We start from the raw sequence: 144,179 nt of genomic DNA, 5'->3' as shown, positions 1-144,179 counted from the left end.
GTTGCGGAACTATTAAAAAAATTCCCATCTGAAAATGCTGGCGACAGAGGGCACACTTCGTTGGACAGCCAAGGAGTACAGGCGAGAGAGACACAACTTCAATCCAGCAGAGGCAGGGAACACTGTCAAAGTTCTGGTACAGTTTTCTCAGACCCTCCCATCGCACAGGCCCTGAGGCACGGGGTACTCTTACAAGGAGTGCAAAGTTTTGGAAGATACTGAAGGAGTACCTTGCCGGCCGTACCAACGTCCTCCGTGGTTCCTCTGTGCCTTATAATTATTGATAATCCAAGCTGGATAAGTGGAATGAACTAGCTCTCTATGCCTTGGAGGTACTGGCCTATAACTGTTATGCACATCCGCCTGTCAACTGAAAATGCTGACAGGCTAACTCTTATAAAAATGAACAAGGGCTGGATTGGGCCAGACTTCTCAAAACCACTGAATGATAGCAGCGTAACATAAACTCAAATCAAGTGTCTTTTCTTGGGAGGTGTATTCCCATGCACCTTTTCACACCCACACATGGGTATACGCTTCCTGAATTTTTTTAAAGGATGTTTTTGATGCTCGTAAAAAAATATTTTTATACAGTATGTTCATTCATGTATGTACACTTAGTGCATGGGCATTACAAGTATAGGAGGCCAGCTCTTTTCTAATGGGAACAATTTTTATGAGGCCCTCCTCCACGTCTCTTCTAAGGGGCATTGAAGGGCCTCCAAATTTTTGGCAGCCATTGCATTCACTGCATAGGCCAGCACTATGGGATACTCTCTCCTTTCTTATGGGAATTTGTCGCTACTGTGGCCCTGGTCTATGTCTCTTTAAGTTGTTAGTGGGTTTTTTCCTAAATTTGGTCAGCCGTTGGACTCACTGCATACCCTATAACTGTTTAGCAGACCCTCTCCTATCTAGTGGGAATATGTCGTACTTGTTACTGTGGCCCTGCTCTATGTGTCTTTATAATCTTAGTGGGGTTTTCCCTAAATTTGTTCAGCCATTGGACTCACTGCATACCCTATAACAGTATAGCAGACTCTTTCCTTTCTAATGGGAATTTTTCATTACTGTTGCCCTGCTCTATGTGTCTTTAATTTCTTAGTGGGGTTTTTCCTAAATTTGGTCAGCCGTTGGACTCACTGCATACCCTATAACTGTATAGCAGGCTCTCTCCTTTCTAATGGGAATTTGTCATTACTGTGGCCCTGCTCTATGTGTCTTTAATTTCTTAGTGGGGTTTCTCCTAAATTTGGTCAGCCATTGGACTCACTGCATACCCTATAACTGTATAGCAGACTCTCTCCTTTCTAATGGGATCATGTCGTACACGTTACTGTGGCCCTGCTCTATGTGTCTTTCAGAGTCCCTCAATCATCAATGAAGCAGGATGTGTCTGATGATGTGTCACACACCACATTGCCAGATAAGGTTGTAAAATGTTAAAATGACATTTCTCGGTGAATGCATTTGCCTTAAAAAATAACGTAAAAAAAAACAATAATAGGATCTTTCTTTAGTATAAAAACAGAGTTGCCAATGTAACCTCAATGTAATCATATTGTCCAGCTTCTGCACCTCCTCCTCCATCTCCAAAATGACCACATCAGTCACAAGCTGAAAGCACTGCAGCACTGCCTTGGCCAAGCGGCAACAGGCTGTGCAGAAGATAAAATGCTTAATGCTTAGGTGACAAACCGCCCAGCGCTGCTGTGTTGTTGAAAGCTGTAACACAGCAGATTGATCTGTGGCTCTCACTGCTGAACATACAGCCAGGCATGGTCGTGTGTGACAATGAGCGGAACCTGGTGATGGAGAAATGACAGCCGGAGTAGATACGTTTTCCCTCTATGCCAGTCCTTTCACCGAGCTAAAGAATATGGCTGTGGTGAAATACAATATGGGGCTCTTCAGTGGGGAAGAAAGGTGAGCCCTCAGAATCAAATCCTCTGGTGGGCCCAATGTTTTTCAATCTGAAACAGCTTCTCAAAGTTAGCACTATCATGAACTCTCCTGATGTAGAAGCCAGGGCACACCATAGGATTCTCTGGTGGGACCGTCCAAACCTGCCGAGAAGCAGTCCTGGCTAAGAAAAGTGTGTGGGAAGGTTCCCGGACACTCTATGGCTGCTTTTTTACAGAGGTGGAAACCCACGGAAGCACGGGGAGAACATACAATATCCTTGCAGATGTTGTCCTTGCTGGGATTTGAACCCAGGACCCCAGCACTGCAAGGCTTCAGTGCCAACCACTGATCCAATGTGCTGCCGGTCACCCTCTGATATCTAACAGGCTGGAGAAACTTGCACCTACTGCCACTCTATCTTCAGCTTCTTTGTGAGAACCTAATGTATTTGGGCAGCCACTCAGTCAACCAAATAAAATTCCTGAGAAGGAAATTGGGGAAGGCTTCGCTACTGGTACTGGGGGCAGTCCTAATACTATGGCGTCGTACCATAGTTTACTGGAAATATTCCAGGCTGGTAGGAGGCAAGCAGATTCCTACAGAAAAGTACCAGCAGTAATGTTCAGGGACCCGCGCTTGTAGAAGACGGAGACAACACCTGGAGAAATAGTGGCGGCTGGGGACCGAGTATAGACACGAGGCATGAGCTTGTGAAAAGCTTCCGCCTCCACGAGCCTAAAAGGCCACATTTCAAGTGAAGCAGCTTTAGAGGACTTCCTGGGAGAAATGACAGCTGGGTAGATATGTTTTCCCAAGTCCTTTCACCAAGCTAAAGAATATGGCTGTGGTGAAATACAACTCAGCAAAAAAAGCAGTGGACTGGCTCCGTACCATCCCTGGCCACATTCACCTGTCCACTTGTTTGTGGTTAGGCGGTCCTTCCCAGTAAGTGCACTGGGGAGGGTTCGGGTAATGTTGTGGGACCCGTGCTTGTGGAAGGCGGAGACGACACCGGGAGAAACAGTGGCCGCTGGGGACCGAGTATGGACACCCGGCTGCCGTCGGCATGAGGTTATGAAAAGCTTCCGCCTCCACGAGCCTAAAAGGCCACATTTCAAGTGCAAGCAGCTGTCAAAAATTTGACAGTATAGTATTGCAGCCTGTGGGTGGGTGGGTGACTGGCTGCATACTTGCACTTGCATTCCAAGGAATAGGGTAGGGACAACTGAACGCTGCACTGGGACAAGGACGTGGACGGTGATTGTTGCAAGTCTGCAATGACAGGTGCATGGCGGGAGGCATCTTTGCATGCGCCAAAGATCACTTATGATGGGCACACTTTTAGGCAGTGACCTGGAAGTCAGAGATGCTTCCAGAGGTCTTCCCCATGCTGTTCCCATGTCTTTTCAGCACTGTATGCATGTGTCTGATGATGTGTCACACACCACATGACCAGAAAAGGTTGTAAAATGTTAAAATACATTTCCTGGTGAATGCATTTGTCTTGGTTGAAAGCAATGCAAAAGTGCAAAAAGCGCATCAAAAACGCTACATGTCAACGTAGCCCAAGGTGTGGAAGAGCATTTTTGTTTTAGGTTATTTATTTTGCCTTATATACAAGTCATTACCCTGGAAAGGATGTTCTTTAACATATTTCCCAGGAAAATCAATTTTGGTTTCGTTTTTGTATGTTTTATTGTGAGTCCGTAAAAGTGGCGTAATACTCTGACAACGTTGTTGACAGCAGTGATCTGGGAGTCAGAGATGCTTCCAGGCTTCTTCACCATGCTGTTCCCATGTCATTTGAGCACTGTTGCCATTGATTTGGGCAATTTTTAGGCCCTCTGCAGACCGCCGGGGGGAGGCACCCACCTGAAAAATGCTCGAGTTTCCCATAGACTTACATTGGGCTCGTTGCTCGGGTCGAGCACCTGAGTATTCCAATTTGCTCGACCCGAGCAATGAGTACCCGAGCATTTTAGTGCTCGCTCATCACTAATGCTAATTTAAGCTGTGTTTTTGGAGCAGAAACTCGCCTAATACTCTTCATCATCTCAAATCTCTAAATTTCGAGATTTGTTAAGTTTTAGCATAGCCATGAAACACGTTATGTATTACTACATGTGCAAGATTAGACCCATCATCAGTACATGAATGCAGCACAAGAACCTCTTTCAGTACATGAATTCAGCATCCGAACCAGCATCAGTACATGATTAAAGCACCAGAACCACTATCGGTGCATTAATGCAGCACCAGGACCTCCGTCAGCACATGAATTCAGCAGCAGAACCACTGTCAGTACTTCAATGCAGCAACAGAATCACCATCAGTATATGATTGCAGCACCAGAACCACCATCAGTGCATGAATGCAGACCCAGAAACACCATCTGTATGTGAATGCAGAACCAGAAGCACCACCAGTACCTGAAAAAGCATAAGTACATAAATTCAACGTCAGAACCACCATCAGTACATCTATAAAGCTCCAAGCTGTACAGCAATCAATTGCAATGTCAGATCAGCCCCATGTATAATTGTATTGCACTTACCTACAATTCCTAGAGGGTTCTTAACAATGGTAAGGAGATACTAGAAGTTGCTGTTACTAGCTGTTACCAGTCCTGTGGTGGAACCTCTGTGCTGCGGTGCAAGGAGGGACCAGAGGGGCATGATTAAGTACCTACTCTGCCTGACCAAGGTTGCACGGTGGCTCAGTCGACTCCGTGAACCAGGGAGGGACCGAGCAGGGGGACCAGGTGCCACTCTGGGACCGACCTTGTATGAGAGCAAATGGCTCCCACGAGTCAGATGGCAGGAACAGACGGGTACAGTAAATAAGCAGGCTGATTCGGCTGATAGCCAGACGGGTGCTCCGGGTAGGCAGGCTGGCGGGCACAACGGGTAACTGGCAGGTGCTTCCAGGTAAGCAGGCTGGCAGACAAGGCAGGTAACTGGCAGATGCTTCCAGGTAAGCAGGCGGGCAGAGCCCATGGACAGACTAGCGGACAGGACTGTAGACAAACTGTCGGGCTGGATTGTAGTTAGACTAGCGGGCTGGACAGAAGAACAGATGGGTGGACAGGACTGACTTACAGAGGGACCTGAGGGCTGAAGCAACAGTTAGAACACAGAGCAACAACCTTGCATGGGCACCTCCATATTGGAGGAGGCGCTTTAAATAGGGAAAGTCCTCCGGCCATTGGCCGGGTACTTTTAGGACGGCGCGCGGCCCATTTAAGAGGGAGGGAGCGCGCGCGCACCCTAAGCACAGTGCCCGGGAAGCTGCGTGCACCAGCAGCAGCAGGAATGCCGGATGATGCCGAACCAGGACCGCGGCGGTAAGGGAGACAGTATCTCTGCCTGGCAGGGGGCAGAGATGCTGATGCTACAGTACCCCCCCTTTACGCCCCCTCTTTTTTAGGCTTGCAAGAAATTCTTTAACAAGAAGAGGGGCATGGATGTTCTCTCTGGGTTCCCAAGACCTCTCTTCTGGGCCAAAATGTTCTCTACCTCATAGATGTCCTCAGCGGTAACCGGAGCTGGGGTGGTACCTGCATCGTCAGAAAAAGAATTAAGAACAACTGGTTTGAGGAGAGATACGTGGAAGGAGTTGAGAATCCGTAAGGTGGCCAGGAGTTGTAGATTGTAAGCCACGGGATTGATTTGATTCAGAACCTCGAACGGGCCGATGAACCGTGGACCCAACTTAAAAGATGGTATTTTGAGACGAACATATTTGGAGGAGAGCCAGACCTTGTCTCCCGGATAGAATTGAGGCGGATCCAGACGTCTTTTATCAGCAAGTCTCTTCATCCGCTCTGAGGACTGAAGAAGTGCGGATCTAGTGTCTAACCAAATAGCAGAAAATTCACTGACCAGAGACTCCGCGGCAGGATTGTCCACTGAATAAGAGATGAGAAACGGAATCCGGGGGTGTTAACCAAAGACCACAAAGAACGGGGATTTGTAAGAAGACTCGCTCTCATGGTTGTTATAGGAGAACTCGGCCCAGGGTAGGAGCTCAACCCAATCATTATGGTGAGCGTTGACGAAGTGCCGAAAAAGCTGGTAAGGACCTGGTTGATACGTTCCACTTGACCATTGGACTGAGGATGATAAGCAGAGGAGAAATCCAAGGAGACATCCAGCTGCTTGCACATAGCTCTCCAGAAACACAAAGTGAACTGGACCCCGCTATCAGACACAATGTGGAGGGGTAGGCCGTGGAGATGAAAGATGTGATGGATGAAGTCCTTAGCCAGCACAGATGCAGACGGGAGACCAGGCAGCAGAATGAAGTGGGCCATCTTAGAAAAGCGGTCAGCGACCACCCAAATGACAGTACAACCAGCAGAAACAGGGAGATCTGTAATAAAGTCCATAGCAATAAGTTGCCACGGAGCAGAAGGTACAGGAAGAGGAAGGAGACGGCCAGTTGGAAGATGCCTGGGAACCTTGTTACGGGCACAAGAGGAACAAGCCGTGACGAAATCTGCAACATCCTTGCGTAGGGAAGGCCACCAGTAATGCCGGGCGATGAGCAGGAAGGTCTTCCTCTGGCCAGCATGGCCGGCTAGTTTGGATGAATGGCCCCAGAGAAGAACCTTCTTACGATCCAGAACCGCTACAAAGGTCTTACCGGGTGGAAGACAAGACAGGACAAACGGAGCCACAGTCATTACTTTGGAGGGGTCGATGATATGCAGAGGCTCCTCCTCTTGGTCGGAAGACAGGAATAAGCGGGATAAAGCGTCAGCTTTAATGTTCTTGTCCGCAGGGCGGTAGTGTAGAGTAAAGCAGAATTGGGCAAAGAACAGAACCGGGCCTGACGCGGATTGAGTCTTTGGGCGTTTTGTAAATAGGCCAGGATTTTGTGGTCAATGTAGATGACCACCGGGTACAGAGCCCCCTCCAGCAGGTAGCACTACTCTCCTCCAGCACCAATTTGATGGCTAGCAGCTCACGATCTCCTATGGAGTAGTTGCGCTTGGACGAGGAGAAGAGCTTGGAAAAGAAGCCGCAGGTTACTATTCTCCCGGACGGAGATTTCTGGGTAAGCACCGCTCCGCCTCTGGAGGAGGAAGCATCAACCTCCAGGAAGAACTGCTTGTTGCAATCTGGATGGTGCAGCAAGGGGGCAGAGGAGAAAGCTTGTTTTAGGCAGATGAAGGCCTCCTCCACTTCGGAAGACCATTCCCTGGGATTTGCTCCACTACAGGGGAGCACGGAGATGGGAGCAGTCCGGGAGGAGAAATGAGGGATGAAGAGGCGGTAATAATTTGTGAAGCCAAGGAATCGCTGAATCGCCTTCAACCCCTCTGGTCGGGGCCACTTTAAGATGGCAGAAACCTTCTTGGGATCCATCCGTAGACCAGTCTCGGAGATAATATATCCCTGGAACGGAAGGGAAGTCTGCTCGAAGAGGCATTTCTCAAATTTTGCGTATAGGCAATTCTGCCAGAGCCTTAGCAGAACCTGACAAACATCCCTCTGGTGTGTGGGCAGGTCCGGAGAGACCAAGATATCGTCCAGGTACACCACCACGCAAGAATACAGGAGATCACGGAAGATGTCATTAACCATCTCCTGGAAGACGGCTGGGGCATTACAGAGACCAAAGGGCATCACGAGATATTCATAGTGACCGTCCCGGGTGTTGAATGCCGTCTTCCACTCGTCTCCCTGGTGGATCCGGACCAAATTGTATGCACCATGAAGATCGAGCTTGGTGAAGATCTTCGCACCTTTAAGGCAGTCGAACAACTCTGAGATGAGAGGCAGGGGGTACTAATTCTTGATGGTAATCTGGTTAAGACCCCTGTAATTGATACAGAGATGTAGTGAGCCATCTTTCTTCTTAACAAAGAAGAATCCTGCTCCTGCCGGGGAAGTAGATTTCAGGATGAATCCCCTAGCAAGATCTCTTCTATGTACTCAGACATGGCCCGGGTCTCAGCCAGTGACAAGCAGGGAGGTGAAGCACCGGGTACCAGGTCGATTGGGCAATCATACTGCCTATGAGGTGGTAGTGTCTCAGCTTCCTTCTTGTCAAAGATGTCCGCATAGGACCAGAAGGGTGCCGGCAGACCAGGTAGATTAGCCGGAGTAGACGGGGGTCGAGCTGGACGAACCAGAAACAGACACGACTCATGGCAATCCTGCCCCTAATGGAGCACCTCACCAGATCGCCAATTCAGGACGGGTTCATGTCTCTGTAACCAGGGTAGACCAAGCAAGAGGGGGTGAGAGACCGGACAGCACATGAAAGGAGATCCTCTCCGAGTGCAACCTGAAGGGTTAAAGGCTCTGTGATGAGCAAGATGGTCTCCGGAAGAAGTCTCCCATCCACGGAAGCGGCTGCCAATGGTTCAGCCAGGCGTATGGTAGGAATCCGATACCGCTACACTACAGCCTGTGAAATGAGATTCCAAGTGGCTTTGGAATCCAAGTGGGCAGTCTCGAAGAAACGGGTCTCACCACTGGAAATGGAAACACATAGGGTCAAGGACGGAGAGGATTTACTCTTGCCTAGGACGACCTCTCCGAGTGGTCCTAGACACTGGAGTTTCCCGGCCTCTCCGGGCAGGATTGGATCAGATGCTCTTTACTGCCACAGTAGAAGCAACTCCCCTCGGCTCGGTGCGTCTCCTGGCGAGTCTTGACCATCTTGGTCAATTTGCATGGGCTCAGGCGAACATGCCTGGGGAATTGCTGGTTGAGAGGCAGGCTTTTGGAATACAGGAGCGAGACGCGGAAATCTTCTCTCCCGGGTAGTCTCCTTGGCACGTTCCTGAAAACGGATGTCAATCCGGGTAGCTAATGACAACAGGTCATCCAGGCTAGTAGGGATGTCACGACTGGCTAGCTCATCCTTGATCCGTCCGGAAAGACCCTCCCAGAAGGCAGACACCAGGGCCTCATTGTTCCAGGCAAGCTCAGATGCGAGGGTTTGAAAATGTATGGCATACTGGCCCACAGTGAGACTCCCTTGGCGGAGACGGAGAAGTAACGAGGCAGTAGAAGATTTTTGTCCAGGCTCATTGAAGACCATCCGGATGGCAGTGTGGAAAGCTGGAAGATCGGACACCAGGGGATCCCCTCTCTCCCACAGAGGGTTTAGCCATGCCAATGCCTCCCCGGTGAGGTGAGACATGATGAACGCCACCTTGGCCCGGTCGGAGGGGAATAGATGTGCCAGGAGTTCAAAGTGGAGCGTGCACTGATTTAGGAAGCCCCAACATAAGACGGAGTCACCCCCAAAAACGTGGAGGCGCAAAGATCCGGGCTCCAGAGCCGGGTGCCATAGCGCCAGTAGGTTGAGGAGCCACCGGAGCGGGTGCCGCTCGGCTAGAGATGGACACAGACGGGGTGGACAGCGTGTCCAGGTGGGAATTGACATTCCGCAGATAGGTCAAGATAGTCTCCTGTTGGGATCTCTGACATGAGACCTCCTGGTACAGGTCAGAGAGCATAGGAGCCTGGGGGCCACCGGGTTCCATGGCCTGTGCAAACTGTTACGAGTCCGGGTCGTGGAACCTCTGTGCTGCGGTGCAAGGAGGGACCAGAGGGGCATGACTAAGTACATACTTGGCCTGACCAAGGTCACACGGCAGCTCAGTCGACTCCGTGAACCAGGGAGGGACCAAGCAGGGGGACCAGGTGCCACTCTGGGACCGACCTTGTATGAGAGCAGGTGACTCCCATGGGTCAGATGGCAGGAACAGACTGGTACAGCGGATAAGCAGGCTGATTCGGCTGATAGCCAGACGGGTGCTCCGGGTAGGCAAGCTGGCGGGCACAACGAGTAACTGGCAGGTGCTTCCAGGTAAGCAGGCTGGCGGACAAGGCAGGTAACTGGCAGGTGCTTCCAGGTAAGCAGGCGGGCAGAGCCCATGGACAGACTGGCGGACAGGACTGTAGACAGACTGTCAGGCTGGATTGTAGTCAGACTGGCGGGCTGGACGGAAGAACAGACTGGCGGAGAGGACTGACTTACAGAGGGACCTGAGGGCTGAAGCAACAGTAAGAACACAGAGCAACAACCTTGCATGGGCACCTCCAAATTGGAGGAGGTGCTTTAAATAGGGAAGTCCTCCGGCCATTGGCCGGGGACTTTTAGGATGGCACGCATGGCCCCTTTAAGAGGGAGGGAGCGCGCGTCCTAAGCACAGTGCCTGGGAAGCTGCGTGCACCAGCAGCAGCAGGGAGGCCGGAAGAAGCCGGACCAGGACCGCGGTGGTAAGGGAGACAGCGTCTCTGCCTGGCAGGGGGCAGAGACGCCGATGCTACACTAGCCATCATCAGATTACGGACCACACAGGTACCACAGTACTGATGAGATGTAGTCAGTATCACAAATAGACATTTACATCCAGGTAGCTTATTGGTGACATTTACTCTAATTGGAGTGGTTCTCTTCCCTTTAATGTCTATGTAGTACTGATGCCATGATAAGATTTCACACCCAGCTCTCATCTCTTCAGACTTCCCTCTTCTCCGTCTTCAACAGCACTTTCCGACAAGGTATCTTTAAAAATAAAAGCCCCATAAATTAAAATATCTATCATGCTACACTCTTGAATAAATAATTACCCATAATTGTGCTTCCTACACAAAATACTGTACACACTGCCCTCCTCCATAATTCAATTTGCAGTAGCACCAACCCTCCCCCTGGCCTCCTAATATAAAATAATTGGACATTTAACATTCAGCTCCTCCATGGAGTTCTTACCATTGTCTTGCCCACCATTATTGGGTGGTAACCTCATCAGGCTGGTGTACGTTGAGGTAGGGACTGATGACTGCTTCTTTGCCGCAATCCCGGCGCTCAAGTGTTCAAATGTGTCTAAAAGACATTAATGCATTTGGATATAAAAAAAGGAACCTGGCATCTCCTGGTTCCTGTGGGCCGCAACAAACCTTTTGAAGAGTCGCATGAATCCCGCAGGCTGTAAGTTGTGCAGGCCTGCTCTAGCCAATTAAAAAATGGCACTCCAGTGGGACAGTTTTTGGGAACGCATTGGATTTCCTCTATGGATCATTTTTTTCACAAGCAGGTAAGATCTGGTCAATAGATTTGAAAAAAGGTAATGTCCTCAGGAAGGGATGAAAACTGGCGTTGAAGACTGAAAGGAAGGATCTTTTGAACTACAATAGAAAGTGGTGTGAGATGAGGGGTGTCTTACAGAAATATTTGCTAATTTTATTCCAACCAGTTTTGATGAAGTTTACCTCTGAAAAGTCATAAGTTGCATATAAAAGAGTGGAAAATCTTAATCACATGTTTTTTAACAGCCAATATTAGGGAACCAAATTTGAAAAAAACATGCTTTCAAGTTCCCAAAATGGGGTTTCTTTCCCTGTCTAGATTGTTTGCCTGTCCTAATGTGCAATGTGCCTGCTATACAGGTAATTCACTCATACATGGGTAACGGGAATAATAAAGCCTACAACACAGAGAAGCTGCACCCACACTCTACTGGTCCTTGTGCAGACAAAACAATCCCTAGTCGCACAACTAAAAATCACCACCTCAGATCTGGCTCCCCAAAAGGTTATCGAGGAATTTCTCATACCTTCTGAGGAACCAGAGGGGAGGCCTCTGTGAACAGCTAACCAGAAGAGAGAAAGTGTGCAGAGGGATATGAGGATCCAGGGTGAGGAAACTTAAAGCACATGCTATACATAGCTCAACCCAGAATAGGCAACCAAAATGGGACAATAGGAAACACCTGAAGAGGACTTAACCCAAAAAGGAAAAATAAAGGCAATAGGAACCATCTGCATAGAGACAGGGAAAAAAGGGCAATAGCTCAGCAGACAGTAGAACCAACCATGAAGCAATGGAGCAAGAGGTCACTAGATCAAATCCCCAAGCTGATGCATGACAGGGCCTTTACCTTCTTTTCCAATAATGGACTGAAAGAGGTCACAACATTATCACGTCCACCACTGAAAGTGTGATATATTGCTCTCTGCCCCTGACATTTAATTTACATGGGTTTGACACCAAGAAAGCTGAAAATAAGAACAAGAACATGCTGGAGATATTGAAACCGGTAAACAGTTTGTTATTGTAATACACAACTCATAGAAGTCATGGGCATTAATTGGCATTAATTGGGTTAGATTCAATTAATAAGATGGAGATTGAAAGAGCAGTTTGCTGTAATTAGTTGCCAGATGGATCATGAAGATGGATACTGTTCCTGCAAAATGAGGTGTTGAGTTTGCTCTTTCTTGTAATTGTTTTGGGTGTCAGGGATTTAGGATTTAGGATTTGTGCTTGTTTTTCTCATTTTTAACTACAGTATTTTTCGGACTATAAGACACACTTTTTTCCTCCAAAATTTTGGAGAAAAGTGGGGGGTGCATCTTATAGTCTGGATGTACAGTCCAACTGTGAATGGTGGATGGCGTGGGGGGAGCGGCAGTGGCATTGGAGCGAGGCACAGAAGGCAGGAGCCACCTGCTGCGGCTAACACTGTGCCCGCTGTTAAAATAAAATGAATATGGGCGTGGGGAGCAGTGAATATTCATTCTTCTTAATAGCACATAAAGTGTCTGCCGCAGCCGCCGGCCTCCTGCAGCGGCTGCGGCTAACAGTGTGCCCACTATTAAGAGAATGAATATTCACTACTCCCCACTCCCATAATCTGAACATGAGGAGCAGTGAATCTTCCGGTAGCTGAACTCAGCATGTGGGGGCGCATGGCAATGATGTCAAGCGCTGCTCACACAGTGAGATCACCTGCTGGCAGCAGAACAGGACGTAGTGTTGGAACAGAGGGAAGGTGAGTAGAATCCTTTATTTATTTTTTTTATGTGTGCAGCGTGATAGAGATGAGGGAGCCATGCATACCAGGATGGGGGTGCAATGCATACCAGGGTGGGGGTGCCATGCATACCAGGATGTAGAAGGGGTGCCATGCATAACAGGATGGGGGTGCCATGCATACCGGAACGGGGGTGCTTTGCATGTCAGGATGGGGTTCCATGCATACAAGGATAGGGGGGCCATGTATACCAAAATGGTGATGGGGAGCCACATATAACAGGGAAGGAGGTGCCATATATACCAGGATAGGGGGCATATATATATTCCAAGATGAGTGATATTGGTACACAATAGGGGAACATTGCCCCTATAACAGTGTCAGCAGAAGACCCTCTCTCCCATAACAGTGAATCATGACCACATTTTTTGCTTAAATTTCTTTTCTATTTTCCTCCTCTAAAACCTAGATGCGTCTTATGGTCCAGTGCATCTTATAGTCCCAAAAAAATATGGCATTTATTTTATTTTCAGGTGATTTAGAGGCTTGCATTATTTCAAATGACCATAGGGATATATGTGTCAATGAATTGAAAGGGAAGAACTGAGAGTAAACTGATCTGGAATAGTGAAGAGTGAGCGTGCTCGCAAGTGCTCAGTGCTCGACCGAGCATAACCCTGCTCGACATGCTCAGTGCTCAGCAAGTATTTCCGGGTTGATCGGGCGGGAGCTCGGGTCCCCGCCCTGCATATTTGTCACTCTTTAGAGAGCCAATGAAAATACAGGGATTGTCTTCCACGCACTGTAATGCCGTAGCCACGTTGGTTGTGCCATTACAGTGATTGGCTGGTCGCATAGCATCATCAGGTCTATATAAGACCTGGTGACGCTAGGCTTGTTATAGTGTATCCCAGAAACAGGCAGAGTAGGGAGTAGTGCTGCTGTGTGAGAGACAGACTTGGCAGTGTAATAGTTAGATATAGGTAGTGGTACTCAAGGAGTATATACAGTATATATATATTCATCTGAACTAACAGTCTTTCTGAGGACTAATCCAGCTGCATATATTAATCCTGATAGCAGGCGTTAGGCAGGCAGGCAGGGTTTGTGGCAGTGTATATAGCACAAGAGGGTTCATTGCACGTTCTGTCTGCTCCTGCTGTTACAGATATCTGTAGACATAGCCCCAGATATCAGGGGCCAGGGTTAATTTTTTTTTTTTATCTTAATCCTGATTATTTGCTTAAAAAGCAATTCAGAGTACACCTTTTTACTGCACCATTTGTTTGTTAGCATTGCAGTATACAGCCAGATCTTTTCCATCATCAAACATGATCCCATGTTACAGTGATAAAAATCCAGAAATATGTAGAGAACATGGAAAATAATATTATTCATTTACAGTTTGTAGCAGTGTGTCAGTGAAGCTATTCACACGTGGTCGCTGTGAATAATAGGAAACTACAAGCCCGCTATTTAAAACCGTTGGCATCCGTCAGACATATCACATATACAGTGGGGGAAATAAGTATTTGATACCTTGATGGTTTTGTACGTTCTCCCACTGACAAAGACATGAACAGTCTATAATTTAAAGGGTAGGTTAATTTTAACATTGAGAGAATATCCAAAAAAAAAATCAAGAAAATCACATTGTATAAATTAGATCATTTTTTTTCCCATTTTGCAGTGAGAAATAAGTATTTGATCCCTCTGGCAAACAACACTTAATACTTGGTGGCAAAACCCTTGTTGGCAAGCACAGCAGTCAGACATTTTTTGTAGTTGATGACGAGGTTTGCGCACATGTCAAGAGGAATTTTGGTCCACTCCTCTTTGCAGATCATCTCTAAATCATTAAGATTTTGAGGCTGTCGCTTGGCAACTCGGAGCTTCAACTCCCTCCATAAGTTTTCTATGGGATTAAGGTCTGGAGACTGGCTAGGCCACTCCATGACCTAATTGCGCTTCTTTTTGAGCCACTCCTTTGTTGCCTTGGCTGTATGCTTTGGGTCATTGTCTTGCTGAAAGACCCAGCCTTGACCCATCTTCAATGCTCTTACCGAGGGAAGGAGGTTGTTGGCCAAAATCTTGCGATACTTGACCCCATCCATCTTCCCTTCAGTACGGTGCAGTCATCATGTCCCCTTTGCAGAAAAGCACCTCCAAAGTATAATGTTTCCCCCATCATGCTTAACGGTTGGGACGATGTTCTTAGGGTTGTACTCATCCTTCTTCTTCCTCCAAACATGGCGAGTTGAGTTAATGCCAAAGAGCTCAATTTTTGACTCATCTGACCACAGCACCTTCTCCCAATAACTCACAGAATCATCCAGGTGTTCATTGGCAAACTTCAGACGGGTCTGCATATGTGCCTTCTTGAGCAGGGGGACCTTGCGGGCACTGCAAAATTTTAAACATTTAAGGCGTATGTGTTACCAATGGTTTTCTTGGTGTCTGTGGTTCCAGCTGCCTTGAGATCATTAACAAGTTCCCCATGTGTAGTTTAGGCTGATCTCTCACCTTCCTCATGATCAAGGATACCCCACGTGGTGATATTTTGCATGGTGCCCCAGGTCGATATTGATTAACAGTCATTTTGTATTTCTTCCATTTTCTTACTATTGCACCAACAGTTGTCTCCTTCTCACCCAGCGTATAACTTATGGTTTTGTAGCCCATTCCAGCTTTGTGCAGGTCTATGATCTTGTCCCTGACATCCTTAGAAAGCTCTTTGGTCTTGCCCATGTTGTAGAGGTTAGAGTCTGACTGATTAATTGTGTCTGTCGACAGAAGTCTTTTATACAGGTGACTATGTAACACAGCTGTCTTTAATGCAGGTAACAAGCTGATTAGGAGCGTCTAAATGGTCTGTAGGAGCCAGAACTCATAATGGTTTGTAGGGGATCAAATACTTATTTCTCACTGCAAAATACAAAGAAATTTATCTAATTTATACAATGTGATTTTCTTGATTTTTTTGTGGATATTCTATCACTCAATGTTAAAATTAGCCTACTCTTAAAATTATAGACGGTTCATGTCTTCGTCAGTGGGCAAACTTACAAAAACAGAAAGGGATCAAATACTTATTTCCCCCACTGTACAAATCCAACCATTTGTAGCGAGCGTGGAAAAAATTGTCTTCCATTTAGAGTTTGTAGCAGTGTGTCAGTGAAGCTATTCACATGTGATCGCTGTGAATAATAGGAAACTTCAAGCTAGCTATTTAAAACCATCGGCATCCGTCAGACGTATCACATATAACTGCAATACAAATCTAGCCATTTGTAGCAACCGTGGAAAATATTGTCTTGCATTTAAAATGGGCAAGGTGCGTGGCAAGGGATGGGGAAGTGGACATGATGCTGATGGTGCATGCAGAGGCCGAGGTCATGGGCAAGCTGAAATTGTGCCACAACAAACACCCACATCTTGTTGCCCAATCTTCCTGTCCCAATTACTAAGGGAACCGAAGCACACCACTATTGAACTTAAAGCAGTGTCAAAAGGTTGTTGGTTGGATAGCAGATAATGCTTCCAGTCACTTTGCCACTACCACCACCACCCTGTCTTCCACATGGTCAAATCTCAGTAGCCGTGAGTTTGGACTGCATATTCCCACACTTGGACACTCCAAAAACAGTTTACTTTTCCATTTATAGATTCGGGCATCTTGCCAGCTTCAAGCGGGGCAAGAGGAAAACGCGTGTAGCGATGCCCAAATATTTGAGCAGACACGGTCACACGAAGGCGATGATGGTAAAGTGCAATTACTGTTGCAAGAGGTGGATAATGATGATGATGAGACAGAATTGCCAGGAAGTCAGGAGGGGGGACCAAGGTGCAGAAGTGGAAGACGAGGTAGTGGATGATATAGTAACTGACCAAACCTGGCAGGGGGACATACAGAGCGAGGACAGCAGCACACAGGGGGAGGGAGGCGTAGCACCACAACAAGCAGGAACAAGCAGTGTGGTGGCCACAGGCACAAGGCAGGCAGCCGTTCCCTGGAACATCAACACGACAGAAGTTGCCAGCACAACAGTTAGGTCTTCCCAAGTCTGGTTAATTTTTAAAGACTCTGCAGATAACCCCAAAAAGGCATTTACACCATCTGCCAGGCCAGCATCAGCAAGGGTAGCAAAACTAGCAGTCTGACCACCACCAGCATGATCAGGCACATGACAACTAAGCACCCTACTAAGTGGGCCGAATGCAGGGGTCCACAAACAGTATCTGCGGGTGACACCACTGCTTGTTCCGCTGTTGTGCGTGCACGCCAATCCCCTTTCCATAGCACATGCGAAGATGCCTCCTTCCCTGCACCTGTCGTTGCACACTCTCAACTAGCATCATAAGCAAGCACGTCCACGTCCTTGTCCCAGCTCAGCGTCCAGTTGTCCTAAACCTCAGTCCGTGGAACGCAAGCGCAAATACACAGCCAACACCCCATAGGCCACTCTACTATTTTCACACATTTCACGAATGCTTGCACTCAAAATATTGCCTTTTAGGCTCGTGGAGACGGAAGCATTCCGCAACCTGATGGCCATCCCTTGGTATTCGGTCCCCAGCCACCACTGTTACTGGCAAGGTCCAACTAACCATGGACACATGGATAAGCGCTTGTGGGCAGGGACGGCATATCTTACTGACAGCACATTGGGTTAATATAGTGGAAGCCGGAAGCCAGTCAGAATTTGGGATGGAAGACTCCCTCTTGACGCCAAGGATTGCAGGCCCTTGGTCAATCAGGGTTGCCCCCACATTCTACAACTCCTGCACCTCCTCCTCCTCTTAAGCCTCCATCTTCGAAATGACCACATTAGTCAGAAGCTGGAAGCACTGCATCACTGCCCTAGCCAAGCGGCAATAGGCTGTGCTGAAGCTAATATGCTTAGGTGACAAACCGCACTTGCTGAAAAGTTGTGGACAGCTCTGAAAGAGCAGGCAGATCTGTGGCTGTCACCGCTGAACCTACAGCCAGGCATGGTCGTGTGTGACAATGGCTGGACCTGGTGGCGGCTCTGAAGTGAGGCGGGCTTACACACATACCATGCCTGGCCCATGTGCTTAACCTCGTAGTTCAGCTGCCTTTCCCGTGGCCCTCACGTTCTCCAAATTTTGGTTGGCAGTCATTACTGGTTGATGACACTTCTAGACCCACGCTACAAGGAGAATTGTGGTGGTGGGACAGGTCTACTAAAATGGGGCAGTACCAGAAGGCCCTTGTTACAGAATTATTAAAAAAATTCCCATCTGAAAACGCTAGCAGCAGTGGTCGCACTTTCTTGGACAACCAAGGAGTACAGGTGAGACAGACACGAATACGATCCAGCAGATGGAGGGGAACACTGTCAAGGTTCTGGGACAGTTTTCTCAGACTTTCCCATCCCACATGCCCTGATGAGCGCGTAGTCTCACAAGGAGTGATAATTTTACCAAGATGCTGAAGGAGTACTTTGCCGACTGTATCAACGTCCTCCATGATTCCTCTGTGCCTTATAATTATTGGGTATCCAGCTAGACATGTGGCATGAACTGGCTCTCTATGTCTTGGAGGTCCTGGCCTGCCCTGCTGCTAGCGTTTTGTCAGAGCGGGTTTTTAGTGCCGCTGGTGGAATTATAACTAATAGGTGCATCTGCCTGTCAACTGATAATGCTTCTTAACACCACTGAATGATAGTAGTGTAACATAAACCCAAATCCAGTGTCTTTTTTTTGGAAGGTCTATTCCCATGCACCTCTTCACACCCAGACATGGGTATACGCTTCCTGATTTTGTCTATTTGCTCTTGTCCTCCTCCTTCTCCTCATCTTCCACCACCATATCTAACATATCACCATATCTACGTCTCTTGTAAGGGGCATTGAAGTGCCTACAAATTTTTGGCAGCCCTTGCATTCACTGCATAGGTAATAACAGTATGGTAGACCCACTTCCTAATAATTTGAACATTTTTTTTATGAGGCCCTCCTCTACGTCTCTTGAAAGGGGCATTGGATAGCCTCCAAATTTTTGGCAGCCCTTGCATTTACTGCATAGGCAATAACAGTATGGGAGACTAACTTCCTTTTAATGAGAAAAAAATTTTCATGAGACCCTCCTCTACGTCTCTTGCATGGGGCATTGGATTGCCTCCAAATTTTTGGCAGCCCTTGCATTCACTGCATAGACAATAACAGTATGGGAGACCCACTTCCTAATAATAGAATTTTTTTTTAATAAGGCCCTCCTCTATGTCTCTTCCAAGGGGCATTTGAGTGCATGCAAATTGTTGGCGGCCGTTGCAGTCACTGCATACACAAGAACAATATGGGAAACCTGCTCTTTTATAATGGGAACATGCCATTACAGAGGCCCACCTTTATGTGTCTTCAAATTAATATTGGGGTATTTCCAAAATTTAGGCAGCCATTGTAGTCACTGCATACACAATAACTGCATAGCAGAACCGCTCCTTTCTAATGAGAACATTTTGTTACTGAGGCCCACCTCTATGTGTCTTCAAATTGGTACTGGGGTATTTTCCAAATTTAGGCAGCCATTGTAGTAACTGCATACGCAATAACTGTATAGCAGAACCGCTTCTTTCTAATGGGAACATGTCGTTACTGAGGCCCACCTCTATGTGTCATTAAATTGGCATTGGAGTATTTCACAAATTTAGGCAGCCCTTGCAGTAACTGCATGGGCATTACCACTATAGCAGACCCACTCCTTTATAATGGAAACATTTTTTTTACTGAGGCCCTCCTCTGTGTCTCTTCAAAGGGGTATTGGCGTGCGTCCAAATTTTTGGCAGCCCTTGCCGTCACTGAACATGCAATAAAAGAATAGGAGACCCACTCTTTAATAATGGGAACAACAAAGCATAGCCAACTGATGACTCTCTAACAATAGTGAGGGCCGATTGCTGGCCCTTTAAAAATAGTAAGGGCTGCCTGATGGCCCTATAAAAATATGCTTTGTGACTTTCAGAGTCCCTCCTTCATAAATTAAACAGGATGTGCCTGATCATGTCTCACACACCACATGGCCAAATAAAGTAATAAAATGTTAAAATTATATTTACCAGTAAATGTATTTTTTTTTTCACTATTGAAAACAATGCAAAAGTGCAAAACCGCATCAAAAACTCTCCGTGTGAACATAGCCCAAGGTGTGGAGGAGAATTTTTGTTTTTGGTTATTTATTTTATCATATATACAAATCATTACCCTGGAAAGGATGTTCCTTAACATTTTTCCCAGGAAAATCTATTTTAGTTTTGTTTTTGTATGTTTTATTGTGAGTCCGTAAAAGTGGCGTAATACTCTGACAACATTATTCACAGCAGTGACCTAGGAGTCAGCGATGCTTCCGGGGGCCTTCCCCATGCTGTTCCCACATCATTTCAGCACTGTTCCCATCGATTTGGTCAGTTTTTAGGCCCCCTGCAGACCTCCGGGGGGAACCGCCAGAAAAATACTCAAATTTTCCATAGACTTACATTGGGCTCGTTGCTCGGGTTGTGCACTCCAGCATTCCAATTTGCTCGACTCGAGCAATGAGTACCCGAGCGTTTTAGTGCTCGCTCATCACTAATCTGGAAGTTTCATGTGAATCCTCATGATTTTGACTATTGCCATATCTTGGAATTTTTCTACTGCTCGAGCACTTGGGAACAGCTATAACTGGATACTTTACTTAAGGGGAATTTGTCCTCTAGAATGTAGGTGCTGCTGGATGTATGGTGGGGGTCACATTGTGTTATTTCTCATTGTTTCTCTTCATTATGTCATCACATTATTGTGTTTTTATTTATCAGTTTATATGTGCTCTATCCATCTGGTTTTACTTACCTGTTGTGCGGGTACCTGATTACTTTTATGCTAATAGTGCTAGCGATAATTATTAGTGTTAAAAACAATGCTTTTAATTTTTTTTTTGTTATTTTCTATAGCAATACTTTTTCATTTAGAGTATAACCTAGTGTTGGACAAATTTATTCAAGTGTATTTGAATTCAATTCAAGTTTTATAAAAAAAAAATCTGTGTTCTCTAGAATGCAGATTTTTTTGCAATTAGCTCCACATGTTTTTATTAAAATGTTGGTTGGCTGTTCATTATTTTTCTGAACTTTATAGGACTGCCAAAAGGTTAAAAAAAAAAACTAGTACTCACCTCTATGCTCACTGCTCTGGCCACCTTTGCTGCTCACTTGCCTCCGTGCAGACCTTGGTGCCTCTTCTTACTGTCGCTACATGTTGAAACTCTGGGTATCTTCACTTTAGGCCTTGACTTCCGGATTCAATTAAGCTCAAGACATCCTTCGTTATGCACAGGGATGTCCTGGCCTAGAGTGCACATCATAAGGTCTCAGTATCTGTCATGATGTCACAAAGTGTGCCATGACCTTAATATGTGCATTTTAGGCTGGGACTTCCAGCAATGACTAGGCCAGGGATGTTTATGCACATGCACATTGTAAGGTCGTGGCAACGTTGTGATGGCATGATGTGCATCGTGATCTTCCTGTATATGTGCATGGACATCAAGGGCCTATTTGTGGCCAGTAGTCCTGGCCTGGTGTGACGATGCCCAAAGGTTTAATGTGCGGCGATGGTTAAAAAAAAAAAAGTAGGTATGGAAGACAGTGAGCTGCAAAGCTGAATGGTGAGGTATCAGTTATCTGGGGTATGTTGTGTATTCACACAGGTATCCTTTCACCTTTTATTTTTTGTCTCATTCTTTATTATGCACTTTTGTCACTCACTAGTGGGGTATTAACAACTATGCATTTCAGCATGTCACCATTTTCAAATGCTTTACCAACACTTTTACTTCAAGTTTGTGAATAATTATAAGGGATGTGTTTCTGTATTTTTGCAACAATTTATTTATGTATAAGATATATTTGGTACTCCTTTTTTGGGGATTTCAATATTTTTTTTATTCCCGTTTTGTCCCCCAACGCATTACCTTCCTTCCTTCCCATTACCCTACTGGCTGCTGACAGAGTGCGCTTGTCTAGGCTAAGCCGCATTGGGTTTCCAAGGTGATGCCTTCTTGGATGTTATTTAAACCAAGCTCCTTGCTCTGATTTATCAAGGTGGTGCGGTGGATAATTACACAGTTCGCAGAGTCCTTGACTTCCTGTGCACAGTTTTTCTGCAACAAACGGCAGTGTCATACCCGTTGTTGAGTAGACATTATAAAATGGGCCACTATGCAACTCATAAAATTGCTCACTGAGGAAGCTAATGCAAAACGCATATTGGGGCATGATCTGGTCTGCTTGGTATCCTGATATTTTGGTATATGCTGTGGGTATTTTATTTTTACCCATCTATTTTGGAAGGATCAGAATCCCAATTGGGTTGTACATGACAATGCATTTACTTTATACTTTTTCCCCTTCCATGATAATTTAATGATGGACACATTTATTTATACTTGCAGCTTATCATTACAGTGTATTTTTAATTTCCATATTTTTCTGACTGTAGAAGGCACCTTAATATAACACGTACCCCAGGTTTAGAGCATTAATTTAGAAAAACATATTTCCTACTAAATAAAACTTTACTGACATTGTAAAGAAGTGAAGAGTTGAATATCGCTAATTTTAACCCCTTCATGACCTTGGGATTTTCCATTTATGTGTTTTCATTTTTTGCTCCCCTTCTTCCCATATACATAACTTTTTTATTGCTCCATCAATATAGTCGCATGAGGGCTTGTTATTGCTGGACAAGTTGTTCTTTTGAATGACACCATTGATTTCACCATATAGTGTACTGGAAACATTTTACTGGAACATTTTTAAGTGCGGTATAATTGTAAAAAAAAGTGCAATTCCACAATTGTTTTTTTGATTTTTTATTAACCATGTTCACTTAATGCTAAAACTGACCTGCCAGTATGATTCTTCAGGTCATTACGAGTTCGCAGATACCAAACATGTATAGGTTTTTTTTTATTTACTGCATGTGGTTAAAAAAATCAGAAATTTGTAAGAAAAACAAAAAAAATGCACCATTTTCTGAGACCCATAGCTGTAGCATCTTCATTTCTTGTGATCTGGGGCTGAGTGAGGGCTTATTTTTCGTGCACCGAGCTGACATTTTTATTGATACCATTTTGTGGTAGATACAGTGTTTTGATCACCTGTTATTGCATTTTATCTCAATGTTGTGGCGACCAAAAAAACCTAATTCTGGAGTTTTGATTTTTTTCTAGTTTTGCAGTTTACCGTTAGGATTCATTTACTTTATATTTTAATAGATCAGACATTTGTGAACGCAGAGGTACCAAACATGTATTATTATTATTATTATTGTTTTATTTTGAATGGGTCAAAAGGGGTTGATTTAAACTTTTAGATTTTTAAAATTTTGTAAAATATTTATTAAAACATTTTTTTAAAAACTTTTTACTTGTTTCAATAGTTTCTTTAGTAGACTCGAAGCTGCCGTGGGCTGGCTTTCTTAGAAGATCTGCAATGACAAGCATGGGGGCCTTTGCTGACCTCCGCCTGTCATGATAACCCATCAGCGACCCATGATCACGTGACAGAGGTGCCAATGGGTGGGTTTTATGACGCTCTTCTGGCACGCTCAAGTTAAATGCTGCTGTCAGAGATTGAAAGCGGCATTTAACATGTTAACTGCTGCGGGTGGATTGTAATTCCACCCGTGGCTGTTAGAGGAACATGACAGCTGATCAAATCAGCTGCCATGTGCCGTGAAAGATGCGGGCTCAGTGCCGGAGCCCGCATTAAAGGGAGGGGGAGGACATTGTATGCACCTATATGTCCAAGGTCGTAAAGGGGTTAATGTACTCTGGAATATGAAGGTAATAGTTCTCCTGTTAGTGTCGCTCTACAGCATGGGCATCATACACATATACAGTGGCTTGCAAAAGTATTCACCCCCTTGGCTTTTTACCTATTTTGTTATATTACAACCTGTGTTTAAATATTTTTGCAATCCAATTTGTGTGTGATGCATCAGCACTAAAAAGTCTACGTTTATTACGTGAAGTGAGAAAAATATAGGCATAAATTACATTTATGGGATCAATTAACTAAAAATTTGCATGTGCATATGTATTCATCCCTTTTGCTAGGAAGCCGCTAAAAATGTCTGGGTGCAGGCAATTACCTTCATAAGTCACATGCTTAGTCAAAGGAAGTCCACCTGTGTGCAATCTAAGTGTCCCCTTGTTAGAATATACACACCTTTTCTGAAAGGCACAAAGGCTGCAACACCATTAAGCAAGAGGCACCACTAACCAAACAACACCATGAAGACCAGCTAGATCTTCAAACAAGTCAGTGACAAAGTTATTGAGAAGTACAAGTCAGGGTTGGGTTATAAAAAAAATATACCAATCTCTGATGATCCCCCGGGGGCACCATCAAATTCATAATCATCAAATGGAAAGAACATGGTACCACAACAAACCTGCCAAGACAGGGCTACCCACCAAAACTCTCAGCTCAGGCAAGGAGGAGATTAATCAGAGAGGCAGCACAGGAAATTAAGGTAATCCTAAAGGAACAGCAGAGTTCTCAAGCAGAGACCACAGTAAGTCATACACTCCATAAAAATGGCCCTTAAGGATGAGTGGGCAGAAAAAAGCCTTTACTTACACACAAAAATTGTAAAGCTCATTTTAAGTTTGTGAAAAGACATGTGGGAGACTCACCAAATGTATGGAGGAAGGTGCTGTGATCAGATGAGACCAAAATTTAACTTTTTGGCCACCAAGGTAGATGCTATGTCTGATGCTAAACCAACACAACTCATAAACCCAATAACACCATCCCCACAGTGAAACATGGTCGTGGCAGCATCATACTGTGAGGATATAGTTCTTCGGCAGGGTCAGGGAAAATCGAAAAAGGGAATATACAGGGATATTCTTGAGCAAAATCTTGTGTGATAATACAGCCTATAATCTTAATTAGCCAGACAATTAGATTTGTTAATCCAAGAGAAATACACTATTGTGTTTAAATTGACTTATATATGTTTGTGTATTTCTAATGGACAGACCAGTATTTGTATAACCCTGAATGCTGACTTCTATTCCTTTGGAAACAATGATGTTTACTATGCTAATGACATATTGTACTAAAATAACAGCTAAATGTGTATTTACAAGAGCCCCATGTGATACCAACTATGTAATTTGATTAGCTCAAGCAATGAGACTTGTGTGAGCCCTGCACCCTTACTTCTGACTGATGACCTTACACAGATGTAAATATGAACAGGGATGTCAGTAGTGCTGGAAAGAGAATCAAGGAGCATCAGAAAGACTTTACAAGGAGAATGAGAGACATCATTCAGGACAGTAGATGGATTGCATATTATTACCCAAAGACACAGATTTGGATTTTACATGATTCTAGCCTAAAGGTATCGGCCCTGACTGGAAAGATTTGGATCTGCTCCATTGACCATCAAATAAACATGAATACATTTTGGAGAGACTAGGGTGGGACGAGGAAGTCACCTGGCCCCATGGATGTGTTGTTTGGGGTTGTCAGGAGGAGCCCTCCAGTCACCTGCAACCCATGGAGACATTCAGAGAAGCCAGATTGTGACCTGCCATTCATCTGGCCCCATGGAAACTCTCAGAGAGGCCAGGGTGGGATCCTCGGGGCTCCTGGCCTTGTAACTCGATGGATTGCTAGCTTCCTAAGCTTACTGCTACCTTCTCTCTGTGGGGGCCTGACAGAAGCGGGCGGCCTCTGGTTCAGGTAGTCGGCCCTAGAAGTCTCCAAATCGCAACTGTTCTATATCCCAGGCGAGCGGAGCGGAAGGGTGAGACTCTGTAATTTCCACCATCTTGGATACTTGCTGGGACTGTTCTATGTGTTTATTGTCCGCTTTGTGGTTCAATAACGCATTGCCATGCTTTTTTACCTTCACCCAGTGTTGTCTGAGTAGCGTTACGCCCATGGAAAACCCCGTGTTTTCACACCTTGTTTCAGTCTGTCAGTGATGTGAGACTTGGACCGAGGTTCACCTTACAACAAGACAATGATAAAAAGCATACTGCTAAAGCAACACTCAAGTGGTTTAAGGGGAAACTTGTAAATGTTTTGGAGTGGCCTAGTCAAAGCACAAACCTTAATCCAATTGAGAATTTGTGATTAGACTTGCTGCTCTCCAGAGGAAACCATCTAACTTGAAGGAGCTGAAGCAGTTTTGCCTTGAGGAATGGGCAAAAATCCCAGTGGCAAGATGTGGAAAGCTCATAGAGATATATCTGAAGTGACTTGCTGCTGTAGTTGTCCCAAAAGGAGGCTCTACAAAGTACTGACTTTAGGGGGGTGAATAGTCATGCACACAGAAGTTTTCAGTAATTTTGTCCTATTTGTTGTTTGCTTCAAAATGAAAAGAAAACCAAATGTTCACAGTTGTAGACATGCGCTTTATAATTCAGACAATTTACAACATTATTGGCACTGTCCCCACTGGAGCTCACAATCTACATTCCCTATCAGTATGTCTTTGGAGTGTGGGAGGAAACTGGAGAACTCGGAGGAAACCCACACAAACATGGGGAGAACATACAGACTCCTTGCAGATGTTGTCCTTGGTGGGATTTGAAACCAGGACCCCAGTGCTGCAAGGCTGCAGTGCTAACCACTTAGCCAACAAAGCTCTTCTGTATCATAATACACACAGCTTTCCTACACAGACACACACACACCTCTGTGGCACACTGTATATACTACCATATATTTTTTAAAGTTCATTCCAGGCATGCGTCTCATGACATGACTTGAAGGGTCCTTCCACTAGTCAGGACCTGGCCATTACTAAAGATGCATGAATGCTGCAGATTCCAACTAGCTGAAGGATCTTTCAGGTCATGTAAGCAGTCACTTTTTTATTTCCTGCCCTGCATGACAGAAGAGGTATAACTAAGAAATGGCTGAAAGGACTGTTTAACAACTTAATAGGATTTCTATAGTATATGCAAAGGGTGCTTCAATTATGTGTAATAACTTTTATGTATAATTCATTTGTCATTTGTACTGATGTTTTTATATATCAAGGTTATATATTTTTTCACAATGCTATAAAGATTTAGTATTCTGTATGTATTGACGGTGAATTTCATGAAATGACCTTGTTTTTCTAATACATACACTGAGATACCAAAAAGGCACAGACGCCCTGATTCATTACTGCATGTTCAGAAATACACATTATAAATGTGATGATCCATGGTGCTTCCACAGCAAATAGTAATTTCATACATTGGATGCTACATCGCCATCAATCAGCTTTGGGGACTACATGAGGTGATTTGTAGATGTAGCATGCTATATTCAGGTCTAGGGAATTTGCTCTATTATTTCGATTGGCAATTAAGTTTTCTTTAGTGCCATACCTCCATTTTTATTTTTCTTATTTCCATATAAGAAAAATATCCAGAGGAAATTCTTCAAGAAAACAACCTAAACCATTTGTATGTGTTATTTTACCCTGGGGTCTTTTTGTACTTCAGATTTTATGCATGTAACAATCATCTTGATGTATGTCTATAATTTAGGTTTAACATTGAAAATGAAGTTCCATTGAAAAGACCATAAAATGGATTTTAGTTTTGTCCTAAATATAGGTACATACGAGTTTGTTTTAAATGATACTGTAGTTTAATGATGAAATATAGAAATACATGCTCATAGGCCTTTACTTTGTTTTTGAGAAGCTGCCAAGTACTGAGATTGCTTGCTACATATGGATGTTCCCAAAACTAGATATTGTTAAAATAAAGTGCCAGGACACAAGTTTCACAAATATGCTGCCTGCATTACAACAGCATTGAATATTGTTCACCCGATGGGCTGCATTCTGTAACAAAGAAAAATGAAAATTAAATGAATTCTCAATTGGATCCTCAATTGTTATCACTAAAATGTATAAAGTGTCTAGAGGACAAAAGCTAAAATGCAATGAATGGATTATGCATTATATACTTAGTCAAATAAGTCATTTGTATTTCATACGTAAGTAGAGTAGAGACCATGCTCCTGGTGCTTTTGCTTTCTGCTGCAATCAAATTGTCTATTAAAATGTAAAAAGCTTTTCACCGTTTTTATTGTATTTGTTGACATTGTCTGAACTAAACATGTTATAGTTATTATCTCACATATTTAATTTTGGCTTTATAATTAGATGCCCATAGAAAATAAATAATGAATTTCTCAAGATTGTCATTTCAAAAGTTCTTGTTGAACCAAAATCCCACTGGAGAATGTAAATCCATTAATACCTTTAAAAAAAAAAAAGGACGGGAAAAACAGTGCTGCTGAAGAATGGAAAAAAAAATTGATGGTATCCCTTCAAAGCATTTATTGGTATATGGATTAAAAAGTGGGGATACCCATCTTGGCGCTGAATCAGGGCCTTCTTCAGGTCCTAATGTAGTAGCAAACATCAGGGATTTATATAGAAGATAAATCAGGAGAATGAAATTACATTATACCTATGGTTCAAAGGTCGCAATACCACTGAGGATGAAAAATAAAATGTATAAATCACTCCTGGCTGGATTTGATTTCAAGACTATAATATTTGGGCTGAATCACTGTTAAATGCCCAAGTACCCAGAGTAAAATAAGAAAACATTATACTCTCCTCCCATGCTTGTGCCATTCCAGCGATGTCGACGCCAGGTCTCCCAATATTTGCATGACATTGTTATGTCACGTGAGCACCGCAGCCAATCAGCAGTTGCTGATAGGCTGCTGCTCATTAATGACATAGTGGCACGTGAGTGTCGTGAGACCAATTGTGATGCTTTTTTCCAAACAATGTAAGGTGATCAAAAATAGGTGTATATGAATATAACAAAACCCTTGTAAAAAATGCAGAGAAGAAAATAGAAACTTTTTTTTACCATAGTATGTGTTTTCAATATGGATTAGAGCTTCTGTTTTCACATATGTTTCACATATGTAGTTTATAATTAATTAAGTGATGTCATAGAGGGGGTTTTATAAATGATCTGATGGCATATGTGGGATATGTTTCACATGTAAAGCGTCATGGCGCTATAATAATAAATAATAATAATAATAATGTTGTGATTAACACTGGAGGGTCAAAACGCATCAATATTCCATTTTACTGTTTTCCTATGATGATTTCTTTATGGATTTTAAATAAAGTGAATTACATTTTATCGGATATATCAGCCTTTCCTTTAGATTGGACTATAACCTTATTGGACTATAACCTTATCTTACTTGGGTGACTCGCCCATTTAAGAATAGTTGTTCAAGTAGTTGACAACACCTTTACCACTTTGCTTCTGAACCAGGACTCAAGGTTCAATTTGTTTGCAACATAACATACGGTGGGTATGGAAAGTATTCAGACCCCTTTACATTTTTCACTCTTTGTTTCATTGCAGCCATTTGGTAAATCCTAAAAAGTTCATTTTTTTCTCATTAAAGTACACTCTGCACCTCATCTTGGCTAAAAAAAAACAAAAATGTAGAAATTTTTGCAAATTTATTAAAAAAGAAAAACTGAAATATCACATGGTTATAAGTATTCAGACCCTTTGCTCAGTATTGAGTAGAAACACCCTTTTAAGCTAATACAGCCATGAGTCTTCTTGGGAATGATGCAACAAGTTTTTCACACCTGGATTTGGGGATCCTCTGCCATTCTTGCTTGCAGATCCTCTGCAGTTCCATCAGGTTGGATGGTGAACGTTGGTGGACAGCCATTTTCAGGTCTCTCCAGAGATTCTCAATTGGGTTTAGGTCAGGGCTCTGGCTGGGCCAATCAAGATTGGTCACAGAGATGTTCTGAAGCCACTCCTTTGTTATTTTAGCTGTGTGCTTAGGGTCATTGTCTTGTTGGAAGGTGAACCTTCGGTCAAGTCTGAGGTACAGAGCACCCTGGAAGAGGTTTTCATCCAAGATATCTCTGTACTTAGCCGCATTCATGATTCCTTCAATTGCAACCAGTTGTCCTGTCCCTGCAGCTGAAAAACACCCCCATGACATGATGCTGCCAGCACCATGTTTCGCTGTTGGGATTGTATTGGGCAGGTGATGAGCAGTGCCTGGTTTTCTCCACACATACCGCTTAGAATTATCACCAAAAAGTTCTATCTTTGTCTCATCAGACCAGAGAATCTTATTTCTCATAGTCTGGGAGTCCTTCATGTGTTTTTAAGCAAACTCTAAGCGGGCTTTCATATATCTTACACTGGGGAGAGGCTTCCATCGGGCCACTCTGACATAAAGGCTTGACTGGTGGAGGGCTGCAGTGATAGTTGACTTTGTGGAACTTTCTCCCTTCTCCCTACTGCATCACTGGAGCTCAGCCACAGTGATCTTGCGGTTCTTCTTTACCTCTCTCACCAAGGCTCTTCTCCCACGATTGCTCAGTTTGGCTGGACGGCAAGGTCTAGGAAGACTTCTGTTGGTCCAAAACTTCTTCCATTTAAGGATTATGGAGGCCACTGTGCTCTTAGAAACTTTTAGTAATGCAGATATTCTTTTGTAACCTTGGCCAGATCTGTGCCCTGCCACAATTCTGTCTCTGAGCTCCTTGGGCAGTGAGGTCTTATATAGACAGGTGTGTGCCTTTCTAAATCAAGTCTTATCAGTTTAGCTAAACACAACTGGGCTCAATGAAGGAATAGAACCATCTCAAGGAGGATCACAAGGAAATGGACAGCATGTGACTTAAATATGAGTGTCTGAGCAAAGTATCTGAATACTTATGATCATGTGATATTTCAGTTTTTCTTTTTTAATAAATTTGCAAAAATTTCTACATTTCTGTTTTTTTCAGTCAAGATGGGGTGCACAGTATACTTTAATGAGAAAAAAATGCACTTTTTAGAATTTACAAAGTGGCTGCAATGAGACAAATAGTGAAAAATTTAAAGGGATCTGAATACTTTCCGTACCCACTGTAAGAAGTATATAATATAAAATATTTGACTGCAGAAAACTAGTAACCAGAAACATGATGTGGCAGCTCTGCACTCTGATGACTGCATAAAGGTGCTGGGAATAGATAACCACTTACAAAATAAATACAAATAAGCTAGTTAAACGAATATGCTATGGAGATGTCTACAGATTTATGATTTTAAATAAATTATAAAAGCACATATTGTGGTACCCTTATATATGAAAACAGAAATCAGGAACAAAGTTATGTGTTAAGAACACTGAACAATTAGTCACATTGCTAATATTTTTATTATTGTGAGGAAATCCCCTCCCTTCAGGTAGTCTCCTGTCTCTAGCAGCTCTGTGAAACCTCATACCACAATTGGATTGCAGAGCTTCAGGAGGACAGATATAACTGCGCTAATCTCTCAGGCTCATTGTATGTGAACACGTCACACTCAATAAGGTTGGTATTTTATGTTTTTATTCATCACAATTGTTTATTTAGCTTGTTTTATGAATGTATAGCACAAAGTGTGAGGATATTTCATAGAAATAAGGCAGATTAAAAAAGAAAGTGTGCTGCTCAGGCATATACAGTAGTTCCCTAACACATATTCCTTCTCTTGCTTCAGATTATCTGCTGAAATGGAGAGGAAAATGTACAATTTATCAAAAAACCTTGATGTTGAGGAAGTAACAAACATGCTGTTAGATGATGCAGACCCCACACTGAATGAGGATTTAGGAGAGGAAAGTGAGATTGATTCTCATGATGAGGTGGAAGTATGTGAAGTGGATTCTGAAACAGATCAAGATGGTGACAGTGATGAGGATGAAGCTGTAGAATCTTATTATATGGGAAAAGATAAAAAAAAACAATGGAACAAGAAGCCATTCCAGAAAAAAAACGTAGGGAACCTCAAAACATTATTACTCACCTTCCTGCAGTTATAGGAACTGCAAGTAATGCAAAAACTGCAGTTGAATGCTGGAATAGTTTATTCACAGATGACATTCTGGACTCTATTGTCACATATACCAACCAATATATAGACACTATAAAGGACAAGTTCATCTGCAACAGAACCATCAAGGCCACAGATGAAATAGAACTGCATGCTTTTTTTGGATTATTATACCTTGCAGGAGCTTAAAGGGCAAATAGACAAAGTTTGGAGGAACTTTGGAGTAAAAATGGGGATGGAGTTGAAAAATTTGGCCTTGTTATGTCCATAAACAGATTCAAGCTTCTAATTCGTTGCCTTCGGTTTGACAACAGAACTACCCGAACCGAACGTAAAACACATGACCGACTTGCTCCAATTAGTGATATATTCCAAAAATTTGTTGAAAACTGTAAAAAAAGCTATTGCCCTGGGGAGAATCTCACTATTGACGAAATGCTCCCTGGTTTTCGTGGTAGATGTGCCTTTCGTCAATATATTCCATCAAAGCCTAACAAATATGGAATAAAAATGTATGCCCTTGTTGATGCCAGTAAGACCTACACTTACAACCTGGAAGTTTATGCAGGAAAGCGACCAGAAGGTCCTTACTGTGTCAGCAACAAACCCAGTGATGTTGTAAAAAGACTGGCTGAGCCCTTATTTGGATCGGGTCGCAATATAACAGCTGACAATTGGTTTTCAAATTGTGATCTGATTGATTATCTGAAAATGCAGAAGCTTTCATATGTCGGAACTGTAAGAAAAAATAAAAAAGAATTGCCTACACAGTTTGTAAGTGTGAAAGGGAGACAACAGTACAGCAGTATGTTTGCATTCCATAATGGAAAGGTTTTGGTTTCCTATGTACCACAAGTAAAAAAAATTGTACTTCTTCTATCAACACTTCATGATGATGATGCCATCGATCCTGGGACTGAGGCACAAAAAAAAACGGAGATAATTACATTTTATAATGCAACCAATGGGGGTGTTGATACAGCTGATCAGATGTGCTCAACTTTCAACGTCAGCAGAAACACCAAACGCTGGCCAATGGTCATATTTTTTGCTATGTTGAATTTGGGTGGTATAAATTCACAAGTCATTTACCTTGAAAACAAGCTTGAACCACTCCGTAGACGATTCTATCTGAAAAAATTGGCCCATGAACTAGTGCTTGGAGAGCTACGCAGGAGAAGTATGAAAACAATCGGTATCCCCTCTCGCCTTCAAGTTCAGCTCAAAAGATTCCGCCCAGAAGATGATAGTGAAAATTCACCACCTGCACCACCTCCCAAAAGAAGGAGATGCACAACCTGCACCATGGAAAGCGGAATCAGAAGGCTTTCTAATTATGAATGTCACAAATGTCATAATGCAATCTGCTTGACACATGCAAAAATGATGTGTAATTCTTGCTCTTTGCTCTGCAAGTGTAATTTTTCTGGGGAAACTTCAGGATCTAATTCTGATTGAATATGTGTTTCATAGTACTTAAGGTACCTTAAAATTAAGTTTGTTTCCATAAATTTTCTTTGTAGAGTTTTTTGAAAGAGTCGAACTGGGGACTATTTGGCGGGAGTTTTGAATTTCAGAGTTATTAGTTTTATGTTAAGTAAATGTTTTTTTTTTTGCACCTGATTATGTGTAGTCTCTTTTATTACATCCCTATTAAGGTCACTGATCACTTTTAGAGCACTGAAATTGCAAACATTAGATATTATAGGTATTTTTCTAGCCTGCGCCTGACAGTCACATTGTATGTGAACTCGTTAGAACCGATATTGTATGTGACGGAGGGTTAAAGAAAAAGGAGTAAAAACCATCTGCCTTGATAAGTGCTAGAAGGAAAATGTGACACTTTTTGTTGGATTTGAGTGCTGTACAAAAAGGTAGCAGGGGCACGAAATCAGGACTCAGAGTACACATAAGTATGTTAAAATTCAATGATATAGAACATAGTGAGTATAAGAAGGGAGATACATAATAAAACAAATTGCAAGAGTGGTTGCATATGCTAAAAAGTATAGATGGCTAAGAAATGCCCATACAAGTGAGAAAAGGAGATAGCTTAAAGGGCTGTTCTAATATTCCCTCTTACAATGGTACAGTGAATTCACACAAACTGACAGTAAGGACCAGTGACATGGTCATGCCACTGCTCTGAGCTCTGCCAGCAGAGGCAGTTTGCAATCAGGTGAGCATCAGAGCATTCTTGTAGCACATTCAGGGTCTTTAATATTTCTAGTTACAGTAACAATACCATGATTTGTCTCGCTGTTGTGTAACACAGGTGCTGGAATGCATGGCACAGAGACAGAAGGCGGAAACAGTCAGGGATTGATAAAACCTCTTTATCTGTATAACAAGCATTATGCAAGGGGGTTAGTAACAGGGATAATAAACAGCAACTTGGAAGAACTATAAGAAATAATTTCAGTGAGTAACGGTAAGGTACTTTGCAAAAGTGTCTCTCCTGTCACAGTCCTCTCTCAGCTCTTCTCGGCTCGACCGTCGACAGTAGTCTCTCACACTTGGGGAAAGGGGATTCAGACTTCGGCTCTTGACAGGCGGCGTCGCGTCCCAGGAACTTACTCAGTGTGGGGAGCAGGTCCTGACTCTGACCAACATGCGCAGGGCTCAGGGCACTTCTGTGAGGAGTACGGAGCCTCTCAGGTGATGTCCGACTCTGGTGCTGAGCAGGCCTCTGGCTGAGGCCTGCCGCGCTGGGCTCTGCAGTCCCTTTGGAGCACGTCTGCGCCACTTTGCAGCCTAACACCAAATCTGTCTGTGTCTTGGCGCGCTGGACTTTCATATCCAGGAAATCCTTCCTGGGGGTCACCTGATCAGGTCTGGCATCTTAATTTTCTCTCCCCTCAACTCTTCTAGCACAACTTGGTTCAGCTTGACTTCGCCTTGCCAGCAGATGGCAATCTTTCTTCATCTGTGGCACATCCTGCAAGAATTCTCCTGATGGTTCATTCCCCTCTACTATAGTTGTATTCACGATCCTTTAGATGCCGTAACATATTTTCATCAGCTTCATATAGACTACTATTTGAACCAGAGTGCTTTCTAAAGGACTTTTTTGTCCTATTTGCGGGAGTCAGTTCCTGAAGATGTTTCACTTCCTCTGATAATAATCTGGGAGGCTCAAGAATATCTTCCTGGAAATCTTTTTGATGTGAGAGAGGTTTTGTATATGAACGTATATATTCAATATCTTCATTAAAAGTTTCAGACCAGCAATCATACTGTTCTTTATACTTATACTTCCTGTATTTACTATAAAGCAAATATCAGGAAGTTTTAGAGATGCATTCTGCTCAATGCTGTCAGATACTGTTAAATATTAATTATGGATATTCATTTTATTCTAAATTCTGTGCCATACATTACATAAGATTGCATCAGCCATCGTTTCTAGATAACATGCGCTATTTGTGTATTCTTAGTTCAGAACCATAATTAGAAGAACAGGTGCTATATGCCTATAAAAGCCCATGTTATTGACAGGGGGGGGGCTCTCTTGCCATTCCACAGGGCACAGGATGAGGGTCTGTGTGTAAACCAGCTGCTGATGTAGGCCCAAGGAAACACGTTCTTTACCTGGATACATGTTGGTGTCATCCGGACACACATGCTGGACACAGACAGACGCACTCTACCATCCAGGATCCCAGGGAAAGATGGGTGAATCTCAACAATTATGCTAATTATGGACAAATGTACAATCACTTTGTAACTAATTATTGTATGTACCATCTGCAATAATTCTTTTTAATGAACAACCCGAGAATAAATAGATACATTTTTTTATAAGAATATCTTGATATTGATGCTTTGAGAAGTCCTCGATGTAAAAAAACACTTCTTTCTGTATTTTTTCTCTATTGGCGAGCCTTAGCCAGTCCTGATTTTTCATGTTTGCAAGTGAATTTCCTTCTTGAACAAAGGGGGTAGAGAAGAGAAGAGACGAGCTGAACAGCTGTTGTTCACGTGTCAGGAAATCCACTAACTTGTCACAAGAATCAGAAAGAACCTACAGATTGAGGACTGATCTATTCTACAGATGGACTGACAGGCACCAGAGGAACTACAAGGATCAGATAAGACGGACTGAGGATAGGATAGTACGTGCTGATCATCAGAAGCTAAGGAATCTGAAGGTAAGCAAATATGGATTTAATTTCTTCTTATACTAAACAAAGTAAGATTAACTTCAAAGTTAATGAAGGAAATGACTTAGATGTTTTGTGGCTTAGTTTATATAGAGAATGTGAATTGCAGAATTTACAGTTAACTTCTCAATTGGTAAATAGAGACAAACACAAATTGAGGAATATTCTACATTTGATAGATGTATTTCATCGTCTTGTGTTAAAGAGTTCTAAGCAGGACAATAGTGTAGAAATAGTGTCAAATGGTGATACTGATTCTGATTGTAATGTGGAAATTGAGCAAGAAGTAAGACACGTGTCTGTAACTGAAAGTGACCTTGGGTCTGACGAAGAGATGGACATACAAAAAACTGACATGGGAGGAGACATGAGTGACATAAGAGAAACTGACATATCAGGTGAATTGGGAGGAGACATGAGTGACGTAGGAAGAGGTGATGTACAAGGGCCACTAAAAATAGCAGAAATTTCAGAAACTACCAAGGCCCAACTTCAAATTATAGTGAGGAAAAATTTGCTAAAATTATATAAAATCATGCCAAAATATGATGTCAAAATCCATGTCTGTAGAAATTCAGAGATATTTGAGAGCTTTTCTGATAAGTTTGATTTATCCAATAAGGAGAGGAATCAATTATATAAAATGTGGATTCCTGTGACATTTTCCAGACGTTTAAATTTAATGCCCTGTGAAAATGACTCTCCTAATGAATGGGAAAATGATTGGGAAAGATTAAAATATTTGATTTATTGTGCCACAAAGGATTTCCCAGACATAGATGATCTTCAAAAATTAAGGATTGGTAGGAAAGAATGTACATATACATTCATGTCCATATTTGAACGGTTGTACAAAGCTCTCATCAAAAATGGAAAATTACAACAAATGATAACCACTTTTGTACAAAAATTCAAATTCTTAAATCCAGTATCTCGAGTTATTGCATCACAAAATTTCCTTTATTTGAATGTGCGCAGTTGCTTGATTTTGTTAGAAAACATGAAAATCGTGAAAAGAAAATAAATCAAGCTAAATTTGTAAAACCAGAAAAGAAATCTTACCAAAAGCCAATGAGTTATCCTCGAAATGAAATCTATGAAATATCCAGATTTCATATATGTTATAAGTAGTGTTGATCGAGCACTAAAATGCTCGGGTGCTCGAAGCTCGGGCCGAGCTCGCCGTGATACTCGGGTGCTCGACCCGAGCAACGAGCCCAATGTTAGTATATGGGAGACTCGAGCATTTTTGCGGTGGCACCCCCGGCAGTCTTTTAAAAGCCTAACAAGTGCCCAAAACGATAGTGACAGTGATCAAATGACATGGGGACAGCATGGGGATCGCCCCAGGAAGCATTTCTGACCCCCAGGTCACTGCTGTCAACAACGTGGTCAGAGGTATTAAGCCACTTTTACGGACTCACAATAAAACGTTCAAAAACGAAAGTGAAACTTTTTTCCTGTGAAATATGTTAAGGAACATCCTTTCCAGTGAAAAGACTTGTGTATAAGTTAAAATAAATGACCAAAAACAAAAATACTCCTCCACACCTTCAGCTATGTTCACAAGTAGCATTTTTTATGCGTTTTTGCACTTTTGTATTGCTTTCAACTATGACAAATGCATTCACCGGGAAATGTCATTTTAACATTTTACAACCTTATCTGGCCATGTGCTGTGTGACACATGCATACAGTGCTGAAAAGACATGGGAACAGCATGGTGGAAGACCCCTGGAAGCATCTCTGATTCCCAGGTCACTGTCTAAAAGTGTGCCCATCATAAGTGATCCTTGCCGCATCAGAAGATGCAGACTTGCAACTATCCCCATGCAAGTTCTAGTCCCAGGGCAGTGTTCAATTGTACCTCCCCCATTCCTTGCAATACAAGCGCAAGTATGCAGCCTGCCACCCACCCACCCCCAGGCTGCAATACCATACTGCTTACTTGCTTGAACTTGAAATTGGGCCTTTTAGGCATGTGGAGGCGGAATCTGGCCACCACGTCATGGCTGTGTTGGCGGCCTGGAATCCATACTCAGTTCCCAGCCGCCCGGCGGCCAGGTGTCCATACTCAGTCCCCAGCCGCCCCGCGGCCGGGTGTCCACACACGGTCCCCAGCCGCCTGGGGGCAGCCGGGTGTCCATAAACGGTCCCCAGCTGCCCCTATTTCTCCTTGAAACATCCCCCAACACACTTTTCTTAGCCCGGCCTGCTTTAGGCAGCATTGGACGAGCCCACCAGAGAACCAGACTCCTCCGGTGGGCCCTGACTTCTCCATCGGTGGAGTTGAGAGTGCCAAGGTGAGGAGCATGATGATGATGACAGAAGTTAGCATCTGCTATGTTTTCTTTTAATGCAAGTGTAAGTGTGCAGCCTGCCACCCACCCACCCCCAGACTGCAATTCCATACTGCTAGCTTGCACTTGAAATGGGGCCTTTTAGTTTGGAGGCGGCCGAAGCTGGCAACTACCTCATGGCTGCTTCGGCAGTGAAGTATCCATACTCAGTCCCCAGCCGCCCCTATTTGTCCTGGTGTGCCTTATACATAAGATTAAGAGCGTATACCAAAACATTACCTGTGCCCTCCACAGTGCATTTAGTGGGAAGGAGAGCCTATTCCGCTGTAGTGTGTGCATGCCAAACCCCTGTTCATGGTACATGCGAAGATGCCTCCCACCTTGCACCTGTCGTTGCAGACTTGCAACTATCCCCATTCAAGTCCTTGACCCAGGGCAGTGTTCAATTGTAGCTCGCCCATTCCTTGCAATGCAATCGCAAGTATGCAGCCTGCCACCCACCCACCCCCAGGCTGCAATACCATACTGCTTGCTTGCTTGCACTTTAAATTGGGCCTTTTAGGCATGTGGAGGCGGAATCTGGCCACCACGCCATGGCTGTGTTGGCGGCCTGGTATCCATACTCAGTCCCCAGCCGCCTGGTGGCCGGGTATCCCCGCTTGCTCCCCAGCTTCCAGGGGGTGGTGGGGTGGCCATACTCGGTCCCCAGCCACCCCTATTTGTCCCGCTAACCTTTCCCACACTTTTTTTAGCCTGGCCTGCTTTAGGGCAGCATTGGCCGAGCCCACCGGACTATCAGACTCCTCCGGTGGGCCCTGGCTTCTCCATCAGGGGAGTTGAGAATGTCAAGGTGAGGAGCATGATGAGGATGATAGAAGTTAGAATCTGCTTTGTTTTGTTGTAATGCAAGCGCATGTATGTAGTAGCGGCTAGGCCTGAGGTGGTCAGCGTTTTGGCGCATATCCTGCCTCCTCCGAGGATTGCTGGATGTTTTCCTGCTACTATCTAAGTTCTATGACTCCCGTTAAAACAAAGCTTCAGGTGATAAATGATGGATGAGATAGTGGCAAAGGAGAAAGAGCAGGAGGAGCAGGGACCATTCACATCAATATCAGGCCAGTAATCTAGATATGTCTTGTAGGATATGTTTCTATAACAAAAGGAGCGGTTCGGCTACACAATTATAGGGAATACAATGAGTGGAATGCCTACCAAAAATTTCGAGCCACTCCAATGCCCCTTGGAAATGACATGGAGGTCAGAGGGCGTTAACTAAACCTTTTTTTCCATTTATAGCAACTGGGTCTCCTGTGCACTGTTTACCTAAGCAGTGAATGGAAGGCTTTCCAAAAATTATGAGGAACTGCAATGCCCCTTACAAGAGCCATGTGTGGCACCCCAGGGGTCTGGTCACAACAGTAATAGAGATATTACGTCGGAGAGCAAGTGGGAGGTTTCCTGGTCAGGATCCCTTAAACATGCAACATCCTCCTGCCCCAGTCCTGGGAGGGGAGAATTCTGCCCTTATAAACTGGATCTGGGGCGGGGTTGAGTGAGTCAGAGAACAGAGAACAGTCAGAGTCATAGTGAGAGCAAGGGAAAGTAACAGCAAGGAGCTCTGTAGGAGCTAGGAGCTAAAGACCAGGGGCTGGAAGCTGAGCAGAGCTCGCCCTGGCAGAAGACAATAGGAACCAGACACAGGAGTCCGAGGCTGTGAGGACTTATATATCCAGCAGCAGAAACCAGCTGGCAGGGGATTTCAGGTCCTCTGGCCATAGAAGCCCGGTGGCTCAGTCACAAGCAAGGGACCAGCACCGCCGTCGTGGAACGGAGGCTAACAGAAGGCCCCAAGTCACCAACCATACGGGTGAGCACTACACGGTGCACTCAGGGATGTGGGCTACTTCTACCCGCTTACAGCAAGGTAGCCAGGAAGAGTGCAGACAGACGGGGAGGCCTACAACTCCACCTGGCCAGGGGAACTCCTGCTTGCTCACAGACTGACCAGGCCTCTTACGCTAGCCAGTACTCCCGTGAGGGTCTACCTTATAATCATCAGTAAAGACCCTGAACTGCACTGCAAAGACTCTGAGTCATTCCTGCTGCGCTCGTGCACCATCACCCCCATCATCCACACTCACTGCCCTGAGGCTATACTCCTCCCGTGGGGAGTTATCCCATTCTCTGCTGAGCGCACAACACCAGCCTCAGCGGTCTGCCTCGCAGCGGTGGTACTCCCTGACCGCAATCCACGGGTGGCGCAGTCGGAAAATTAACCTCAAAACCTAAGAAAGACTGCCACTGGTTTGACCAGCCTGAGCCACGGGACCGAGTCACCGCCACGGAGACTACAGACCCCAGAGACACATGTGTACACACGGCCCAGGGGGCTCGTCACATGCAGTACAGCATATTACAAACATTCCCATTATTGGGGAGTTGGTCCCCATAGTATTTGCTTATGCTTTCCAAGCAAAAGCTGCCAAAAATTAGGACGGAGCAACTTGCAATGCCCCTTACAAGAGCCATGCAGTACAGCATATTACAAACATAAGTCCCATTATTGGGGAGTGGGTGTCCCATAGTATTTGCTTATGCCTTGCAAGCAAAAGCTGCCAAAAATTAGGACGGAGCAACTTGAAATGCCCCTTACAAGAGCCATGCAGTACAGCATATTACAAACATAAGTCCCATTATTGGGGAGTGGGTCTCCCATAGTATTTGCTTATGCTTTCCAAGCAAAAGCTGCCAAAAATTAGGACGGAGCAACTTGCAATGCCCCTTACAAGAGCCATGCAGTACAGCATATTACAAACATAAGTCCCATTATTGGGGAGTGGGTGTCCGATATTATTTGCTTATGCCTTGCAAGCAAAAGCTGCCAAAAATTAGGACGGAGCAACTTACAATGCCCCTTACAAGAGCCATGCAGTACAGCATATTACAAACATAAGTCCCATTATTGGGGAGTGGGTCTCCCATAGTATTTGCTTATGCTTTCCCAGCAAAAGCTGCCAAAAATTAGGACGGAGCAACTTGCAATGCCCCTTACAAGAGACATGCAGTACAGCATATTACAAACATAAGTCCCATTATTGGGGAGTGGGTCTCCGATAGTATTTGCTTATGCTTTCCAAGCAAAAGCTGCCAAAAATTAGGACGGAGCAACTTGCAATGCCCCTTACAAGAGCCATGCAGTACAGCATATTACAAACATAAGTCCCATTATTGGGGAGTGGGTGTCCCATAGTATTTGCTTATGCCTTGCAAGCAAAAGCTACCAAAAATTAGGATGGAGCAACTTGCAATGCCCCTTACAAGAGCCATGCAGTACAGAATATTACAAACATAAGTCCCATTATTGGGGAGTGGGTCTCCGATAGTATTTGCTTATGCTTTCCAAGCAAAAGCTGCCAAAAATTAGGACGGAGCAACTTGCAATGCCCCTTACAAGAGCCATGCAGTACAGCATATTACAAACATAAGTCCCATTATTGGGGAGTGGGTGTCCCATAGTATTTGCTTATGCCTTGCAAGCAAAAGCTACCAAAAATTAGGATGGAGCAACTTGCAATGCCCCTTACAAGAGCCATGCAGTACAGAATATTACAAACATAAGTCCCATTATTGGGGAGTGGGTCTCCCATAGTATTTGCTTATGCTTTCCAAGCAAAAGCTGCCAAAAATAAGGATGGAGGAACTTGCAATGCTGGCACCCTGGTGGTATAGTGGTGGTGGAGGCTGAGGATAAGGAGAAGAAGATAAAACAGCTGAAACGAGGAAGTGTATACCCATGTGTGGGTGTGAAGCGGTGCATGTGAATACACCTCCCGAAATAACACAGTGGATTTGACTTTATGTTACTCTGCTGTCATTTGGTGGTGATGAGAAGTCTGGCCCAATCCAGCCCTTGTTCATTTTGATAAGGGTCAGCTTGTCAGCATTGTCAGTTGACAGGCGAGTGCGCTTATCAGTTATAATTCCCCCAGCGGCACTAAATAACATGCTAGCGGCAGGGCAGGCCAGGACCTCCAAGGCGTACAGAGCGAGTTCATTCCAAGTGTCCAGCTTGGATACCCAATAATTAAAAGGCAAAGAGGAATCACGGAGGATGCTGGTACGGTCGGCAAGGTACTCCCTCAATATCTTTTGAAACTTTCCACTCCTTGTGAGAGTACCCCGCGCCTCAGGGTCTGTAAGGTGGGCGGGTGTCAGAAAACTGTCCCAGAACGTTGACAGTGTTCCCCTGCCTCTGCTGGATTGGAGTTGCATCTCTCTCGCATGTACGCCTTGGTTGGGCAACGAACTGTGACCTCTGCCGCTAGCGTGTTCAGATGGAAATTTTTTTAAGAGTTCTGCAGCAAGGGCCTTCTGGTACTGCCCCATTTTTGTAGACCTCTCCACCTCAGGAAAAAGAGAGTGAAAGTTCTCCTTGTAGCGGGGGTCTACAAGTGTCACCAACCAGTAATGACTGTCACCCAACATTTTGACAACGCGATGGTCACGGTTAAGGCAGCATAACATAAAGTCAGCCAGACTGGTAACGGGCAAGATTTCCGTGTCCTCACCAAGATGACAACTGACCATGTTCTCCTCCTCCTCCTCTTCCTCCTCCCCCCTGTCCTCAGGCCACCCACGCTGAACCGACGGTATGACACTTGTACAGGTACTACCAACTACAACGCATGATAGCAGCTCCTGTTCTTCCTCCTCCTCCTCCTCCTCTCCCTCATTGTCCCCCAATGCACGTTGGGATGAGATGAGGCTGGGCTGTGTGTAATCACCCGCTACGGCTTCTTGATCCATCTCATCATACTCTGGCTGCAATGCCTCCTCTTTAATTCTCTGCAGAGAGCGTTGCAAAAGACAGACAAGTGGGATGCTGACACTAATGATGGCGTCATCGCCACTCACCATCTTGGTGGCCTCCTCAAAGTTTGTCAGGATGGTACATATGTCAGACATCCAGGTCCACTCCTGAGGTCTTATGTGTGGAGTCTGACCTGAATATCGATGGCCTTGTGGCAGCTGGTACTCCACAACTGCTCTCTTCTGCTCACAAATCCTTTGCAACATGTGGAGGGTAGAGTTCCAACGTGTGGGGACATCACACACCAGTTGGTGTGCCGGAAGCTGCAAACGCTGCTGCATGACAGCAAGGGCGGCGGAAGCTGTAGCCGACTTGCGAAAATGAGCTGACAGGCGGCGTACTTTCACGAGCAGATCTGGCAACTCGGGGTACAATTTAAGAAACCGCTGAACCACGAGGTTAAGTACATGAGCCAGGCATGGTACGTGTGTGATCTCACCTCGCCTCAGAGCCGCCACCAGGTTACGGCCATTGTCACACACGACCATGCCGGGATGTAGGTTCAGCTTTCTCAGCCACAGATCTGCCTGCTCTTTCACAGCTGTCCACAACTCACAAGCAATGTGAGGTTTATCACCTAAGCTTATGAGTTTCAGCACAGCCTGTTGCCGCTTGGCGGAGGCAGTACTGCAATTCTTCCAGCTTGTAACTGATGTGGTGATATCTGAGATGGAGGCTGAACATGAGGAGGAGGAGGATGCGCAGGAGCTGTACACTGTGGGGGCAACTCTGACTGACATAGGGCCCGCAATCCTCGTTGTGGGGAGGATGTGTTCCGTCCCAAGGTCCGACTGGGTCCCGGCTTCCACTATGTTTACCCAGTGTGCCGTCAGAGAGATGTACCATCCCTGGCCACAAGCACTTGTCCACGTGTCCGTTGTCAGGTGGACTCTCCCAGTAACTGCGTTGTTGAGGGCACGGCAGATGCTTTGGGACACGTGCTTGTGTAGTGCGGGGATGGGACACCGGGCAAAATAGTGTCAGCTGGGGACCGAGTACCGAGGGACGGCCACTGCCATAAGATTGCGGAAGGATTCCATCTCCACCAGCCTAAAAGGCAGCATTTTCAACGCAACCAGTCGTGAAATGTGCGAATTTAGGATTGTGGCCTGTGGGGCGTTAGCTGCGAATTTCTGCTTTCGTTCAAAGGTCTGGGATATGGACAATTGAACGCTGCGGTGGGACGTGGACGTGGACGTTGATGCTGTTTCTTGAGAAACTGCCATAACAAGTGAAGACTGAGAGGAGGGGGCATCTTTACATGCAGTATGGACAGGGGATTGCCTTGCACTCACAACAGGGGGTTCTATTGCACGCACAACAGTGGAAGAAGCAGTGGTGACACCCGCTGACCCTGGTCGTGGACCCTGGGTTTCGCCCCACAAAGTCGGGTGCTTTGCTGCCATGTGCATAATCATGCTGGTGGTGGTCAGGCTGGTAGTTTTGTCACCCCTGCTGATGCTGGCATGGCAGGTGGAACATATGGCCTTTTTGGGGTTATCAGCAGAGTCTTTAAAAAAATTTCAGACTCTGGAAGACCTACCGCTTGTACTGGCAACGTCCCTCGTGTTGGTGTTACGGGGAACGGTTGCCTGTCTTCTGTCTGCGGCCACCACACTGCTTCTTCCTGCCTGTTGGGGTACTCTGCCTCCCTCCCCCTGTGTGCTGCTGGCCTCATTCTGCATGTCCTCCTTCCACGTTGGGTCAGTTACTAGATTATCCACCACCTCCTCCTCTTCCACTGGCGCACCACGATCCTCCTCCTCACTTCCTGGCAATTGTGTCTCGTCATCGTCCACCTCTTGTGACAGATTGCCAACGTTGACTTCCTGTGGCCGTGGCTTTTCAAATATTTGGGCATCGCAACATGGGATCTCCTCTTCCACCACTTCAAGCGTATCAGGCGAGTGGCCCAAATATGGAAATGGACCAGTGAACAGCTCTTCAGAGTGTCCAAGTGTGGGATCGCTTGCTGTCTGACGACACTCGGCATGGTGGGAGGAAGGAGCATCAGGGTGAGGAGGAGTATGCGGTCGAGACTCACGGCTACTAAGAGTTGACCGTGTGGAAGACAGACCGGAGGTGGTGGTGCCCAGGTAACTGGAAGTATTATCTGCTATCCAATTAATAACCTGTTCACACTGATCAGTTCTCAATACTGGTGTTGTTCTGTGCTTCCCTAGTAATTCGGTCAAGAAGTGGGAGCGAGAAGATGTGGCTGTTGGTTATGGCACATTTTCACCTAGGCCACGGCCCGTCCTCTGCACGAACCATCACCAGAACGTCCACTTCCATGTCCCCTGCAACGCGCCTTGCCCATTGTAAATGAAGTAAAATAGCTTACACTTGAACTATCAATGGAAAAAGGGTAATAAAGAGTAGATTAGAACCGTGGAAGAGGAAAACCATAGTTATTGTTTACTGGGGTATACCACACTTTTTTAAATAGAGATATTTGCGGCTGAACAGTGAGCGACACACTCAAACTGCTTTTTTTTTAGATACCAAAGGCCCAAAACTGGATAGTACAGCGATTTGACCCGTGGAACTGCGAAACCACACTGGGATGTCGGGCGTACACAAGACTATTTTCAACAGATATATTTTTGTGTCACAACAGTCAGGAGACACTACTGTTTTTCTTTACGGAAAAAACTACCAAAAGCTGAATAATAGAGATTTTTTACCGTGGGATGGCAAAACCACAGTTATTGTTTACTGGGGTATACCACACTTTCTTAAATAGAGATATTTGCGGCTGAACAGTGAGCGACACACTCAAACTGCTTTTTTTTTTAGATACCAAAGGCCCAAAACTGGATAGTACAGCGATTTGACCCGTGGAACTGCGAAACCACACTGGGATGTCGGGCCTACACAAGACTATTTTCAACAGATATATTTTTGTGTCACAACAGTCAGGAGACACTACTGTTTTTCTTTACGGAAAAAACTGCCAAAAGCTGAATAATAGAGATTTTTTACCGTGGGATGGCAAAACCACAGTTATTGTTTACTGGGGTATACCACACTTTTTTAAATAGAGATATTTGCGGCTGAACAGTGAGCGACACACTCAAACTGTTTTTTTTTTTAGATATAATTGGCCCAAAATGGATAATACAGAGGTTTGAACCGTGGAAGTGCAAAACAACACTTCTGTTTCTCTAGCCTACACCAGACTATTTTCAACAGTTATATTTGTGTCCGAAAAATCAGAGACACGCTTTTTTTTTGGGGGGGGGGGGACACACCAAAAGGTTAATAAGACGGGTATTTGTACAGTGTGAAGGAGGAAAAAAAAAGGAGGATTTAGATGAAAAAAAAAGGATTTTTCCTGGCCCCCGACAACTGGTGCTAAGTCCAGCAATTTCAGCAACAGGAGCACACAGGACTGTAATGCAGCGTTTGCTGGTATAACCACTGTGTCTCCTATACAGCCTGCCTGCCTGGTATCTTGGATGGATATTAGTCCTGAAAAGGACTGTTTGTTTGTTCTGGCAGCCTTTACAGACCCTGCACTAACTATTTCGCAGTTTATATCTCTCCCTAAATCAGCAGCGCTGTCCCTACACTGTCTAATCCGGAGCGACTGTGTCCAAGATGGCGGCGCCCGGTTTTAAATACTCGAGGTGACGCTGTGCGGCCAGCCAATCACTGTAATGCCCACAACCAACATGGCTGCAGCATTACAGTGACTGGCTGGCAATCTCTGCATGTTCATTGACTCTGTAAAGAGCGCCAAACATGCAGGGCGGAGACCCGAGCTCCCGCCCGAGTAACCCGGAAATGCTCGGTGCTCGCCGAACATCCCGAGTAGCGTGATGCTCGGGCGAGTACCGAGCAGTGTCGAGCATGTTCGCTCAACACTAATAATTATACATGTTAAATGAATATTAGTCACGGCTTACCATAACATGAATTCACAACATTATGCTATTGAATACATATAACAATAATCTGATATTGATATTATTATTATTATTATTATTATTATTAGTATGGAAATTAAATGATATTGTCAAGGAAGAAGGAAAGAAAAATTATCCTGTTATCCTAATGATTAACCTATCTACTTTGAGGATTTCAGTTGTTGTCTGTCATCCTCAAAAAGGGGGATTTGTTAAATATTAATTATGGATATTCATTTTATTCTGAACTCTGAATTCTGTACCATACATTACATAAGATTGCATCAGACATCGTTTCTAGATGACATGCGCTATTTGTGTATTTTTAGTTCAGCACCATAATTAGAAGAACAGGTGCCATATGCCTATAAAAGCCCATGTTAAAGACAGGGGGGGGGGCTCTCTTGCCATTCCACAGGACACAGAATGAGGGTCTGTGTGTAAACCAGCTGCTGATGTAGGCCCAAGGAAACACGTTCTTTACCCGGACACATGTTGGTGTCATCCAGACACACGTGCTGGACACAGACAGATGCAATCCACCATCCAGGATCCCAGGGAAAGATGGGTGAATCTCAACAATTAAGCTAATTATGGACAAATGGACAATCACTTTGTAACTAATTATTGTATGTACCTTCTGCAATAATTCTTTTTAATGGACAACCCGAGAATAAATAGATACATTTTTTTATAAGAATATTTTGATATTGATACTTTGAGAAGTCCTCGATAGAGAAAAATTACAGAAAGAAGTATTTTTTTACAGATACATCTTCAAAAGGCAGCGATATTAAGCGGTTATCTTGAGGAGGCATCACTTCTTCAAGGATCTCTGGTTCAACAATGTTTTCATTTATCAATTCTTCTGATGAACTATCTATTATAGGTTCTTTTGATATTACATCGCAATTCTCCATTATAGTTTCTTCTGCTACTACAGCACAATTCTCCATTGTAAATTCTTCAGGCTCAACATTGCAATTGTCCACTGGAGATTCTTCAGCCTCAAGATTTTAGTTCTCCACTGCAGGTTCTTCTGCTTCAACAATGTAATTATCCACTGGAGGTTCCTCTGCTTCAACAATGCAATTCTTCACTGCAGCTTCTTTAGCAATGCAATTCTCCATTGCAGATTCTTCAGCAATGCAATTAGCTATAGTACTGATTTTCCATACAGGTGCCAGCTGGAAGGCAAAGGGACTGATATTCTGATATGGGAAAAGGTTTGGCCTTGATGTGATGGGCTCTAAAAAGATTTTCTGGCAAAATACTTAATCCTAGCAGCTCTTGAACCCTACCCCTTTTACCGTAGGTACTCTTCAACTGTGAGAGACAGAATCAAAAAATAAAAACAGAAAATCACTTTGTATAAATTTTTAAATAATTAAAATGCATTTTATTGCATGAAATAATTACACTGCTCAAAAAAATAAAGGGAACACTGAAGCAACACAATGTAACTTCAAGTCAATATTACTTCTGTGAAATCTACCTGTCCAGTTATGAAGCAACACTGATTGTGAATCAATTTCTCCTGATGTTGTGCAAATGGAACAGACAACTGGTAGAAATGATAGGCAATTAGCTAGATACCCCTATAAAGGAGTAATTCTGCAGGTGGTGACCACAGACCATTTCTCTGTTCTCATCCTTTTTGACTGTTGTTTTGGTCCCTTTTTCATTTTGCCATTGCTCTCACCCCTAGAGGTCCAGTAGCATGAGGCGGTGTCTACAGTACAACCCACAGAAGTTGCTCAGGTAGTGCAGTTCATCCAGGATGGCACATCAGTGCGAGCTGTGGCAAGAAAGGTAGCTGTGTCTGTCAGCACAGTGTCCAGAGCATAGAGCAGACACCAGGAAATGTGGAGGAGTCACAGGAGGGCAAAAACCCAGCAGCAGGACCGCTACTTCAGCCTTTGTGCAAGGAGGAACAGGAGGAGCCCTGCCAGAGCCCTGCAAAATGACCTCCAGCAGGCCACAAATGTGCATGTGTCTGCACAAACGGTTAGAAACTGACTCCATTAGGGTGGTATGAGGGCCCAACGTCCACAGATGGGGGTTGTGCTAACAGTCCAACACCGTGCAGGACGGTTGGCATTTGCCACAGAACACCAGGATTGTCAAAGTTGCCACTGGCGCCCTGTGCTCCTCACAGATGAAAGCAGGTTCACGCTGAGCACATGTGACAGACGTGACAGAGTCTGGAGATGCCGTGGAGAGTGATCTGCTGCCTGCAACATCCTTCAGCATGACCGGTTTGGCAGTGGGTCAGTAATGGTGTGGGGCGGCATTTCTTTGGAGGGCCGCACAGCCCTCCATGTGCTCACCAGATGTAGCCTGACTGCCATTAGGTACCGAGATGAGATCCTCAGACCCCTTGTGAGACCATATGCTGGTGCGGTTGGCCCTGGGTTCCTCCTAATGCAGGACAATGCCAGACCTCATGTGGCTGGAGTGTGTCAGCAGTTCCTGCAAGATGAAGGCATTCAGGCAATGGACTGGCCCGCCTGTTCCCCAGACCTGAATCCGATTGAGCACATCTGAGACATCATGTCTCGCTCCATCCACCAACGTCACGTTGCACCACAGACTGTCCAGGAGTTGGCGGATGCTTTAGTCCAGATCTGGGAGGAGATACCACAGGAGACCATCCACAACCTCATCAGGAGCATGCCCAGGCATTGTAAGGAGGTCATACAGGCACGTGGAGGTCACACACAATACTGAACCTTATTTTGACTTGTTTTAAGGACATTACATCAAAGTTGGATCAGCCTGTAGTGTGTTTTTCCACTTAAATTTTGGGGGTGACTCCAAATACAGGCCTCCATTGGTTAATAAATTTGATTTCCATTGATGATTTTTGTGTGACTTTGTTGTCAGCACATTCAACTTCGTACAGAACAAAGTATTCAATGAGAATATTTCATTCATTCAGATATAGGATGTGTTATTTGAGTGTTCCCTTTATTTTTTTGAGCAGTGTATTTCATCACCTACCAACCAGCAAGAATTTTTGCTCTCACACACCTGTCAGTTTTTCTTTAGGAAGCCTTCCTACTCTGCACTCATTACCTGTATTAATTGTACCTGTTTGAACTTGCTACCTGTGTAAAATATACATGTCCACACACTTAGTCACACTCCAACCTCTACACCATGGCCAAGAAAGGTCTGATACGTCTGGAACCCAAAACTTGTTCCACGCCATACTTCTTGTCCTCTTCCAAGTCAACTTCAATAACATTCTGAGGACCCGGGCATTCCCTCAAACTTTTTAAGAAGAGAGTAACGGAAGGAATTATTAATCCTCCACGCAACGCAGTGGTAGCTTGAACTACACAGGATTAATAATCTTAATTACTTTTAATATACCAACAAATTTAGTAGCAAATTTCATTGATCCAAAGATTTTTTGAGGATAACATACAAAATCTCCCATTTAAAAGACAGGGGCCATTCTTCATCTGCGGTTTGCAGTTCTCTTGGTCTGATCGCAAGTTATCAAAATACCTTTTTCAACTACTCTCCAGACCTAATTCAACGAGAAGAATATTTTTCCTCCTCTGAGACCGCAGAAGGCAAACCAGAAAAATTTCCAAAAACTGGATGAAAACACCATCAACAAAAAAAAATGAGGTAGATGTAGAAGTAGAGGGGCAGTTATTGAAAGAAAACTCAGCCAGAGGAAGAAAATCTACCTGGTCCTCTTGATTAAATGAAATAAAGCATCTTAAACATTGTTCAAATTCTTGGTTCATTCTCTCCATCTGACCATTAGTTTTAGGATGATAACCTAATGATAACTTAAGCTTAATTCCTTTTCTGGAGCAAAAGCTACGCCAAATGCTAGCCATAAACTGAACCCCTCTATCTGAAATAATGTTTTTAGGAAAACCATGTAACTTATAAACCTGAGAGATAAACAAAATAGCTAAACTCTTAGCTGTAGGCAATTTTAATTGAGGAACCAAGTGAGCCATCTTGCTGAACTGGTCCACCACCACCCATACTACAGTATTACCACCAGAATTAATCAAATCCATGACTAAATCCATGGACAAACGAGTCCAAGGGTGAGACAGAACCGTGTTAGGCAAATAAAACCCTGCCGGGCCTGGAGAGGGACTTTTGACCTGGCGCAAACTCTACACTTACGGAATACTCATTAACATCCCTTTGAGCACTCTGCCACTGAAAGGACCTGGAAACAGCTCTCCCAGTGGCAAAGTAACCAGGTTGTCTGGCCAACACAGAGTCATGCACTTCCTTAAGAAGGTTAGTGCAAAGCGAGGACAGCACAAAAAAGCTTTGTCGGTTGGCAAGCTCTCCAGTGCACCAACCTGAGCTTCTACAATGCGATGTCTGAGATCAATCCCCAGAGCATCCACCACCATTTCACTAAGAATTTTGTCTGGATTTTTCTCCCCAATCTCTGGAACAAAATTATGTGATAAATCATCAGCCTTAAAATTCTTAGTACCAGGGAGATATGTCACAGAGAAATCACACCAATCAAAAAAGAGGGCCCAAAGCGCATGTCTAGTACTCAAGCACTGAACGGCATCAACATATAGTACATTTTTGTGATCAGCAAGGACCGTTACTCTATGCCTAGCCGCCTCCAACAAATGCCTCCATTCAGTCAAGAATTCCCGATCGCCTATATCATAGCTGGACTCTGTGAGAATTTCCATGGAAAAAAAACATAAAGATGAAAGTAACCTTCCTTCTTCTGTGAAAGAACAGCACTTATTACCTCAGAAGAGGCATCTACCTCAACCACAGAAGGCAAATCAAGATCGGGTTGACTAAGAAAGCTTAGAAAAGGTTATCTTGAGAGCAGCAAAAGCATCAACAGCCTCAGTAGACCAAAAGGAAAAGTCAGTACCTCTCTTGGTCAAATCAGTAAGAGGCTTGATGGAGATCCAAGTGGAGGAGTGGAGCAGTGCCTTGTGTATGTATTTTACTGTACTTGTTAATAAATAAATAAAAAAAATGACGTGGGGTTTTCCCTATTTTTAATAACCAGCCAAGTGAAATGATACAGTTGTGAGCTGGACTTATTATGCTGGGAAGGGGCCAATATCCATGGACCTTCTGTCACAATGTGACTGTATAGTAGCAAGGACTGTGGGCTCCAGTTTAGTCCCTCAAGCTAAAGGGACCCTAGGCTATCCCTGTCCCCAAGATAACCCCTGATGGTGGGGATGCCTGGGTTTCGTACCTCACTATTCTCATGCATCGAACTAATCAGATCCCCTTCCCCTCCCAAGGAAAAAAGGGCAGAAGTGAAAAGGTTAACACAGAAAAGACTGACTTGGAAAAATCAGAAGCTCAGTCACACAGAACTCACAAAGGAATAAACACTAGGAAACAAGAGTAAGAAGCCAATGAGGCAAAGAACCTACATGAAACACCAAAGGGAAAGGAAAAGATTTTCAGCAAAAGCCACAAACAACTATCACAGAGCAACCACTATAAATGCCTGTATATCTTCACCTCTCCAGACAAGGTTTAGACAAGCCCTTAGATGGCATTACCTGAATAGTCCAACACACATATATAGGGGGAGAGAAGATATGACTGGTTTTCCATAGCATGTGACCAAGGAGCATAAACAACCTAGCCCAGCAGGGATTTAACTCTTAGTAACCTGTCTAGGAGCTATAAGGTCACTGTGAAATGAGGTAACCTTACTGACGTCACCACAGTTCACAGTAGTTGGGTCTCACAGAGTACAGCGTGAGACCCAGCAGTGGCTACTGCTCCAATGTATGGAGCTTCATTCTCTTAACGGAGCTCCATACACTGTATGAAGAAGATGGAGATTGTCGTAGGACCTCCGTTTGTATTATGACTGACCCTGTGGATCATTTTTCTCTTTCTAATAAATGGGTGAAAGAGGGAAATTATTAGGGAGTTGTTTTCAAATAAAGATTTTTTTCTATGTGTTTTTTTCCAATAAAGATTGTTTTCTGTTTTTTCTTCTCTTTTTACTTACTGTGTTAATAATGGGGGTGTCTGATAGACACTTCTCTATTACTAACCAGGGGCCTTGATGTCAGCGGAAATTACACAGCTGACATCAACCTCACAATTCCATTTTCCATTACAATCAGAAAGAGCCGAGGCTAAATTCCAGAATTAGCGCATCTAATGGATGCACCATTTCTGGTTTGGCTGAGGGCTAGTCTTAATAGGCTGGGAAGTAGGAAATATCCATTGCCCTTCCCAGCCTATTATTATCAGCCACCAGCTGTCTTCTTTGCTTTAGCTGGCTTCAAAAAATAGGGGGGGCCTATGTCATTTTTTTTAGGGTCCCCCATTTCTAATAACCAACAAAGGCAAAGCAGACAGCTGGGGGCTGATATTAATAGGAGGGAATGGTCCATGGATATTGGTGCCTTCCCAGCATTATAAGACCAGTTCATACAGTTATATGAAAACGTTTGGGCACCCCTATTAATCTTAAGCTTAATGTTTTATAAAAATTGGTGTTTTTGCAACAGCTATTTCAGTTTCATATATGTAATAACTGTTGGACACAGTAATGTTTCTGCCTTGAAATGAGGTTTATTGTACTAACAGAAAATGTGCAATCTGCATTCAAGCAAAATTTGACAGGTGCATAAGTATGGGCACCTCACCAGAAAAGTGACATTAATATTTAGTAGATCCTCCTTTTGCAAAAATAACAGCCTCTAGTCGCTTCCTGTAGCTTTTAATGAGTTCCTGGATCCTGGATGAAGGTATTTTTAACGATTCCTCTTTACAAAACAATTCCAGTTCAGTTAAGTTTGATGGTCGCCGAGCATGGACAGCCCTCTTCAAATGATCCCACAGATGTTCAATGATATTCAGGTCTGGGGACTGGGATGGCCATTCCAGAACATTGTAATTGTTCCTCTGCATGAATGCCTGAGTAGATTTGGAGCGGTGTTTTGGATCATTGTCTTGCTGAAAGATCCATCCCCTGCGTAACTTCAACTTTATCACTGATTCTTGAACATTATTGTCAAGAATCTGCTGATACTGAGTGGAATCCATGTGTCCCTCAACTTTAACAAGATTCCCAGTGCCTGCATTGGCCACACAGCCCCAAAGCATGATGGAACCTCCACCAAATTTTACTGTGGGTAGCAAGTGTTTTTCTTGGAATGCTGTGGTTTTTTGCCGCCATGCATAACGCCTTTTTGTATGATGAAACAACTCAATCTTGGTTTCATCAGTCCACAGGACCTTCTTTCAAAAAGAAATTGGCTTCTCCAAAAGTGCTTTTGCATACCTCAGCCGACTCTGTTTGTGGCGTGCTTGCAGAAACGGCTTCTTTCGCATCACTCTCCCATACAGCTTCTCCTTGTGCAAAGTGCATTGTATAGTTGACCGATGCACAGTGACACAATCTGCAGCAAGTTGATGCTGCAGCTCTCTGGAGGTGGTCTGAGGATTGTCCTTGACTGATCTCACCATTCTTCTTCTCTGCCTTTCTGATGTTTTTCTTGGCCTGCCACTTCAGGCCTTAACAAGAACTGTCCCTGTGTTCTTCCATTTCCTTACTATGCTCCTCACAGTGGAAACTGATAGGTTAAATCTCTGAGACAGCTTTTTGTATCCTTCCTCTGAACAACTATGTTGAATAATCTTTGTTTTCAGATCATTTGACAGTTGTTTTGAGGAGCCCATGATGCCACTCTTCAGAGGAGATTCAAACAGGAGAACAACTTGCAAGTGGCCACTTTAAGTAGCTTTTCTCATGATTGCATACACCTGGCTATGAAGATCAAAGCTCAATGAGGTTACAAAACCCCAAAAAAGTTCTTTAGTAAGTCAGTAAAAAGTAGGTAGGAGTATTTAAAACAAGAAAATGATAAGGGTGCCCATACTTATGCACCTGTCAAATTTTGTTTGAATGCAGATTGCACATTTTCTGTTAGTACAATAAACCTCATTTCAAGGCAGAAACATTACTGTGTCCAACAGTTATTACATATATCAAACTGAAGTAGCTGTTGCAAAAACACCAATTTTAAGAAAATATTAAGCTTAAGATTAATAGGGGTGCCCAAACTTTTTCATATAACTGTAGCTGTCTGCTTTCCCTTGCCTGGTTATAAAAATAGAGGGGACCGCCCATCATTTTTTATTATTATTTATTTATATCACACTGTCAGGCCGGGTCACGTGGAGCACCTGTCAATCACAGCCATGCCATTACTTGACATGGCTATGATGGGGCCGGAAGTGCTCACAGCCTTAAAGCTTGTTGATTGGCTGTGCTGAAGCCTTTCAGCAAACTATTAGGTAGCCGAGTCCGAACAGTAACACGGATGTACAGTAAGAAGTCAGTGTTCGGGGTTCAGTACCTGACACTAAGACACAGTTCGGGTTGGCTCATCCCTAACTATAAGCCATCATATCTCGTATATGGCTAGAAAGACCCTTGCAGAATTGACTGCGGAGAGCTAGGTCATTACAGGAGGTCTCCACTGCCCAGCATCTGAACAGAGAGCAGTTGTCCTCCACTTTATGATTTTCCTGAATCAACCTGCGGATCATTGATTCAGCAACAGCAACTTTATCAGGGTCATCATAAATGAGCCTCAGAGCAGAGAAAAAAGCATCAACTGAGGAAAACACTGGAGAATCCTCAGGCAGAGAAAATACCCAAACCTGAGGATCTCCACAGAGCAATGAGAGAACAATACCCAAGCGTTGACTCTCTCTTCCGCATGAGGCAGGACAAAGATGAAAATGCAACTTACATGAAGAAAGAAAGATGGAAAATTTACTTTGATCCCCATCAAAACAATTAGATAAATTTACTTTAGAATCAGAAGACTGTTTTGAGTGGAGTAGAACCTGTGTAGCAGCAGATAATGCATGCTGTTGTTGCCTTTTGATGTCTGCCACCTCCAAAGACAAGGACCACAATTGCATGATCAGAGTGTCTACAGCATCCATGATGGCTTCACAGCACAAAAAAAATGGAGTGGGCTGGTGATAATGTTATGATAGTGAGGCAACTCACTCGGAAAAAATAGGTAATACACTAAGAACTGTAACCTACCCTGCCAGTTCCTGTACAGACTAAAGATTCTGATCCCACAGTTCCTTGTAGTTCTTACATGAGCTGAGATAGGCCTAACTACAGACTAGATAATGGCAACTCTGACCTATTCTAACTTAAATTGAGCGAGATCACGCGTGTCTTGTCGGCATGTAACCACAAACCCGTCACGCCCAACCGCTCCCGACACCGACACTGGAAAATGCAGACAGTGCACACTGTGCATGCTGTAAGGATTCACATGTCTGCAGTTACATATGGCAAACAATACATTCTAAATGTATTTTGCACAATGCAAGCTCTATGACTTTTAATACAGGTGCATCTCACTAAATTAGAAAATCATCAAGTTAATTTTTTTCAGTTCTCCAATACAAAAACTGAAACTCATATATTACATAGAGTCATTACAAACAGAGTGATCTATTTCAAGTGTTAATGGTGATGATTATGGCTTACAGCCAATGAAAACACATACCGTTTTTTTCGGACTATAAGACGCACTGGACCATAAGACGCACCTAGGTTTTAAATAAAATAAAATAAAAAATGTACGCAAAAAATGTGGTCATGATGCACTTTTAAGGGGGAGGGGGTCTTCTGTTGACACTGGTATTAGGGTAATGTCCCCCAATTCTGACAATATCCCCCATCCTGGTATATATGCCCCCGCTTCCTTTTATACGTAGTCCCCATCCTGGTATGCCTGGCATCCCTCCATCCTGGTATGCATGACACCCCTCATCCTTATTCTGGTATGCATGGCACCCCTCATCCCTATCCTGGTATGCATGGCACCCCTCATCCCTGTTCTGGTATGCATGGCACCCCTCATCCCTGTCCTGGTATGCATGGCACCTCTCATCCCTATCCTGGTATGCATGGCACTTCTAATCCCTATGCTGGTATGCATGGCACCCCTAATCCCCATCTTGGTATGCATGGCACAGCAATCCCCATCCTAATATGCATGGCACAGCAATCCCCATCCTGGTATGCATGGCACAGCAATCCCCATCCTGGCATTCATGGCACCCCTCATCCCTATCCTGATATGCATGGCACCCCTCATCCCTGTTCTGGTATGCATGGCACCCCTCATCCCTGTCCTGGTATGTATGGAACCCCTCATCCCTGTCCTGGTATACATGGTCCCCCTAATCCCCATCCTGGTATGCATGGTGCAGAAATCCCCATCCTGGTATGCATGGCACAGCAATCCCCATCCTGGTATGCATGACACCCTCATCCCTATCCTGATATGCATGGCATCCCTCATCCCTGTACTGGTATGCATGGCACCCCTCATCCCTGTCCTGGTATGTATGGAACCCCTCATCCCTGTCCTGGTATACATGGTCCCCCTAATCCCCATCCTGGTATGCATGGCACCCCTAATCCCTATCCTGGTATGCATGGCACTTCTAATCCCAATGCTGGTATGCATGGCACCCCTAATCCCGATCCTGGTATGCATGGCACAGCAATCCCCATCCTAGTATGCATGGCACAGCAATCCCCATCCTGGTATGCATGGCACAGCAATCCCCATCCTGGCATTCATGGCACCCCTCATCCCTATCCTGATATGCATGGCACCCCTCATCCCTATTCTGGTATGCATGGCACCCCTCATCCCTATCCTGGAATGCATGCCACCCCTTATCCCTATCCTGGTATGCATGGCACCCCTAATCCCTATCCTGGTATGCATGGTGCAGAAATCCCCATCCTGGTATGCATGGCACAGCAATCCCCATCCTGGTATGCATGACACCCCTCATCCCTATCCTGATATGCATGGCATCCCTCATCCCTGTCCTGGTATGCATGGCACCCCTCATCCCTGTCCTGGTATGTATGGCACCCCTCATCCCTGTCCTGGTATGCATGGTCCCCCTAATCCCCATCCTGGTATGCATGGCACCCCTAATCCCTATCCTGGTATTCATGGTCCGTCTAATCCCCATCATACTGCACATAAAAAAAAATAAACACTCCTACTCATCTCTCTAGTCTCCTCCAGCGCTGCGTCCTGTCTGCCTGTACTGATCTCTCCATGAGAGCCGCGCATGGCGTCACTGCCATGCACAGCTTACAAGAAGAGATCAGCTGCCGGAAGTCACTGCTCCCCACGCCGGGACTGTGTGCGCGGGGAGCCGTGACTTCACTCTCCTTCATAGCGGGCACACAGGGTAGCTGCGCTGCGGCTCCTGCTGCTGCCGGCTATCTCGTGTGCCCGCTTATTAAAGGGCATGAATATTCACTCCCTCCCCACGCCCATGGGAGTGGAGAGAGGTTGAATATTCATGCCCTTTAACAGCAGGTAAAGGCGATTCAGGCAGCAGCAGGAGCCGCAGCGCGGCTACACTGTGTGCCGCTATTAAGGAGCATGAATATTCACTGCTCCCCACGCCCCCACGTAAATTAGAATACTTTATAACAACAGCTTGAATAATGTTTTTAAAATCTGAAATGTTGGCCTACTGAAATGTATGTTCTGTAAATGCACTCAATACTTGGTCGGGGCTCCTTTTGCATCAATTACTGCATCAATGGAGGCGTTCAGCCTGTGGCACTGCTGAGGTGTTATGGAAGCCCAGATTGCTTTGATAGCAGCCTTCAGCTCATCTACATTGCTGAGTCTGATGTCTCTCATCTTCCTCTTGACAATATCCCATAGATTCTCTATGGGGTTAAGGTCAGGTGAGTTTGCTAGCCAATCAAGCACAGTGATACTGTTGTTTTTAAACCAGGTAATGGTACTTTTGGCAGTGTGGACAGGTGCCAAGTCCTGCTGGAGAATGAAATTTCCATCTCCAAAATGCTTGTCGGCAGAGGGAAGCAAGTAGTGCTCTAAAATTTGCTGGTAAACGGCTGCGCTGACTTTGGTCTTGATAAAACACAGTGGACCTACACCAGCAGATGACATGGCTCCCCAAACCATCACTGATTGTGGAAACTTCACACTAGACCTCAAGCAACTTGGATTGTGTGCCTCTCCACTCTTCGTCCAGACTCTGGGACCTTGATTTCCAAATGAAAATTGAAACTCTGGGACCTTGTGGAGTGTGTCAATGACTGCCTTCCGGACATCTGTCAAGTCAGCAGTCTTCCCCATGATTGTGGAGCCACGTGAAACAGACTAAGGGACCTTTTTAAATGCATCGGAAGCCTTTGCAGGTGATTTCTGTTAATTATTCTAATTTACTGAGATAATGACTGTTGTGTTTGCAATGGCTGTAAGCCATAATCATCAACATTAACAGAAATAAACACTTGAAATAGATCACTCTGTTTGCAATGACTCTATATAATATATGAGTTTCACTTTTTGTATTAAAGAACTGAAATAAATTAACTTTTGATGATATTCTAATTTAGCGAGATGCACCTGCATATTATATGAACAGTGGGTAAACAGGATTCTTGAGTTCAGAGGCACTGGAGCATTGCGTCTTAGAGTCTCCATTGTAGGTAGTGCTTTGTAGTCAGTTTGAGTAGTTAGTTAGTGATTATGTGACAGTATGCAGCTCAATTGTAGTGCAGCGGTTTGAGTAAAGCCCCGATCTCACATAGCGAGATCGCTAGCAAGATCGCTGCTGTGTCACGGTTTTGGTGACGCAACAGCGACCTCACCAGCGATGTCGCTATGTGTGATACTTTGCAGCGATCAGGCCCCTGCTGTGAGGTCGCTGATCGCTGCAAAGCGTCCTGGACCATTTTTTGGTCGTTGCCTTTCCGCTGGGCAGCACACATCGCTGTGTGTGACCAGCAGGAACAGCGATCAGGCTGGTAACCATGATAAACATCGGGTTACTAGGGGCACACGTGCACTTAGTAACCCGCTGTTTATCATGGTTACGAGCCTGCTAAAGTGAGCGGTAACCTCCCGCTCACCGTAGCAGAGTGGTAACCATGATAAACAACGGGTTACTAAGTGCGCGTGTGCACCTAGTAACCCGATGTTTATCATGGTTACCAGCCTGCTCCTGCTTCAGCAGGCTGGTAACCAGGAGCAGAACATCGTGGAAAGATTCTTTCCACGATGTCGCTGCTCCCCTGATCATTGGTGAGCCTGCCTGTTTGACAGCTCACCAGCGACCACATAGCGACGCAGCAACGATCCCTGACAGGTCGTATCGTTGTCGGGATCGTTGCAGCGTCGCTAAGTGTGATGGGGCCTTTACAGCAGTGAGACATCCCAAGGTTGGAGTTGGGCCTGAATAGATTAGCAGAGATCCTGAATGGAGACTGCTAGATTGGTTTCAGATCAAAATCTAAGCTCTAACGTCTAATTTGTACTGCTGTGTGAATTGTGTCTACTCCTGCAGAAAAGAGGTCCTGAAAAGAGTTTGTGACCACTGCCTAAATTGTTGCATCTACAAAAGAAATGCCCTGATTAATACCCCTAAATTTTCCTGCAGCTGTTGATCACTCAAAGCTCTGTGCCTCAGCTCCAAGGTGTTACCACCAAGCCTGAGTACAACCTGTTTCAGTTAAATTCATTAAACTCATCCTGTCTTTGATCAAGGGTCACACAAAGATTGTGTCTTACCACATTATGATATGTTGTTATTTGTAACATTATTATCCATAATGGGTTCCTCTGTTAATGATTCATTGGTGTAATTTGAGGAAAATGGACTTAAGAAAATTATTACAGTAGAGGCCAAAGTTACTGCTTAAACTTCATAAGTAGCAATTTTATCACAAGTTATTTAACAGATAAGAGCATTGTAACTAATTGCAGCTATTTTAGAATAGGATTAGTTAAGGACAGCATTTTCAGAATTTGAAAATGGAAAGGAGTGGAAGCAGAAAGGCCTAAATATAGTTATTTTTTCTGTATAAGCCTTATTTTATTTTTTAGATGTTTTATGTTACAAATTCATGAAAAGTTGAATTTTATAGAAACTTAACTTACAGTGAAGGAAATAATTATTTGATCCCTTGCTGTTTTTGTAAGTTTGCCCATTGACAAACACATGAACAGTCTATAATTTTAAGGGTAGGTTAATTTTAACATTGAGAGATAGAATATCCCCCAAAAAAATCAAGAATCAAGAAAATCACATTGTAAAAATTAGATAAATTTATTTGCATTTTGCAGTGAGAAATAAGTATTTGATCCCCTACAAACCATTATGAGTTCTGGCTCCTACAGACCAGTTAGACGCTTCTAATCAACTCGTTACCTGCATTAAAGAAAGCTTCTTACAAAGTCACATGTATAAAAGACTCCTGTACACAGACTCAATTAATCAGTCAGACTCTAACCTCTACAACATGGGAAAGACCAAAGAGCTTTCTAAGGATGTCAGGGACAAGATCATAGACCTGCACAAAGCTGGAATGGGCTACAAAACCATAAGTAAGATGCTATGTGAGAAGGAGACAACTGTTGGTTCAATAGTAGGAAAGTGGAAGAAATACAAAATGACTGTCAATCGACATCGATCTGGGCATCATGCAAAATCTCACCTCGTGGGGTATCCTTGATCATGAGGAAGGTGTGAGATCAGCCTAAAACTACACGGGGGGAACTTGTTAATGATCTCAAGGCAGCTGGGACCACAGTCACCAAGAAAACCATTGGTAACACATTACGTCTTAAAGGTTTAAAATCCTGCAGTGCAAGGTCCCCCTGCTCAAGAAGGCACATGTGCAGGCCTATCTGAAGTTTGCCATTGAATACCTGGATGATTCTGTGAGTTATTGGGAGAAGGTGCTGTGATCAGATGAGACAAAAATTTAGCTCTTTGGCATTAACTTAACTCGCAGTGTTTGGAGGAAGAGAAAAGCTGCCTATGACTCAAAGAACACTGTCCCCACTGTCAAGCATGGAGGTGGAAACATTATGTTTTGGAGGTGTTTCTCTGCTAAGGGCACAGGACTGCTTCACCGTATCAATGGGAGAATGGATGGAGCCATGTACCATAAAATCCTGAGTGACAACCTCCTTCCCTCCACCAGTACATTAAAAATGGGTCGCGGCTGGGTCTTTCAGCAAGACAATGACCCAAAACATACAGCTAAGGCAACAAAGGAGTGGCTCAAAAAGAAGCACATTAAGGTCATGGAGTGGCCCAGCCAGTCTCCAGACCTTAATCCCATAGAAAACTTATGGAGGGAGTTGAAGCTCCGAGTTGCCAGGCAACAGTCTCAAAATCTTAATGATTTAGAGATGATCTGCAAAGAGGAGTGGACTAAAATTCCCCCTGACATGTTGCCAACCCTCATCATGAACTACAAAAAACGTCTGACTGCTGTGCTTGACAACAAGAGTTTTGCCAACAATTATTAAGTGTTGTTTGCCAGAGGAATCAAATACTTATTTATCACTGCAAAATGCAAATAAATTTATCTAATTTATACAATGTGATTGTTAAGCTGACGGTTGCAAAGAACTTTATTAAATAATGGAAAGCAACCGAACCCGGGGTCCGTGATGCAGCCTGGAGGACTGCGGCCGAACACCTTCCGGGTAAGAAGGTAAAACAACCAACTGAAATAACAATCCCCTCCGTGTTACTGCACACCGGAACGGGAATAGGGATTCGCACTATCTCCGTTAAATGCACGAGAGATGTGCGATAAATAATGTATCTGTAGCCATGTTTACAGCACAGGGACTACACAGCAGGCGCTAGGATGCGTGTGTGATACACGCCGGCGTATACATGCTCCCAGCCGGCATGCTTCCGGACTGAGGAGTATCTCTCCACGTGGCTTACAGGCGGTGCCGGGAATACGGCGTCTGCAGACTGCTCGGGGTGTATGGCGACCCCTTTGTCGGAGCCAGACTGTCAGACGAAGCTACCTGCCTCCCTCCATCTAAGGCTGCCTATCCCCCGCTAAACCTGCCTGACAGAAGCTAAAGCACACGTGGAGCCCAAACGACCAAGCGTCCACACAACAACACTATCACAGCTCAATGATCAGAGCGCGCCGCCATGTTTGTGGTGGGCTATTTAAAGATTAAGCCCTGCCCACTGTCGCACTATTGGTGACGTCACTGGCGACCATTCAGGCGGTGCCAGGTCACTGGATCAGCTGACTCCCAAACCACCAATCACGGTCCGCCGTGTCACGGGCATGCTCAGTACAGAGAATCCTGGACTTAGGCTGTAGCAGCCCTGTTTCCCTCCGCAACCTACGCTTCATGTTGCTAGGAACAAAGACCCAAGAGACAGCTTGTACATCTCATGCACCAGCTAGGCATTGGGACTGACAATGATGCAGAGCAGCATTATCCCTGGCTGGGCTGGAATGGGAGACCACAGAATCCACCAATAGTTCTGAACCCATTTTGAATCCAGCAAAAGCCAACAGTGGTTTTCTTGATTTGTTTTTGGATATTCTATCTCTCAATGTTAAAATTAACCTACTCTTAAAATTATAGACTGTTCATGTCTTTGTCAGTGGGCAAACATACAAAAACAGCAAGGGATCAAATAATTATTTCCTTCCCTGTAGATTGTGGACGAGATCTTACACCACCATTTTGATGGCAAAATTACATACATTTTTGCGGAGGTTTTGTCAAAATTTATAGAATAATTGAACCAAAGCTACAACTAATTGGTCAACAATCACAAAACAGCACAAGTGATGTGAACAGTAATAATTTCTTGCTATTAATTCACAGTATATGTCGTTATTTCCATCAAAAATCACCATAGACGGAAAAGAGCTTGATGCGTGTGGGCAAAATTGCATTAATAAGATTCATTATACAATGTTATTTTTCACTGCAACTGTATTCAACAAAGATTCTTTTTAATAGTTAATAATGCACAATTTTCTATAGAGCTGGAAGCTGAAACAGAGTTGTGAAAAAGATAAGTAACTGCAGTCATTGAGACATTGATGATGACAAAATATATTGTACAGCAATCTAGCAGAGTCTCTGATAAAAAAGAGGCAAAGTAACATTAGAGTGTGAATTAAGTTTATAATCATAAATCCTATTGGATAGTTCCATGATAACCTCCATATGACACCGTTTTTGCATTACATTTGAGATCCAGTTCATGAGCATGAAAACGTGGGAGCACTAATTATTAGAGTGTACAATAAATCTATGATAACTATATAAATTCATGAACTCACAAAGTACATAAAGTGATATAAATTTTCAGTTTTAGACACTTGCTGATAACTTTGCAAAATGTTTCCAAGCTGTTAAAGCTTAGTACTGAATAGTGCACAATTTGATTTATGAGGGCTGTCAGTGCAAGTAATGTGAATTTAATTTGATGCATTCTAGTAAAATACTACAGTTGATAAAGGCACATTTATAAGAGAGTCAAACTTTCCATGTCAAGGAAGCCCCTAAGCTCGATGAAATTGAGAGCATATTCTTAAACATTACTTTTATCATTTTATCATATTGACACCTGTGAGACTATGAGCCAAGTTGTATATCTGTCATTACTTGATATAAAGGTTTCCAGTTCTGTTATCACTGACAAGGGCTTTTGTATGGGACTTCCTGTGATAAGTATAATCCTGAAGTTACTTTATTATTATTTATAATAATCTGAGATTCACCTAAAACCACATAAATGACAATACTCTGAAGAGGTGTCAATGGAATTTAGTATAGAGGTTACAGATAAAACATAATCTTTAGTTCACATACCTAAACTGTATACAAATAGTAATAAAAGTAGCCATAGCCATTCTCATTACATTGAAGTAGCAGTCTAAAAAGTGACCATGGCACTCACCAATAGCATATTATGTCTATCACCACCTCCTGTGGTCTGTCTGGTAGTCAATACTTCTGCAAATCTCATGTTATTCAGTTCATCATTATGAAATTTTGGCATATGTTCAAGTTGTCAAGTGAAGCCAATCCCCATGGACGCACATATTATCTAAAATGCTTAAAGGGATTTCCACTAGGAAGTTTTATGTTATTGAATGCTTCTATACCTCTAGAACAAGACAAACAGATATTACACCCCTCCTCATGTCAAGCGGCGCGTTTCCACAGCTGCTATGACCTTTGCTTACTGACTGCAGCAGTGATATCACAACTACAGCGTGCAACACTGCTGCAGCCAATCACTCAGCTTAGTAGCTCATGCTTTTTACTTCAGAAAGCTACTGAGCCAGAAGAGTGACGGAAAGCTGACCCTGGATCGGAGATGGTGAGTACCATATGTGTTTCTTGTTTTTGGAAGTTTAGGAGAGTTTGGGGACATACAATAAAATTGATCCAGGAAAAGCTCTTTAAATAGTGGTCTTACAGATTTCCAATGTAACCAACCTTTTGCAATCTCAGATCACAGCATAAGCAGCAATTATTTCAAGTATTAAAAGTTAATTTTATTACCAGTAGACGTACATTTGTTGTATATACTGTGATCTATCCTTGCAAAAAGTTTTTACATTTGAAAAACTATTAGATCACTATTTAAACATTTTGGAGAAAATGTATATTCATTACTAGTAGAGATGAGCGGTGTTCGACTAGAACTGTTCGCCAATCTCAAATTCGAGCTGTTTTGGGCGGTGTTCGAGTTGTTCGACGAACCCGAACGATTTGCAAAAAATTCGGCTGTTCGAGGTTATGTTCGATAACTGTTCGTGCACCAAAAGCTTGTCCTGCATGTCTGGCGCTATTTAAAGCACCAATCATGCAGGGATTGTCTGCCACTCACTGTAATGCCACAGCCATGGTGGTTGTGGCATTACAGTGATTGCCCAAATCGATGGGAACAGTGCCAACAGTGAAACATGAAAAGCCGGCAATTCAGCAGCGGCATACACCGGTACCCGACAATTTAGAACCGAAAGAATAGAGCTTCACACATAGATTAGATAGATAGAAACATGTCAGCCACATATATAAGAAGTACAGTGACAGTGTTGGTTACTGTACTTGTCATTTAGTGTAAAGGATTTATCAAAAAAAATAATAGTGTTTTCATGCACCGTCTCTTTAAAAAAGCCGGCCGGCAATTCAGCAGCGGTACCCGACAATTTGGAATAGAAAGAATAGAGAATCACACATAGGTTAGATAGATAGAAACATGTCAGTCACATATATATGAAGTACAGTGACAGTGTTGCTTACTGTACTTGTCATTTAGTGTAAAGGATTTATTAAAAAAAATAATAGTGTTTTCATGCACTGTCTCTTTAAAAAAGCCGGCCGGCATTTCAGCATCTGTACCCGACAATTTAGAATAGAAGGAATAGAGCATCACACATAGATTAGATAGATAGAAACATGTCAGTCACATATATAAGAAGTACAGTGATAGTGTTAATTACTGTACTTGTCATTTAGTGTTAAAATAAAGGATTTATTTAAAAAAAAATTGGCGTGGGGTTCCCCGTAATTTTAGGCTCTAGCGGAGGTTAAGCAGACGGCTGGGGCAGATGTTTGAAGCCTGGGAAGGGGGTAATACCCACGGAGCTTCACAGGCTACTAATATCAGCCCCCAGCGGAATACCTAGCCTTTACTAGCTATTAAAATGGGGGACCCCCCCAAAAAAATGACGTGGGGTCCCCCCTATTTTAATAGCTAGCAAAGGCTAGGCAGACAGCTGGGGGCTGATATTAATAGCCCAGGAAGGGTGCCATGAATATTGGCCCCCTCCCAGGCTAGAAACACCAGCCGTCAGCCGCCCCAGAAATGGCGCATCCATAGGATGCGCCAATTCTGGCACTTAGCCTCGCTCTTCCCACTGCCCTGTAGCGGTGGCAGTGGGGTAATAGGGCTGGGGTTGATGTCAGCTTATAATGCCAGCTGACATCAAGCCCAGGTTAGTAATGGAGAGGCGTCTATAAGACACCCCCATTACTAACCCCATAGTCAAAGTTAAAAGAAAACACAAACACCCAGAATAAAGTCCTTTAATTGAAATAAACACACAATTCTTTATTGTTCTAAATTAAACTATACTTACCACCACGCCCATTCCAGCTGAAGCCAACGATCTCCTGCAATAAAAGTAAAATAATAAAGCAACCTCATCCTTACCTTTCCATGGTTCCCAGGACAGCTTCAGCTCTACTACATCGAGATGACAGGCTGGACCGCAGCAGAACGCTGCCATCCAGCCTGTCATCCCGCAGACACTGAGAAGCGCAGGCTTGCTTGCGCTCCTCAGTGTCTCGCTGTGACGGCATCCAGATGAGCCGACAATGAACTCGGCTCACCTCATGCACGTCACTGACAGCGTGGGAGAATTCTCCTGCACTCAGCGCTTCAGCGTGAGAATTTTCCCACGCTGTCAGTGACGTGCATGAGGTGAGCCGAGTTCATTGAACATGAATGAGCTCACCTCATGCATGTCACTGACAGCGTGGGAAAATTCTCACGCTGAAGCGCTGAGTGCAGGAGAATTTTCCCACGCTGTCAGTGACGTGCATGAGGTGAGCTCATTCATGTCCATTGAACTCAGCTGACCTCATGTACGTCACTGACAGCGTGGGAGAATTCTCACGCTGAAGCGCTGAGTGCAGGAGAATTCTTCCACGCTGTCAGTGACGTACATGAGGTGAGCTGAGTTCATTGGACATGACCTCAGCTCATCTGGATGCCATCACAGCCAGACACTAAGGAGCGCAAGCAAGCCTGCGCTTCTCAGTGTCTGCGGGATGACAGGCTGGATGGCAGCGTTCTGCTGCGGTCCAGCCTGTCATCTCGATGTAGCAGAGCTGAAGCTGTCGTGGGAACCATGGAAAGGTAAGGATGAGGTTGCTTTATTATTTTACTTTTATTGCAGGAGATCGTTGGCTTCAGCTGGAATGGGCGTGATGGTAAGTATGGTTTAATTTAGAACAATAAAGAATTGTGTGTTTATTTCAATTAAAGGACTTTTTTCTGGGTGTTGTGTTTTTTTTAAATACTTTACTAGAAATTCATAGTGGTCATGTCTAATATTGGCGTGACCCCATGAATTTCGGGCTTAGGGCCAGCTGATAATGCCAAGCTGGCCCTAACCCCTTTATTACCCAGTGAGCCACCGCACCAGGGCCCTGGATGAGTTGGGTACAGCGCCAGAAGATGGCGCTTCTATGAATGCGCCATTTTCCGGGGTGGCTGCGGACTGCAATTTGCAGCGGGGGGGACCCAGAAAGCTTGGGCCTCCCTGCGCTGCAGATTCCAGCCCCCAGCTGCCTAGTTGTACCTGGCTGGACACAAAAATAGGGCGAAGCCCCACGTATTTTTTTTTTTAATTATTTCATGAAATTCATGAAATAATTAAGAAAAAAAGGGCTTCCCTATATTGTTGTGTCCGGCCAGGTACAAATAGGCAGCTGGTGGTTGGGGGCAGCCCGTTCCTGCCTGCTGTACCTGGCTGGACACAAATATAGTGCGAAGCCCCACGTCAATTTTTTTTTAAATTATTTCATGAACCTAGATGGTGGCCCGATTCTAACGCATCGGGTATTCTAGAATATGTATGCGGCAGACCCGGCGCAATCAGCAGAGTGGTGTTTAAATTTGGCGCCAAAATCGCTGACTGGTCGCGGCCAGCAACCGCGACCAATCAGCAAAGCGGTGTTGAAATTTGGCAACTATATCACTGATTGGTCACGGCCGGCGGTCGCGACTAATCAGCAGAGCAGGGTTTAAATTTTGCACCAATAATGCTGATAGGTTGTGGTCGCGATCAATCAGCAAAGCGGTGTTTAAATTTGGCGCCAATAATGGTGATTGGTCACGACCTCGACCATTCAGCAGAGCGGTGTTTAAATTTGGCGGCAACAATGTTGATTAGTCGCGGCCGGCATCGCGACCAATCAGCAGAGCGGGGTTTAAATTTGGCGCCAATAATGCTGATTGGTCGCAATCGCCGGCTGCGACCAATCAGCAGAGCGGTGTTTAAATTTGGCGTCAAAATCGCTGATTGGTCGCGGAAGGCAACTGTGACCAATCAGCAGAGCGGGGTTTAAATTTGGCGCCAATACTGCTGATTGGTCGCGGCCGGCAACCGTGACCAATCAGCCGAGCAGGGTTTAAATTTGGCGCCAATACTACTGATTGGTCGCGGACGGCGACCGCGATCAATCAGCAGAGCGGTGTTTAAATTTGGCGCCAATAATGCTGATTAGTCGCGGCCGGCATCCGCGACCCATTAGCAGAGCGGGGTTTAAATTTGGCGCCAATCTCGCTGATTGGTCGCGGCTGGAGTCCGCGACCAATCAGCAGAGCGTTGTTTAAATTTGGCACCAATCTCACTGATTGGACGCGTCTGGCGTCCGCGACCAATCAGCAGAGCGTTGTTTAAATTTGGCGCCAAGCTCGCTGATTGGTCACGGCCGCTATTTAAATGTGGCGCCCAAATCGGTGATTGGTCGCGGGCAGCGTCCGCGACCAATCAGCAGAGCGGTGTTTAACTTTAGCGCCAAGATCACTGATTGGTCGCGTGCGGAGAGCGCGACCAATCAGCTAATCGTATTGGTGAGGACCGGGGAGCGCCGCTGCCTGGTCGGATACTTCCGTTGCGAGAAGCCGGGAGATGAGCGACTGCTCGCAGCAGAAGTATCTCGACCCGCAGCGCCGCTCCCCGGTCCTCCCTTGACACCCTAGCCGCTGATGTCCCAACAGTATCAGCATGGTGTTACAAAGATCCGGACATTTGTGTTAAAAATCGCTGATTGGTCGCTGGCGCTGCCCGCGACCAATCACCGATTTGGGCGCCAAATTTAAATATCGGCCGCAACCAATCACCAATCTTGGCTCCACATTTAAACACCGCTGTGCTGTGCCACATTTAAATAGCATCCGCGACCAATCAGTACGGCGGTGTTTAAATGTGGAGCCAAGATGGGTGATTGGTCGCGGAGGATATTTAAATTTGGCGCCCAAATCGGTGATTGGTCGCGGCTGATATTTAAATTTGGCGCCCAAATCTGTGATTGGTCGCGGGCAGCGCCAGCGACCAATCAGCGATTTTTAACACAAATGTCCGGACCTTTGTAACACCATGTGGATACTGTGGGGACATCAGCGGCTAGGGTGTGAAGGGAGGACCGGGGAGCTGCGCTGACATCCAATTGGTCGCGGCCGCTATTTAAATGTGCCGCACAAATCAGTGATTGGTCGCCGTCTTGACCGCGACCAATCACTGATCTTGCCGCCAAAGTTAAACACTACTGTGCTGATTGGTCGCGGAGGCTGCCCTCGACCAATCACAGATTTGTGCGCCAAATTTAAATATCGGCCGCGACCAATCACCGATCTTGGATCCACATTTAAACAACGCTGTGCTGATTGGTCGCGGCCGATATTTAAATGTGGCGCCCAAATCGGTGATTGGTCGCGGTCTTGGCGCGCGACCAATCACTGATCTTGCCGCCAAAGTTAAACACTACCGTGCCTATTGGTCGCGGACGCTGCCCGCGACCAATCACCGATTTGTGCGCCAAATTTAAATATCAGCCTCATGCACGTCACTGACAGCGTGGGAAAATTCTCCTGCACTCAGCGCTTCAGCGTGAGAATTCTCCCACGCTGTCAGTGACGTACATGAGGTGAGCTGAGTTCATTGGACAAGACCTCACCTCATTCACGTCACTGACAGCGTGGGAAAATTCTCACGCTGAAGCGCTGAGTGCAAGAGAATTCTCCCACGCTGTCAGTGACGTGCATGAGATGCGCCGAGTTCATTGGACATGAACTCGGCTCATCTTTATGCTGTCACAGAGGGACACTGAGGAGCGCAAGCATGCCTGCGCTTCTCAGTGTCTGCGGGATGACAGGCTGGATGGCAGCGTTCTGCTGCGGTCCAGCCTGTCATCTCGATGTAGCAGAGCTGAAGCTGTCCTGGGAACCATGGAAAGGTAAGGATGAGGTTGCTTTATTATTTTACTTTTATTGCAGGAGATCGTTGGCTTCAGCTGGAATGGGTGTGACGGTAAGTATGGTTTAATTTAGAACAATAAAGAATTGTGTGTTTATTTCAATTAAAGGACTTTATTCTGGGTGTTTGTGTTTTTTTTTTAACTTTGACTATGGGGTTAGTAATGGGGGTGTCTTATAGATGCCTCTCCATTACTAACCTGGGCTTGATGTCAGCTGGCATTATAAGCTGACATCAACCCCAGCCCTATTACCCCCTGCCACCGCACCAGGGCAGCGTGGAAGAGCGAGGCTAAGTGCCAGAATTGGCGCATCCTATGGATGCGCCATTTCTGGGGCGGCTGACGGCTGGTGTTTCTAGCCTGGGAGGGGGCCAATATTCATGGTACCCTTCCTGGGCTATTAATATCAGCCCCCAGCTGTCTGCCTAGCCTTTGCTAGCTATTAAAAAAGGGGGGACCCCACGTCATTTTTTTGGGGGGTTCCCCCATTTAAATAGCTAGTAAAGGCTAGGTATTCAGCTGGGGGCTGATATTAGTAGCCTGGGAAGCTCCGTGGGTATTACCCCCTTCCCAGGCTTCAAACATCTGCCCCAGCTGTCTGCTTAACCTCCGCTAGAGCCTAAAATTAAGGGGAACCCCACGCCAATTTTTTTTTAAATAAATCCTTTATTTTAACACTAAATGACAAGTACAGTAATCAACACTGTCACTGTACTTCATATATATGTGACTGACATGTTTCTATCTATCTAATCTATGTGTGATGCTCTATCTTTCTGTTCTAAATTGTCGGGTACAGATGCTGAATTGCCGGCCGGCTTTTTTAAAGAGACAGTGCATGAAAACACTATTATTTTTTTAAATAAATCCTTTACACTAAATGACAAGTACAGTAACCAACACTATCACTGTATTTATTATATATGTGATTGGCATGTTTATATCTATCTATGTGTGATGCTCTATCTTTCTGTTATAAATTGTCGGGTACCGCTGCTGAATTGCCGGCCGGCTTTTTTAAAGAGACGGTGCATGAAAACACTATTATTTTTTTAAATAAATGCTTTACACTAAATGACAAGTACAGTAAGCAACACTGTCACTGTGCTTCTTATATGTGTGACTGATATGTTTCTATCTATCTAATCTATGTGTGATGCTCTATTCCTTCTTGTCTAAATTGTCGGGTACCGGTGTATGCCGCTGCTGAATTGCCGGCCGGCTTTTTTAAAGAGAGCGTCTTCTGAGCAGTTTGTCAGCTTTTGGACACCTTTGAAGGTGTTTTCTATGTGTTTCTATGTGTTTTTGTTTGCCTGCCATTGGTTTTAACGGTGTTCGACGGTGTTCTAAGGTGTTCGACGAACAGTTCGACGAACAGTTCCTCGAACATCCCGGTGTTCGACGAACCGAACCGAACCCGAACACTACGGGGGTGGCTCAACACTAATTACTAGTGTTGAGCGAGCATGCTCGACACTGCTCGGTACTCACCCGAGCATCTCACTACTCAGGATGTTTGGCAATCACCGAGCATTTTCGGGTTACTCGGGCGGGAGCTCGGGTCTCCGCCCTGCATGTTTGGCACTCTTTTACAGAGCCAATGAACAAGCAGGGATTGCCAGCCAGTCACTGTAATGCCGCAGCCATGTTGTTTGTGGGCATTACAGTGATTGGCTGGCCGCACAGCGTCACCTCGAGTATTTAAAACCGGGCACCGCCATCTTGGACACAGTCGCTCTGAATCAGACAGGGTAGGGAGAGTGCTGCTGAGCTAGGGAGAGATTTATACTGCAAAATAGGTAGTGCAGGGTCTCTAAAGCCTGCAAAATCAAACAAACAGTCCTTCTGAGGACTAATATCCATCCCAGATATCAGGCAGGCAGGCAGCTGTATAGGAGACGCAGTGGTTATAAAAACAAACACTGCATTACAGCTCAAAAAAATAGGGCATTGCAGTTCCTCATAATTTTTGGAAAGACTTCCATTCACTGCTTAGGCCAACAGTGTACAGGAGACCCAGTTGCTATAAATGGAAAAAAAGGTTTAGTTAAGGCCCTCTGACCTCCATGTCACTTCCAAGGGGCATTGGAGTGCCTCAAAATTTTTGGTAGGCATTGCACTCACTGTATGCCCTATAACTGTGTAGCCGAACTGTTCCTTTTGGTACAGAAACATATCCTACTAGACATGTGTGGTTGACTGGCCTGATATTGATGTGAATGGTCCCTGTTCCTCCTGCTCTTTCTCCTTTGCCACCACCTCATCCATCATTCATCACATGAAGTTTTCTTTTTAACGGGAGTCATAGAACTGGGATAGTAGCAGGAAAACATCCAGCAATCCTCAGAGGAGGTAAGATATGCGCCAAAACGCTGACCACCTCAGGCCAAGCCACTACTACATACATGCACTTGCATTTCAAGGAACAGAAAGCTAAGGAGATGGATGGCCTCATGATCAAGAATAATTTACTCGTTATGTAGGAGGCCGACCACTGCTGCTGTTTACCTTCTGAACTTTGTGTTGAAGCCTGATTGACCCAGGACCCGCAATCCTCTATGTCTGGAGGACGTGTTGCATCCCAGTGTCCAACTGTGTCCCTGCTTCCACAATATTAACCCAGTGGGAAGTCGTCAGTGAGATGGACCATCCCTGGCCACATTCACTTGTCCACGTGTTTGTGGTTAGGCTGTCCTTCTCACTAAATGCACTGGGGAGGGCACAAGTTATGTTTTGGTATGCGCGCTGGTGTATAAGGCACACCCGGACAAATAGGGGCGGCTGGGGACCATTTGTGGACACCCGGCCGCCCCCAGGTGGCTGGGGACTGAGTAAGGACACCCGGCCGCCCCCTTGCAGCTGGGGACCAAGCGTGGACACCCGGCCGCCGGGCGGCTGGGGACTGAGTATGGATACCAGGCCGCCGACGCAGCCATGACGTGGTGGCCAGATTCCGCCTCCACATGCCTAAAAGGCCCAATTTCAAGTGCAAGCAAGCAAGCAGTATGGTATTGCAGCCTGGGGGTGGGTGGGTGGCAGGCTGCTTACTTGTGCTTGCATTGCAAGGAATGGGGGAGGTACAATTGAACACTGCCCTGGGACAAGGACTTGAACGGGGATAGTTGCAAGTCTGCAGCGACAGGTGCAGGGCAGGAGACATCTTCGCATGTGTCATGAACAGGGGGTTGGCGTGCACACACTACAGCGGAATAGGCTGTCCTTCCACTAAATGCACTGGGGAGGGCACAGGTAATGTTTTTGTATGTACGCTTGTGCATAAGGCGCACCGGGACAAATAGGGGCGGCTGGGGACCGAGAATGGACACCCGGCCGCCCCCTGGCGGCTGGGGACCGAGTGTGGACTGCCAGGGGTGCCGCTGCAAAAATGCTCGGGTCTCCCGTAGACTAACATTGGGCTCGTTGCTCGGGTCGAGCACCCGGGTATCACGGTGAGCTCGGCCCGAGCTTCGAGCACCCGAGCATTTTAGTGCTCGCTCAACACAATTCATTACGAATCAGTATTTGGAGCCACTCAACTAATTAAACATATGCAGAAATTCCATTATATGCAGGAGTATTGACTGTCATACAACCATTAGCAGGTGTTGATAGGCATTAATGCCATTAATAAGGGATGAGAACTGGTTTTGAGGTTGGATACAGTTAGATCTGAAGGCCTCAACAGTTGCATTGTCCATACACCTTTTCTGACATGAACATTCAACCTACTGTTACTTTGCATTTAGTTCCTACTTGTAATGTTTAAATATATTGCACATGGCGTTGTCTTTAATAAATCGTGCTATTGATAATAACTTGCGTAGAAATAAGGGGCAACACTGTGGTTTAGATGATGTGTGGGAACATAAGAAATGTTTGTTGACCTCTGTTTCTACATCCCATTTGGCATGTAATAATGCATTTACATCATTTTATCGATAGATGAGTATTGTACACACATGTTTGGAGTTTGGATAGATGTACTTCTTGTATATCATGTCAAAGTGACTATTGTTCAATGTGTGAGACTTCTAATACTAATAAGAGAAATGTAGAAGCCCCCGTTCTGCTGTAACACATTCAGCTATCAGTGGTTTGTTCTAAAGTGTACACTGCTATCACTATACTATATTTTAATATGTAGATAACAGGGCATTAGGACAAGCACACAGCTCAGTAAAATGAGAACCATGATTAGGAGAACTATTACGCAAAATGCCAATGCTGAAGGGCTAATGCCTTTGCAAAATTTATAACAACAGCTTGTGTGGAAGTGAGAGTGGGGAGAAGAGAACTGAGCAGCTAACTGTTGTATAAAAATCAATGAGCTAGAGCGGGCTGACAGGGATGTTAGGAGTTAACTCCTCTCCTGGAATGTACCTACTACACTCACTCAGAAGGATCTAGTGGTCAAGGTCCATTGAAACAAGTTGTAAATCTCTAATTGCTGGAGAATTACAATGGTCAGTTGTTTATTTTCATGCAGTCTAAGTAAAGCAATAACATGAGAATATCCCTTTAAATAAATAAGACACATGAATAGAGGTATAAGTAGACAGTGAGACAGTGAGATGTAAACATCATTTTATCCCCATATAAATGCAAAGAATAAGATTGGGTTTGGGTTTGCTGTAAGTAGACATTTACAAGTGCTTATTTTGCAGAATAGTCTAGCCATCTTTTATACAAAATAGGTGAAGACAAATACAGCTGTATAAGGTGGTCACCAGTCAGTATCTGTGTATGCAAAAATAAAAAGTACTTTATCAAGAGTAGAGAAGTAAATGATTATTGAAATATTTAGGCATAAAGAACAACATATTTAATAGCAATAAACAAAATAATAGAAAAAAAAGAGAATTATCTTACTTGTAGCATACCTTTGAAACTTTTTTTTACATTTAAGGTTTTTGTGTGGCAGAAATAATTTCTCTTTAGCCTATTAGTTCCATTACCAGTGTGTTTTAGCCATTGACATTGTACAGCTACTCATATTCTATTTTACATGCCTTTAATATCTACAAATATATATAAGTACAAGATTCATGTAAAATGCATGTTATTAAGGAAATGTCACACAGAGCTAAATGCAAAATAATAATGAGATGACCTGGGAAATCATCACTATGTTATGCTAATGCTAGGAAATAGACAATGTGAAGGAAGTAATTACAATGTTATGAGCTTACACTCAGCACCTGCGGTTTTAATGATACTTATGTGAATAACAGCTATATTTCTAATACGTACTCTTTACTAGTCAGGAGGAGAAACCTTCACAACCTGTATTTGTCTTGAGGTCAATGTTTTAAGCTCACAGAACTGCACGATGTGTTTCTGACCTAAAGCAAACATTACTTTTAGATTCTATTCTATTTTGTAGCAAACAACACATTTACAACATTTCTATGTTATTACGAAAAAGACAGTGAGATGTAAACATGATTTTATCCCCATATAAATGCAAAGAATAAGCAATGTCAATTCATTGTTAAAACAGCTCCCAAACTGATAGGATCGGATCGTATTTATTTTGCATGTCCTGCAGGTGATCGTAAAATGTGATTATATGCGACTTTATTGAAAGGAGGAACATGATAATAACATCATGCACAGCTCTGATGAAATTCATATGTCACAATAGCTGCCAGGACAAGATGCTTCATCTTCTTCTCCTCGTACATTCAGCTTTATCTTCTAATATGAAAACCTAATGAAATTGTCTTTCTATTCAGCTGTACAATGCTACAGAAATGAATTGATTGCTAATGCACATTTCAAACAGAGAGCGGAGAATGAAAAGTGCAAGGGCATTTTCTAAAGGTCTAAAACAGTTACTTGGATAAAAGATGATAACAATGAGCGAAAATTGACAGAGCACTTCCCCTGAAAGCTTGTTTCAATAATAACCTACTAATTTATGGCAAAATTAAGGGTTTGTTTAAATGATTTGTTCTTTTAAAGAATAGCAGCTGGGAGAATCATGCAGATCCCACCTCTGCCTCCAGTTTTTCATGGATAACACCGGAGAGATCATGCTGATCCCACCGCTGCCACCAATATGTCAGGGAATGCAACTTTGCTGCCTCCAATCGTCAGGACACTTATGCAATTGACTGACGAGTGATGGGCGAGGCTGCGGCTGTTTCCACTAATTGGCCAGTTTTTGGAGAACTCACAGTGAACATATGGTATATACACCTCTGATTCCAACGCATGGCATATATATATACCCTCGTATGTTCACTGCCAACCCCTCTATAACAAAAGGAACTACAAGCTGCCACCACCAATCGTTTATACAGGCCAATTGGATACCTGTTACAGGTAGTGTATGGCTTCAGGAAGGTGCCTCACAGAGCAAGGAGAGCAGATCTGTTAAATTTTATATATCCAATCCAGAAAGGTAGGCAGTGTTTATAAAAAATATACAAAGGTGTTACAAAATGGGAACAAAACAATATGTTATATACAATTACATACAATAAAAGAGATAATGAAAGAAAAGTACTAAACCTGTGCATTGAAATGGCTCAGAACCTGGCAGAGGGAGGTACTCCTTGGGAAAACAAACAAAACCACAGCAAGCTGTACCTTCCAGGATTGACTAAAACCCAAACTCTGATTTTTATTAGATCAAGGTTCCGCCCACACACCTCCCCTTGGAGAGCTCATACGGGGGCTGGTTGTGAATGTGCTAGGTCTTTTAGAATTTTATTAGATCCACAACTTTCAGGATATCTTTGCTCCTGGAAATCCCAGGTGGGAGATATCATTGTCATGTTTCCTATCACGATTTTACCTTCACAGTAACAGTCCGTGATTTAAGAGAGGAGCTGGAGATCAGTGCATGCTTGCCCTGACACTGCGTGTATGCAGATGGGCTCCTCCAGTGTCAGTACACATAAGCATGAACAAGAATTTAAGTTTAGGGAGTGCTTGCTATGATAAAGCCTGTGCTGTCAATCAAGATCAAGGACCATGCTGGATATGCAAATCAGAGGGCATAATGGTGCACCGAGAAACTGACCAGGCCAATGGTGCACCGAAGCTTTCTCATTTGCATATGAATCTAAATTGAATTTATCTGTAACTATAACACTAAAATGTATATTATTGGTTTGATTTTTAGGGGCTAAGTAGCTGAATTTGTATTTTGGGGCTGAATCACTCACTTTAATTATTGCAAGAGATTTTATTATATGTAATTTTGATGGAGAGACAGATGGTCCCTTGCAATTATAAAATGACATTACTTACTAAAAATTAGTATACATTTTAAACTATTTATTTTAATAAAGCATCAAATATTGTTTTTTTCAAAATTTCTTTCTTAACCAGTTCAAGATTGGGCCATTTTTCCCTGTTCATGGCCAGGCTCATTTAATTTTATTAATTTTATTTTCATTACAGACTAAACAGCTCTAAATTTTTTTCTAGCTTGCTAATTCAAATAATGTGTGCCTTTTTTCTCATGATACCTGAGGTTCATTGTGAGCAAATTTTTATATTCCTATTTTAAGGTAGCAATATCACATGATCACTAGGACTGGAGGAACAAGCAATGTTACTACTTCCAAATCTGCATTGACAGGGCTTATATACCATTATAAGGAAGGAAGAAATGCTGGGAAACCTTTCTATGAGGGGATCGATTCGCCATCATTGATAACCAGCTTAACCAAAGCAGCAGCACAATCTTCATATAGGTACTAATTCTGTAATGGCATTCTAAAATGTCATTGTAGAATCATGGTGGCTGAGTGGTTAGCACTGCAGCCTTTCAGCACTGGGGTCCTGGGTTCAAATCCCACCAAGGACAACATCTGCAAGGAGTTTGTAAGTTCTCCCTGTGTTTGTGTGGGTCTCCTCTGTGGGTCTTCTCTGGTTTCCTCCCACACTACAAAGACATACTGATAGGGAATCTAGATTGTGAGCACCAGTGGGGACAGTGCTGATAATGTCTGTCAACTGCTGTGGAATTAATGGTGCAATATAAGTGAGTAAAATAAATAACTAAAAACATATGGAGGACAAGTATTTTACATGTAATTTCATCAACCTTCCACACTGGCATTAAAAAGTGAGGATACATTGAAAATATTTGCCTTTCCTGGTGTCCTCTAGTTCAGTGTTCCCCAACTCCAGTCCTCAAGGCCCACCAACAGGTCATGTTTTCAGGATTTCCTTAGTATTGCACAGGTGATGGAATTATTGCCTGTGCAGCTGATACAATTATCACCTTGGCCATACTGAGGAAATCCTGAAAACATGGCCTGTTGGTGGGCCTTGAGGACTGGAGTTGGGGAACCCTGCTCTAGTTGCATCCTTCTGCTGCCTTTGCTCAGATTTGTGTTCCGTTCTTACTGCTTCCAAGATGGCTCCTGCAGTGGCTTGACGAGTGCAATGGTATGTCTAAAGCATGCCTTCCTTGCCTTTCCTGTTCTTTGGGATAAAAAATGCAAGGGACATATGGTTTAGACTTACCGCTGAACTCCCCAACTGTGGCAGCCAACTAGGAAGCAGAAGGAACAGAATGTAGATCTGAGCAGGGGTGGGCTGGGCCGGGGGCAGAGGGGAAAATGCCCCCCCGGGCCAGTCATTTATCAGCTGTTTAGGGCCATCTGCTAGTTTAGCAGCTGTTGGGCGGCACTGTGCCTATAAGTGTCACTACCTGGCTGCAACAGAGGTGCTAACATAGCACGCTATGCATGGCCATGTCCTGTCAGAGCGGCTGGTTGAAGGGGATTCCCGGCTGCCTCTCTCTCTGCAATCCAGGCCCTGTGTGGAGCAGAACTTCTGCCTCCCTCTTCCTGTGCTGTGTTTCAATGCTTCACTCCTGCTGCACAAGGAGCTCCTAGAAGGAAAATTAATGGTAAATGGATGTGTAGAGTCAGGTGGTGATAGCTGTGAGGGTATGAACTGTGCACTTTGGTGGGCTGGATGGAGGGCTAATATTATGAGGGTCTGCAGAAATGTATTTTATGGGGGGATCTGCAGCAATGCATATTGTGGGGAGCCTGTAGCACTCTATATCATGACAGGTGGGTGGGATCTTCAGCAATGTGTATTATGAGAGTTCCTAGGGGTTTGTTGCTATGCATATTATGTGAGACTAGTGGTCTGCTACCATATCAATTATGAGGGGCTGGGGGTCTGCTACACTTTATACTCTGTGTGTGTATGTGGGGGGGTTGCACTGTTTACTGTTGAGGTCTGGGGACATATTACCCTGTGCACTTGGTGTGGCAATGAATGCTTTGGTGTGATGGTGTGTGTTATACTGTAAGAGGCATGGGGATAACTTTATCATTGTTCACCCTGAGCTGCTGTGAATTTTGATGGACTAGGGGTGTTACAGTGTATACTGTGTGTGGGGAGCAGTAGTGTAGCTTCCAGGGGGGCAGTGGAGGCAGTTGCCCAGGGCCCCAAGCTCAAAGGGGCCCACTCAGAGCTACGCTATCCTTAACTGTATCGGCATGTGTAGTGCATCAATACAGTTAAACTCTATGGCAGAGCATGGAGATACGATCTCCCTGTACTACCGCTCTCAGACACAGCAGCACGACCAAGGGACCGGTGCATGCACAGAAAGGTCAGAACATCTCGGCCATTGCATCATCACGCCATGGCTGAGAGTGGTAGTGCAGGGACATTAACGCGTTGGGATCCTGGATTAGGTGAGTACATGATGTTTTTTATTTTACTTAAAACTTTTGGTGTGACTGTGGGGGCATCATAAAATGTGGCAGACTCTCATACAGTTGGAAGTGGGGCTCATATACACTTTAGGGGCTACTGTCAGGGCCCCTCAAAGTGTGGAGACTATTATACAGCATGGGAGCTAATATAGGTGCCCTCATACAGTATGGGGGCTAATATGGGGCCAATATACAGTTTGGGGACTAATGTGTGGGGCCATATAGAGTGGGGGCCCTCATGCAGTATGGGAGGTAATGTGGAAACCCTTAAAGTGGGGACTACTGTGAGGACCATCTTAGAATATGGGGACAACAGAGGGGGCCATCATACAGCATGAGGGCCCTTATACAGTTTGGTGGCCATTATATAGTCTGAGGAGTGGACTACTTTGGGGCATTATACTCTTTTTTGATGAAGCAGTGAGGACATCATTCTATGTATAAGGGAGCAGCTGTGGGCCCATCATACTAAGTATAAGGAGCTGTGGGCCCATCATACTGTGTACAGGGGAGCTGTGAGCCCATCATTCTGTGTATAGGCGAGCTGTAAGCCCATTATACTGTGCATAGGTGAGCTATGGGGGCAATATACTGCATATAGGGAAGCTGTAGGAGCATTATACTGCATATGGGAGTATTATACTGTGTATAGGGAGCTGTGGGTCCATCATATGACTGTCAATGGTGCACATGGAACATTATTACAAGCTAGGGGCAAAATGTGGACACTGTTTTCTAGGATTCTTGCAAAGGGCATTAATATTTTCTAGAGGACAATTTTACCATCCAGAGGACATTATTACTATATAAGGGGAACAGTGGTGGCATTATAATATGGGGCAGTAAGAGAAGCTCTGTTATTGTACCACACAGCAGGTGCAGTAATAGGGACACATACTAAAGCAGCGGCTGAGCATTGGGGTATCAGCAGGATGAGGAGTTTGTGCCGGTTATGCATAGATGAGGAGGTTGCTGGAAAGTCAGAGGAGTCTCTTGTAATCTCTGCAGATGTGTCGTGGATGGAGAAGTTGTCACGTCGGTCTGGGCCAGATAGAAAAGATGGGAAAAGTTAACGACTACATCAGAAAGAATGTCAGCCGTATGTCACTGTCTAAAACTGTACTGTAATCTCTTACTTGATCTTCAGGACTGGGATCTACCACTATATAATCTCAATGGCGGTAAAATCAGTGTTGGCCTTGGTATAGAAATTTATTTTCAGTAACGGTGTGGTCATTTGTTGAGGTTCCCCTATACTCACTTTTAGGGTGTGCCACCTTAGTTGTAATCAGGGTTACCCGGTTTGGGGCCCACTCATATGTTTTGCCCCCCCTTCCTAACCCACAGCTGAATCCCCAGCTACGACTCTGGTGGGGAGTTTTGTGGACTGTGTATGAACGATTGAGAAGTTTGTGGAGCTGGCTTAAGGGGTTATCCAGGAATATTTTTTTCTATTATGGGCCTAAGTACTAACAGGAAGGTAATTGCTAACTACCTGCCTGTTGTGCCCAGCGTCGATCTCTGCTGGAACAGAGTGGTCACTGGCCGCTCGTTCCGGCAATTCTGTGGATTTTGCTGACATCACGTCGACAGAGCAGCATCTTCTGTTCTGCTCTGCTCTGTTGATGCGGCATGACTGCTGACATCAGGCTGATTAATAGCCAGCTCACCGCTGCATAACTGTGGGAAGCTGTCTGTCAATCAGCATGATGCAGATAGTCACACCCCGACGACAGAGCAGCCCAGAAGAAGACTGCTCCATAACTGCTCTGAGCCGGAGCAAGGTAGAATAAGCCAGTACTTAAAAAAAAAATTGTCACGGAAAATACCTTTAACAGCATGTAGAGGTTAATCTGAGAGGCCCAGTGTCAGTCTCCTCCTATGAAGCAATAGCTGTCCTTATTAAAAAGGTTGTGTCAAGTTTTTAAGTCATCAGATATGAGATTGCAGGCTGGTCGGCACTTCGTATGGTTCTTGTGGTGTACGTGGAGAAAATGCAGATAAATTAAATTATTGAAAAAGCCCGGGAGGGGCTGATACAGCTGATGGCTTGTATGTTGAGAAAACAATAAACGGCTAATTATTTCACATGTGATGATGATATTGTATGTGAACTGTTGTGGGTTTGTATGCTAGAGCAGCTCTTTAGTCCCTGAATTTTTTATATACAGTATGTGTTTGTAGGTGTGTGTCTGTGTGTGTGTAACAGTGCATTGTGGTGTGAGGATATGTGTGGTTGGAACTGTTTGAGTGTAAAATCATATTCACATGTTTGGGGCATATTTACTAAATCTGTAAAGACTTTTTCATATCTGCCTGAGGTCTCATTCGAAAATAAGTAGAGAGATACGGGCGCAATAGCACTGTTATCCAACAACAACCAAGTAGATAAAAAGAAAATGTGCTCAATTTTATGAATTGTGTAATGCACAACTCATGTAAGAATTAGTAACGAAGGGCTGCAGCCAGCACAGAATCCCTAGGGATCTTGTAAGGTTGTCTGTAGTATGATGAAGTTGGTGCCGGGAAAAAATCCGCGCTCCTCCGTGGTGAAGAAATTTGACGAGAGATTGTATAATTAAACAATCTTGTAGTTTATTGCTAAAAGCTACGATTACTACGCGTTTCGTGGACGTCCCGTCCACTTCCTCAGGTACATAGCTCAGCTCATAGCCCAGCTATGCACCTGAGGAAGTGGACGGGACGTCCACGAAACGCGTAGTAATCGTAGATTTTAGCAATAAACTACAAGATTGTTTAATTATACAATGTCTCGTCAAATTTCTTCACCACGGAGGAGCGCGGATTTTTTCCCGGCACCAACTTCATCCTACTACAGACAACCTTATGAAGTCTCATTCGGACGTCCAGGCAAAAAAAGCAAGCCATAGGTGTCCATAATTTAAGTTATGTGCAATAATGAGAAATGACACATAATTTAAATGACATCTATGGTTTGATTTATTTGTCTGTGTGGATAGGATGAGTTGTTACAGACATCTGGTGAGAATTCCATGTCAATAGCACCTTTAGAAATATATTTACTTAGAAAATTGGTGACATGTTCAATATTTATTTCACCCGCTGAATGTATCTGAATGCTTTTGTTTCTGTTTGATTGAACCCTCATCCAGTAAAATGAAGTAATGAATGTATTGTATTAGTATGGTACCATGTCTGTTCTAATATTAATGAACAGTCTAATTGTGTTAGCTGTCCATAGTTTCTATTTTATTTCTGTACTAAAAATGAGAAAATAATGCTATACTATCTGATTAGGTAACCCCTAATTAACCATTTTAACTATTAACATTGTCGCACACATGAGACACATAATATGTCAAATGTATACCACTATTAGAACACTGCTTAAAAGAAAAGTAGTGACGTTTCCTGTCACCCATTCTATAAGCCAAAGTAAACTGTTTGGCCACATACAAAAAAGGACGAAAAATAGACGTGACAGTGAATGTGCCCTGAGGTCTTCTTTAAATGCATTTGTCCACAAAGACAAATGCTACTGCTATGCTGTTACATTAAGGGAACCTGTCATGTAAAAAAATGCTATTAACCTGCAGATATAGGGTTAATCTGCAGGTTAGTGGCATTCTAAAAATGCTTATAAATTCAATAAGCCTCACATTGTTTGAGACTCTGTAACTTGTTTGGAACTGAAAGAGAACCTATCATGTCAAAAAATGCTATTAATCTGCAAATATGGGTATTGATCTGCAGATTAATAGGGTGCTAAAGTCATTCGGTCGCTGCACTGAGAGCCCCGCTGCCGGGAGTAAATTAACTTTATTTCTCCCAGCAGCCTCAGGCTTTCAGGCGTGAAAGTGCGGCTTCCATAACCTCTCAGTCCATAGTCAGAAGTGGCTGTAACCATGCCCTTATACTGTTTGACAGCCAGCGCACCAGTGCATCAGTATAGAGCAGGCTGTCAGTCAGTGCGGATTGTGGTTACAGCCGTCATTCACAGTGCTGAGAGAGGTGACTAAAGCCGCACTAGGTGCGCCTCTATTAGTGATGAGCGAGCACTAAAGTGCTCGGGTGCTCGATGCTTGGGTCGAGCACATTGGAATACTCGGGTGATCGACCCGAGCAACAAGCCTAATGTAAGTCTATGAGAAACTCGAGCATTTTTCAGGCAGCTCTCCCCGGTGGTCTGCAGAGGGCCTAAAAATTGGCCAAATCGATGGGAATAGTGCTCAAATGACATGGGGACAGCATTGGGAAGACCCCTGGAAGCATTTCTGACTCCCAGGTCACTTCTGTCAACAACATTGTCAGAGGTATTACGCCACTTTTAAGGACTCACAATAAAACATACCAAAACGAAACCAAAATGGATTTTCCTGGGAAAAAATTTAAGGAACATTCTTTCCAGGGTAATGACTTGTATATAAAGCAAAATAAATAACCAAAAACAAAAATGCTCCTCTACACCTTGGGCTATGTTCACACGTAACGTTTTTGATGCGTTTTTTCACTTTTGCATTGCTTTCAACCGTGACAAATGCATTCACCTGGAAATGTCATTATAACATTTTACAGCCATATCTGGCCATGTGGTGTGTGAGATATCATCAGACACATTGTGTTTCATTTATGAAGGAGGAACTCTGAAAGTCACAAAGCCTATTTTTATAGGGCCAAAATGCTGGCCCTTTAAGAACAGTAAAGGCCGCCGTCAGCCCTCACTATTCTTAGAGAGCCATCAGCCGGTAATGTTTTATTCTTCCTATTACTAAAGAGTGGGTCTCCTATACTGTTATTGCGTATGCAGTGAGTGGCAGGGCTGCCCAATACCACTTTGAAAATTTGGATGCACTCCAATACCCCTTTGAAGAGACTTAGAGGAGGGCCTCCTGAAAACAATGTTCCCATTATTAGGAAGTAGATCTCCCATTGTGTTTGCCTATGCAGTGAATGCAAAGGTTGCCAATAATTTGGAGGCACTCCAATGCCCCTTGGAAGAGACGTGGAGGTCAGTGGGACTCCTGAAAATAATGTTCCCATCATTAGTAAGTGGGTCTCCCATTGTGTTTGCCTATGCAGTGAATGCAAGGGCTGACAAAAATTGGGAGACACTCCAATGTCCCTTGGAAGAGATATGAAGGAGGACCTCATAAAAAAATGTTCCCATTATTAGGAAGTGGGTCTCCCATTGTGCTTGCCTATGCAGTGAATGCAAGGGTTGCCAAAATTTGGAGGCACTCCAATGCCTCTTGGAAGAGAGGTGGAGGTCAGAGGACCTCCTGAAAACAATGTTCCCATTATTAGGAAGTGGGTCTCCCATTGTGTTTGCCTATGCAGTGAATGCAAGGGAGGGATGCCAAAAATTTGGAGGCACCCAAGTGCCCATTGGAAGAGACGTGGAGGTCAGAGGGCCTCCTGAAAACGATGTTCCCATTATTAGGAAGTGAGTCTCCCATTGTGTTTGCCTATGCAGTGAATGCAAGGGCTGCCAAAAATTTGGAGGCACTCCAATGCCACTTGGAAGAGAGATGGAGGTCAGACGGCCTCCTGAAAACAATGTTCCCATTATTAGGAAGTGGGTCTCCCATTATGTTTGCCTATGCAGTGAATGCAAGGGTTGCCAAAAATTTGGAGACACGCCAATGCCCCTTGGAAGATAAATGGAGGTCAGAGGGGCTCCTGAAAACAATGTTCCCATTATTATGACGTGGGTTTCCCATTGTGTTTGCCTATGCAGTGAATGCAAGTGCTGCCAAAAATTGGGAGGCACTACAATGCCCCTTGGAAGAGACGAGGAGGAGGGCCTCATAAAAAATGTTCCCATTAGAAAGGAGCGGGCCTCCTATACTTGTAATGCCCATGCACTAAGTGTATGGGCTGACAAACATTTACCCCTGGGGGGTATACATGAACATATTGTATAAAAAAAAATTTTTTACGGGCATCATGAACACCCTTTAAAAAAATAATGTGTGTGTTGCATCACGGACCACAGTCGCCCTGGTGATATGGTGATGGAGGATGAAGAGAAGGAGGAGGACAAGAGCAAATAGCCAAAATCAGGAAGCATATACCCATGTCTGGGTGTGAAAAGGTGCATGGGAATACACCTCCCAAAAAAGATACTGGATTTGACTTTATTTTACCCTGCTATCATTCGGTGGTGTTGAGACATCTGGCCCAATCCAGCCCTTGTTAATTTTTATAAGAGTCAGCCTGTCAGCATTTTCATTTGACAGGCGGATGCGCTTATCAGTTGTAATTCCCCCAGCGGCACTAAAAACCCGCTCTGATAAAATGCTGGTGGTCGGGCAGGCCAGGACCTCCAAGGCATAGAGAGCCAGTTCATTCCACGTATCCAGCTTGGATACCCAATAATTATAAGGCACAGAGGAATCACAGAGGTTGTTGCTACGGTCGGCAAGGTACTCCCTCAGCATCTTCCAAAACTTTGCACTCCTTGTGAGAGTACCCCACGCCTCAGGGCTTGTGCGATGGGAGGGGCTGATTAAATTCTCCCAGAACTTTCACAGTGGTCCCCTGCCTATGCTGGATTGAAGTTGTCTCTCTCGCCTGTACTCCTTGGTTGTCCAATGAAGTGTGACCTCTGCCGCCAGCATTTTCAGATGGGAATTTTTTTAACAGTTCCCCAACAAGGGCCTTCTGGTACATCCCCATTTTTGTAGACCTGTCCGCCTCAGGAATAAGAGATATAAAGTTATCCTTGTAGCGTGGGTCTAGAAGTGTCACCAACCAGTAATGACTGTCACTCAAAATTTTGAGAACGCGAGGGTCATGGGAAAGGCAGCGTAACATAAACTCAGCCATGCATGCCAGACTACTAACAGGCAAGACTTCCGTGTCCTCACCAAGAGGATGACTGACCATGCTCTCCTCCCCCTCCTCTCTGTCCTCTGGCCATCCACGGTGAATAGACCATAAGACAACTTTGCAGGTAGTACCGTTTATAGTGTATGAAACTTGCTCCTGTTCTCTCCTCCTCCTCCTCTTCCTCATTGTCCCCCAATCCTCGTTGGGATGAGATAAGGCTGGGATGTGTGTATTCACCCTGTATGGCTTCTTGCCCCATCTCATCGTGCTCTGCCTGCAATGTATCCTCTTTGTTTGTGATCAGAGAGCATTTCAGAAGACAGAGAAGCGGGATGGTGATGATAAATATAGCATCATCGCCGCTCACGATCTTGGCGGAGTCCTCAAAGTTTTGGAGGATGGTACATTGGTCTGACATCCATGTCCACTCCTGAGGTTTTTTGTGTGGAGTCTGAACTGAATACCGATGGCCTTGTTGATGCTGGTACTCAACAACTGCCCTCTTCTGCTCACAAATCCTTCCCAACATCTGCAGAGTAGAGTTCCAATGCGTGGGGACATCACACAGCTGTCTGTGGGCCAGAAACTGCAAACGCTGCTAAAACACGGCAAGGGCAGCAGAAGCTGTAGATGACTCTTTAAAATGGGCAAACAGGTGGCATACTTTAACAAGCAGATCCGGCAGCTCCGGGTTGGATTTGAGAAACCGCTGAACCACAAGGTTAAGCACATGGGCCAGGCATGGTAAGTGTGTGAGCTCGCCTCGCCTCAGAGCCGCCACCAGGTTCCAGCCATTGTAGCACACGACCATGCCTTGCTGTAGGATCAGGTTCACGGTTCTGCCTGCTCTTTCAGAGCTGTCCACAACTGTTCAACATTGGGTGGTTTGTCACATAAGCATATTAGCTTCAGCACAGCCTGTTGCCGCTTGGCCGAGGCAGTTCTGCAATGCTTTCAGCTTGTGACTAATGTGGTCATTTCGGAGATGGAGGCTGAAAAGGAGGAGGAGGCTGAGGAGAATGAGGGGCAGGAGCTGTAGACCGTGGGGGCAACCCTTATTAACCTAGGGCCCACAATCCTTGGTGTCAGGAGGACGCGTTCAGTCTCAAGGTCCGACTGGGTCCCGGCTTCCACTATGCTAACCCAGTGTGCCGTCAGCGAGATGTACCGTCCCTGCCCACAAGCACTTGTCCACGTGTCCGTGGTTAGGTGGACTTTCCTGGTAACTTTGTTGTTGAGGACACGGCTAATGTTTTGGGACATGTGCTTGTGTATTGCGGGGACGGCACACCTGTAGAAATAGTGGCGGCTGGGGACTGAGTACTGTGGTACGGCCGCCGTCATCAGGTTGCGGAATCCTTCCATCTTCATGAGCCTAAATGGCAACATTTCGAGCGCAAGCAGTCGTGAAATGTGAGAATTTAGTAGTGTGGCCTGTGGGGCGTTGGCTGCGTATTTGCGCTTACGTTCCAAGGACTGGGGTATGGACAACTGAACGCTGCGCTGAAACAAGGACATGGACATGCTTCCTGATGCTGCTACTTGAGAGTGTGCAGCGACAGTTGCAAGGCAGGAGGCATCTTCGCATGCACCATGGACAGGGGATAGGCTTGCATGCACAACATTGGAAGAAGCAATGGTGCCACCCGCAGACACTGTTCCTGGACCCTGGGGTTCGGCCCACAAAGTCGGGTGCTTTGCTGCCATGTGCCTAATCTTGCTGGTGGTGGTCTGGCTGCTAGTTTTGCCACCACTGCTGATGCTGACCTCGCAGGTGGTGCAAATGGCCTTTTTGGGGTTATCGGCACAGACTTTAAAATACAACCAGACTCGAGAAGACCTAACGATTGTACTGGTGTAGCGCCGGCGTCCCTGCCCTCTGCTAGACAGGGACGCTGTTCCCCTCACCTCTCTGCTCCGTGCCCGGCGTCCTCCTCCCGCTCTGCTGGCAGCGCGCGCTCCTTCCCGGCCACTGTGCTTAGGGCGCGCGCGTGCGCTCTCCCTCCCTCTTAAAGGGGCCACGCGCGCCGTCCTAAGGAGTCCCCGGCCAATGGCCGGAGGACTTCACCATATATAAGGCACCTCCTCCATAATGGAGGTGCCCGAGCAATGTTGTTGCACTGTTCACTACTCTGCTTCAGCCCTCAGGTTCCGTTGCCAGTTACCTGCCAGATACCTGCCAGATTCCTGCCAGCTTGCTGTCTTATTCCTGCCTGATTATCTGCTACCTGCCTGCTAGTCTGAGGTCCGACGGTCTGCCTTACTACTCCTGTCAGTCTGTCTAAGGACCAGCCGGTCCGCTCACCTGGGAGCGCACTCCAGCCACCTGCCTGCTTGCCTGAGGTCTGACGGTCTGCCTTCCAACTCCTGTCAGTCTGTCTATGGACCAGCTTGCCTGCTCACCTGGGAGCACACATCTGCTACCTGCTTGCTAGCCTACCTGGATGCTCCGCCGTCACGTGCTGTGACCACCTGCCTGTCCAGTGACTCCTGCCCGCTCACCTGGGAGCGCTCATCTGCTGCCTGTCTGCTAGCCTACCTGGAGGCTCTGCCGTCACGTGCTGTGACCACCCGCCTGTCCAGAGACTTCTGCCCGCTCACCTGGGAGCGCTCTTCTGCCGCCTGTCTGTTGGTCTTCCTGGAGGCTCCGCCGTCACATGCTGTGACCACCCGTTCATCCAGAGACTCTCGCCTGCTCACCTGGGAGCTCACGTCTATCATCAGCCGCCACAGGTCGTACCAACCCTTTACCCAGAGACTGCCCCGGTCACTTGCCGTGACCATCTGCCCGTTCATTCAGAGACTGCCCCGGTCACTTGAAGTGACCATCTGCCCGTTCATTCAGAGACTGCCCCGGTCACTTGCCGTGACCATCTGCCCGTTCATCCAGAGACTGCCCCGGTCACTTGCCGTGACCATCTGCCCGTTCACTCAGAGACTGTCCCGGTCACCTGCTGTGACTTCCTGCCCGTCTTCCCTGGTCGCCACCCGCTCCCTTACAAGGACCGCCCCCTTGTATAGTAGCTCAGAGGTTCCGCCTCCCAGACCCGTTACAGTTTGCTCGGGCCATGGAATCCGGTGGCACCCAAGCTCCCTCGCTCTCGGACCTGTGTCATGAACTGTCCCGTCAAAGGTCCCAACAGGAGTCCATCCTGGGTCACCTGCGGAATGTCAATACTCGCCTGGACACTCTGACTGCTCCACCAGCAACCTCCGCCAGTGCCATGTCTCGCAATCCGGCAGCTCCGCTGCCCACTAATACCATGGTATCCTACCCCGGACCCCGGCTTTCTGCACCTCCTCGCTTCGGAGGCGACTCCGCCCAGGCTCGGGGCTTCATAAATCAGTGCACCCTGCACTTTGAACTATTGTCCCACCAGTTTAACTCCGACCGAGCCAAAATTGCATTTATCATGTCCCATCTCACCGGGGAGGCCCTTGCCTGGCTAAATCCTCTATGGGAGAGAGGAGACCCCCTGGTGTCCAACCTGCCTGCTTTTCTCACGGCTTTCCGGAAAGTCTTCGAGGAACCCGGACGGAAGACCTCATCCGCATCATCACTGCTACGCCTCCGTCAGGGAAGTCTCACCGTGGGCCAATATGCCATACGGTTCCGTACCCTTGCCTCGGAGCTGGCCTGGGATAACGACGCTCTGGTATCCGTCTTCTGGGAGGGTCTGTCCGGCCATATTAAAGATGAACTTGCCGGTCGGGACATCCCTACCACTCTCGATGACCTAATAACTCTTGCCACCCGGATTGACCTACGGTTCCAGGAGCGTGCCAAAGAGGTCACCCGTGAGAGGAGGTTACCACGTCTAGCTCCTACTTTTCAGAAACCCGTCACTCCCTCCGTCTCTACCCAGGTACACTCTCCTGAGCCTATGCAGGTCGACCAGACCAAGATGCTCAAAACTCGTCAGGACTTACGTCGTGCCGAGGGGAGCTGCTTCTACTGTGGCAGTAAGGAGCACCGGATCCGTACCTGCCCGGAGAGGTCGAGAAACGCCTGTGTCTAGGTTCGCTCAGAGAGGTCGACCTAGACAAGAATAAATCCTCTCCATCTCTGCTGTTGTCAGTCTCAATCGTCTGCGGGGAGAACCGTTATTTCGAACTAGCCCAACTTGACTCTGGAGCAGCCGGGAATCTTATTTCACAGTCCCTGGTAGAGAAATACCGCATCCCCACCAAACCTCTGGCTGTACCCTTGTCTGTTGCTGCCGTGGATGGGGGTCTCTTACCACGCCCCATCCAACTCATCACCGAATCCATTACTCTGCAGGTGGGAATGCTGCATTCTGAGAGTATCTCCTTTCATGTTCTGCCTGGACTCTCCCACGCCCTCTTGCTAGGCCTACCTTGGCTCCAGAGACATGCACCCGTGCTTGACTGGCAGACCGGAGAAGTCCTTCGCTGGGGACAGGACTGCCATAAGACCTGTCTGGTTCCCATCCATCCCGTCCGTCCTTCTCCTACCCCAGCTAATCTACCTGGACTTCCGATTCCTTATTGGTCTTATGCTGATGTCTTTAATAAAAAGGAAGCAGAGACACTACCCCCTCATAGACCATACGACTGCCCTATCGACCTGTTACCTGGTACTACTCCTCCCCGTGGGCGTATTTATCCATTATCCACTGCTGAGACCCGGTCGATGTCCGAATATATTGAGGAGAATCTGGCCAGGGGATTCATCCGGAAATCTACCTCCCCGGCGGGAGCAGGCTTCTTTTTCGTCAAAAAGAAGGACGGCTCTCTCCGTCCCTGTATAGACTATAGAGGCCTTAACCAGATCACGGTGAAGAATAAGTACCCCCTTCCGCTCATTCCAGAGTTATTTGATCGTCTGAGGGGGGCTAGAATCTTCACCAAACTGGACCTCCGTGGGGCGTACAACCTGGTCCGTATCCGTCAGGGGGATGAATGGAAGACGGCATTCAACACCCGGGACGGCCACTATGAATATCTGGTAATGCCCTTTGGTCTCTGTAACGCTCCTGCCGTCTTTCAAGAGTTGGTCAATGACATCTTCCGGGACCTTCTCTACTCCTGCGTAGTGGTGTACCTGGACGACATCTTGGTCTTCTCTCCGGATCTCCAGACTCACCGGAGGGACGTTCGTCAGGTCCTGCTCAGGCTCAGGCAGAATCACCTCTTCGCTAAATACGAGAAGTGCCTCTTTGAGCAGACCTCGCTTCCGTTTTTGGGCTACATTATTTCTCAGACCGGCCTACGAATGGATCCAGAGAAACTGTCTGCCATCGAGAAATGGCCTCGACCGGAGGGGTTGAAGGCCATTCAGCGATTCCTGGGCTTCGCTAACTACTACCGCCTCTTCATACCACACTTCTCTTCCCGGACTGCCCCAATTTCCGCGCTCACCCGTAAGGGTACTAATCCCAAAGAGTGGCCGCCCGAAGCAGAGGAGGCCTTTCTTTCCCTAAAACAGGCCTTCTCTTCCGCCCCGGTGCTGCATCGCCCGGACGGCATCAAGCAGTTCTTCCTGGAAGTTGACTCCTCCTCCTCTGGAGCCGGAGCGGTACTTACTCAAAAATCATCTTCCGGGAGAATGGTAACTTGTGGCTTCTTCTCCAAACTCTTCTCCTCTTCTGAGCGCAACTATTCCATAGGAGACCGAGAGTTATTGGTCATCAAGCTGGCGTTGGAGGAGTGGTGTTACCTACTCGAGGGGGCTCTTCACCCGGTAATAATTTACACTGACCACAAGAACTTGGCTTACCTCCAGCATGCCCAGAGACTTAACCCGCGCCAAGCCCGGTGGTCCTTGTTTTTTGCTCGCTTTGATTTTGTTCTTCATTTTCGCCCGGCTGACAAAAACGTCAAAGCAGACGCCTTGTCCCAATCCTTTCTGGTGTCCGATCTCGAGGAAGAACCTAAGCATATCATCGATCCCGCCAGAGTAATGCAGGTGGCTCCCGTGAGTCTAAATCGTCTCCCTCCCGGTAAGACGTTTGTTTCAGTACCTGATCGGAAGAAGATCCTACACTGGGGCCATTCGTCTAAACTAGCTGGCCACGCCGGTCAGAAAAAGACCCTCCAGCTTATTGCCCGGCACTACTGGTGGCCTACCCTGCACAAGGACGTAATAGACTTTGTTTCTGCCTGTGTGTCCTGCGCCCGCAACAAAGTCCCGAGACACCTGCCAGCCGGTCGCCTCCTTCCGCTTCCTGTGCCTGCTGCCCCCTGGAAGCATATTGCTATGGACTTCATAACTGATCTCCCCGTCTCCGCCGGTTGTACGGTCATTTGGGTGGTCGCTTATCGCTTTTCCAAGATGGCTCACTTTATTCCCCTGCCAGCCCTCCCGTCTGCACCCGAGCTGGCTAAAGACTTTATCCGCCACATCTTCCGTCTTCATGGCCTGCCCCTCCACATCGTGTCGGATCGTGGGGTACAGTTCACCTCACGTTTCTGGAGAGCCACTTGTAAACTGCTAGACGTCACCCTGGACTTCTCTTCCGCTTACCACCCACAGTCCAATGGTCAAGTGGAGCGGATCAATCAGAACCTGACCAGTTACCTCCGGCACTTCGTTAATGCCCATCATTCAGACTGGGTGGATCTCCTACCATGGGCCGAGTTCTCTTATAACAATCACGAGAGCGAATCCTCCTCCAAATCCCCGTTTTTTGTAGTCTTCGGTCAGCATCCTCAGATTCCTTTTCCTGTCTCCACCTCTGTGGACAACCCGGCTGCGGAATCTCTCGTTAGCAAATTTTCCTCCATTTGGGAGAGTACCCGATCCGCACTCCTTCAGTCGTCCGAACGGATGAAAAGACACGCTGACAAAAAACGCCTGGATCCTCCACAATTTCGTCCTGGAGATAAAGTCTGGCTCTCATCTAAATATGTCCGACTCAAGATACCTTCTTACAAGTTAGGGCCTCGGTTCATCGGTCCTCTGGAGGTCATCAGTCAGATCAACCCGGTGGCCTATAAATTGAAACTCCCGGCCAACTTACGGATCCCTAACTCCTTCCATGTATCTCTCCTCAAACCTGTGGTACTTAACTCTTTTTCCAAGTCTACAGGTACGCCTCCTGCTCCGGTTTCTGCTGAGGACGAGTTTGAGGTAGAGAACATTCTTGCCACCAAAAGGGTAAGAGGAAAGACCTTTTTTCTAGTAGATTGGAAGGGGTTTGGTCCTGAGGAGAGAACGTGGGAGCCCCGGGAGAACATCCATGCCCCTCTTATCCTAGCTAAATTTCTGTCTGGCCTAAAAAAGGGGGGGCCTAAAGGGGGGGGTACTGTAGCGCCGGCGTCCCTGCCCTCTGCTAGGCAGGGACGCTGTTCCCCTCACCTCTCTGCTCCGTGCCCGGCGTCCTCCTCCCGCTCTGCTGGCAGCGCGCGCTCCTTCCCGGCCACTGTGCTTAGGGCGCGCGCGCTCTCCCTCCCTCTTAAAGGGGCCGCGCGCGCCATCCTAAGGAGTCCCCGGCCAATGGCCGGAGGACTTCACCATATAGAAGGCACCTCCTCCAAAATGGAGGTGCCCGAGCAATGTTGTTGCACTGTTCACTACTCTGCTTCAGCCCTCAGGTCCCGTTGCCAGTTACCTGCCAGATACCTGCCAGATTCCTGCCAGCTTGCTGTCTTATTCCTGCCTTTTTATCTGCTACCTGCCTGCTAGTCTGAGGTCCGACGGTCTGCCTTACTACTCCTGTCAGTCTGTCTAAGGACCAGCCTGTCCGCTCACCTGGGAGCGCACTCCAGCCACCTGCCTGCTTGCCTGAGGTCCGACGGTCTGCCTTCCAACTCCTGTCAGTCTGTCTATGGACCAGCTTGCCTGCTCACCTGGGAGCACACATCTGCTACCTGCTTGCTAGCCTACCTGGATGCTCCGCCGTCACGTGCTGTGACCACCTGCCTGTCCAGTGACTCCTGCCCGCTCACCTGGGAGCGCTCATCTGCTGCCTGTCTGCTAGCCTACCTGGAGGCTCTGCCGTCACGTGCTGTGACCACCCGCCTGTCCAGAGACTTCTGCCCGCTCACCTGGGAGCGCTCTTCTGCCGCCTGTCTGTTGGTCTTCCTGGAGGCTCCGCCGTCACATGCTGTGACCACCCGTTCATCCAGAGACTCTCGCCTGCTCACCTGGGAGCTCACGTCTATCATCAGCCGCCACAGGTCGTACCAACCCTTTACCCAGAGACTGCCCCGGTCACTTGCCGTGACCATCTGCCCGTTCATTCAGAGACTGCCCCGGTCACTTGCCGTGACCATCTGCCCGTTCATTCAGAGACTGCCCCGGTCACTTGCCGTGACCATCTGCCCGTTCATCCAGAGACTGCCCCGGTCACTTGCCGTGACCTCCAGCCCGTTCACTCAGAGACTGTCTCGGTCACCTGCTGTGACTTCCTGCCCGTCTTCCCTGGTCGCCACCCGCTCCCTTACAAGGACCGCCCCCTTGTATAGTAGCTCAGAGGTTCCGCCTCCCAGACCCGTTACAACTGGCAACTTCTGTTGTGTTGGTGTTACGGGGAACAGTTGCCTGCCTTCTGTCTGCGGCCACCACACTGCTTCTTCCTGCCTGTTGGGGTGCTCTGCCTCCCTCCCCCTGTGTGCTGGTCTCCTCGCTCTGCATGTCCTCCTGCCTGGTTACATCTTTTACTATATCATCCACCACCTCGTCTTCCACTTCCGAACCCTGGTCCTCCTCCTGACTTTCTGGCAATTGTGTCTCATCATCATCCACCTCTTGTGACTAGGAATGAGCGAGCATGCTCTCTACTGCTCGGTTGCTTGGCTGGGAACTCGGGTCCCCTCCCTGCATGCTTGGCGCTGTTTAGAGAGCCAATGAATATGCAGGGAATGCCTGCCATGCACTGTAATGCCGTAGCCATGTTGGTTGTGGGCATTACAGTGATTGGCTGGCCGCACAGCATCGTCAGGTCTATATCAGACCTGGTGCCGCCATGCTCGTCACAGTCACCCCGGATCAGACAGTGTAGGGAGAGCTGCTGCTGTGTCAGGGAGATTTTCTTGTGTATTAAGTAGTGTAGGGAGAAAAATCATACATTACACATATCCATCTTAACAAACAATCCTTCTGTGGACTAATCCATCTGCAGAGATATCAGGCAGGCAGGGTGTATAGGCAGACAGTGTATATAGCATACAGCTGTGCATATAGCACAAGAGGCTCCATTCCAATTCTGCCTTCTGCTGCTGTTTCTATACTATTTCTATACAAAGGCCCAGGTCTCAGGGACCAGTAATACTTTTCTTTGGATCTTAATCCTCATTATTTGCTTAAAAAGCAATCCAGAGAACATCCTTTTTCTGTGCCATTTGCTTTTTGGCACTGCAGAATACAGCCAGGTCCTTTCCATATTACAGTGCTTGAAATTCAGCTATATAAAACTGTGTTTTCCCCATCAAGCGGATCACATATACGTTGTCAGAAAATACTGCCATTTCTGGCCTCCATTAAACATTTTCTTTAGTGTGTCATTGAAGCAATTCACAGCAGTTTGCTGTTCAAACTATTTACCTACAGGCCAGGTATTGAATACTCTGTTTTCTCCGTCACACGGTTCACATATACGTTGCCAGAAAATACTGCCTTTTCTGGCCTCTATTAAAAATTTCCTTTAGTGTGTCAGTGAAGCAATTCACAGCAGTTTGCTGTTCAAACTACTTACCTACAGGTCAGGTATTTAAAATTCAGTTTTCTCTGTCACATGGATCTCATATACGTTGTCAGAAAATACTGCCATTTCTGGCCTCCATTAAAAATTTCTTTCAGTGTGTCAGTGAAGCAATTCACAGCAGTTTGGAGGCCAGAAATAGCAGTATTTTCTGACAACGTGTATGTGATCTGTGTGACGGAGAAAACAGAGGTTTGAATACCTGGCCTGTAGGTAAGTAGTTTGAACAGCAAACTGCTGTGAATTGCTTCACTGACACACTGAAAGAAATTTTTAATAGAGGCCAGAAGTGACAGTATTTTCTGACAACACATACAGTACAGACCAAAAGTTTGGACACAACTTCTCATTTAAAGATTTTTCTGTATTTTCATGACTATGAAAATTGTACATTCACACTGAAGGCACCAAAACTATGAATTAACACATGTGGAATTATATACTTAACAAAAAAGTGTGAAACAACTGAAAATATGTTTTATATTCTAGGTTCTTCAAAGCAGCCACCTTTTGCTTTGATGACTGCTTTGCATACTCTTGGCATTCTCTTGATGAGCTTCAAGAGGTAGTCACCGGAAATGTTCTTCCAACATTCTTGAAGGAGTTCCCAGAGATGCTAAGCACTTTTTGGCCCTTTTGCCTTCACTCTGCGTTCCAGCTCACCCCAAACCATCTCAATTGGGTTCAGATCTGGTGACTGTGGAGGCCAGGTCATCTGGCGTAGCACCCCATCACTCTCCTTCTTGGTCAAATAGCCCTTACACAGCCTGGAGGTGTGTTTGGGGTCATTGTCCTGTTGAAAAATAAATGATGGTCCAACTAAACTCAAACTGGATAGAATAGCATGCCACTGCAAGATGCTGTGGTAGCCATGCTGGTTCAGTATGCCTTCAATTTTGAATAAATCTTCAACAGTGTCACCAGCAAAGCACCCCCACACCATCACACCTCCTCCTCCATGCTTCACGGTGGGAATCAGGCATGTAGAGTCCATCCGTTCACCTATTCTGCGTTGCACAAAGACACGGTGGTTGGAACCAAAGATCTCAAATTTGGACTCATCAGACCAAAGCACAGATTTCCACTGGTCTAATGTCCATTACTTGTGTTCTTTAGCCCAAACAAGTCTCTTCTGCTTATTGTCTGTCCTTAGCAGTGGTTTCCTAGCAGCTATTTTACCATGAAGGCCTGCTGCACAAAGTCTCCTCTTAACAGTTGTTGTATAGTGTTACGGATCCGGGTGGTGGAACTCTTAACTAGGTATCAACTCGGACTGACCAAGGTCGCACGGCGGCTCAATCGACTCTGTGAACCAGGGAAGGACCGAGCAGAGGGACCAGGTGCTACTCTGGGCCAGTCCTTGTATGAAAGCAGGTGACTCCCATGGGTCAGAAGGCAGGGACTGACTGGTACAGCAGAGGAGCATGGCCAGCAGGTAGACGGACTGGCAGACACCACGGGTAACTGGCAGGAGCCTCCAGATAGGCTGGATGGTAGGCACGGCAGGTAAAGGCTCCGGATAAGCGGACTGGCCAAGCCCATAGACAGACTGGCGGGCAGGGCTGTGAGCAGACTGTCGGGCTGGAGGGCTGGACTGGTAGTCAGGCTGGCGGACTGGACTGGTAGTCAGGCTGGTGGACTGGACAGGTAGTCAGGCTGGCGGACTAGACTGGTAGTCAGGCTGGCGGGCTGGACTGGTAGCCAGGCTGGCGGGCTAGACTGGTAGTCAGGCTGTCAGCAGGACCTGAGGGCTGAAGCAGAATAAGTACACAGAGCTACAACCTTGCATGGGCACCTCCATTTTGGAGGAGGTGCCTTTTATATGAGAAGTCCTCGGCCATTGGCCGAGGAATCCTTAGGACGGCGCACATGGCCCCTTTAATAAGAGGGGAGCGCGCGCCTTAAGCACATTACCCGGGAAGCTGCGGCAGCAGCAGCAGGAGAGCCGGAAGACGCCGGGCCAGGAGAGCAGCTGTAAGGGGGACGGCGTCTCTGCCTGTCAGGGGGACGGCGTCTCTGCCTGTCAGGGGGCAGAGACGCCAATGCTACAGAACCCCTCCTTTACGCCACCTCTTTTTTAGGCCTGAAAGAAATTTTTTATGAAGAAGCGGGGCATGGATGTTCTCCCTGAGTTCCCAAGTTCTCTCCTCTGGGCCAAACCCCTTCCAATCCACCAGAAGAAAGGTTTTTCCTCTTACCCTCTTGGTGGCCAGAATGTTCTCTACCTCTTATACATCCTTAGCGGAGAGCGGAGCTAGGGAGGTACCTGGATGGTCGGAAAAAGAATTAAGAACAATCGGTTTGAGGAGAGATACGTGGAAGGAGTTGGGACTCTGTAAGGTGGCCGTGAGTTTTAACTTGTAGGCCACTGGATTGATTTGCTTGAGGACTTCAAATGCACCGATGAACTGTGGACCCAGCTTATAGGAGAGTATTTTGAGACGAACATGTTTGGAGGAAAGCCAAACCTTGTCTCCCGGACGGAATTGAGGTGGGTCCAGACGTCTCTTGTCGGCATGTTTCCTCATCCGCTCGGAGGATTGAAGAAGTGCGGATCTAGTGTCCTCCCAAATAGTGGAAAATTTGCTGACCAGGGACTCCGCGGCAGGATTGTCCACTGAAGCGGAGACGGGAAACAGAATCCGGGGGTGTTGACCGTAGACCACAAAGAACGGGGATTTGGAAGAAGATTCGCTATCATGGTTCTTATAGGAGAACGCGGCCCATGGTAGGAGCTCTACCTAATCAGTATGGTGAGCGATGATGAAGTGCCGGAGGATGCTGGTAAGGATCTGGTTGATATGTTCCATTTGGCCATTGGACTGAGGATGAAAAGCAGAAGAGAAATCTAGGGAGACATCCAGCAGCTTACACGTAGCTTTCCAGAAGCGCGAAGTGAACTGGACCCCGATATCAGACACAATGTGGAGCGGTAGGCCGTGGAGACGAAAGATGTGATGGATGAAGTCCTTAGCCAGCACAGATGCAGACGGGAGACTAGGCAGAGGGATAAAGTGGGCCATTTTAGAAAAGCGGTCAGCGACCACCGAAATGACACTACAACCGGCAGGAACAGGGAGATCAGTAATAAAGTCCATAGCAATGTGTTGCCATGGCCAGCAGGTGCGGGAAGAGGCAGGAGACGGCCGGCTGGAAGATGTCTGGGAACCTTGTTGCGGGCACAGGATGAACAGGCCGTGATGAAGTCTACAACATCCTTGTGCAGGGAAGGCCACCAGTAATGCCGGGTAATGAGCAGGAAGGTCTTCTTCTGGCCCGCATGGCTGGCTAATTTAGATGAATGACCCCAGTGAAGAACCTTCTTACGATCGGGAACCGCTACAAACGTCTTACCGGGTGGGACACGAGATAGGTCCAAGGGAGCCACATTCATCACTTTGGGGGGATCGATGATATGCATAGGCTCCTCCTCTTGATCGGAAGACAGGAAGGATCATGACAAAGCGTTGGCTTTAAGGTTCTTGTCTGCAGGGCGGTAATGTAAGGTAAAGTTGAAACGGGCGAAGAACAAAGACCATCCGGCAGACGTGAATTAAGTCTTTCGGCATTTTGTAGATATGCCAGGTTTTTGTGATCAGTGTAGATGACTACTGGGTGTAGAGCCCCCTCTAGCAGGTAGCGCCACTCCTCCAGCGCCAATTTGATGGCTAGCAGTTCTCGTTCTCATATGGAGTAGTTGCGCTCGGACGAGGAGAAGAGCTTGGAGAAGAAGCCACAGTTTACCATTCTCCCGGATGGAGATTTCTGGGTGAGCACTGCTCCGGCTCCGGAAGAGGAAGCATCAACCTCCAGAAAGAACTGTTTGTTGCAATCCGGACGGTGCAGCACCGGGGCAGAAGAGAAGGCTTGTTTTAAGGAGAGGAAGGCCTCTTCCGCTTCGGAAGTCCATTCCTTAGGATTTTCTCCCTTCCGGGTGAGCACAGAGATGGGTGCAGTCCGGGAAGAGAAATGTGGGATGAAGAGGCGGTAATAGTTAGCAAAGCCCAGGAATCACTGAGTCGCCTTCAACCCCTCCGGTTGGAGCCACTTTAAGACAGCAGAGACCTTCTCGGGGTCCATCCATAGACCTGTCTTAGAGATAATATAGCCCAGGAACGGAAGAGAGGTCTGCTCGAAGAGGCATTTCTCAAATTTTGCGTATAGTTGATTCTGCCTGAACCTAAGCAGGACCTGACGAACATCTCTCCGGTGTGTGTGTAGATCCGGAGAGAAGACCAAGATGTCATCCAGGTACACCACCAAGTATGAATATAAGAGGTCATGGAAGATGTCGTTAACTAGTTCTTGGAAAATGGATGGAGCATTACAGAGGCTGAAGGGCATCACACGGTATTCATAGTGGCCGTCCCGGGTATTGAATGCTGTCTTCCACTCGTCTCATTGGCGGGTCAGGACCAAGTTATACACCCCACGAAGATCGAGCTTGGTGAAGATCTTCGCGCCTTTAAGGCGGTCGCACAGTTCTGAGATGAGTGGCAGGGGGTATTTGTTTTTGATAGTAAACTGGTTGAGTCCCCTATAATCGATACAGGGGCGTAGTGAACCGTCTTTTTTTTTGTTACGAAGAAGAATCCTGCTCCAGCCGGGGAGGTAGATTTCTGGATGAATCCCCTAGCCAGATTTTCTTTGATATACTCAGACATGACCCGGGTTTTGGCCATCGACAAGGGGTAGATATGCCCACAGGGTGGAGAGGCACCAGGTACCAGGTCGATAGGGCAATCATATGGCCTATGAGGTGGCAGTGTCTCTGCTTCCTTCTTGTCGAAGACATCTGCATAGGACCAGTAAGGTGCCGGTAGACCAGGTAAATTAGCCGGAGTAGACGGAGGTCGAGCGGGGCGAATCGGAACCAGGCAGGTCTCATGACAATCCTGCCCCCAACGGAGCACCTCACCGGATAGCCAATTCAGAAAGGGTTCATGTCTCTGTAGGCCTAGCAAAAGGAAGTGAGAGAGTCGGGATAGCACATGGAAGGAGATCCTCTCCGAGTGCAGCATTCCCACCTGAAGGGTTATAGGCTCTGTGACAAGCAAGATGGTCACCAGAAGGAGTCTTCCATCCACGGAAGCAACTGCCAATGGTTCAGCCAGAGGTTTGGTGGGAATCTGATACTTCTCTACAAGCGACTGAGAAATGAGATTCCCAGTGACTCTGGAATCCAGGTGGGCAGTTTCAAAGAAGCGGGTTTCTCCACAGGAAATAGAAACGGATAGAGTCAAGGATGAAGAGGATTTACTCTTTCCTAGGACGACCTCTCCGAGTGGTCCTAGACACTGGAGTTTCCTGGCTTCACCGGGCAGGAACGGATCAGATGCTCCTTACTACTACAGTAGAAACAGCTCCCCTCAGCTCAGCGTGTTTCTTGGCAAGTCTTGACCATCTTGGTCTGGTCGATCTGCATGGGTTCGAGCGAGCGCTCCCGGGGAGTTGCTGGTTGGGAGGCAGGTTTCTGGAAAACAGGAGCAAGACGAGGAAATCTCTCCCAGGTAGTCTCCTTAGCTCGCTTCAGGAAACAGATGTCAATCCGGGTAGCTAGTGACACCAGGTCATCCAGGGTGGTAGGAATGTCCCGGCCGGCTAGCTCGTCCTTAATCCATACAGAAAGACCCTCCCAGAAGGTGGACACCAGGGCCGCGTTGTTCCAGGCAAGCTCAGATGCGAGGGTATGGAACTATATGGTATACTGGCCCACAGTGAGACTCCCTTGACAGAGACGGAGCAGTGAGGAGGTAGTAGAAGTCCTTCGTCTGGGCTCATCGAAGACCCTCCGAAAGGCAGTGAGGAAAGCCGGAAGATCGGACACCAGGGGATCCCCTCTTTACCATAGAGGGTTTAGCCATGCCAATGCTTCCCCAGTGATGCATGATGAAAGCCACCTTGGCCTGGTCAGAGGGAAACTGATGTGTCAGTGTTGAGGGAGGGCAGTAATGACCCTTCACGATTGACCGAGTGAGTGTTAAATTATTTTACAAGGTTGATTGCAATCCAATTGAAAACCAGACAGAGGAAATGCTCTGCATGGGGGGATTCAAGAATCTCTCTAACCACGTTTATTTCTACTTAGCATTTTATATTGTTTTGAGTTTATTAATGTCCAATCACCTTCAGCCATACTACAAGCTTGAACCAATGTTAGTACAATTAATACGGAAATACACATATGGTCATATTATCATTAGTTCGGTACATGGTGGAAAGTTACAAGGTCGTACATCCCGGCTCAGACTAGCTAGATAACAGGAGTGGGATGTCTCATAGAATGTTCCTGAGAGAAAAGATTAGTGTGGGAAAGTTGGTGGGAATCAAGAGGAAAGAAGGAAAGAATGTATGTTATGCAAAGAGTATAATAACATGATTTTGAAGCAAGCAGACAAAAAGGAGATGCCATAGCATGAATATAAATATGTCATTTACATTTCCCCCCTAAAAATTATGTTATTATCAACAATAGAGGTGCTTTCTCAGGGTCATGGTTTGAGCCTGAGGGACATTGGTCTTCACTCAATTAGTGCCTTTTTACCAATTGAGGCCGTCCCGGCATGTCCATTCCCTCTTGTTTGTTGATATAATCATAAAGCTCTGATCTTCAGACTTGAAGTTGGTCAGGGCAAGCGGGTAAAGGTCATCATTCCCTTGTCGTCCAGGTCCTCAATGCTGGTCACATCTGGGAGGTCCATGTATAGTAGCACTGGATGTTGGTTGACAGCGTTCTCCTTGCTCTCTGACGACTGGCAGGTTTTTCTCATGCAAATTGGGATACAATAAAAGACTAGTTTTAGTAAAGCATATATTAACAAGATGCAAGCAGCAATATGCAACACTCCTTGTAATATTCCAGCAATCCATGCACCAATCCCTTTAAACCAATTAGCAGGATTTAAAAAGGAAAACGTATCAGACCACCAACTATCTTTAGTCAATTTGTAATGTTTGTTATATTCTTCCCTGAGTTTCCTAATGTCTTCCATTTTAGTCTTTAACCGTATGGTAGAGTCGGGGTCAATATAGTGACAACAGGCTGGGCCTATAACCTGACACATCCCTCCTTGAGCTGCTGTCAAATAGTCCAGCACTAAAGTATGTTGATTAGCTTCTATAATAGGTTGATTCTGCACTGCAACAGTAGTATTAATTACTTCCAATATACTCCAAATCTGGTCATCTAAGTAATCAATGACTTCCACTAATTTGTCCCACATTTGTGTAACCATAGGGTAGAGGAAGACAGTACTGGCTATCTTATTGGGTATACTCATTTGTACTAAATGAGGTCTTCCTGATGGGCGTGGGGTGTTGTCCTTAGCAAGTTTATAGATGGTATGAAGGGGGATGGCTCTGATATCTACTTTACTATGGGGAATAAGATAAGAGGCTGGAGTTAGCCGGACCAATGTACAAGTCCCCCCTACTCCGACTGGGAGCCATTTATATGCATTATTCCCACAGACCCAATATGTGGTTGATGGCAGGTCCCATAAAGCAGAGTGCTGTAATACTCATTTATATACCAAATCGATAAAAACGGTGTTATTTGATAGCATACACCATGAAGGCATTTGTCCCAGTGGGCTACAATATCCAACATCCGGATTGCCACATGCTGGATCACTAGGCTTATATTCAGAAAATTCATGTTTTACTGCTGTTGGGGTCGTCAGGAGCACTTGGTATGGTCCGTCATACAGTGGTTCTAGTCCCTGTTTCCGAACATGCTTCTTCACATACACATAATCTCCGGGTTTGAGGGTATGACAACCTTCTGCATCAGCTGGATCTGGAATAGAAGATGATACTAACGCATGGGTGTTAGTGCTTTGGCAAGCTGAATCACATACTGCACAACATGATCTGTTTCTTCTGATAATTGTTGTGGAGTAAATCTAGCTATAGCTGGTTGCGACCCAAATAGTATCTCATAGGATGACAGTTTGTGCTTCTCTATGGGGATGGTGCGTATGTGATATAGTGGAATGGGAAGGAGCTCAGGCCACTGGGCCGTAGTCTCCTGCATCTTTTTGGTTAATTGCCTTTTCAGTGAGCCATTCAATCTCTCCACCTTGCCGCTTGACTGTGGATGGTAAGGAGTATGTAACGCCACTGTTGATCCGATCATGGAAAGTATTTCTTGATATACGCATGATGAAAAGGCTGGTCCTTGATCACTTTCGATAACTTCTGGGACTCCATACCGGCAAACAACTTCAGAGACCAGCTTCTTGGCAGTGGTAAGGTTGCAACCTCTACCAATGTATCTTCAGTTATGACAACATATCCAATATGAAACCTGCCAGAGGTGTCAACATGTATCTGGATCCATCCGTATATAACATAAGTTCTGGATAATCCAAGGGTACTTCCCCCACTAGAACAAGTAGAATTGACTCCGCAGTAATTTGTTCCAGACAATCATGCGGTGGAGCCTCTTTCCCCTCTCCTTCAGGTGCTGGTAGCAGGGTGGCCGGGTTGATGGTGGTGCACCGGTGTAACTTCACGTTTTCTGGCAAAATCAACGAACACTGCAGCCGCAGGTGTCTCTGTGTGGACAGATGTTTAGGTTGCTGCAAAGCCAAAACAGCCGCAATATCGTTTGGAACATAAATGTGAGTCTCATGTCCAAGGATGAAGTCCATCATCTTCTCAAGTAACTGCTGTGTGGCGTGAACTGCTCGTAGACAGCTGGGGGAGGCCCTGGCTACCGGGTCCAGATGCGCTGAGTAATAACCGACTGGGCGCTGCTTTGTACAGTGTCTCTGTGTGAGTACCCCGGCTGCATGCCCTCCCGTTTCAGAGACATACAAATGAAAAGGTTGAGCATAATCCGGATTTCCAAAGGAAGGGGCTGTCATTATCCTTGATTTTAGTTGCTCAAAGGCTTGTTGCAGCTGTTCTTGGTGGTCCTTGTTATTTACATCAGCCAGAGTGTCTTCTTTTAGTGCATCATATAGGGGTTGCATCAGACGTGAGGCATCTGGGAGCCATTGTCTGCAATATGTACATAATCCAAGAAACCGCTGCAGCTCTATGGGATCTTTTGGGAATGGTAGCAGGTAGATGTCCATTTTCCTTTCTTCTGTGAGATGTCTGGCACCCTGAGTAAGGCAGTGTCCTAAAAAAAACTCTTGACCGAGGCAAAACTGAAGTTTCGAGGCTGAGACTCGACAATTCAGTTTTGCTAGATGCTTAAGGAGGCTAACACTGGCCGTGATGGGCATTTGCTCCGTGGGGGCACACAAGAGAAGATCATCCAATAATTGTAATAGTACTACCTCAGAGTTGTTCAGGTGCCATGGCAGCAGACAGCTGGACATGTTCTTTGCAAACTGATTAGGGCTATTCTCCGCTCCATGCGGCATCACCGTCCAAGTCAATTGCCTGCCCTGATATGTAAATGCAAGCAGAAACTGTCAGTCTTTGTATAGCAGAATACTGAAAAAGGCGTTTGCTAAATCAATTACTGTAAACCAGGCTGCTGTAGATGGTATTTGTGAGAGAAGTAATGTGGGTTAGGTGTGGCACCCCTAAGGGTTCGGTCGCCACAGAGGTGATGCATCTCAGCAAGAGATGTGGCATCTCACTCTCAGGTAAGGAAGGAGTACAGCTCAGGACCCTAACACCTGCATCCAACACACCACTCCAGGCCAGCAGGAGGGGCAAGATGCATCCCATGTACTTGCTGAGCCCCTTTCCTGGCTGGCGTGGGGGAAACCTAGCTGGTGGGGGGAACCATGTAGCGGGTGTGGATGGAGGAATTAGTTAAGGGGAGCACATAGAAGGAAGATATAAAATGGGAAGCCATCTTTGGGAAGGGAGTTCAGTCAGAGGAGGAGAGTGACAGGAGCAGAGGCTCTGCAGGAGCTCTGCTCCAGAAGGGGGCCTAAATCAGGGAGGCCCGAGGTTGAAGAGAAGGAGAGGAGAGGGAGCAGGAAGGCTCCAGGAACCAGAAGAAGGGACCCTAGGGGTACGGGCAGTGTGAGAGGCCACCCGTACGCCCGAATCTACCGGGAGGTGGAGGGGTCAGGCTGCATAAAGGGAACCGGTCCCTCAGCTAGCAGAAGACTGTATGTCTTAACTAGAAACCGGAGGCTGCAGTATTTCATGTCCTGCAGCCAACAGTCCATACCAGTCTCAACAGGAAGGTAGCTATATAGGACCCAGGGGACGGAACAGACGTCGCCCGCCAAGGCCTGCAGGTACTGGACTGGGACACTTGGTATAAGGTTCAGGGAGATAGCGAGAGAGAAGACACAGAAGGGGGTCCTGCTATGTGCTCCGGAGTTACCTGGGGGTGAACTGAGCCCCTCACTGAGTTAACGCAGCACGGCACGGTAAGTTACTTTGACGTCTGTAACTTGGACTGCAATAACCATAAGTTAAGACCCTGGGATTGCACTTCCTTGTCTCTGTGTTTCTTGCTGCGCCATCAACCCCTGCACTACAATGCCCAGTACAACCTGAAACAGCATCTCATAGAATCATAGAATGGTAGAGTTGGAAGGGACCTCCTGGGTCATCTGGTCCAACCCCCTGCTCAAAGCAGGATTCACTAAATCATCTCAGACAGATGTCTGTCCAGCCTCTGTTTGAAGACGTCCATTGAAGGGGAACTCACCACCTCTCGTGGCAGCCTGTTCCACTCATTGATCACCCTAACTGTCAAAAAGTTTTTTCTAATATCTAATCTGTGTCTCCTCCCATTTAGTTTCATCCCATTGCTTCTAGTCTTTCCTTGTGCAAATGAGAATAAAGATGATCCTTCTACAATGTGACAGCCCTTGACATATTTGTAGACAGCTATTAAGTCTCCTCTCAGTCTTCTTTTTTGCAAGCTAAACATTCCCAAATCCTGCAACCGTTCCTCATAGGACATGGTTTGCAGACCAGTCACCATTCTGGTCGCTCTTCTCTGAACTTGCTCCAGTTTGTCTATGTCTTTTTTAAAATGTGGTGCCCAAAACTGTACACAGTATTCCAGATGAGGTCTGACCAAAGAGGAGTAAAGTGCGATAATGACTTCACGTGATCTAGGCTGTATGCTTCTATTAATACATCCCAGAATTGTATTTGCCTTTTTTGCTGCTGCATCACACTGTTGACTCATGTTCAGTCTATGATCTATTAGTATACCTAAGTCTTTTTCACATGTACTGTTGCTTAGCTCTATTCCTCCCATTCTGTATATGCTTTTTTCATTTTTATTGCCCAGATGTAGTACTTTGCATTTTTCCCTGTTAAAAACCATTCTGTTGGTTGCTGCCCACTGCTCCAGTTTATTTAGGTCTTTTTGAATCCTCTCTCTCTCTTCTCTAGTATTAGCTATCCCTCCTAGCTTTGTGTCATCAGCAAATTTAATCAGTTAACCCTCGATTCCTTCATCTAAATCATTGATAAAGATGTTGAACAATACAGGTCCCAGGACGGAGCCCTGTGGTACCCCACTTGAGACATTCATCCAGCTGGATGTGAAGCCATTTACAACCACCCTTTGAGTCCGATCACTAAGCCAGTTATGAATCCACCTAACAGTTGCCTGGTCCATTGCATACTTGGTCATTTTTTCAATAAGGATGGTGTGAGATACTTTGTCAAATGCTTTGCTGAAGTCCAGATATACTATATATACAGCATTTCCCTGATCCACAAAGTCAGTGATTCTGTCATAGAAGGAAATTAAGTTAGTCTGACATGACTTGTTAGTTACAAACCCATGCTGACTCTGGTTAATCACTTCATTCTTATCCATGTACTTACATACATGTTGTTTAATAATTTGTTCAAAGATCTTTCCTGGTATAGAAGTCAGACTCACCGGCCTATAGTTCCCTGGGTCCACCTTCTTCCCCTTTTTGAAGATAGGAACAACATTTGCTCTTCTCCAGTCTTCTGGGACTTCTCCTGTTCTCCAAGAATTTTCAAAGATTATGGAGAGTGGTTCTAAAATTTCTTCTATGATCTCCTTCAGTACTCTGGGGTGTAATTCATCTGGACCTGGAGACTTGAACTCATTTATGTTAGCTAAATATTCCCTCACAATCTTTCTGTTTACAGATAACTTGGATTCCTCTATTCCTTTAAAAGGACAGTGAAGATCAGTTGATGTTACATTTTCTTTCTGAGAGAAAACAGATGCAAAATAGGAATTAAAAAGTTCGGCCTTCTCGACATCCTCTCTTACCATTTCTCCATTTTCATCCTGTAAAAATCCTATAGCATCTTTGACTTTTCTTTTACTTTTGACATACCCCCAAAATCCTTTTTTATTGCTTTTGACATCTCTTGCAAGCCTTAATTCATTGTCAGCTTTAGCTAACCTGATACGTGCCCTGCAGGATCTGCAGACTGCATTATAATCTTCTTTAGATATGCCTCCCTCTTTCCATTTAATAAACATTTCTTTCTTTCTTTTTAGCATGTGTTTAAGTTCTGTGTTCATCCATCCTGGTTTCCTTAAATGCTTCCCATTCTTCCTACTTTTCGGGATTGTTAGCGATTGTGCTTTGAGAATCTCATTTTTAAAAATTTCCCATCCTTCCTGGACATTTTTGTCCTTAAGGACATCCAGCCATTGGATCCCTCCTATTCTCTTTCTGAGTCTCTTAAAATCTGTCTTTCTAAAATCTAACCTTGAAGTTTGAGTCTTCACATGTCTTCCTCCTCTAGTTATCCAAAATTCTATAATAGCATGATCGCTGCCTCCTAGCGTCCCAGCCACCTTTACCTCCTCAACCATGTCCTCCCTGTTTATAAGGATTAGATCCAAAGTAGCAGATCCCCTTGTTTTCTCCCCTACCTTTTGGAAGATAAAGTTGTCAGCAAGAGAGGATAAGAATTTGCTTGACCTGTTAGTTTTACTTGAGAGAGATTCCCAACAAATGTCTGGATAGTTGAAATCTCCCATGACCACTACGTCATATTTTTTGGAGAACTTGGTCATTTGATACATAAAGAGTTCATCCATATCTTCAGCTTGCCCAGGTGGCCTGTAGTAAATGCCTACAATGGTGTCCTTTCCGTTCTCTCCTTGTATTCTTACCCAAACAGTTTCCACAGAACTCCCAGTCTCTGAAGCTTCAATCTCTGTGCAGATATATGCTTTTCTAACATACAATGCGACACCTCCTCCTCGTTTATCAAGTCTGTTTCTTGCAAATAAGTTGTATCCTTTTAGCCTTTTATTCCAATCATGTATATCGTCCCACCAAGTTTCAGTGATTCCAATTACATCATATTCCTTTTCCTGCGTTAGTAGTTCCAATTCTACTTGTTTGTTGCCCATGCTTTGTGCATTTGTATAAAAACATTTTAGTTTGTGATTGGTTTCTCTTCCTCCCATATGTTTATTATTTAAATTGTTTTGTCTTTGTTCTTCCTTTACACTTCCAGTAGCAGAGATCTCAATAGTATTTGTCAGCTGTATGGCTTTTTCTGGCCTTTTGCTTCCCTTCCCACATTGTTCTAGTTTAAAGCTCTCCTGATGAGTGTAGCAAGGCGACTTCCAAATACATGTTTTCCAGTCTTCGTAAGGTGCACCCCATCTCTAGCAAGTAGTCCATCGTATAGGTAATTCATTCCGTGATCCAGAAATCCAAATCCTTGTTGACGGCACCATCGACGTAGCCAGTTGTTCACCTGTAGAATCTTATTCCACCTCATTGTTCCATGGCCATCCACTGGGAGGATGGATGAGAAGACCACCTGCGCTCCCAATTCTTTCACTTTCTTGCCTAAGTCTTCAAAGTCACTGCAGATGGTTTCCAGGTCCTTTCTTGCGGTGTCATTTGTCCCCACATGTATTAGCAGGAATGGGTAGTGATCTGTAGGTCTGAATAGTCTTGATATCCTGTCAGACACATCTTTAATTTTTGCTCCTGGAAGACAGCACATTTCTCTTGAGGTTATGTCTGGTCTGCAGATAGCGGCCTCTGTTCCTCTTATCAGGGAATCCCCCATGACCACCACTCTCCGTTTTTTCTTCACAACATTCTTCTTTCTCCATCCAGGAGGATTCTGAGGGCTTACAAGATTATTCATTGCTGGCAAAGTCTTATTTTGCTGTATTTCTTCATGGTTCTCCTGCGTGAGAGCCTGGTACTGGTTCCTGAGCAGTATGGGTGCTGACTGCCTCTCGATCCTCCTGCTTCTCTGTGTCACATGCTTCCATTCCTCTGTTTCGTCAGGTGCAGTTCGAATTTCTTCTCTTTCTGAATCATGAAGAGATAATTCTGCTCTGTCTAAGAACTCTTCACCTTCCTTAATGATTTTCAAGGTAGTTAACCTCTCTTCTAGATTTCGCAACTTTTCCTCCAACAGGGACACAAGCTTGCATTTCTGGCATGTGAAGTTTGGCTTTTCCACTGGCAAGTCTGTGAACATGTAGCAGGATATGCAGCTCACCAAATGGCTCCTGGACTCTTCCATGTTCTTACTGTTAATGTTGTGAAAACAGTGAAAAAAGCTTTAAAAAAAAGCATCAAAATGCGCGCGCCGACCGGCGCGCGGTTTACCGATGTCCTCTTTTCAGCTCCAACAGCCAAAATCCAGTGTTCTTTGAGCTCGCGGAGACTCTTCACTTACCCCAAAATGCAGTGGGAATATGCAAATTATCTCCTCAGGACTCCTCCCCTGGTTTACCGATGTCCTCTTTTCAGCTCCAACAGCCAAAATCCAGTGTTCTTTGAGCTCGCGGAGACTCTTCACTTACCCCAAAATGCAGTGGGAATATGCAAATTATCTCCTCAGGACTCCTCCCCTGGTTTACCGATGTCCTCTTTTCAGCTCCAACAGCCAAAATCCAGTGTTCTTTGAGCTTGCGGAGACTCTTCACTTACCCCAAAATGCAGTGGGAATATGCAAATTATCTCCTCAGGACTCCTCCCCTGGTTTACCGATGTCCTCTTTTCAGCTCCAACAGCCAAAATCCAGTGTTCTTTGAGCTCGCGGAGACTCTTCACTTACCCCAAAATGCAGTGGGAATATGCAAATTATCTCCTCAGGACTCCTCCCCTGGTTTACCGATGTCCTCTTTTCAGCTCCAACAGCCACAATCCAGTGTTCTTTGAGCTCGCGGAGACTCTTCACTTACCCCAAAATGCAGTGGGAATATGCAAATTATCTCCTCAGGACTCCTCCCCTGGATCTGCACTGCCCTGGAGCTAGCTCTTCTGGTGGAGAGACACATTATCCCTGCTGCAGTAATATCAGCTTCAGAGGACTGCTCCGCAGCGGCGGCTCCCTTTAACCGCAATCCACAGGTGGCATCACGAACTCTATAAAAACTCTATAAATCCCCTATACATAACCCCTTTTATTGACCGCCCTGGGTCACGGACCGGGTCACCACCACTGTGATATTATCCCCAGCATCTACCGGCCCGGCACCGGGTACCCCATGGCCCAGGGGGAGCATCATAAGGCACCACAGGAGTTTCCAAGACTGTTGCTGCATTTAGTACGTAAACCCTGGTTAAAGGCGGACACTAACAGCTGGCAATGAGTTTTAGTATGTAAGGAGAACCCAAGGTCCTTATAGACCTGCAAAAGGCGCACATAAAACTTCTCAACCAACTCTCCCTTCTCTTGAGTGACATCTGTGAGGGTGGTGGATTGATCAGCCAGCTTATCCTGAGCCCATATTTTAAGAGCTTGACAGAAGTCAATCCCACTCATACGTATTGGCGTCTAATGCTCTGTCACAAACTGATCATGATGATCTTCCTCATACACATTCTGGGTGTAGTGTGTATTGCAACCTGTATTCCGGGTGTGCCAAGATGGCCGCCACCAGAAGGAAGCACACTACAGGAAGAGTGCGTTCCACTGGGAAGGAGCACACCCACTGACATCTGGTCAGAGGACGGAGGTGATGCAATGGGTGTAGTAACATGGCCGCTGCAGGATGAGGATGGGGCACTAGGAGTGGCTTGGGTAGTAGCGAGGGTTGGGCCTCTTGGACGGGGTGCGTGACATGAAACACAATAATCTGCTAACAATGGATTCTGCTGGCCACAACTAGTACAGGTCAATCCCCCCCCGTCGGCCATTATCGGGCGGTGGCTGGAGAGCAGTATCTTTGCAATACACGTAACATGGCATCTTTCCCTTATTGTCTGTATTTTCTTCCTCCACCCACCCTTCTTTGACAAATTCTCTGCTGTTCTAAACCAAGCCAAAGCTATTTGCAACAATCCTTTATCTTCTAACTTGCCCTTTTTCTTCTTCATAATTAACCGGCCATTATCTGGTAGCTCGCATACCTAACAGTGTTCAAGTCTCCTAAGGATCTTTGTCAGAAGTTAAGGAAGATTTATACAATATTCATTTGTCAATCCGAGGTTGTATTGTTTTAAAAGTTATCAGTATCAGACCCCTAATGGGACTACACCCCTATAGTCTCACCTCTGACTATATCCAACCAGAACGTCCGGAGATACTGCAAACAACCACACACCACGTGGAAACCACGCCAAACGGTCAGTATCACTAGTAAAGAACTCGTGCACTTACCATGGCTTTTTGTGGGGGATGATCAGTCCCAATTCCAGTGGGGGAGGCTGAAAACGAGTCTCTCTTTGTGGATGTCCAGGGGTGGTGGGGCGTCCCTGGTTAGGGATCCGAGTCATGGCATCAAGCTGTTGAGGGAGGGCAGTAATGACCATTCACGGTTGACCGAGTGTCAAGTTATTTTACAAGGTTGATTGCAATCCAATAGAAAACCAGACAGAGGCAAAGCTCTGTATGGCAGGATTCAAGAATCTCTCTAACCACGTTTATTTCTACTTAGCATTTTATATTGTTTTGAGTTTATTAATGTCCAATCACCTTCAGCCATACTACAAGCTTGAACCAATGTTAGTACAATTAATACGGAAATACACATATGGTCATATTATCATTAGTTCGTTACATGGTGGAAAGTTACAAGGTCGTACATCCCGGCTCAGACTAGCTAGATAACAGGAGCGGGGTGTCTCATAGATTGTTCCTGAGAGATAAGGTTAGTGTGGGAAAGTTGCTTGCGAATCAAGAGGAAAAAGGAAAGAATGTATGTTATGCAAAGAGTATAATAACATGATTTGAAGCAAGCAGACAAAATGGAATTGCCATAGCATGAATATCAATATGTCCTTTACATCAGTAGTTCAAAGTGCAGTGTGCACTGGTTCAGAAAACCCCGACATAAGACGGGGTCACCCCCAAAATGAGGAGGCGCAGAGAGCCGGGGTCCAGAGCTGGATGCCGTGGCACTGGCAGGCAGGGGCGCCGCGGGAGCGGGTGCCGCTCGGCTCGAGGCGGCCACAGCGTGTCCAGGCGAGAGTTGACAGACCGCAGGTAGGTCAGGATGGTTTCCCGTTGGGATCTCTGACAAGAAACCTTCTGGTACAGGTCAGCAAGCGAAGGAGCCTTGGGGCCACTGGGTTCCATGGCCCGTGGAAACTGTTACGGATCCGGGTGGTGGAACCTCTGTGCTGCAGTGCAAGGAAGGACCAGAGGGGCATAACTAGGTATCAACTCAGACTGACCAAGGTCGCACGGTGACTCAATCGACTCCGTGAAAAAGGGAAGGACCGAACAGAGGGACCAGGTGCTACTCAGGGCCAGTCCTTGTATGAGAGCAGGTGACTCCTACGGGTCAGAAGGCAGGGACTGACCAGTAAAGCAGATAAGCATGGCTGGCAGGTAGACAGACTGGCAGACACCACGGGTAACTGGCAGGAGCATCCAGATAGGCTGGTAGGCACGGCAGGTAAAGGCTCCAGATAAGCGGACTGGCCAAGCCCATAGACAGACTGGCGGGCTGGGCTGTGAGAAGACTGTTGGGCTGGACTGGTAGTCAGGCTGGTGGACTGGACAGGTAGTCAGGCTGGCGGACTGGACAGGTAGTCAGGCTGAAAGGCTAGACTGGTAGTCAGGCTGGCAGCGGGACCTGAGAGCTGAAGCAAAGTAAGTACACAGAGCTACAACCTTGCATGGGCACCTCCATTTTGGAGGAGGTGCCTTTTAAATGAGAAGTCCTCCCGCCATTGGCTGGGGACTCCTTAGGACGGCACACGCGGCCCCTTTCAGAGGAGGGGAGCGCGTGCCCTAAGCACAATGCCCAGGAAGCTGCGCGTGTCGGCAGCAGCAGCAGCATGAGGGCTGGAAGACGCCGGGCCAGGAGCGCGGCGGTAAGGGGGCCGGCGTCTCTGCCTGTCAGGGGGCAGAGATGCCGATGCTACATAGAGATGAGTCTGCTGTTAGAACTCTGTGTGGCATTGCCTAGTTTGCCCAATTTTTCGGACTGACTGACCTTCATTTCTTAAAGTAATGATGGCCACTCGTTTTTCTTTACTTAGCTGCTTTTTTCTTGCCATAATACAAATTCTAACATTCTATTCAGTAGGACTATCAGCTGTGTATCCACCTGACCTTTAAGTTTTATTTTATTTTATTAAAGGACGCGACAGCATAACAGTGTGTCAGTGAAGCAATTCCCAGCAATTTGCTGTTTAAACTACTTACCTACAGGCCAGGTATGTAAACCTCTGTTTTCTCTGCCAAACAGATCACATATATGTTGTCAGAAAATACTGCCATTTCTGGCCTGCATTAAAAAAAAATTTCAGTATGTCAGTGAAGCAATTCACAGCAGTTGGCTGTTCAAACTATTTACCTACAGGCCAGGTATTTAAAACTCTGTTTTCTCAGTCACAAGGATCACATATACGTTGTCAGAAAATACTACCATTTCTGGCCTCCTTTAAAAATTGCCATTAGTGTGTCAGTAAACCAAGTCAAAGCAGTTTGCTGTTCAAACTACTTATCTACAGGCCAGGTATTTAAAACTCTGTTTTCTCCGTCACACAGATCACATATACGTTGTCAGAAAATACTGCCATTTCTGGCCTCCATTAAAAATTTCTTTCAGTGTGTAAGTGAAGAAATTCACAGCAGTTTGCTGTTCAAACTACTTACCTACACGCCAGGTATTTAAAAATCTGTTTTCTCCGTCACACAGATCACATATAAGTGTGCTCCAAACTCAGTCATATGTAGTGAGCGTGGAAGATACTGTCCTCCATTTAAAATGGACAAGGCACGTGGCAAGGGACGGGGTACTGTACGTGATGGTAATGGTGCATGCAGATGCCGAGGACAAGGCCGTGGTCAAGCCGAAATTGTGCCACAACAAACACCCACATCTTCTCGCCTGACATTCCTGTCCCAATTTCTAGGGGACCGCAGCACACAACTATTGAACCCAGAGCAGTGTCAAAAGGTTGTTTGTTGGATAGCGGATAATGCTTCCAGTCACTTAGCCACACCACCACCCTGTCTTCCACACAGTCAAGTCTCAGTGAACCACATATTCCTCACCCTGATCCTCCTTCCTCCCATGATGAGACACAATTGCCAGAAAGTCAGGTGGAGGACCAGGGTGCAGAAGTGGAAGACGAGGTGGTGGATGATATAGTAACTGACCCAGCCTGGCAGAAGGACATGCAGAGTGAGGACAGCAGCACATAGTGGGAGGGAGGCAGAGCACCCCAACAGGCAGGAAGAAGCAGTGTGGTGGCCGCAGACAGAAGGCAGGCAACCATTCCCCGTAACACCAACACGAAGGAAGTTGCCAGTGCAACTGTTAGGTCTTTCTGAGTCTGGTTGTTTTTTAAAGACTCTGCCGATAACCCCAAAAAGGCCATTTGCACCACTTGCCAGGCCAGCATCAGCAGGGGTGGCAAAGCTACCAGCCTGATCACCACCAGCATGATCAGGCACTTGGCAGCAAAGCACCCGACTTTGTGGGCCGAACCCCAGGGTCCATGAACAGTGTCTGCGGGTGGCACCATGACTTCTTCCGCTGTTGTGCATGAAAGCCAATCCCCTGTCCATGGTGCATGCGAAGATGCCTCCTGCCCTGCACCTGTCGTTGCACACTCTCAAGTACTAGCATCAGGAAGCACGTCCATGTCCTTGTACTAGCGCAGCATTCAGTTGTCCATACCCCAGTCCTTGGAACGCAAGCATTAATATGCAGTCAACGCCCCACAGGCCACACTACTAAATTCTCACATTTCACTACTGCTTGCACTTGAAATGTTGCCTTTTAGGCTCGTGGAGACGGAAGCATTCAGCAACCTGATGGTAGCGGCCGTTTCTCGGTACTTGGTCCCCAGCCACCACTATTTCTCCCGGTGTGCCGTCCCGGCATTACACAAGCACATGTCCCAAAACATTAGCCGTGCTCTCTACAACGCAGTTACCGGTAAAGTCCACCTAACTATGGACATGTGGACAAGTGCTTGTGGACAGGGAAGGTACATCTCGCTGACGGCACACTAGGTTAACAAAGTGGAAGCCGGGACCCAGTCTGACCTTGGGACGGAACACGTCCTCCCGACGCCAAGGATTGCAGGCCCTAGGTCAATCAGGGTTGCCCCCACGGTCTACAGCTCCTGCACCTCATCCCCCTCAGCCCCCTCCTCCTCTTCAACCTCCATCTCTGAAATGACCACATCAGTCACAAGCTGGAAGCACTGCAGCATGTTACACACAGGCCCAGACTGACTGAAGTGAGCGTGATTAGTGATCCCACTGGACCATGAACCGAGGAGTGCCTGGAAGGGCGTGACTAAATATCAACCCGGTCCGACCAAGGTCGCACGGCAGCTCAGTCGACTCCGTGAACCAGGGAGAAACCGAGCAGAGGGACCAGGTGCTATTCCAGGTCAGACCCCGGTCTCAGCTGTTTACCCACACAGGGGAATGCAGGAACAGGCAGGTTAGACTGGCATATAGACAGGTGGGTACTGGCAGGCACGGCTGGTATGCAGACAGGTGGGTATTGGTAGGCACGGCTGGTATGCAGACAGGTGAGCACTGGCAGGCACGGCTGGCATGCAGACAGGTGGGCAATGGTAGGCACGGCTGGCATGCAGACAGGTGGGCCATGGCAGGCATGGCTGGCATGCAGACAGGTGGGCCATGGCAGGCATGGCTGGCATGCAGACAGGCGGGTACTGGCAGGAAGGAACGCAGGCAGGATAGGGACCAGTACAGACTGGGATACAGGAACGGAGCCGCAGGTGCGGTAGACAAGCAGAGCAAAGGAAAACCTGCAGGTTGCGGTAGACAAGCAGAGCAAATTAAAACCCACAGGTGCGGTAGACAAGCAGAGCAGAGCGAAACCGCAGGTGCGGTGGACAAGCAGAGCAGAGCAAAAACGCAGGTGCGGTGTACAAGCAGAGCAGAGCAAAACCACAGGTGCGGTGAACAAGCAGAACGAGAGAAAAACCCCAGGTGCGGTGAACAAGCAGAACCAGATACACACAAGGTACTTACAATGAAGTAGCAAGTGTACACAAAACTCAAAAACAGAAGTTCAGAGACAATGAGTTGGAGTTAGGTGCAGGTTCAGACACTGCAGGAAAAGGGAAGGTTCGGACATAGAGACAAACAGGTAATGGGCTAGGACACAGTTCTGACAGGGACTGAACCAGGAACAAGATACAGGAACAAGTCTGGAAACTCAGCCCCCAGGGTGGCGGAGACAGACTAGAAGTCACAGATACAGGCAACAGGCCGGGGTATACAGCCCCCAGGGGCGGAACAGACAAGATACAGGACAGGACCTGGCTACTCAGTTTCAAAGAACACACTGAAGAAAAGTGTTGCTCAGGCCCCGTTACTGGGTGGAGTGGGTTTAAGTATCCAGTGACTCACAGCAATAGGCTGGGGAGGCATTAGGAGTGCACACACAGTAACTATAAGAATCAGGCAGTAGCTGCGCCGCCGCCCAAAACAATCAGACAAGAGACACAGCAAGTACTGGAGCAAAGTGTAATTATTACCAAACATATAGAAGGATTGCAAACCCAAATCATCATCTCATATTTTTTATACTGCCATCTAGGGCAAAAATCCAAGCTAAGAAGCAACGAATTCTAAATCTAAAAATTGCTCAGACAAAATAAGTTTATATCGTGCAATGAAGTCATTAAATTTTATTGAATAATCAAAACACCCAAAAAACACAAATCATAATACACGACATATACTTATGTATACATAAACGCAGAACAGTTTAAAAAGCAACAAGGTGTATGCAGCATAAGATATAAATAGTATGCAGGACACAGGTGAAGGCCCGGTCACACTTAGCGACGCTGCAACGATCCCGACAACGATACGACCTGTCAGGGATCGTTGCTGCGTCGCTATGTGGTCGCTGGTGAGCTGTCAAACAGGCCGGCTCACCAACGATCAGGGGAGCAGCGACATCGTGGAAAGAATCTTTCCACGATGTCCTGCTCCTGGTTACGAGCCTGCTGAAGCAGGAGCAGGCTGGTAACTATGGTAAACATCAGGTTACTAGGGGCACACGCGCTCCTAGTAACCCGTTGTTTATCAAGGTTACCACTCTGCTACAGTGAGCGGGAGGTTACCGCTCACTTTAGCAGGCTCGTAACCATGATAAACAGCGGGTTACTAAGTGCGCGTGTGCCCCTAGTAACCCGATGTTTACCATAGTTACCAGCCTGATCGCTGCTCCCTCTGGTCACACACAGCGATGTGTGCTGACCAGCAGGAGAGCAAGGACCAAAAACTGGTCCAGGACACTTTGCAGCGATCAGCGACCTCACAGCAGGGGCCTGATCATTGCAAAGTGTCACACATAGCGACATCGCTGGCGAGGTCGCTGTTGAGTCACCAAAACCGTGACACAGCAGCGATCTTGCTAGCGATCTTGCTATGTGAGACGGGGGCTTGAGGAACATCAGGTCAGTGATCTTAATCAAAAGTACATAGCACTGAGCCACTTCAATAGATTCAAAAAGCACAGCAGTAAAATTATGTCACTACAAAGTGAGAATGCAAATTTAGAGCACAAATAGTTAGAAGTGACTCAATGCCTAAAATGTCACTATAAAGTGCAAATGCAAATTCAAACAAAATGCAAATAAAGCAAATACGAATTTATTCAGGTCAAGGTGTCTTTAGTGTTTAGGCAAATATTGATTCTATGGCCAGACAACAAAATAGATGAATAGTCATATCAAAGTGGCATGATGTTAGTGTCCGCTTAACAGGTAATCATATCTCAATAGAGATATACATGGTCACAGCATAAATTCGTCTATACATATAAAGTGCAATGCACATAAAATAACAAAGTAGAACAATAGCTTATAACCATGGATATTGCATCACAAACATCACATGAAATACCTCGATTCATGCTGCAAACATCAAGTGTAATGAAAATCCACACTCCAACGCACGTTTCACAAGTATGCTTCCTCAGGGAGTGATGTTAAGTTCTGGTGTGTGTAGACGCTTATATACCATGCAAGGATCATGTGACCCTTTGACGCAGATGCTTCCTATTGGGCGCATGATTACATCCTGCCGCAATGGCCACGCATCCATCACGGACCCAGCCGCGACGTCACAGAGAGGCGCGATCGCGCCGCCCATGACGCCACGTGCCGGGCGCGATACAGTACGCGCGAGCACAGCGGAAGGAAGACATGCGCACGCATTCTGGAGCCATATTGCTGAAGGGCAAATAAGAGAGCAAGCCCACATAACAATAGAACAGGACATACAAGAATTCAGAAAAAAAAAAAAACCTTTATTTTTCTATTGTTCTCCCTTTTTCTTTCTCTCTCTCAGTTGACAACCAGTAGCCCAAATTCAAGACCCATTGTTAATGCATACATAAACAATAAAAATACAAATATCACCAAAATGTCCCATCTAAGGATATGTGTACAATACAGCACATCCACAATAATGATATAGAGCCCGATCAAGCAAGTCATAGCCAGGGTTATCCCAGTGTTCATGGAGGCAGTGGATATCCAATAGGTGGTATATTCAATGTACTATTATAAAATAACAATCCATAATACAGGGATATAGATACAGTTGGAAAGCCATTAAAAAGATGTGGCCACAAATCCAAACCACACTACTGGAGAAAAGAGACATGCATTAGACACACACACTGGAAATTATAAATAAATCAGTTAAAAATACATGTGTATATTGAGATACTAAGGACAATACAAGAATATATATTTAAACAAACACACATATGTATACACACATAACATTACATATATAATTACAACATATATATTAAAAATTATTATATAAAAAAAGGGGTTCAGAGAGGCAGCAGCACAGGGACCAACCAATCCATTATTAATAGCTAGAAAAGCCCCATTGATCATTAAGGCCATGTTGCTTCATAGTTCTGAGTGTCATTTTCCAACGACACTCCCTCTGTGCCAATTTGTTCATAAGATGTCCACCACGGACACCCATATGGACGACATCAATGCCCCGGACCTGCATTCCTATAGTCCCCAGTGGGTGATGGCTACGATAATGGGCAGGTATTGTTTTCAATTTAGTGATGTCCTCCCTATGGGTGCCATCCTGGCCTAATAGTCTCGCAGATTTAATATCCCTTATGTGTTCCTGTATCCGGAAACGTAATTGTCTAGAGGTGAGTCCAATATAGACTAGGCCACAGGGACATGTGAGGTGGTAAATAACGGCTGTAGTTTTGCAATTTATAGAGTGAACATTCTTGAATGTTCGGGTACCAACAGAATTTGAAAATTCATCAGTTTTGACAATAAAACCACAAATACTACAATCCCCACATGGTTGAGAGCCCCACCTAGGTCCCTTGGACCCAAAAATAAATTTGGATACTGGGGCTATGTAATGGCTGTGTGTTATGGTCTGGCCAATTGTTTTACTCCTTATCGCTGTAATCAGGGGTCTATCCTCAATCAATTTTGAGAGCTCAGGATCCTGTTTTAAAATAGGCCAAAAATGATTGAGTATAGCCGTCATGTCTCTCCACCTACTATGATAGTTGGCTATGATCCTCAATTTAGAATCCTCCTTACATGTGGGCTTTCTATGGATAAAGTGTGCAGCCTGAATTGATAGGTAAGATTGCGGTCTTGCATGGTGGGAGGTGGTAAGCCATGCCAGCACGCCGCCAGGGATATTACACGGCACTTACTCGGCCAAGCGGCAACAGGCTGTGCTGAAGCAAATATGCTTAGGTGAAAAACCGCAGAATGCTGAAGAGTTGTGAACAGCTCTGAAATAGCAGGCAGATCTGTGGCTCACACAGCTGCATCTACAGCCAGGCATGGTCGTGTGTGACAATGGCCGGAACCTGGTGGCGTCTCTGAGGTGAGGCAAGCTCACACACGTACCATGCCTGGCCCATGTGCTTAACCTTGTGGTTCAGCGGTTTCTCAAATCCTACCTGGAGTTGTCAGATCAGCTTGTTAAAGTACGACGCCTGTGTGCCCATTAGCGTTTGCAGCTTCCGGCTCACAGACTGGTGTGTGATGTCCCCACACGTTGGAACTCTACACTACAGATGTTGGGAAGGATTTGTGAGCAGAAGAGGGCAATTGTTGAGTACCAGCATCAACAAGGCCATCGGTATTCAGTTCAGACTCCACACATAAGACCTCAGGAGTGGACATGGATGTCAGACATATGTACCATCCTCCAAAACTTTGAGGACTCCACCAAGATGGTGAGCGGCGATGACGCAATAATTAGCATCACCATCCCACTTCTCTGTCTTCTGAAGTGCTCTCTGCTCACACTCAAAGAGGATGCATTTAAGGCGGAGCACGATGAGATGGAGCAAGGAACCATACAGGGTGATTACACACAGCCAAGCCTCATCTCATCCCAACGTGGATTGGGTGACAATGAGGAAGAGGAGGAGGAGGAGGGAGAACAGGAGCTAGTTTCATGCGCTAGAGATGGTACTACCTGCACAGCTGTCATACCGTCTGTTCATCTGTTCAGCGTTGATGGCCAGAGGACAGAGAGGAGGAGGAGGAGGAGGAGAGCATGGTCAGTCATCCTCTTGGTGAGGACACGGAAGTCTTGCCTGTTAGTAGTCTGGCATGCATGGCTGAGTTTATGTTACGCTGCCTTTCCCATGACCCTTGCGTTCTCAAAATTTTGGATGACAGTCATTACTGGTTGGTGACACTTCTAGACCCACGCTACAAGGAGAACTTTATATCTCTTATACATGAGGCGGACAGGTCTACAAAAATGGGGCTGTACCAGAAGGCCCTTATTGCGGAACTGTTAAAAAAAATCCCATCTTAAAACGCTGGTGGCAGAGGTCACGCTTCATTGAACAACCAAGAAGTACAGGCGAGAGAGACACAATTCCATTCCAGCAGAGGCAGGGGAACACTGTCAAAGTTCTAGGAGAGTTTTTTCAGACCCTCCCATCGCACAGGCCCTGAGGCACAGGGTACTCTCTCTAGGAGTGCAAAGATTTGGAAGGTGCTGAGGAAGTACCTTGCCAACCGTACCGACATCCTCAGTGATTACTCTGTGCCTTATAATTATTGGGTATCCAAGCTGGATACGTGGAATGAACTGGCTATCTATGCCTTGGAGGTCCTGGCCTGCCCTGCCGCCAGCGTTTTATCAGAGCGGGTTTTTACACCGAGTGCAGAATTATTAGGCAAATGAGTATTTTGATCACATGATATTATTTATACATGTTGTCCAACTCCAAGCTGCATAGGCTTGAGAGCCAACTACCAATTAAGTAAATCTGGTGATATGCATCTCTGTAATGAGGAGGGGTGTTGACTAATGACATCAACACCCTATATAAGGTGTGCTTAATTATTAGGCAACTTCCTTTCCTTTGGCAAAATGGGTCAGAAGAGAGATATGACGGGCTCTGAAAAGTCCATAATTGTGAGATGTCTTGCAGAGGGATGCAGCAGTCTTGAAATTTCCAAACTTTTGAAGCGTGATCACCGAACAATCAAGCGTTTCATGGCAAATAACCAACAGGGTCGCAAGAAGCGTGTTGGCTAAAAAAGGTGCAAAATAACTGCCCATGAATTGAGGAAAATCAAGCGTGAAGCTGCCAAGATGCCATTCGCCACCAGTTTTGCCATATTTCAGAGCTGCAACGTTACTGGATTATCAAAAAGCACAAGGTGTGAGATACTCAGGGACAAGGCCAAGGTAAGGAAGGCTGAAAAACAACCACCTTTGAACAAGAAACATAAGATAAAACGTCAAGAATGGGCCAAGAAATATCTTAAGACTGATTTTTCAAAGGTTTTATGGACTGATGAAATGAGAGTGACTCTTGATGGGCCAGATGGATGGGCCAGAGGCTGGATCAGTAAAGGGCAGAGAGCTCCACTCTGACTCAGACGCCAGCAAGGTGGAGATGGGGTACTGGTATGGGCTGGTATCATCAAAGATGAACTTGTGGGACCTTTTCAGGGTGAGGATGGAGTGAAGCTCAACTCCCAGACCTACTGCCAGTTTCTGGAAGACAACTTCTTCAAGCAGTGGTACAGGAAGAAGTCGGTATCATTCAAGAAAAAGATTATTTTCATGCAGGACAATGCTCCATCACATAAATCCAACTACTCCACAGCGTGGCTGGCCAGTAAAGGTCTAAAAGAAGAAAAAATAATGACATGGCCCCCTTGTTCACCTGATCTGAACCCCACAGAGAACCTGTGGTCCATCATAAAATTTGAGATCTACAGGGAGGGAAAACAGTACACCTCTTGGAACAGAGTCTGGGAGGCTGTTGTGTCTGCTGCACGCAATGTTGATCGAAAACAGATCAAGCAACTGACAGAATCAATGGATGGAAGGCTGTTGAGTGTCATCATAAAGAAAGGTGGTATATTCCTCACTAATTTTTGAGGGTTTTTGATTTGCATGTCAAAAATGTTTATTTCTAAATTTTGTGCACTGATATTGGTTTACCAGGTGAAAATAAACACGTGAGATGAGATTATATTTGATTTTTATTAAGTTGCCTAATAATTCTGCACAGTAATAGATATCCTCCTAAGATAGCCAAATCAAAAAAAAAACCACTCCAACTTCCAAAAATATTAAGCTTGGATATTTATGAGTCTTTTGGGTTGATTGAGAACATAGTTGTTGATCAATTATAAAAATAATCCTCTAAAATACAAATTGCCTAATAATTCTGCACACAGTGTAGTGCCACTGGTGAAATTATAACTGATAAGCGCATCCACCTGTCAACTGAAAATTCTGACAGGCTGACTCTTATAAAAATGAACAAGGTCTGGATTGGGCCAGACTTCTCAACACCACCGAATGATAGCAGCGTAACATAAACTCAAATCTAGTGTCTTTTCTTGGGAGGTGTATTCCCATGCACCTTTTCACACCCAGACATGGGTATATGCTTCCTGATTTTGGCTATTTTCTCTTGTCCTCCTCCATCTCCTCATCCTCCACCACCATATCATCAGGGTGACATTGGTCCGTGATGCAACACCCACATAATTTTTTTAAAGGGTGTTTATGATGCCCGTAAAAAATTTTTTTATACAGTATGTTCATGTATACCCCCCAGGGGTAAATGTTTGTCAGCCCATACACTTAGTGCATGTGTATTACAAGTATAGGAGGCCCGCTGCTTTCTAATGGGAACATTTTTTATGAGGCCCTCCTCCACGTCTCTTCCAAGGGGCATTGAAGTTCCTCCAAATTTTTGGCAGACCATGCATTCACTGCATAGGCCAATGTGGCACCCCAGGGGTCTGGTCTCCACAATAATAGCAATATTATGTCTGAGAGCAGGTGGGAGGTCTCTTGGTCAGGGATCTTATGCATGCCACACCTCCTGCCCAGTCCTGGGAGGGGAAGAACTTCCCCTATATAAACCTGGGGCTGAGGCAGGGTAGAGAGAGAGAGAGAGAGAGAACAAGAGTAGAGAAGAGAAGCAGCATAGGAAGAAACAACAGGAGCTCTGTGGGAGCAGTGCTACAAGGAGTCAGGGGCTGGCAGCTGCAGAGCTCGCCCTGACTGAGAAGTTATCACCGGACCCGGAGTCCGAGGCTGTGGGGACTAATCCTTACCCAGCAGCAGAAACCGACCGGCAGGGGATTGCAGGTCCTCTGGCCCAGAAACCCGAAGGCACGGTCACACGCGTGGGACCAGCACCGCCATCGTGGAGCGGAAGCCATTAGAAGGCCCCGAGTCACCGGCCATACGGGTGAGCACCACTCGGTACACTCAGGGACGTGGGCTACTTTTACCCGCCTCTAGCAAGGTAGCCAGAAGAGTACAGTTAGCTGGGAAGGCCTACAACTCCGCCTGGCCAGGGGAGATCCCATCTGCTCAAGGACTGACCAGGCCCCGATCGCTAGCAAGTACTCCGGGAGGGTCTATCTTTGTCACCAGTAAAGACCCTGAACTACACGCATCGTCTCTGAGTGGTTCCTGCTACCCCCATCATCCACGTCGGCTGCCCTGAGGCCATACCCCTCCCGTTGGGGGTTATACCATCCCCGCTGCACCATCCTTCCACCGGCCTCAGCGGTCTGCCCTGCAGCGGCAGCTCCAAAGCTGCATTCAACGTGTGGCGTAGTCATCCAACATCTACTGCTAATAGACTCGCCACTTAGTTTGACTCCCTGGGCACGGACCGGGTCACCGCCACGAGACTACTACCCCCATCTGATCCGGCTCTGGGTAAGCCCCCATGCACGCGATGCCGCACGACACAGAAGGCCCAGGGGCGCGTCAACTTTTGGCGTAGTCGGCAGGATTTCGTGCCCGCAACCACCGGGTACTGCGTGCCTGAAAAAGACTGTTCAAACTTACCAGTGGTGAAGTTTCCCGCCATCCGGCGCCATCTTTTGCCTTCTTCCCGCCATCCGCGAAGTTTTCCCGCCATCCGGCGCCATCTTCTGCCTTCTTCCCGCCATCCGTGGAGTTTTCCCGCCGTTGGACGCCATCTTGAAGACGCCGCGCGGGAAGAAGAGGGGCGTGGACTCCGAAAAGCCCGCGAGAACTGAAGCCCCGCCTCACGTCCGGACGTTGCGTAAGGTCCTGGAAGGAGCCCAGCAGACGCCGACGTCACAGGAGCGCGACGGAAGGTCCTCAACCCTGACGATCCACTGCGGAGCCGCGGCCTACGGAAGAGGATCATCGCAAGGTAGGCCACGGTCCACTAGGGGGGAGGAAGATGTCGGATACGGAGGAGAGCTTCACTGCCTCAACCCCCGCCAGCGCCAGCGCTGCTGCAGTCATGCCTTTCACCATGCCCTATATCCCGGGAGCAGCCTGGCTACCCTAATACTCAGGGGAGTCACATACCCTGAATGACTTTAGAGAAAAGCTGGATAGCCTCTTCCAGGTGTACCCCCTCACAGAAGAGCAAAAAGTGAGCATCCTGGTGGCCCAACTAACCGGGGCAGCCCAAAGGGAGGTAAAGTCCTGGCCACCTGGGAGGAGGACTGTCGCAGGGATACTAACCCGGCTGAGGGACACCTTTGATACCCGCACCTCAGCCGAGATTAAGCTTAAATTCTATGGGTGCAAGCAGCGAGCACATGAGAGTATAAGGGACTATGCACTAAACCTACAAGAGGCCCTGAGAGCCATTAAGCAGACCGACCCTGACGGCGTGGGAAACGAGGACAGGCTGTTGACCGAACAATTTATAGAGGGACTATATTGCAATGCCCACCGAACTCAGTTGCGGGCAATGGCCTTACAGGATCCTCATCTGGACTTTGCACAGTTCAAGGACAGAGCCATCCGGGTGCTCCGAGAACCGGCACCGGGTGGCGTTGTGACCCACAGGCGCCCAGCTATCACTTACCACCAGGAGGCGGCGCCCTTGTCGGCAGGGCCTGTGGGGGCTGATGCGCAGGCTTTGAACAATGACCCGGCTCCAGACCTGCACCATCAGGTCCAAGAGCTAGCTAAAAGCGTTGCTGCGCTAACCCGAACTGTGCAGTCTTTACAGGTTTCCACTCCAGGGAAGATCCAGCTGGCATCCGGACCGGAGGACATGCCGTGGCGCCGACCAAGGAGGACCCCACCGGCCAGAGGAAGACCCAGCGACCGATACAACGAGGACGGACAACCCATCTGCCGCCGCTGCAATCAACCCGGACATATGGCAAGGTACTGTCCTTTAAACTGGCACAACCTGGGGTAGAGGGCCAACCCCCAGGAAAAAGATCACCAGGCCCATCGAGCTGGCGCGACAAATATGTGGGAGGACGTCCAGTCTTGCCTGTGGTACTGGATGGCATCCCTATGAGTGCCCTACTTGACACCGGGTCACAGGTCACCACCATCCCGTACGTGCTCTTCAAGCAGTACTGGAATGACTCGGATATAACCCGCTACCCTGACGACGACTTGAGTATCATCGCCAGCAATGGTCAACCCGTGCCGCAGATCGGATTTAAAGAGATGACCATTAAAATCGGTAGAGTCGAACTGGCAGCACAGGGACTGATCATTGTAGACATTGACAAGCGTGAGAGTCACCCAAAGATAACTCTAGGAACTAATGTGATTGAAAATTGTCTTGCAGAGGTGATTTTCATTTTACAGCAGGTTGCCAAGAACGCCAGCTCCGGCCAGCAGCGAGTGCTCCAGAAAGAGATCCGGGCACTGATGCGACGGCAACAGGTGGAACTCTCCGGCGGTGAGATTGGTAGCGTAAGAATGTGTGACCCTTTCCCTATTGCCATGCCCCCGAAAAGTGAAATGATGATTTGGTGCCGGGCAGCTATTGGTCTGAGAGGTAGAGATTACCAAGCAATGGTAGAACCAGCCTATTCAGACAGTAGGCCCACCATTTTGACAGCCCGGGGGGTGGTTGATGTATGCCATGGGAGGGTGCCCGTTCGCATAATAAATATCGGGAAGAGGGAAGTGTACCTACCCCGGTATGCCACGCTAGCCAAATTATACACCATCAGCCAAAATTCTATACAGTCTGTGGAACCCTTGCCTCCATCTCACCCAGAGGAAGGTAACGGCTCTAAGAAAATAATGGAGGATTGGTGTCAGCAACTACATTTGGGTACTGACTTCACTCCCTCCCATCAGAAACAGGGAGTCTATCGGGTGGTTCAAGAGTACGAGAGAGTGTTTAGTAAACACCCGTTAGACTTCGGGCGAGTCAAGGGGGTGGAACACCACATCCCCACGGGAGACCATCCTCCCATAAAAGAGAGGTATCGACCCGTACCCCCTGCACACTACCAACACGCCAAGGGGATGCTTAGAGACATGAAGGAGGCTGGGGTAATCAAGGATAGCTGTAGCCCCTGGGCAGCCCCACTAGTCTTAGTCAAAAAGAAAGACAACACCATGAGAATGTGTGTAGATTACCGGAAAATCAACCGAATCACACACAAGGATGCGTACCCCTTACCAAGGATAGAGGAGTCTTTGGCTGCTTTAAAATCTGCTAACTTCTTCTCTACCTTGGATCTCACTAGCGGGTGCTGGCAGGTTCCTGTAGCAGAGGCAGACCGGGAGAAGACCGCATTCACCACCCCGATGGGACTTAGCGAGTTTACTTGTATGCCGTTCGGACTCTGCAATGCACCAGGAACCTTCCAACGATTAATGGAGTGCTGTCTGGGACACAGAAACTTCGAGACGGTCCTGCTGTACCTGGACGATGTCATCGTATATTCCAAGACTTATGAGGACCACCTGAAACACCTGGTGGAAGTGTTCGAAGCCCTGGCAAGTTATGGCCTGAAGGTGAAACCCTCTAAGTGTCACCTCCTGAAGCCAAAGGTGCAGTACCTGGGACACGTGGTGAGTGCTGACGGAGTGGCTCCCGACCCTGATAAGATCACCGCAATTAAGGAATGGCCAAGCCCCTCCAGCGTAAAGGAAGTGAGGCAGTTCCTGGGGTTGGTAGGCTACTACCGAAGGTTTATTCCCGGTTTCACCAGAAAGGCAGCTCCTATGCAGGACCTCCTGATAGGCCAGTCCAGGAAGGCCAAGAACCAGAAGCCACCCTTCAGATGGGAGAAGCTGGAAGAAGAGTCCTTCCGCCAGCTGAAGATGGCCCTCATGGGGGATGAAATCCTGGCATACCCTGATTATAGCCAGCCCTTTATCCTCTACACCGACGCCAGTAACATCGGGCTAGGAGCCGTACTGTCCCAGATTCAGCAGGGGAAAGAACGGTAATTGCTTACGCCAGCCGAAAACTGCGACCCACCGAAAGAAACCCTGAAAATTACAGCTCATTTAAGCTAGAGTTCCTGGCAGTGGTGTGGGCAGTCACCGAACGCTTTAAGCACTACCTCGCTTCTTCCCGGTTCACCGTGTACACGGATAACAACCCGTTGACACACCTGGACACAGCAAGACTCGGTGCCCTAGAGCAGAGATGGATGGCCCGTTTGTCCAACTATGAGTTTACAATCAAATACCGGGCAGGACGCTCCAATACCAACGCGGACGCCCTGTCCAGGATGCCAAATCTACCGGACGTAGGGGAAGACTCAGAGGGACTGGAAGAAGTTGAACTCCCCGCATTCCACCGTCATGGGACTATCCAGTATTCCCACCGTGTAAGGAGTAAATCCGCTACGTTCAACCCTTTACCTCATTACAACTGGGCGGAGACGCAAGACAGTGACCCTGCCGTCCGACTGGTAAAGGAGATGCTGACTCGGCCAGATGCACGCCTTGACCCAGACGCTCCGGAGGAAGCCAAGCAACTGTGGGCTGAGAAGAGTCGACTGTTCCTTTACAAGGGGAAGTTGTGCCGCAGAATGGTTAACTCCCGGACGGATGAATTAGTCTGGCAAATAGTGGTGCCAAGAAGAGACGCAGCTATGGTGATGGAGGCATACCACGACGGAGCTGGGCACTTCGGATGGAAGAAGCTGGAGTTCCTGCTGCGCGGGCGGTTCCATTGGGTGGGCATGAGAGGAACCATCGAGAGGTGGTGCAGAGACTGTGGCCCGTGCAACCTAAGAAGGAAGGACCGTGCCAGCCAGAAGACTCCCCTGCAGTCCATCGTCACCCGGCAGCCGTTGGAACTGGTAGCCTTGGATCATGTAAAACTGACCCCAAGCAGAAGTGGCTACGTCTACGCACTAACTGTTATGTTCTGCTACCAAAGCTAAGGAAAGAGAGGAGATCTGTCCCTACTATAGGACTCAGCTGAATCCCTACGATGTAACAGGGAACCTGATCCTGCGATCAGACCTGCTAAAGTCCTAATCTAGTCTGTACGGAGACCTATAGATGTGGGGAGGGAATCCCTACAAGTACTAAGGACTGGGAGGAATATGGGACACCTCCTAACAGAAATAGTAGCAGACAGACGAACAAACAAAATAGATAGAACATAGAGGTCAGTAGACCAAGCAAACTAACAGAGCTAGATACAGCGCACAGGCTAGCTAGAAAGTAGATATACAATGAAGTCCAGCAAAGCCAGAAGGGCGGAGCAGGATTAAATAGGCCAACAAGGTCATGTGACCAGCAAAGGAAAAAAAACCTAACAGCAAGGTTCTAACAGTACCCCCCCTTCTAAGAGGATCCTCCGGATCCCCTAGGACCAGGCTTATCAGGAAATCTCCTGTGAAACGCTCTGATAAGTCTGGACGCGGAAACATCATCTGACCTCACCCAAGAGTTATCCTCGGGTCCGAAACCTTTCCAGGCCACAAGATACTGCAAACTACCTCTATACCGTCTAGAGTCAAGGATGCGAGAAATTTCATATTCCCCGTCCTCCACCACTGGAGGAACAGAGGCAGAGGCGTCACCATCCGACACAACAGCTTTTTTTAACAGAGAGACATGAAAGACCGGATTAATTCTCCAGGAGGTAGGAACCTCCAACCTAACAGCAGATTGGTTGACAACCTGAAGCACCTTAAAGGGCCCTACAAACTTGGGACCCAATTTCTTAGAAGGAATCCTCAACCGCAGATTCCTAGAGGACAACCAAACCATGTCACCAACAGCGAACAAAACCTCCTGTCGTTTCCTATCAAAGTAGTCTTTAGATTTTCTGTTGGCCTCCTGAAGATTACCACGCACATCCGTCCAAACTCTTTCCAAATCACCGGAAAAATTCTCCTCCTCAGGCACGGCAGATCCCAACTTGGAGAACGACCCAAACGACGGATGTCTCCCAGAACAACAAAAAAAAGGCGAACAACCAGCAGAAGAAGATGTATGATTGTTCAGAGCAAATTCGGCAAGTGGCAGAAACTCAGACCACCCCTCTTGATTGTCTGCCACAAAACAACGCAAGAACTGCTCAACATCCTGGTTTTTCCTTTCTGTCTGGCCATTAGATTCAGGATGATATCCGGACGAAAACGACAAATGAATTCCCAACCTGTCACAAAACGCACGCCAAAAACGAGCCACGAACTGAGGACCCCTATCAGAAACAATGTCAGTAGGAACGCCATGAAGTCTGACAATTTCCTTGACAAAGGCCTTAGCGAGAGTTTTAGCGCAGGGCAGTTTGACGAAGGGAACCAAGTGACACATCTTGCTAAAACGGTCCACGACCACCCAGATGACAGTAAAACCCTCAGAGGGGGGAAGGTCAGTTATAAAGTCCATAGCCAAATGTGTCCAAGGAGCACTGGGGACCTCCAAAGGACAAAGTAACCCCGCAGCAGGAGTATGTGAGGACTTAGATCTAGCACATATAGTACATTGGCGCACCCACTTAATGACTTCCTTCTGCCATCCAGGCCACCAAAAACTGCGACCCACCAGTCTCTTGGTCTCAGAGATTCCGGGATGACCTGCCAACCGAGATTCGTGACACTCAACAAACAAATCTCTGCTAAAGGTCCCAGGCACAAACAACCTCCCATGAGGAGTGTTAGATGGGGCATTCTCCTGAGCTTTAAGAATCTCATCTTCCAAAACGGAGTCTAAAGCAGCTATCACAACACCTTCTTGTAAAATGTTTTCCTCTTTCTCAGCACCGACTATGGGAGAAAAACTGCGAGACAAGGCATCCGCCTTAACATTCTTAGTACCAGGGATGTAAGTAACGGAGAAATTAAACCGCGAGAAAAACAGTGCCCACCTAGCCTGACGGGCATTCAGGCGCTTGGCAGCATCAAGATATATCAGATTTTTATGATCCGTAAGAACCTGAACGGGAAATTCCGCACCTTCCAAGAAGTGGCGCCAGTGTTCAAATGCGAGTTTAATAGCCAATAATTCCCGATTACCAATATCGTAATTCAATTCAGTCTCCGAAAATTTTTTTGAAAAAAAGGCACAGGGATGTAATCCATCCCCGTTATCCTGAGACAATACTGCGCCAACCCCCACAGAGGAAGCATCAACCTCAACCAAAAACGGCCTAGTAACATCAGGCTGCATAAGGATGGGAGCAGAGGTGAACCTCTCCTTGAGATACACAAAAGCTTCAGTGGCCTCAGAAGACCACTGAACCGCATCAGCACCTTTCCTGGTGAGATCAGTCAGAGGTTTGACAATACTAGAAAATTTTTTTATGAATTTTCTATAGTAATTGGCGAAACCCAAAAACCTCTGTATCGATTTCAAACCAATAGGCCTAGGCCATTCCTGCACAGCCTGAACCTTAACCGGATCCATCTCAAAACCTTTGCTGGAGATAATGTAGCCCAAAAAACTAATTCTCTGTACAGCGAACTCACATTTCTCCAGCTTAGCAAAAAGCGAATTGTCCATTAATAACTGTAATACCTCACGCACGCTCCGCCAATGAGACTCCAGATCTGGCGAATAAATCAAAATGTCATCCAAATACACAACCACATTTTTACCGATCAAAGGTCTAAGGATGTCATTAATCAGATTCTGAAAAAATGCAGGAGCATTAGTAAGACCAAAAGGCATAACCAGATTCTCAAAATGACCCACAGGAGTGTTAAAAGCAGTCTTCCATTCATCACCCTCCTTCATGCGCAACAGATTGTATGCCCCCTTAAGGTCAATTTTCGAGAACCACTTGGCCCCCAATAACTGGTTAAACAGATCAGGAATCAATGGCAGTGGGTAAGGATTGCGTACCGTAATTTTGTTAATCTCACGAAAATCCAGACAAGGACGTAAACCGCCGTCCTTTTTTTTTACAAAAAAAAATCCAACCGCCACAGGAGACTTAGAGGGCCTAATGTGACCGGCGGCCAAACTTGTCTGTATGTATTCCTCCAAAGCCTTCCTCTCAGGAATAGTAAGGTTAAATAAACGACTTTTAGGAAGAATCGCTCCAGGGACAAATTCAATAGAACAATCATAGTCTCTATGGGGAGCCAAAACCTGCGATTCTTTCTCAGAAAAAACTCTCCAAAAATCCTGAATAGGAACAGGCAATTCTCCCCTATCCAAAGCTGCAATACGCCCGTTACAACACTTGTCATAACATTTATGGCTCCAGGATTTAATTTCACTGGTAGACCAATCCAGTACAGGATTGTGAAATTTTAACCAGGGCAAACCCAATATTACTGGAGAAGGCAAGTTATTCAACACTACCAAATCCAATTTCTCATGGTGAACACCATTAATAGTGAGAGGAAATTCACTGACCTTGAGAGTAATATTCTTCAAAGGGGAGCCATCCACAGAAACCACAGCAATGGGGGATGATAAAGGTTCAGGTTTTAAATTGAGTTTTTCCACGAATCCCCCATCAATTACATTCAGTGTAGACCCGCAATCAACAAACACCCGAAATTCCATTAATTTTTCCTGAGCAATCGTGGAAGCAGCTAAAAATATACCCTTGGAATTTAAACAGGCAATACGGGCGTGACTGACTATTTTTTTTTCTTTCTTCATACGAAGCTCACAGCCTTTAATCAAATGACCAGATTTTCCGCAATAGAAACACAAGCCTTCCGAAAAACGACGGTCTTTTTCTTGAGAGCGAGGTGCCACCGATCCAATCTCCATCGGTTCACCACTGTTAGTACACACATTATCATAACCAGAAACTGACATAGCAGAGGATTTGCTCTCATTAACCCTAGCACGCAGTCTTCTATCCACCCGTATAGCTAATTGCATAGCCTGTTGCAAATCCTCAGGTGTAGGATAAGCAATTAGCAGGTCTTTAACCCTTTCACCGAGCCCAGCAAGAAATAGACTTTTCAGAGCAGAATCGTTCCACCCTGTTTGAGTGGACCAACGACGAAAATGAGTACAATATTTTTCCACATTACCTGATCCTTGTTTTAAACGTCTCAACTCAGTCTCAGCTGATGCCACACGGTCAGGATCATCATATAATAATCCTAAAGCAGAAAAAAAACTATCCACTGATCTGAAGCATGTATCACTAGGTTGCAAAGAAAAGGCCCACTCCTGAGGCTCTTTGCGCAAAAGTGACATTATGAACCCTACGCGCTGGGATTCATCCCCAGAGGACTTGGGTCTCAAACGAAAATACAATAAGCAAGCATTTTTAAATGAAAAAAATTCTCGATGTTCACCAAAAAATAAATCCGGCAAACATACCTTAGGCTCCAAGAAATATGCTCCAGGACAGTTACTCACGTGCTGACGGAGCTCGGCCACTTCCAGAGAGAGTCCCTGCAGGTGTTTAGCCAAATCCTGAACCGACACCATGATGGAACAAAAAAAAAAAAATCTTTCCTTAGAGAATTTGCAGGCTGGACTTACTGTTATGTTCTGCTACCAAAGCTAAGGAAAGAGAGGAGATCTGTCCCTACTATAGGACTCAGCTGAATCCCTACGATGTAACAGGGAACCTGATCCTGCGATCAGACCTGCTAAAGTCCTAATCTAGTCTGTACGGAGACCTATAGATGTGGGGAGGGAATCCCTACAAGTACTAAGGACTGGGAGGAATATGGGACACCTCCTAACAGAAATAGTAGCAGACAGACGAACAAACAAAATAGATAGAACATAGAGGTCAGTAGACCAAGCAAACTAACAGAGCTAGATACAGCGCACAGGCTAGCTAGAAAGTAGATATACAATGAAGTCCAGCAAAGCCAGAAGGGCGGAGCAGGATTAAATAGGCCAACAAGGTCATGTGACCAGCAAAGGAAAAAAAACCTTTTGTGGCTTACCCTCCTTGTGGAGTGTGTCAATGACTGCCTTCTGGACATCTGTCAAGTCAGCAGTCTTCACCATGATTGTGGAGCCTACTGAAACAGACTAAGTGACCTTTTTAAACGCTTAGGAAGCCTTTGCATGTGTGTTTTTGCTAATTATTCTAATTTACTGAGATAATGACTGTTGTGTTTTCATTGACTGTAATCTATAATCATCAACATTGACAGAAATAAACACTTGAAATAGATCACTCTGTTTGTAATGACTCTATATAATATATGAGTTGCACTTTTTGTATTGTAGAACTGAAATAAATTAACTTTTTGATGATATTCTAATTTTGTGATGTATGTGGAGGGTTGCTGAAAAATCTGACGTAACAAGTGCTACACAAAAAACTGTGGGTAATATATTCAGTAATATGGCATTCTGTGCTCTTACCTGCATGATATCCACAAGAGCCATAAGATCTGCCAGTGACATTTCATCTCCGGCCACAAATGGTCTTTCCTGCAAGAATTTCTTCTCAAATTGTTCTATGAGGTCTTGAAATTCAGCAAGGACATTGTCCATTTTTTCTGGTGCAGCTTCTTGATCCATACTAACCGGAGTCATACACTAAGTTAAAATTACATTTGAAGTTATTTAATAAGTTGCACACCAAAAAGACATTCGTCCAAATATTCAATGCACTTTGTGAACCTAACCTAAATATTTTAGTAAATAGTGACAGCTTTTTATCACTTTAAAAGGATTGTAAGGTCTAAAAAGTCACACTCTGTGTGACAATAGCCTTCTGAATCCTTACAGTCCACGCACTTTGCACTGTGAGAAATCACTTTTCTCTGCCCTGGGAACAATGGTCAAGTATGCAATATGCATACTCCTGGGCAGAACCTGTCTAATGGGCACGGCCTCACTCAATACACTTGTATTGGAAAGGCCTCACCCTCTAGACAGGCCCATCCTCTTTATGTGGAGTGACCTCACTCAGTACACTAGTATTGAGTGAGGCTGCGCCCACTGGATGGGTTCTGGCCCGAAGTATGCATATCGCATACCTGACAGCCTTTCCCAGTGCAGAGAACGGTGAATCCTCGCGGTGCACCGTGACTGCAGACTTTTCATTTTAGATTTTAGACCGGACAACTTCTTTAAGTTTAAGACTATTTTCCTACAGTTAATGTGCTGTACAAAGGCTACAATATACAGTATGCCTGCAAAATTTATAGTTAATAATTTGTCCCTATACCCTCCTTAATGTCCATCCAGGCTTTGAAAGGTTAGTCTTCACAGTTAGCAGTTTTGTCGTATTTCAAATGGTGTAGTCCAACTCACAAAATTCAAAAAATATTCATCCAATAAAACCTCCACCTCCCACAAATATTTTGATAAAAGATATACTATTTTTTTTTTACTATATATGATTATCGGATGTTTCTTTAACTCCCATAAATTTAGATGGAGCAGTTTCAAATAAACTTCTCCTTGCCATAAATATTCTGCTGGGGGGAATGGGAGATGCACATGGGGGGAGGGGAGAGATGAGAGATGCACATGGGGGAGGGGAGAGATGAGAGATCCACATGGGGGGGAGGGGAGAGATGAGAGATGCACATGGGGGAGGGGAGAGATGAGAGATCCACATTGGGGGGAGGGGAGAGATGAGAGATGCACATGGGGGAGGGGAGAGATGAGAGATCCACATGGGGGGGAGGGGAGAGATGAGAGATGCACATGGGGGGAGGGGAGAGATGAGAGATGCACATGGGGGGAGGGGAGAGATGAGAGATGCACATGGGAGGGAGGGGAGAGATGAGAGATGCACGGGGGGGTGAGAGATGCACGGGGGGTGAGAGATGCACGGGGGGATGAGAGATGCACCGGGGGTGGATGAGAGATGCACGGGGGGGTGAGAGATGCACGGGGGGATGAGAGATGCACGGGGGGTGGATGAGAGATGCACGGGGGGGTGAGAGATGCACGGGGGGTGGATGAGAGATGCACGGGGGGTGGATGAGAGATGCACGGGGGGGATGAGAGATGCACGGAGGGGGATGAGAGATGCACGGGGGTGAGCTGCACATGGGGGGGTGAGAGATGCACATGGGGGGGTTATGTTTACATAACTTTGTTGCCTTATGAAGGGCGGGGGGGGCCCCCAAAAATTTCTTGCACAGGGGCCCACTACAGTCTGTGTCCGCCCCTGGGATGAAGTAAATGCAGCTGAACAGCAGCTGTCAGGACAGCTGCCCTGTCCTGCTACAGGGCGTGATGGGGCCTCAGTGATGCGGCTCCTGGCACAGCACATTATGTGGGGCTCCTGGCGGGGACCTGGTCTACACTATATGATAAGTATGCACTAAACTCCAAATCCCTCCATTACCCCGCCCCCATATGACCAAAGCCCCGCCCACCCCACCCCCTCCTTGCTGGGCCATGGAAAAATGATCTTGCTTCAAGCCGGTGCAAAAAAGGTTGGGGACCACTGCTTTAAACGATATTCATCCTTTTGATTCCAAAGCACAACAAGGAAACCACATTAAACTGATAGAGTCATACTGTGTTGCACTCACAGGTACTTATTACATTGCTGGAAAGATTAAAATGTAACCTGATTATATGGAAATGCAAATTAGGTGCCTTACCCTCCAGAAATAAAAGATGTGTATCTGTATTTGCAGAACGCCAAGCTAAGCATGGAATGTGCTGAATCATAGATACCAGAAATGCTAATTATTTTTATAGGTCATATTAGAAATGTGAATATTAAATGTTATCATTACATTTACTTGTGTTCAAATATAGCTAGAATGACTTTATTTAAAGAGACCCTGACATCAAGATCAGGTATGATAAACTAAAGGTATGGGCAGAAAGTGCTGTTATAGATATAGGTACCTTCACTATAGCTATTCGCAGCCTGGTTGTTCTTTAATCATTATAAGAAGTTTGGGTGCATTAAGCGGTTTTTTCATCAGGGCGCGCCTGTGGAGCGGGACTCTGGGTAAAGTATTCAGCTCTGCCTATGCCCCTCAGCTGCCTCAGGTGTTCGTATCTTCATACTGTTTAAAATTTTGTGCCAGCGCCGTCCTAGCCACGGGGGTGCTTGCGCAGATTGATCAGGTTGCAGACTTCAGTAAAATGGTGGCGTGTTGGTGCATGTGCACATAGACCTCCTGGCAGTCTTCAGGAAAATGGCGATGGTGGTGGCGCATGCGCAGATCCTGATGATAGTTTCTCTTTAAGGTTAATTCCATAAGTATATTTCCGGAAATTTGGAGAAACATGTTTGGCCTTGTTTATATTCCATTATAGATATATGTCCAATATACCTCTGATGGAAGGCTGAAATATACAGTTATATGAAAAAGTTTGGGCACCCCTATTAATCTTAAGCTTAATGTTTTCTTAAAATTGGTGTTTTTGCAACAGCTATTTCAGTTTGATATATGTAATAACTGTTGGACACAGTGATGTTTCTGCCTTGAAATGAGGTTTATTGTACTAACAGAAAATGTGCAATCTGCATTCAAACAAAATTTGACAGGTGCATAAGTATGGGCACCCTTTCTTGTTTTAAATACTCCTACCTACTTTTTACTGACTTACTAAAGCACTTTTTTTGTTTTTGTAACCTCATTGAGCTTTGAACTTCATAGCCTGGTGTATGCAATCATGAGAAAAGCTACTTAAAATGGCCACTTGCAAGTTGTTCTCCTGTTTGAATCTCCTCTGAAGAGTGGCATCATGGGCTCCTCAAAACAACTGTCAAATGATCTGAAAACAAAGATTATTCAACATAGTTGTTAAGGGGAAGGATACAAAAAGCTGTCTCAGAGATTTAACCTGTCAGTTTCCACTGTGAGGAACATAGTAAGGAAATGAAAGAACACAGGGACAGTTCTTGTTAAGGCCAGAAGTGGCAGGCCAAGAAAAACATCAGAAAAGCAGAGAAGAAGAATGGTGAGATCAGTCAAGGACAATCCTCAGACCACCTCCAGAGAGCTGCAGCATCAACTTGCTGCAGATGGTGTCACTGTGCATCGGTCAACTATACAACGCACTTTGCACAAGGAGAAGCTGTATGGGAGAGTGATGCGAAAGAAGCCGTTTCTGCAAGCACGCCACAAACAGAGTCGGCTGAGGCATGCAAAAGCACATTTGGAGAAGCCAATTTCTTTTTGGAAGAAGGTCCTGTGGACTGATGAAACCAAGATTGAGTTGTTTGGTCATACAAAAAGGCGTTATGCATGGCGTCAAAAAAACACAGCATTCTAAGAAAAACCCTTGCTACCCACAGTAAAATTTGGTGGAGGTTCCATCATGCTTTGGGGCTGTGTGGCCAATGCCGGCACCGGGAATCTTGTTAATGTTGAGGGACGCATGGATTCCACTCAGTATCAGCAGATTCTTGACAATAATGTTCAAGAATCAGTGATAAAGTTGAAGTTATGCAGGGGATGGATCTTTCAGCAAGACAATGATCCAAAATACCGCTCCAAATCTACTCAGGCATTCATGCAGAGGAACAATTACAATGTTCTGGAATGGCCATCCCAGTCCCCAGACCTGAATATCATTGAACATCTGTGGGATCATTTGAAGAGGGCTGTCCATGCTCGGCGACCATCAAACTTAACTGAACTGGAATTGTTTTGTAAAGAGGAATGGTCAAAAATACCTTCATCCAGGATCCAGGAACTCATTAAAAGCTACAGGAAGCGACTAGAGGCTGTTATTTTTGCAAAAGGAGGATCTACTAAATATTAATGTCACTTTTCTGGTGAGGTGCCCATACTTATGCACCTGTCAAATTTTGTTTGAATGAAGATTGCACATTTTCTGTTAGTACAATAAACCTCATTTCAAGGCAGAAACATTACTGTGTCCAACAATTATTACATATATCAAACTGAAATAGCTGTTGCAAAAACACCAATTTTAAGAAAACATTAAGCTTAAGATTAATAGGGGTGCCCAAACTTTTTCATATAACTGTATGTCAATATACAGGCAGACAGTGGCCTACACAATGACCTGGCTGGCACACATCAGTATAGGAAAGTTCAGCAGGCTACACGTCCCTATAAAGTAAAAATACTTAAAACCAAAGTATACTTACACATACTGACCCAGCATTTGCCAAAGTGACTTGGTGCATAAAGACAGGGCAGGCTCTAGCACCCATCGAACTCGGGCAGATGCTGGGATCCATTGTGCCCGGGGGTAGGGCTTAATCATCTCTGTACACACTGCATGTATGGAGAGAGCTCAGGAGCTGAGCCTGTTACATACAACACATGTGCTGGCTGTGATGTACAGCAGGAAAATGAGTTTAAATGCTGTGATTTGAGCTAGCTCTTAGCATACTAGTTTAATCCCTTAGATACCATTGACCAGAATACAAAACTAACTGCTGCCATGGGAAATGTCTATTGTGATGGCAGTAATTAAAAGGATTGTCTCATCTTTATTAATGGGCAAAATTGCAAATTGCTTGTGATAACAAGCAAGTTAGAATTTTTCACTTTTTAAAAATAATCTCTTTTCTCACGAATGGGGGGATTTTTAATTCTATTGTGCACAGTTTGTTGTCTAGATTACCGACCACCCTGCAGTCTCAGAGCGGCCAGTTATGTAGGAAAGGAGTATGTGCCATTTGCAGACTCTATACTTTAGAATGTGTAAGTGCTGTACTGGATTGCTGGATCTGGCAATCTTCGGTGCCATCAACAGGACCTGCATCACCAAGCTCAATAATGGGGCCAGATCATGTGATGAATGAATGTGAATTTCGGTCACCTCTCCACTGACCGCAGCACAAGTCAGTGCCTCATTCTTGAGATGAATGCATTAGTAAGACTAGCATCTATTATATATCTATGGCATAATCTATGGATATGCCATAAAAGTACAAATTGGGAATAATCCTACAGTGATCAAATACATGGCAAAGTAAGACAAAGACATACCATCATAAAAGATATGGCATAAGTGCAAAATCTAAGCATAAAACTCCAGATGCTCAGACATTTATACAGAACCAACAACGGAGACAATGTTAAAATATGAAGACGCAATGATTTATGGGTGGCAGTAAAAGCTAGCTCTAGGCAGATATATGCTCACAGTTAATCAGTTTTGTATAGCAGAAGGACAAGACTGGGTCAAACAGAATATGCAGATGTATCCCATAGCTGTGAAATGTTTGGAAGGTTGAAAACATTTTTCATTAACCTATTAAGGAATGATCCAACTTGGTATATAAGGACCAAAGATTTTTTTCTTTGATTTCTAAACATTTTTTTCAGTTGTGATAGCTCACTTTTCTTTTTATTTTAAACATAATGTATTATTATGTATGACAGTATTTTACTGCTGCATCTGTAAGGGCATAGCTACATGTAAGATATTGGGCCAATAACTCTTATGATTTGACAGTCAACCCCAGAATTTCCATTATTGTGGAATGGAGAGAAAAAATATTTACCATCACCGTCACCCAAAGTCAATACAGGAGATCAACATGGCATTATAAAATAATAATCTAAAATACTAATATTTTATAAAATTGTCAAACAAGGACAGCTTTATTCTGTGGGGTTACTTTTAATATAGTGATAATAGGGGTTAATGCTTTTTCACCCCAGTGCAAAATGTGCAAAAGGGCACCTCTCTTACCATATGTGACTTATAATCCTTGTGTCTTCTTATATAACAGAAGAGCCTTTGGGTCCAGAGAAGTCTTCTACCTTTGTACCCTCTACAGCTACGCTCCTGGTTCTAGAAGAGATTCTACATATATTGCACTGAGAACTTACCTTCACCCAGAAGACTCTACAGCCATACGGACGTGTGTTGTTGTGATGCCATACAAGATATTCAGCCACATGTGCACGTTTCTGAAGGTCAGATGGGTACCAGTGATCTGGAATATTATATTTTTGTAACAGGTAACATAGGATAGCGGTACTAGAAATAAATATACAATTGTGAAGAATGAACAAGTGCAGTTAAAGTAGAAGAAAATAAAAGATAGAATTAATGCAAAAGAGTTCACATCCACCTCTCAACAAGTGTGAAGTTTCCATCTTTTAGGACTGGAACTTTCTGCAATGGATTTACTTTTTTAAACTCTTCAGTGAGATTATCACCTGCAAAAACACATGTAAAAATACAGTAAGTCATGTTAAAATGATTAAAACATTAGGTCATATGGGCCTCACATTCTATAACAAGTCAGTTACTGTACATATACAATCGGTATGAGCACCACTGTAGATACATCCCTTATACTGCATTCAGGGTCAGGGTAATACACTACTTTTAAGATTAATTCAGTGCAATGCTAGTGAATGTGGGCTTACTGTGCCATGGGCCAGGCTTAACTTGAAGGGGCGTGACTACCAGGTATTTGCTAGATTGTGAGGATAGGCTTTGCCACCGGTAGTCACCAGGTACCACTCTATGGCAGTCCCCGGGTCTGCAGCAGCTGAACGGAAGGTAAGGTTCATGGGTACAAGGTACAGAGAGGCAAGACAGAGGTGTAATCTGATGGTCCAAGGTAGGGGCAGACAGCACAGGATCAGTAAACGTGGTCGAGGTCAGGAGCAGAGAGGTCAGGTTGGACCGATAAATGGGTCAATAATCGGCAGCGGAATACAGAAGAATGCATGAACAGGTTTCAGTATAGGAACCAACATCCCAGTGGGGAGTGGTAGGAGGAGTAGCCTAACAAAGGCCCTGCTAGCACGGAATATGCCAGAGAAGCTAATCTCTGTAGGACCCAGCAGGGTTAAATTCCTGCAGAGACAGACACAAATGAATGCTAAAGCTAAATGAATGCCATGCAGATGAGGCAATGCTGCAAAAAGCAGACTAGCGGGTCGGCCAGATGCAGGGAAAAACTGAGAGATTGCTGAGGAGGCATACGATTTACTACCATGACAATCAACCATTGACTTCTTTACTTTCTTTTGCTTAGCTAGAGTCAGCTGATTTTCCTTGTCATCCTTCTGCACATTGTGTAACCTATCAGAACCCAGATGGAAGCTCCAGTTATCCAACGAACAATAACAGGGCTCTTACCCTTGAGGTACCAGGTCCCATATGTGACTACTAACTCTTAGGCCATGTTAAAATGCCTGTATTGTGGTCAATATTTTACATCAGAATTAGTAAGCCAAGACCACGAGTGGGTGAAAAATGCAGAATTGATGCACTTGTTTTTATACTTTTCCTCTGATTGTTCAACTCCTGGTTTTGGCTTTCAAATTCTGATATAAAATACTGATCAAATACTGAAAGTGTGGACATGG

The 144,179-nt window shown here is 45.7% G+C and overlaps 1 protein-coding gene across 1 annotated transcript; it reads right to left on the bottom strand.

Annotated features, from left to right (window-relative positions):
* Window positions 1-47,991: 47,991 nt before the first annotated feature.
* Window positions 47,992-143,049, bottom strand: LOC141207235 (glutathione S-transferase theta-1-like). The gene is made up of 5 exons (XM_073664435.1): window positions 142,928-143,049; window positions 142,683-142,833; window positions 136,300-136,476; window positions 51,186-51,317; window positions 47,992-48,165 (listed from the first exon to the last, which is right to left on the bottom strand). The coding sequence occupies exons 1-5, from the start codon at window positions 143,047-143,049 to the stop codon at window positions 47,992-47,994; spliced, it is 756 nt and encodes a 251-aa protein (XP_073520536.1).
* Window positions 143,050-144,179: the final 1,130 nt, after the last annotated feature.

The sequence above is a fragment of the Phyllobates terribilis genome, unplaced genomic scaffold (assembly GCF_046119375.1).
Source record: "Phyllobates terribilis strain yellow unplaced genomic scaffold, ASM4611937v1 Scaffold_1__5_contigs__length_1240528914, whole genome shotgun sequence".
NCBI lineage: Eukaryota > Metazoa > Chordata > Amphibia > Anura > Dendrobatidae > Phyllobates > Phyllobates terribilis.
Note: the sequence above shows the minus strand (reverse complement) of the source record. Positions and strands in the feature narration are given on the sequence as shown.

Bases quoted from the DNA above. Each gene is read 5' to 3' on its own strand.
- LOC141207235 (XM_073664435.1), bottom strand. From the start codon at position 143,049: ATGACTTACTGTATTTTTACATGTGTTTTTGCAGGTGATAATCTCACT. The intron at 51,318-136,299 runs GTAAGAGCACAG...CCTGGTACTAAG, and splicing joins CTCTTGTGGATATCATGCAG to AATTTTAAGGCTGATGATTT. The intron at 48,166-51,185 runs GTTGGTGCACTG...TGTCTCTCACAG, and splicing joins ATCGCATTGTAGAAGCTCAG to TTGAAGAGTACCTACGGTAA.